At 42.9% G+C, this 144,179-nt stretch overlaps 4 long non-coding RNA genes across 5 annotated transcripts; 3 read left to right on the plus strand and 1 right to left on the minus strand.

Annotated features, from left to right (window-relative positions):
* Positions 1–17,378: 17,378 nt before the first annotated feature.
* LOC309857312 lies at positions 17,379–23,132 on the minus strand. Its single transcript, XR_014307623.1, has 3 exons — positions 23,008–23,132; positions 22,171–22,278; positions 17,379–17,819 (listed from the first exon to the last, which is right to left on the minus strand). It is a non-coding gene; the product is annotated as an uncharacterized lncRNA (long non-coding RNA).
* A 17,952-nt stretch (positions 23,133–41,084) lies between these two features.
* Positions 41,085–106,435, plus strand: LOC309857313. Its single transcript, XR_014307624.1, has 2 exons — positions 41,085–41,427; positions 103,794–106,435. It is a non-coding gene; the product is annotated as an uncharacterized lncRNA (long non-coding RNA).
* LOC309857314 lies at positions 42,307–69,417 on the plus strand. Of its 2 annotated transcripts, none has more exons than XR_014307625.1 (3): positions 42,307–42,458; positions 64,744–64,865; positions 69,238–69,417. It is a non-coding gene; the product is annotated as an uncharacterized lncRNA (long non-coding RNA). The 2 variants fall into 2 exon arrangements; XR_014307626.1 differs by lacking the exon at positions 69,238–69,417 and adding an exon at positions 68,967–69,102.
* Positions 106,436–110,652: 4,217 nt separating the features above from the next.
* LOC309857311 lies at positions 110,653–112,167 on the plus strand. The gene is made up of 2 exons (XR_014307622.1): positions 110,653–110,821; positions 111,852–112,167. It is a non-coding gene; the product is annotated as an uncharacterized lncRNA (long non-coding RNA).
* The last annotated feature ends 32,012 nt before the right edge of the window (positions 112,168–144,179 follow it).

Below are 144,179 nucleotides of genomic sequence, written 5' to 3' on the forward strand. Positions count from 1 at the left end.
AAAGAGTCCCTTGCTCTCTCTGAAATTGTCCCTATGTCCATAGTTGCTATAGTTCCTGACAGCAGAATTTCCTGCCTTGTTGCTTAGTGTGTCATATATAATGGAGCCAAAACCCAAGCTTAGTCATCCCTGTGAATAAGACTGACCCTCAGAAAAACATACTGCATATGACTGATAAAATATATTAAATATAAGCCATCTTAGTTAATAAAATGCCTTTAAAACCAAGAACCATATTTCCCAGAATTTGTCTTATTTTGTTAGCTACTTTTTCTTACAAAGATATTTTGATAGGTCTATATTTCTAAAATTTTCAGGGGTTTCTTTATCTGCGATCTTATAATGAAAGTGTAATGTTGAAACTTTCCCTGTTTTTCCAGCCTCATTAGTCTTTAGGAACACTCGATACCTAACATAGGGTTCTGATAAGTCAGATCATTTCCTAAAGATCTTGAATAAATTGGAAGAGCTTTGCACATTTTCTGAGTTAAAATTATTTCTCCAATCTCCAGACCACTCTCAGGATTCTACCCTATAATGTGTGTGTGTGTGTGTGTGCGTGTGTGTGTGTGTGTGTGTATTCACACTGATATTTATATAAATATATGTTTACAATATTCAAGAGACTCTAGAAAGGCACCAACATTTGCCAGAAGGTATGATGGCCAAACAACCAAAATTGGGGGAGGTGAGAAGGAGAGATACCAAATTTCAAACATCATGTTTCCTTGTCCTATCAGTTCAGGTTTTCCCCCCAGAAAATGTAATATTAAGCATAACATCAGACGGATGAAAAACATATGACAACCCCCTTTTTCTTTGAAACTGTAGTAACAATTAGGAAGAGAATTAGAACAAGTAAGGGCCAGTGGGGGTCGGGGTAAGCAGTCATGAAGAAAGGAAGACACCGTGGCTGACAAGTTGAAACAGATCAGACTAGGGATGGTGAGGAGGAGGGGCTGGACAGGGAGGAGTCTAGAGAAACAGAAGTAGGTGCCAGAAAATCAGAGTTGGCCAAGCTGGAACTGGAAAGAAAATGAGCAGGGGCATCCTCTGGGCAGAATCCAGCTGGACTCCTGGCTGATCTTCCTGCTGACTTATTTATTCTCCCCTAAATTTTATCTTCTTACACACACACACACACACACACACGGATTGTTCTTATTTTTTAGAGATACATACTGAAGTATTTGAGTAAAAATGAAATTATGCCTGGGATTTGCTTTAAAATACTCTAGCAGCAACTAAAAGAAGATGGAGAGGACAAGAGATATAACAGGATTGGAGGAAATATTAATAATTATTCAACCTGAATGATAGGTATAAAAAGTTCATTATATGTTTCACTCGACCTCTGTGTATTTTTGAAATTTAACTTTAGAATTATTAAACAGGGACGTCTGGGTGGTTCAGTAGTTAAGCCTCTGCTTTCAGCTCAGGTCATGGTCTCAGGGTCCTGGGATGGAGCCCCACATTAGGCTTTCTGCTCAGCAGGGAGGCTGCTTCTCCCCCCAACCCCACTTGTCTCTCTGCCTACTTGTGATCTCTCTCTCTATGTCAAATAATAAACAAAATCTTTAAAAAATAAAAAAAAATAAAAATAAAGTTATTTAACAAATACTGATACTTTGGATCCAAGGCAGACTAAATAAATTAGTACTCTGGTTGAGGAAGAAGGAGAAAACTCTTGGATTCAGTATTTTTAACCCACCCTCCAACCCCAGGTGATTCTAATATTGCAGTCAAGATTGAAAACCACTCAATTATTAGGAATTATTTTTAATATTACCAGAATATTTAATCAATGACACATATGGTGCCCATACATCTTATTTTGGGCTTTAAAAAAAACCTCCTTGAATAAAGCATCCCATAGAATTTTTACCTCCCCCTTAATCATATATGTTTTGTAATGAAAATTCTTATTTTGAGATAATTTTAGATTTACACACAGTTGTAAGAAGTGATATGAAGATTTCTCTTGTCCTCTTCACCCAGTTTCCTCCGATGGTAGCATCGTGCAAAACTATGGTACAATACCATAACTGAGATATTGATATTGATACAATCAAGATACAAAACATTTCCATCGCCACATGAAACCTTCACTTTGTTTCTTTCGTAGCCACACCCACTTCTCTCACATTCCCAGCCCTTCATTAACCTCAGGCAACCACTCACCTGTTTCTCATCTCTATAATTTGCTCGTTTCAAGAATGTTACATGCATGGAATCATAAAGCATGTAGCCCTTCTTGTTTGGTTTTTTAGAGAGAGTGCATGTGTGCGTGAGTGGTGGTGGGGAGAGGAGCAGAGGAAAGAGGGTGAATCCTGAGCAGGCTTCATGCCCAGAGAGGTGCAGGACTTTGGGGCTCAAGCTCACAACCCCGAAATCATGACCAGGGCCAAAATCAGGATTTGGATGCTCAACCGACTGACCCACCTAAGGGCGCCAAGCAGGTAACCCTTCTGATTGGCTTTTTTCCCCCACATGATGTAATTCTCTGGAAATTCATCCAGGTTATTGCATGTATCAATATTTCCTTTCTTTTTAGCGCTAAATAGTATTCCATGGTGTGGCTGTACCGGTTTCCTTAAGCTTTCATCTGTTGAAGGACAGCTGGATTGTTTCTGGGTTTGGGCTATTAGAAGTAAAGCAGCAATAACAATTTGTGTACAGGTTTTTTTTTTTTTTTTTTTTTTTTTTTTAAAGATTTTATTTATTTATTTGACAGAGAGAAATCACAAGTAGACGGAGAGGCAGGCAGAGAGAGAGAGAGGGAAGCAGGCTCCCTGCCGAGCAGAGAGCCCGATGCGGGACTCGATCCCAGGACCCCGAGATCATGACCTGAGCCGAAGGCAGCGGCTTAACCCACTGAGCCACCCAGGCGCCCCTGTGTACAGGTTTTTGTGTGTGAACATAAGTTTGATCTCTCCAATATAAGTGTCCAGAAGTATAATTTCTACATAAATGGTAGTTGCATGTTTAATTTTTTAAAAACAAACTGTAAAACTGTTTTCCACAGTAGCTATCCCATTTTACATTCTCATCAGGAATATATCTGGGATCCAGTATTTTATATCCTTACCAATACTTGGTGTTGTCACTATTTTTTATTTTTACCCTTTTGATAGATGAATCTCTCACTGCGATTTCAGGTTGATTTCCTTGATGGCTAATGATGTTGGACATCTTTTTAGGTGCTTATTTTCCCTCCGTGTGTACTCTTCAGTGAAATGTGTCTTCATATATTTTGCCCGTTTTCTAAATGGATTGTTTGTTTTATGCTGTTAATTTTACTAGACCTTTGTTGGCTATTTGGCTTGCAAATATTTTCTCTAAGTCTATAGCTTGTATTTTCCTTCTCATAATAGGCTGTCTCAAAAAGCAAAAGGTTTTAATTTTGAGGAAGTCCAATATATTGATATTTCTTTCTGTGGATCATGCTTTGGCTTGTACGGTCTAAGAACACTTTGCCAAGTCCTAAATCCTAAAGATTTCTCCCATGTTTTCAAAAAGGTTTAGAAACTTTTTAAAACTCCCATGGTTTGACAGAATTATAATTGTATGTTTCACATTAAAGTCCATTGTCCTTTTGGAGTTTACTTTAGCGTAAGGTGTAAGACTTAGTTTGAAGTTCATCCTTTTGCTTTTGGATGCCCAGTTGTTCCAGCATTGTTTGTAGAAAAGGCTAGTTCCCCGCCCCCCCACCCTAATTAAATTGCTTTTGCACCTTTGTAAAAAAAAAAAAATATTTGTGTGAGCCTGTCTCTGCATACTTTACCATTGATCCACGTGTTTCATAGTCTTCATCTTTCTGCCTATATCACACAATGTTCATCTTTCTGTTCCTATATGGTAAATCTTGAAACCAGGCAGATTGATTCCTCTTGCTATGTTCTTTTTTATTTTTCAAAATTATTTTAACTCATCTGTTTTTAGAATAATCTTTTCTATATTTACAAAAAAAAAAAAACACCACCACCCTGTTGTTAGAAATCTGACAAGAATTTCATTAAACCTATATATTGGTTTGGGTAGAATTAACATTTTTATTGTGTTGAGTCTCCTAACTCAATACAAGATACATCTTTCCATTTAATTAGATCTTTGATTCATTTTATCAGCATGTGATAGTTTTCAGTATGCATATTCCATATGTATTTTAAATGTACGTTAAATATACACCAAAGCATTTTGCCTTTTTTGAGCAATTGTAAATGATACTGTACTTTTAATATCAGTGTTCATGAATTCATTGTTAATATATTGAAAAATAATTGATTTTTTTAACTTTATCTTGTATCCTTCAGTCTTGGTGAACTCACTTATTAGTTCTAGCCAATTTCATGTAGATTTTTTGTATTTTTCTGTATAGACAATTGTGTCATCTGAAATGGAAGCAGGGTTTTGTTTTTGCTTTGTTTTTGATCTGTATAACTTATACTTGATTTTCTTGTATTATTGCACTGGATAGAATGTCCAGCAATATACTGTATAAAAGTGATGAGAGTGGACATCCTTGCCAGGTTCTCAAACTTAGAGGGAAAATATCCAATCTTTCCTTATGAATATAATGGTATCTGCAGGTTTTTTTTTTTTAACAGATGTTCTATCAAGTTCAGAAAGTTCTCTATGTTTTCCTGAGCATTTTATCATGAATAGGTGTTGAATTTTGCCAAATATGTTTTTCTGTATCAGTTAATATGATCATGTGATTTTTATTCTTTACCCTGTTAATATTGCACATTACACTGATTGATTATTTTTATTTATTTATTTATTTAAATAGTTTATTTATTTATTTATTTATTTTTATTTATTTTTTTAAAGATTTTATTTATTTATCAGGGGGGGAGAGAGAGAGCACAGGCAGACAGAATGGCAGGCAGAGGCAGAGGGAGAAGCAGGCTCCCTGCTGAGCAAGGAGCCCGATGTGGGACTCGATCCCAGGACGCTGGGATCATGACCTAAGCCGAAGGCAGCTGCTTAACCAACTGAGCCACCCAGGGGTCCCAGTTTATTTATTTATTTGACAGACAGAGATCACAAGTAGGTAGAGAGGCAGGCAGAGAGAGGGGGGGAAGCAGGCTCCCTGCCGAGCAGAGAGCCCGATGCGGGGCTCGATTCCAGGACCCAGAGATCATGACCCGAGCGGAAGACAGAGGCTTTAACCCACTGAGCCACACAGGCTCCCCAACACTGATTTTTGAATACTGAACCAGCTTTACATCACTGGGATAAACTTCATTTGATCATGTTGAGTAAGTCTTTGTATATATTGCAGAATTCTATTTGGTAATGTTTGGTAAGGATTTTTGCATTTATATTCATGTGGAGTATTTGTCTGTGGATATCTTGTAATATCTTTTGTCTCATATCAAGATAATATTAGCTTCATAAAATACATTAGGAAGTGTTATTTTCTATTTTCTGAAATCAAGTTCATAGGATTGGGATTAATTCTTCTTTAAACATTTGATCTAATTCTTATGGGAAATTCTCAAAGCCTAGAGGTATTTTTAAAAGAAGTTTTTAATTAAAAATTCAATTTCCTTAATAGTTTAGGGCTTTTCAAATCATCAATTTTATATTGGGTAAATTATGATAGCTTGTGTTTTTCAAGAAATTGATCCATTTAATCTAAGTTGTCAATTTTATGTATGTAGACTGGTTCATAGTTTTCCCTTATTATTATTCTTTTGATATCTGTAGGGTATGGAGTGAGAACCTGTTTTAGTCCTAATATTATTAATCTGTGTCTTCTCACCTTTTTTTTTTTTTTTTTTTGGTCAGTCTTACAAGAAGTTTGTCAGTTTTATTGATCTTCTCAAAGAACCAGTTCTTTCTTTCACTGATTTCCTCTATTGTTTTTCTTTTATTAATTTCTTTGCTATTTTGCTTTTTATTACTTTCTTCTGCTTTGGGTTTTGCTCTTTTTCTGCCAAGGTTCTTAACATCAAAGCTTAGGTTATTATCTGAGATATTTCCTATCTTTAAGGTTAACATTTAGTGTACTGTTCTAGCTATGTACAAATTTTTGTATATTTTATTTCCATCTCTATTCAGTTTAATGTGTTTTTTTAATTTCCCTTGAGACCTCCTCTTAACCCATGCATTACTTAAAAATGTATTTTTTAGATTGTAAGCATTTGGAGATTTTTCTCTTATCTTTCTGTTATTGCTTTCTTGCTTGGTCCCATTGTGTTTGTAGGATACTCGGCATGACTTCAAATTTCTTAAATTTGTTAAGACTTGTTTTATGACCCAGGATATGGTCTTTGTGTATGTTCCTTGGGCACTTGAGAGAATGTGTATTAAACTGTTGGTGAGTGGAGTATTATTACCATCTTGAGGGTCCCTCAAGATCTGTACATTTTGGGGACACCTGAGTGGTTCAGTCAGTTAAGGGCTGTCTTCAGCTCAGGTCATGGTCTCAGGGTCCTGGGATTGAGCCCCATGTTGGGCTCTCTGCTCAGTGGGGAGTCTGCTTCTCCTCCCACTGGTGCTGTCTCTCTCTCTTGTGCTTACTTTCCCTCTCTGTCTCAAATAAATAAATAAATAAAATCTTAAAAAAAAAAAAAGAAGAAGAAGAAGATCCATACATCTTTTCCTGTTTTCTCTCTGTTGTTCAGATTGCATAGTTTCTTTCCTTCTTTTTAAGATTTATTTATTTATTTAGGAGAGAGAGAGCACAACTGGGAAGGGAAGTGGGAGTGGGAGAAGGAATCTCAAGCAGACTCCATGCTGAGCACAGAGCCTGATGCAGGGCTCAATCTCGTGACTCTGCGATCACCACCTAAGCTGAAATGAAGAATCGATGCTTAGCTGACTGTGCCACCCAGGTGCCCAGACTGTGTAATTTCTATTCTCTCTTCGAATTCAATGAAACTCTTCTCTTTCCCTTCCATTCTGCTCTTGAGCCCAACCATTGACCTTTTGAATTTTAGGTCTTGTATTTTCTACTAAATTTTTTATGTGTTTTTTCTTTATATCTTCGACTTCTTTGCTGAGATGTTCTATTTCTTTGTTAGACTTTCTATTTTTTTCATTTGTTTCAAGTGTGCATTTGCAATTACTTATTGAGGCACTTTTATGATGACTTCTTTAAAAATCTTTGTTAAATAATTTGAACATCTCTCTTACCTTGGTGCTGATATCTGTTGATTGACTTTTCTCATTCATTTTACCATCTTCCTAGTTCTTGATATGAGAAGTAATGTTCTATTGAAATCTGGTTTTGGGGCCTATTTTGTTATGAACCTTATTTAACCCTTCTGTGTTCACTGACTTTTTCTGACATGTTCCTGGCAAGAGAATGGGTGAATGAATAATGCCTTATTAAGGCCAGCTGGGAGCTGAAGCCCAAGTTCTTCACTTGGCCTCTGTTGACACTGGAGTGCAGGTGTTTCTCACCACTGCTGGGTGGGTGTAAATGTTCTGGCTTTCCGCCAGGCCTCCCCTGATACCTCCCTGATGGGAGATGTAATAATCTTTCATTTCTTCTCCGCATGTGGCCTCCACTGATGCCACAGCTTCATTACCCCTGAGTAGTAGTAGCAGGGCTGACTCTCCGTTAAGTCTCCTCTGACACCTCCCCAGTGGGGTGGGGGGAGGGGCACCACATTATTACTGGGTAGAGTGTGAGGAGGAAAAATCCAGGCTCCTTACTCAAGACTTTGCTGTCCTGGGTATAAGTGGGACCACAATCTTTTCTGTGGGTTTGGCTATCATTGAGAGATTCTTGTCCAAAAGTTTTCTGTCTTCTAAGGCTGTCTATTTCCCCATTGTTTGGCTGGAGAGAGCAGGCTCTGTTGAGGCTTTATTTTTGTTTATGCCTATTGTCGTTTTCAGATTGCCAGATGCTTCAGCTCCAAGTCTTGGAAATATGAAGGAGCAGACAACCCAGAGAATTTACTGATGTTTTGTGCTTTGGGTCCTGAGCTTTCCAGCCTGTCTGCCTTCTTTCTACATTTCAGGATCTTCTTTTATAGATTTTATATGTTATGTCCAGGGTTTTTAGTTGTACTTACTGGGAGGAATAGGAAACATACGGCTACTCTAACTTCCCAGCACCTTATAATATTTTAATACAATATCTTATCCATACAAAAGAATGTGTGTAAGTATGTGTGTCTGTTATAAAGCATAATAGCATGAACACTAAATCTTTTATATTTTAAATATACAATAGTGAATTGGACTTTTTCTTAGGGAAAAATGAAAACCACACTACTCATTCCCAAACTAACTCCCTTTGGCTGAGAATCCGTTAGACATTTCTATGCTCTGAAATGTCCTTTGGTTCTCAGAACCTGCTGAGGTTAGCATCTCGGCCTCATGACCTAGTTCGCATATCTCTGTTGTTGTTGCTGTTGTTGTTATTTAAAAACTACCTTTCCTCTGTTCTGAAGTTTCCTGCCTCCCAGCCACATGTTGACATGGAGAGTGACACAGCTTTGCAGCTGGGACGCCTGTGCAGCTGATGACTCAGGATGACTAAAATAAACACACTTCGGAACTGAGGACTCCCCACTCACAGGCTACTCTGACCCTTTCTCCACTCTGTCCTATGCCTTCTCCACTTATGTCCTTCTCCTGAATCCTTTCTTACTCTCCAGTATAGCATGCTGTAGCTATCAGTCCAATGCTGTCTGCAGTAATGAACATCAATTATCGAGGAGAAGCATGCCAACAGTTGTCTCGTTCAAGAAGAACCAGAGCAGGCACACAAGGAAGGGATTATACAAACAGGGCTGGGGACCTTGACCAGGAGACAGGATCTCATAATTAATTGATGATGACTTGGGAGGGCTCCAGGTTGGCCACCACACTCTCCTTCTTCTCCAGGGAGAGGTTGGATAGAGGTTGGATTTTCCCCTTCACTTCCCTCCATGACTTTTCTTCTTTCTCCTGGGGCTCACCAAGCTTCAGGAAGGGATGGGGTATACAGGAAGTGGACCTCCTACTACTATTGGCCAGATGAGAGTCCCTGAGATCCGGAGAACACCACATGGAACCGTTCCCTCCCTGACAAGCAGTGTGAGCCTCCAAGCACCCCAACATACCGGAAGGCGAACCAGCAGGGGTTGTGTGTTCTGTCTACAATACGCTATTTGGGTTGATTCTGGGAAGAGATCTAAACAAATCTCACAAAGAACAAAGGATTACAGCTGTAATATCTTACCTCCTGAGAAACAACAGCAGCTGGATCGTGCCTCTGAGGCTCTGTTTTTGCTTTCTACTTCTTTTTCTCTGGCATGGGAGCTAGGGTGGAAAACACATTGGGCTTGTGGTCAGAGGACCCCGGTTTTGGTGTAGTGCCCTTCCTTACAGCCACGTGACCTTGAACTAACCACTTTTGTCTTTGAGCCTCAGTGTTCTTGTGGATAAAAAAGAATAACGGGTAAGGATACTTATTCTCCAATCAACTATTTATTACTTGATGTTAAAGAACCATCTATAATTTTGTTGGATTGTGAAAATAATATTGTTGTCTTGGATTTGCTCTAGAATACTCCCATGAAAAAGAGAAGGAAGGTAGAGGACAAATGTAATAGGATTGGTAGAATGTGAATAATTGTTGAAGGAGAGTGTGGGGCTAGGGGACTGTTGGGGACAGTCAGCTTTCTACTTCCATGTTTGAAATTGTCCATAATTAAAAATTAAAAGAATAAAACCCAGCTTACATTCTAATAAGATCAATAAGGTAATGGACAGGAGTATTCTTTGGAAACAGATCTTACTATAGAAGAAGTTGTCTCTACTGGATACCCTTACCATGTGAACACCTGGTTTTCTCACTGTGTGAATATCTGTGTGAGGGCGCACCTCTCTCACTGACAGAGTCTGACCGTAAGAGCTGTTAACATGTCAGGGCAGCAAACCCTTGGGGGACTCATTCTCACTGCCCCTGTCTCCCTCTGTCCAAGCAAAGAGATGACTGAGAACCTCTTATGGGGCAGAAGGTAGAATAAGTTAATGGGTGTTAACTGCCTCTAAATGTTTTCCCTGTTTGGTGCATTTCCTGCTACAAGTTCATTGCTGCCCGTCACTTCCTGCTTAGGGGAGGTTTTTCCCATTTCCTCCTCTTCTGGATTCTCCTTGCCCTTGTCTTCAGATTCAAGAAGAAGCAGTGCAGGTGGAAAAGGAAGATACTCAGACATGGAGAGCTGAGTCATCCCAAGGGTAGGGGCCAGTGGGCAAGTTGGTTGGCATCCCTATTCCTGGCATCTGGGATGGCTGCATGTTGGGTGTACAGATGACAAAGTCTGATTCATGTCCCAAGGACTCATGCCTAGTGGTGGAATAAGGCAGATGAGCAAATGGTTAGAAAACGAATTCAATTTCAGACATACATATGGAAGATTGTTAGAGTCTTAGAAAAGTTGTGCTAACCTTACGTTTGGGCATTTAGATGGTGGGCAGAGTGTATAGGGGAGCTATATAGTGATCAGGTAGCTTCCCAGAAAGGGTGACTCCTGAGCTCAGTATTGAAGGATGAGCAGGTGGAAGGAAGAAGGAGTCACAACAAACCTATGGACGGATGCTCTTCTTCATCCTCCTGTTCCCTAGTCCTCCTTTTGGGAGAATTCTAAATCAAATTATATTTTTTAATTAGTTAAAAATTTAATTATAAAAAATAAAAATGAATTAAAAATTAAAAAATTTTAATTTTAAAAATTCTTTATATAAATTCAGTTTAGTTAACATGTACTGTATTAGGAGTTTCAGGGGTAGTATTTAGTGATTCATGAGTTGCATAGAACACCCAGTGCTCATTTAATGAGAGCTTATTAACAAGTGACAAATGATTATAAAACCACAAAAAGGCCCAGGTGGATTTACAGAAGAATTTTTGCCACACTGAGCAGGAAGGAACCTGATAACCCTCAGACCATACCGTGGCTGGATGACTGAACTGTACCACCCCTCCAGGACAAAGGATATTTTCAAATATGTTTGATTCTTTTTGTTACTCTCTTCCACTAACAGGAAACTGAAACTGAAACTAGTGCCCATTACTTCTATTTCCTGTTTATTTGGGGTCATTGAGTCTTAGTTTATTATTCATAAGTTTTATAAAGGACAAGCTGAAGAGAGTCATCAAAAATATTAACACTTAGGGATGCCTGGGTGGCTCAGTTGGTTGGACGACTGCCTTCGGCTCAGGTCATGATCCTGGAGTTCGGGGATCGAGTCCCACATCAGGCTCTCAGCTCCACGGGGAGTCTGCTTCTCTCTCTGACCTTCTCCTTGCTCATGCTCTGTCTCACTTTCTCTCTCTCAAATAAATAAATATAAAAAAAAAATATTAACACTTAATTATCAAATCTTGCCCTGGGATAAGGTATGCTCACACAGAAGCTGTCTTTCCTTCCTGTTCCCTAGAAGCCTGTCCTTGGGCTTCCTCTCTATAGACACCCGACAAGAGTGGTCTCCTCTCTTCGCCTGACGCCATCTTGGTCCACGTCTCCCAGTGATAGGTCCTCAATTTCCACCTTTCTCCTCAACTCTAGACCTAGCCGTCCAACTGGCATTGGACATCTCCATCTGAATGTTCTAGGGACTCCCCAAACTTATGCTTCCTATCTCAGACTTGCTGCATTTATTTTATTTTTCAATACCAGGAATTCAGATATGTGGGAGCCATGTTGAGCTGCTCCCCTGCTGCTTGTCCCCCTCCCCCACTTCCAGTCCCTCACCAAGGCCGTCCATTCACTTCAGAATGGAGTGACTTTCTCTTGGGCAAAGACGGTTCTTACTTCTGCTTTTTGCCACTTGTTTCTCACCTCTTGACGTTATTGCTGCCACTATTTCCAACAATTCCTTAAAACTTTTGATATTACTCTTCTGCTTCGGATAAACCCATTGGCTTTCCATGGCTTCAGAATGAATCCAAATTCTTTACCACTATGCAAGGTCTTTCTCACGCAAGCACCCTTCCAGTTCTCCAGGCTCACATCCCACCTTCCCACCTGGGAAGTCAGTCAATACTATCCTCACCTTCAACTCTCAAGTGTTCTCCAAGCTGCTCCGTTCTTTCTGACCCTCAGCTGTTACACACGTTTCTTCCTAGAATGCCCTGTTCCTCTCAGTTTTGTCCCTTTGTAAGATAGATATTCCCAGGACTCCTGCCTATTTCATTCTTTCATTTATTCATAAATTCAACAAACCCTTACTGAGCATCTACCATGCCAGCTCGACCAAAATACAAGCACAAAGAGCAAGTAGCCCATTGGACTGTGATGAGTGTGGTGTGGGAGGGGAGGCAGAGGAAAGCAGTTTTATCATTTCTCCCCTTTCCACAACATGGGGACGTGTTGCCTTTTTCTATTTGCACTAGTTGCATACTTTGGTGGCTTAAAGCCACAAAAATTTATTGTCTCACAGTTCTGGAGGCTCGAAGTCCAAAATCAAGGTGTCTGCAGAGCCGCACCCCCTCTGAAGGCTCGATGGAGGATACTTCCTTCCCTCTTCCAATATTTGGTGGCCCCAGACATGCCTTGTCTTGTGGCAGATGGCACCACTCGGGTCTCTGCCATCGTCTTCCTATGGCTTTTTCCCACTTTGTCCCTCTTTCACCTCTCCTCTTCTAATAAGGACACCAGTCATTGGATTTAGGAATCAATTTCATCTTGGGGTCCTTAACTAATTACATCCACAAAGGAACTGCTCCAGATAAGGCCCCCATCTGAGGCTCCAGGTGGACATAAATTCTGCAGACACTGTTCAACCCACTGTGCTGTCTAAACAGTGAGGGAGAAGTGGCTTCTTCTTAAGGACAATACCGAATTTAAAATGAAGCATAAACATGACTCGAGGTGATCCTGGTGTCAATCCAGACACTTCCCCAGCAGACAGGAGCTGTTTCCTCTTTTCAACTACATTTTTGACCATGGAGGGAAAAGGGAGGGTAGAAACAGCTCAGTAGTTTAATAAGAGTGGCTGGTGGGACCTCAGGGCGTAGCTCTGGAAAGTATCTGAATTCATTCTCCTGCTTCCTGGAGCATGGCTGGGATGCCTCTTCCAACATCAACTCTTACAGAAGAGGTCAGACAACAGGGTTTGCGGGGATCACAAGCTGATTTTTAAAAAATTTTATCCCTTCCATTTTTACTCCAAACACGAGAAAAAAATATCTTAGTTAATAATAGGTAACCAAACATAATGATTGACTGAGCACAGCACTGTATTTTATATGCCTTACCTTCTTTAATCCTCACAACTAATCTATGAAGTAGATATTGTTATTATTCCCATTTAATAGGTGGAAAAAAATACTGAGACTCAGGTAAGAGTTAGTTTGATCATTCCTACCATTGAACGCACGAGTCTGGGGGGAGATCACCGTGGTTACTAATTTATAAGCCGATGACAGAGATGTACTGGTTCTTTAGAGGAAGTACTTATATTTTGAAGCATTTGTTTACTTCATGTCCTTTAATTTTAGGATTTTTACAACACCCATTTTTAACTTAATACAGCTCACGAAAGTGTTTATAACAATTGCACTTGTTTCTGAGCCCTTATTTATGTAATTGGCAACTTTTACACATTTTTTTGAGTATGTGTTTTCTTAAAGGTTTAGAAGTGTTTTTTTTCCTTTTTCAACATAAACTTGGTTAAACAATGCACAAGACTCCGAAGAACCATAGAGGAAGTGCCTACGAAATAGTCGAAGATGATAAGATGGAGACCCAAACCAGCAGAGAACACGGAAGATTGAGAAGTAAAATGAGAAATGAGGCCAGGAGAGAAAATAATTTGAAATGATCACAGGCAAGTGTCACGGGAGACCAGACAATAAATAACCACCAGCCAGGAAAAGCCCTTGCTTAGGGATTATGGACTCTAAGTGTGAGATCACAGAGGGAAACACAGAGAACAGAGACGAGCAAGTTGCAGACGCTCATTGGAGGCTGTCACGTTGGCGAGCTTTCACCCACCCCTGGTTTGAGAACCATCGGAGAGCTGTTTATGCATCAAGCTATGAGAACAAAATCAATGATCATGCTCATAAGTCCGCTTAGGACTGGCTTTCACATTGAAGGCACCACGGTGGTCCTTAGATTCTTCTAATGTTTTATCTGAGAAACATGTGTTTTTTGTGCTTGTGATAAAATAAATGAACATCAGTTAGGTGCATTAATGCTGTTATAATGCCTGCTTGATCATCCTATGCTAATGTAGCATGGTCAGGAGTTTTCCACCTGCCCTTGACCAGGATGCCTTGAACTTGGGGGTAAAGTCTGCTGGCACTGAGGTTGAGAGTCCTCTGCTAGTGTGTCTATTTTCAATGTGTCTGCTAAGTCTGCTTTCCTCCCTAGTTAAATTTAGTTACCCTGATTGAATAATCTCCCACCTCCACAATTCAGATAACTGGCAAGACTAGTTAACTTCTTAAAGTATTTTTTGGGTAGGAATATTCTGGTACAGAAAAAAATGTCACAAATTTTCCAAAAGCAAAGCTTTCTCATTTTAGCTACCTACGTAGTAATCTATTTTTCTTTTTTGAAGTTCAATTTTGTAAAGAAGAAAGCATTCTACTTGATAGGATGCATGACAATGCATCTAAAAGTAGTTTAAAAATAAAGCATCCCCTTCCCAAAGAAAGAGACGCTTTGTTAACAATATTAAGCATTTAAAAAATTTTAAACTACCGTAATAGCTGAAGGCGTGTGCTGAGTCATCTCACCCTGAGAGGTGACAAGGTAGCACAGGTCAGCCATAGCTCCTTTGTGGGTTCCCTGCCCATACCTCCTTGTATTGCAAAGGCTTGACTTTTAGCTGTCAGCATCTGCAGGGATTTCTGCTGTCCTCCCACAAAACAGGCTATAATGTCTGAAGACTTAACAACCCTGGGAACAGACCTTGACCAGCCACTGATAGGAGGTGGTATATAAATATCCCAGCTCCCTCACCCCTGCAATGCTCTTACTCTGAGGATTGTGTCTTGCACTGGCTCCCAGTGTCCCCAGTAGTATAATGTCCAGGGACTAATGGTCATGACCTGCCTGAAAACACATGCTTTCCCTCTTCTCTCACTTTCCTCTATTCCATTGGTCTCTCCTTCACCTTATAAACAAACTACCTGTCCTCAAATCCCTGTACTTCGGGTCAGTTTCTGGAGGAACCTAAACTTTGACAATATAGTATCTCTGGCTATTCAAGCTGAAATCTAAAAACTTCTAGTTCTTCTAAACCTGTACATCTAAGTGATTTTCAATCTCCTCAATTTTGGCAGAATTCTCAACTTAAATAGTCACTCTTAGCTCTTACTAAAATTTAACTGTGTGTGTTTAGACATTTCCATATTTTCTTCCTGATTCCTTCATTAAATATCTCTGAGCACTGAAAACTCCCCTCATGCTACTTGATTTCTTCACTGGTACTCTACCAATCAATAGAACAACAAAAAAATCTGTGTGTAATTAAGTGGCTTCATAGTTAGAGGAAAATATAAAGATTGCACAGGACACAGACTTCTTGAGATTGGCTCACCTCGATCTCTCTCTCTCTCTCCCCCTCTCCTTCCTACTCTTCCCTTTCCCCTCCCCATCCTGCTTCTCTCTCTCTCTCTCTCTCTCTCTCTCTCTCTCTCTCTCTCCCTCTTTGTTAGAATTAAGTCCTTTTCCTTCAGACGTATACAAAACATCACATCACAGGGCCTGGAATCTGGCTTCTACAGTAACCACTGACACATGGGAAGTGTAGAGTATAAGCTCCTGGTGGATGAGATGAAATCCAATAGGGGAAAAGAGGGAGAAGGGTGGACAGTCTCCTTCCCTGCCTCTCTTCCGTGGCCTGAGCTGGGGTGTGGTTTCTTTGCAGAGCCTTCCAGAAAATTCCAGAATGTTGGTGAGAGGGTTTCTATGCTACCTTCTTTCTCTGATTTGTTGTGCAACATCCCCCATATGATCCTGAATTCTTAGCTGTGTTGCTTCCCTTCTATCTCACCTCCCAAAGCTTTGGGTTTGCACTTCTCACATGCGTGTCAACACCTTAGTAATCCTACCTCAGGCTCTGCTTTCTAGAAGATCCAAAGGCTGTGGTCATGATCCATCCCCTTTGCATGGATTTTTTTCATGTCTGCTTTCAGTATGTTTTGTGTCCAGATAAATTTATATCTTGCCTACTACCTGTTTTTGCACTATATATATATATATTTTTTTTTTTTTTTGAGTCTATGTTTATTGGGGTTGAAGCATGGTTGGAAGGTGCTTTAAACACGTCTAGAAGGTTTACAGTGATGCTGATTTTTAGAAGTCTGGATTCATTTGGCCAAGTATTGTCTAGAAAGTTCAGATTCAGACCCATTGACCAGTTGACTATTGACAATGTTTGGATGTTTGCGGATTCAATAGGAATCCTCACGGGAGCTTCTGATTCTCATGTAAGGTGAGAAATGGGATGATCAAATTTGTCGTCAGGACCCCTATTCTTTCTGTGAGACTTAAAAGAATTAAATGGCACTTAAAAATATATAAACTGACTCTCATACACCCATGGGATTGTTACTGGCATCATGCAATATATGCGGCATATCTTTTTGCAAATGCAGAGAAAATCTTTAATGTTTCATTACTACGTCTCAGCAACGCAAGATGTCAGAAGCATATTTGAAAATAATCATCTCCTGGGCGCCTGGGTGGCTCAGTGGGTTAAGCCGCTGCCTTCGGCTCAGGTCATGATCTCAGAGTTCTGGGATCGAGTCCCGCATCGGGCTCTCTGCCCAGCAGAGAGCCTGCTTTCCTCTCTCTCTCTCTGCCTGCCTCTCCATCTACTTGTGATTTCTCTCTGTCAAATAAATAAATAAAATCTTTAAAAAAAAAAAAAAAGAAAATAATCATCTCCTGCTTTAAGCCTATAGATGAGTTTTTTATTTTTATTTTTTTTAAAAGATTTTATTTATTTGACAGAGAGAGAGAGAGATCACAGGTAGGCAGAGAGGCAGGGGGAAGCAGGCTTCTTGCTGAGAAGAGAGCCTGATGTGGGCTCAATCCCAGGACCCTGAGATCATGACCTGAGCCGAAGGCAGAGGCTTAATCCACTGAGCCACCCAGGCGCCCCTATAGATGAGTTTTTACTCTGCTTTTTTGATGGCATTCTAATGCCATCATTAGAGGCTGTTAACAACATCATGAGGCTGTTAACCCCTTGATGCCCTCACCCATCTGGTCATCCTGCTGATCTAAGTCCTCTGTCCTCTTGCTCTTTACCTTCATTCTCCAATTGTGCCCTTATTACTTGTTTGGAATGAAAGCATACCTCATTTCTTGAAACAATGGCAAAGAGCAGATGATAGGTTTTATTAATTTCTTTAATAAAAAATTCAACATTGCCAAACCTCTGCTTTCCTTTTTTTTTAATGAATATTCTATTAGGTGTTAATGTCCAGGCATCACAGTTCAGGCTTTCTTCTTCGAACGGTGCCTTGGGTACTGGTTTCCACTGCTGTCAACCTGTTTGCCCATCCCTGTTAAGGTTTGTTAGCTTTGTGATAAGCAAGCTTCCCACAGCTGGTTAAAGATTCATCTTTGGGTGAGAGGCGCCGTGTGAATTTCTGCCACTCAGAATGGCTTGTTGTCTCTCATCAAGGACTCTGTTTGCCTTCAAGGTCCAATGATTTGAACTGTTCTGCCGTAAGACCTTCTTACCCCAAGGCTCTCTCTAGAGTCTGTATCTGTGCCTTAAAGACCTGCTATTGGAGTTCTTTCCTTAGATTGAATTATTCTGGCTCATGAAGTCTAAGTAGAAGATACAGGAACAATACAACATTCGATCTACTTCTTAAATCTTTGAGATGAGCTTGAATTCTGAAAATGAGCATAAAGTTTAGAATTTAGGATAGCTGAGCAAAGAGAAGAGGTTCCATACTGAAAACAAATAAAATTTGACAGTTAATTCTCACATGATCCTATTTTCTACAGGGTGATATAGAAAAGAGGAGAGAATTGAGTCTTATATTCTATGCCAGGTGAGGACAGAAGGAAGAGAAAGGCCCAGATGGGAACATTCAGAGTTTCAGTCCTCTTGGTCCAGCCTCAGGAGTGGGCTGCACACAACAAGACCATTCTCAATTCAAGAATGGGTGTGAGAGGCCTCCTCCCTTCATGAGGATAGAAGCTTGCCCAAGCTTATGGTATGCTATCTCACGAAAGCCACCAAAGCTGTGTATAAGTGTCTGCGTCCATAAGCTCTCCTTCCCTCCACAACTTTTTATTTTTTTATGTATTTACTTATTTTTTAAAAGATTTTATTTTTTTACCTGACAGATAGAGATCACAAGTAGGCAGAGAGGCAGGCAGAGAGAGAGGAGGAAGCTGCTGAGCAGAGAGCCCGATGCGGGGCTCGATCCCAGAATCCTGGGATCATGACCTGAGCCGAAGGCAGAGGCTTTAACCCACTGAGCCACCCAGGCGCCCCCCTCCCCAACTTTTTATTTTATAATTTTTTAAACATACAGAAAGGTTGTAGAAAAAGTAGTACCATTAACATCCAGGTAGCCTCTTCATAGACTCAACCTAGAACAACTTTCCACCTAGATTCAACAGTTAACACATTTGTTACAGTACTCTCTCTCTCACTCATATTCTCTCTCATCATTGGAAAATTGCCTCTATATATCATAATGCTTTACTCCTAATTACTTTGGCAGCAGATATTCCCTGGAAATAAGAACATGCTCCTGGTAACTGCAATGGCTTTATTGTGCCCAGAAAAATCAACAGGAATTACATAGTATCACTTAACAATCAGCCCCTCCCTCAGTGTCTCCCATTGTCCCCAAATGTCTTTTATGGCTGGTCTCCTTTACTTTTTTGAACAAGGATCTAACTGAGGTCATCACCTTGCTTTTGGGTTTATATCTCTTTAACCCCTTTCCATCTAGGACAGTCTCCCCTCTCTTCCTAGAATGTTGACTTTTTGAAGAATCCAGGCCAGTTTTCCTGCAGAATGTTTCATCATTAGGAAATACTCCACTGTGAGCATCTTGGTGTACCTCACCTTCTTTGTCCTCTATATTTTCTATAGACTGTAAGTTGGGTCTGAGGCATAAGGTAAGCTTCAGTGCTATTGAACCTGTGCTTCTGGGAAGTTTCCTTCAGTCACATTCCCAGATTACATAATTCCTTTGAATTTACGATTTGTTATTTAACCAGATAACTAGATAACAACTACCCACACAGGGTAGTTATCTCTGTTCTTCACTGCCTCTGGGAGCAGATTAACTCTGCCCCCGATGGAAGGCACCCCATTAGAAAGAAATGATCTTGGGACTGGGGAACATGGCACAAATCACTGAAAAGCGTTGTTGATTTCTGCTTCCTCTCCCTTATTACATGAACACAATTAATAACGAGCTTGGAAGCCAAGGGGAATATTGGATCCCAGGGGAAAATCTAATTCTTAAACTCAACCTGATCCTACCCAGGGAGCAGGGCATTCCCCCTGCCTCAGTTCTCACATCTGGACAGCATTTCCTCCGAGCTGCTTCATGAGTGTCACTGTCCCAAGTCCAGAACTACATTTGGTGGGCAGTATGGGAGAAACTGCTGCCGTGTGCAGTCAGTATTAGAACTCCATGATACTACTCAACTGAGACTCAGCACCTTTCCTCCTTGGTCCTGCTTGGTCCTGCTGCTAAATATTCCCATGAAAATATTCTACATGAAAAGTGATGACACAATAAACCAGATAAAGTAGGTCAAGAAAGACAAAGAGGCGGGGAGAAATAATCATCTTGTATGTGATTATCCCATTTGAAGCCATGTAGCCTCTGAGCTATGTGTGATAATCATCTGTAAATTTGAGGCACAGAGAGGTTAAGAAGTTTCTCTAAGCCACACAGCAATTAATCAAATGAGCTGAGATTCAGACCCCAGCATATGAGATTCATGAACCTGACCATTAACTACTATGCTATGATTTTTCAGTGTGGCCCAAGAAAAGCATCTGGGAAAGAAAAGACTATTGCTGAGCCACTGTGTATCCAGGACCTACAAACCACCTCAAACACATCTGTTGTTTGGGGCACTGACCTGATGGACTTCTAAACTGTCCCAATATTGCTGGGGGAGCAAGCCCTTTGGAAGTAAATGACTTTTTGAAGATGACCAAGAGAAGGGTCAAGCAGTTGGAAATCTGTGCACAGACTGACAGATTCATGTTCCTCCCCACTCATCCCTTCCCCTAGATCTGCTCCTTCTATACCTGCGATGGCACCCGCTAGGCTCACTCTGGGGGCAGGTGCAGTGAGATGCAAAATAATGAGCTCAATGTGAGTCCATGCCTTATTTATGAAGCTCCAAACAAGCTGGTACCCCTTCCAGGCCCCCAGAAAGTGAAAACAAAGGGCTACTTTAAGAGTGCATGCATCTGATGAAACTGGCTTTGCTCAGGTGCCAAGGTCAGGACAGTACTGGAGGCAGAGTATTCCAGCCGTCCACGACATCCGTGCAGTCAGCACCCCGCAGACCGGGTGAGAGGGCGGCATTGTCGGAAGTGTGTCTGGACACTGGCATCAGCATTTCTTTGCCAACACATTCGTTTATAAACAACCCATCTCTTACCCTGCCTTTGTGGATCTTTTCAAAAGTGACCTATTGAGTGAAAGTCTCTGGACGCTGGAAATAATTAGGCCAAAGGACACAAAACTCTGCTGAAAACAAACAAATCACTCCTTTTGCAGTTGCCATGATCTCTGCGTGACATCCTTTGCATTCTTTTTGCTAAAAGACTGAAATGGATATACTTATGGAATAAATGCTAGTTGAAACAAAAAAGATATATTGGTGTTTTTTTTTTGTTTTTTTTCTTTTAACATATCAGATTGGCAAATACTTAAAAGTTTAATAAAACCAGGGACGGCTGGGTGGCTCAGTTGGTTAAGCAGCTGCCTTTGGCTCAGGTCATGATCCCAGGGTCCTGCGACCGAGTCCCTCGTCGGGCTCCTTGCTCGGCAGGGAGCCTGCTTCTCCCTCTGCCTCTGCCTGCCTCTCTGTCTGCCTGTGCTCACTCGCTCTCTCTCCCTCTGTCTCTGACAAATAAATAAATAAAATCTTTAAAAAAAAGTTTAATAAAACCAGGGAAAGGTGAGGATGTAGGGAAAGAATCCCTTTCACACATTGTTAGCCAAATATAAGGACCTCTATGGAGGGCATGGTAATATCTGCAAAACTATTATGTACATGGCCCTTGACTTGGCAACCTCACTTCTAGGGATTTATCCTATAGCTACAGTTGCACAAGTATATAAAAAGCAAACAAATAAAAAATGTTCACTGCAACATTATAATTAAAAAAATCTGGATATAACTTAAATGTCCATCAATAGATGACTGACATAGAAAGTATATCTTTAAAAATAATAATATATAACTATTAAAAAGAATAAAGCAAGCCTGTATGTATCGAAATAAAATTGCTGAGATATATTACTAAATATGTAAAAAAAAATCACTTAAAAAACATGTCTCATAATAGTGCATGCAAATGTTAAAATATGTATTTTCAGTGTTTGTGCATGCATGGAAAATTCTGGAAGGACATATAGGAAATTGGTTTTTTTCCCCCCTTTTGGAAAACAAGTCTAGTTTTTTTTTATTAAGCAGTTTTACACAGCCAGCTGTTCACAATCTGCAGTTAAAACATTGTGCATTCACTGCTATTCAGTTACAAAATCTTCCAACAGGAGACATACAGGAAATTATTAGCATGGTAGAGGGGGTGTGTGAAAGAAATTTCTTTTTTATTCCATCTTTCATATCCTTCCCTATTGTTGAAGTTTTTAAATGGGCATGTACTACATTTATAATTTATTAAATTGGCTTCCATTTTTTTTAGACATAGGGACACTGTAAATTCCTGGGTCATGCTCAAAATTTCCACATTCCTCTTTTCTGTAGAACATACAGACCACATACACCACTCAAGGCTGAAGGAACACAGTTGCAAGAAAGAAAAAGGAGCATAAGCTGTGTTATCCAAGAGCGCCTGTTTTCCTACCATTCTCAAACATCTTTCTGTCCTTCTGGTTTTTCGATTTATTGCAGAAAGTTCTGCCATCCATTATGATCACCGCCCCACGCCATCACCCCACCAATTCACCACCCAACCACCCACTAACACCCTACCACTACCATCCCCAAGACCCGTCTTCCTTACCTTAGTAAACAGCACCACCATCCACTTAACTGCTCAAGCCAAAAATCCAGATTCCTTTATGTAGCAGAGAAAACATTGTTTCAGTGTATCCTACTGCAGTTTTTTAAACTTAAAACAAAACAAAAAAAAAAGATTAGTTATTTTGAAAGAGAGAAAGAGTACGCATATACACATGTGTGAGAACGGGAGAGGGGCAGAGGGAGAGGAAGGGAATCTCAAGCAGGTTCCCCTCTACGCATGGAGCCCATCATAGGGCTTACCACGGGGCTTGACCCTACGACCCTGAGACTATGAACTGAGCCGAAACCAAGAGTTGGGACACTCAACCGACTGAGCCACCCAGGCGTCCCTCCCATCCATTTTTCAATTCCTGGGCACCCAGAAAGATTGCTTTTTCTAGCTTCTCTTGCAGTCAAGTGTGGGCCATGGAGTTATGGTGGGGGGGAACTATACTTCATATTTCTGCTTCTCCTGTGCTTTTGCAGAGGTCCCGCCGACATTGTGTTGTGAATGTGAAAGCCACAAGATGAAGGAGGCTCTGTCTACTTTTGTCCCTGCTTGAGTGTATGCAACTGGGTGATCCTCCCCCTTCGACTTACCAACCAAAGTTGAGACATAATGTGAGCTAGAAATGAACTCTTGCTGTATTAAGTCACTGAGATTTGGGGTGTGGATACTACACGCCAGCCCAGCATTAAGTATTTAATATATTATCTTTTCTTTACCCCAGCCATTTAACTAATTCACAATCCTAGAGACTCTAACACATACCCTGAATGTTCCCTGCCCCCAGCAGGCCCAGTACCACCACCACAGCATGCTAGGTGACCCACTTACCAACAGCACTGGTGTCTTCCTTGTCATATAGTCCCACATGTGGGATATCAATGTCTAAAAATCTTACTTTAAGGTGTGCTTTCTTGGATCAATTTTGCTGCCAATCCTCAGAGGCTGGGTTACCTGGGAAACTGATTCACAGACAGAAGTTGCTATACAGAAAGTATATTAGAGAGTGATCAAAGACTCGTATCTGTGGGTGAAGGGATTAGAATGGGATTGTGTGTCTAAGGGACCAGTAGTGTTCTGCTTCTTAAACTGAGTGATAGAGGGTGCCTGGGTGGCTCAGTGGGTTAAGTCTCTGCCTTCAGCTCAGGTCCTGATCTCAGGGTCCTGGAATGGAGCCCCACATCAGGCTCTCTGCTCAGCAGGGAGCCTACTCCCCACCCCCTTTCTCTGCCTGCCTCTCTGCCTAATTGTGATCTCTGTCTGTCAAATAAATAAATAAAATCTTTTTAAAAAAAACCGAGTGATAGATAGGTATTCATTTTGTTGATATTCCTTAATCTGTACATTTATTTTCCATACACTATGGTAAATAAATGATATATTTCACAATTTTAAAAGTTGTGTTTTGTTTTTTAAGTTTTAAGAGAGGTGGATCACAGTGGGTACTCTGACAAAATGCTTTAACATCAGAATTCCTGGCATTTCTGGTATGTTTCTTTGGGCAACCATTTAAGTCCTCTATAATTTCTTCATGTATAAAATGGATATTGTAACAACACTTACTTCATATAATTGTGGTGAAAAGTAAATGAGATCATTCATGTATAGTGGGTTAAATAGCATCCCTCTAAAATTCACCGCCACCTGGAACCTCAGAATGTTACCTTATTTGGGGGCACCTGGATGGCTCAGTAGGTTAAACATCTGCCTTCAGCTCAGGTCATGATCCCAGGATCCTGGGATCAAGCCCTACCCAGGGCTCCCTGCTAGTGGGGAGCCTGCTTCTCCATCTCCCTCTGTCTCTCCCCTTACTTCTCCCCCTGCATGTGTTTGTGTTCTCTCTCATATAAATAAATAAACAAACAAACAAATAAATAAATCTTTTTAATTAAAAAAAGAAAAGAATGTTACCTTATTTGGAAATAGAGCCTTAGCCGATGTAATCAATTAAGATGAGGTCCTACTCGATTAAGGCAGACCCTCAAGCCAACAACTGCTGCCACAAGAAAAGGAGGGGACACAGAGACCTGTACATATGCATAGGGAAGAGGGTCGTGTGATAGGGTCAGAGATGGGAGTAAAGCAGCTACAAGCCAAGGAACATGAGTAACTGCCAGAAACCACTGGAAGCTGGAAGCGAGAAGAGAGGAGTCTTCCCCATAGCCTTCAGAAGGAACACAGAAAGCCCTGCTGAAACCTTGATTGGGACTTCTAGCCTCCAGAATGGTGAGAGAATACATTTCTCTTGTTTCCAGCCACCCGGTTTGTCTCTATGTCACAGTAGCCCCAGGAAACTAATGCAACATGGACCAAACTGGTCTTCAGCCCGGGGAAAATACTCACTAAAAATTAGCAAGTAGTAGATAAATTCAAACATCTGTACCAATTGTTGGACCTTCTCCCTTGCCACTCAATCCTGTTCAACATTTAAGCTAATATCGCACACTTTCCCTTGCATTACAGTTATGGGAGTGTTCAGCTGGCCTGCTGGCCGGCAAAGCTCCATGAGATAGAAGCCGAGCTTCCGCAGTATCTGTGTCCCTTACAGCACCAAGCACTGAGGTACTCATGACTTGAGTGCTTACTGTGGGTTAGGAGCAGTGCTTGGCACAGAAGGCATGAAAAATAAACATGCTGTTATCTCTGCCCTCGATAAGCTGGACATTTCTGTGGAGAGAGGGTCAGACAGTTGAGTCACTGTGGGATTGTGGTAGGTCCTGTAACAGAGACAGGGAAAGAACTGAGCAAGGAGGCCAGCTGACTCAGGCTCACCTGAGTGCAGGTCAGACTTCATGCACGAGGGAACACTTCAGCTGAGGCTTGAAGTGTTACCAGGCAGATGAGGACAAGTGAGGGCGGGGACCTCAGATACAAAGACCAGGCTGTGATGGCCTGGTCGACAATGCTAAGGAGTTTGCACTCTACCTTGTAAAAGTAAGAACTAACCAAAAGTGCAATCACATTTAAATAGATTATTTGGGGGCAAATGGCTGACTGTTGTGCCTCAAAGGAAGGTTTTACGGTGAAGTCTCAACATGACAGGCATTGCCCTGGTGGCTGCTGTCTCATGTGGGGCTATCCCATCCTTTTCTGAGTCCCTGGGTCACTCTGAAATCAAAGGGAAAGTCCTGATTCTTCTGTGCTACATCCCAGTGACATGGAGACGTGGAACCAAGGGATAGGAGCTAAGACCTGCAAAGACAGAGAGGTTTCAGCAGAATCCAATAGAAGTAGGATGCAATTTGGGGAAGAAGTGGTGAGGGGAAGAGAAAAAAGGGCCCGTGAAGGCAAAGGTAGTTATATTGCCCCTCTCCGTGAAATTTGAAAAAACCTTAGCTTCAGGTGAGAGTTGGTGGGGCAAGCATGAGTTTCTCCACTCGCTGGGAGCTCTGGGAAGATAGGAAACAAGAGACAGCATCCTACAAAATCAGGCAGCAGACCAGAGCTAGGAAGAAGAGGTAAGATCCTTCAACCGAGTTCAGTCCCATGACTCAGTGCAAACAATGGTGTCTCATGGTGGCCAAGATGCTGAACACCAGGCCAGGTGTTTGCCTATAGCAAGCCGGGAGGCAGCTCCCACAAGCCCCTGGGGTCATCATCAAGATGAGGACCTTTTACAGGCTGGGGTTTCCCAGGAATTCTCTCTGTCTCTATGCAGGCTTCTCACGGCTCAATATTGGTGTAGCATAGTATCTTCTACTCACTAATTTTTTTTTTTTTTTCTGTTACGGCAACTTCTCTGAGGCATAATTTTAATTCCATCAATGTACCTACTTAAAATGTACATTTTGATGAGTTCTGACATGTTTATACACCTAAGTAACCAGTGCTACCATCAAGATGCAGAACATTTGCCTCATCTCAGAAAATGCCCTGGGGAAACTTCCCAGTCAGCTCTTCAATCCCTAGCTAAGCAACCACTGATCTGCTTTCTGTTACTGTAGAGTAGATGTGTCTTTTCTGGAATTTCTTATAAATGGAACCATCCAGTATGTACTCCTTGGTGTGTCAGCGTAATGTTTTTGAGATCCAACCACGTCACTGCATACAGGAAAAGTTCATCCTGGTTTATGGCTGACCAGCATTCCAGCGTGTGACTATCCCTCATGTGTTTATCTACTCACCTATGGATGAAATTAGGGTCATTTCCACTTTTTAACTGTTATGAATTAAGCTCCTATGAGCATTTGTCTACACGTCTTTCCATGGACATATGTTTTCATTTCTCTTGGGTAAATATTAGGAATAGGATTTCTGGGTGTTATCCTTTAAAGTGTGTTTTTATAAGAAACTGCCAAACCCTTTTCCATAGTGGTTGCACAATTCTGCTTTCCCACCGGCAATGTATGAGTTCCACTGCTCCACATCCTTGCCAACACTGGCTTCCAAATTGGTATGTCTTTAATTTTAGAGATTCTAATGGGTGTGTAGCAGTTTTCTCTTGTGCTTTTAATTTGCATTTCCCTACTAATTAATGACAACGAGCATCTTTTCATGTGCTAATTGGCCATTCTTGTACGAAATGTCTCTTTAAATTTCTTTATCATTTTTAATCATTTCTTTATTGGATTGTTTTCCATTAATATGTTTGAAGAGTTCTTAAGTGTTCTGGCATAAGTACATTATTGGATGTACTGCAAATACATATGTATGACTGGAACCCATACGAAATTACATTGACATTTTTGTTAAAAATCAATTGTGTATGTGTGAACCTATTTTTGGATTCTCGTCTGGTTTTTCAATCTCGATCTCTATTCATATACCAATACCAACTTGTCCTGATTCCAATATTTAAGATAAGTCTTGAGATTAGGTAGTGTAAGTCCTCCAACTTTACTCTTCTGTTTCAAAATTGGTTGAGGTATTACAGATCTCTTACATTTCTATCTAATGGTTAAAATCAGCTAGTCAATATATATATATATTTAAAATATATATTTGGGGGGATTTTTATTTTTATTTGTTGGAATTGCATTTTTATTGAGATTGCATTAATTCCATAGGTCAATTTGGTAAAAGGCGAAAGATTTATGCGATCTGAAGAGAAACCAGAGTATATCCATAGGTCAATTTGGGAAGAACTAATATGAAAACAATATCTTCCAATTTGGGGACACAATATTTCTCTCCATTTATTTAGGTCTCCTTTATTTAGCCACAGCATGTAGTTTTCACTGATGTTACATATATTCCACTAAATTTGTGATGTTACATATATTCCACTAAATTTGTCCCTAAACTTATGGTTTTTGATGCCGCTGTAAATGGTACTGTTGAGGACAGTTTCAAATACCAGTGGCTCATGGCTAGTTTAATAAATGTTCTAATATGACTTTCTGCTCAAATTGTCCCATTTTGTAGTTATGGACAAAAGTATGGGGCAAAGGGTACATGCTATCTTGAAACTATCTCAAGAAATTCATGAAGAATGTGTATAGATGAAAATGCGGTCTAAGCCATGGTTTCCCCTAAGAGGTGGTCCTCAAACGGACGGTAGCCAAGATCACAAGGGGATCCAGCATAGTAATTCAGTCATCCCGGAGAGCCAAATTCAGTTACTCTGACTCTGTAGAAAGAAGACTTAAGGGTTCTTGAGCAGTGGCTTACAAACCTGGGGGAAGAAGGAAGAAAAAAGTTCTTTCTCTAAGCTTCTCAATCCTTTTGGCAATTTTTCAGAATCACTGGAAGCTTTGGATACTTAAGCCTCAGGCATGTATCCTCCCTTCTATTCCCATTTTGATAACCACTGTGATCTCGAGCCAAGTTATTGATGGGAAGACAGTGTATCCCTCAGTGTGTGGGGGTGGAAAAGAGCTCTAAATGACATGGGGTCATTTGCAATATGGGTACTTAGTGAGGGGCCCTGAAGAAAAGTCCTTCTGAACCTGTAATTCCTGCTACAAAGCACAAGTCCCACAGTTTGCAACTGGTTCTGGTGGGACTGTTTCAATCCCTCATTACAATGGAAATGACCCAGAGGTCATAACCCAAGTAAGTCATTATCAATCTGTCAACATCTGAACCAACAAGTAATCACCTTGGAAACAGTCTATAGTGCCCTATCGTTTTGGAGTACTTTTGATGGGAGGAGCATTGCAGGAGAGAAAGAAGAACAACTCTTGAATGTTCATGCATTGCAGATAAAGTTCAAAATACACCCAATAAGGGAAAAGGGCAAAGAAAGACCATTTGGAGAACTGAAAATGCACTGCCTTCTTTCTGCTTGTAGAGCCCACATAGTTGACCAACAACCACTGCCTGTTAGCAGGACTTGTAGGACTGACCTGGTTATCAGTTAGAGAGATATAAGAATATTCATGTAGATTGTCCTGGGGCACCTGGGTGGCTCAGTGGGTTAAAGCCTCTGCCTTTGACTTGGGTCATGATCCCAGGGTCCTGGGATCAAGCCCCACGTCGGGCTCTCTGCTCAGCAGGGAGCCTGCTTCCTCCTCTCTCTTTCCCTGCCTGTCTCTCTGCCAACTTGTGATCTCTGTATGTCAAATAAATAAATAAAATCTTTAAAAAAAAAGAATATTCATGCAGATTGTCCAAAAATTCCTCTGCCCTAACCTAACAAACTCCTGCCCATCCTTCTAAGCTCATCTTGACAGCACTTGCTCTATGAAACCCATTCTTGGTTCCCCACATTAGTAGCTGCCCCTCCTTTCTGCTCATATAGGACTTTATTCATAACTCAAGTTTTGTACTTTCTAGGCTAAATCACAACTCTTTTGTTTGCCCGTCTCTCCCCCACTATTCTGGAGAAAAGCTGCTTCAATGATCATCATTTCTTTCCACCTCAGACTTTGCCTCCGAGCTTCTTTCCCCTAAAATCCAAATGCCTTTTCTGACATCAACATTTGGGTCCATCAAAGGAAGCTCAGACTCAAAGTACCCAAGGCTGAGCTCACAACATCTCTACCCTTTTCAGTGTTTGCTCTCTCTTGGTGAATAACTTCTCTATTTCTCTGCTTGGGCAAGCCAGAAATGTACAGTCATTCTTAACACCCACGTCCTGGTCGATTTCCATACCCACATCTCTTCATGACTACTTCCTAAATACCTCTAGACATAGTCATCCATTCTTGCTGTCACCACCGTAGAACAAGCTGGCAGCAGCCTCTCTCTTGTACGCTTGCAATATCTTTCTTAAACTGATCTCAGCATATATTCTAGGCTGCTGCTCACCCATTTATCCCACTGTAGCCGATATGGTCTCTGCCCTGCCTATAACCCTTCAGTGTGTTCCTTTGCTCTTGGGGCAAAGACTCAATTCTAACGTCACCTAGAACATAAATTCCTGTGTAGTCTCAAGCTGCCCACCTCACCATCCACTTTTCACTTTCTATGCTCTGGTGGCCCCAACCTTTTTCCTTTAGCTCCTTCTTCTTCTTTTTTTTTTAAATAATTTCAGACATACCAAAAAAAAAAAAAGGTTCAAAAACACTTACAAAGATTTTCCATGTACCTTTCACCCAGCTTCCCTAAATGTGAACATCTTACGTAACCAGAGTATAATTATCAAAAACAGGAAATTAACGTTCATATGCAATACTAGGAACTAATCTATAGATTTTACTTGGATTTCCAGGGTTGGTTCAGGATCTAGTCAATGACTCCTCACTGCATGGGAGTGTCCTGTCTCCTTTGTGTCTGATCTGGAGAGGATCCCTATTCTTTCTTGTTGTTTATGACCTTGACAAGTCTTGAAGAACATAGGACAGTTATCTAGTAGCATAATTCTCAGTTTCGGTTTGTCTGATGTTTTCTCACGTTAGGATCAGGTGATACGTAATTTGGCAAGAATGTCTCAGTCTATTTTATCAGGGGGCGTGTAATGTTAATGTCTCATTATTGGTGATGTTAATTTCGAGCCCTTGTTAAGATAGTATCAGCCAAGTTTCTCCATTGTAAAGTTACTCTTCATTAAGGGGAAGAAGAGTGGGGAGAAGAGAAATTTTGAATCTATGTAAATATTCTGTTTCTCATTATAATTTTACTCACCAATTTTTTCATCAGTTGATGATTCTTGCATGCAATCATTATTACCGTGATGTTTTTCAAATGGTGATGTTCTATTTTCATCCTCCCTTTAACATTTATAAGTTGGGAGTCTACTGTAAGGAAGAGCTTTTGTCCCCTGTTTATTTATTCAATTGCTGATTATCATTGTGGACTGACGGATATTTATTTTTTCTGTAAGTTACAATCTATTGCCATCATTATGTATTTTGTACCTCAAATTGTCCCCAATTTTAGACTTGACCCTTTTCATTGTCCTCAAAGTAGCAAGTATGCATGTGCTATAGGGGCTTTGATTGTGCTGTTCTATTAGCCTGAAATAACCTTCTAGCCTTCCCCTGTCATCGCTGTTCCATTTCCAATTTCTTTGTGCACTAAATCCCTTTAAAGCCTTGAGAGTTCAGCTCCAATGCCCATCTTCAGGAAAGCCTTCCTCGAGCCTGCCAGAAGTGGTTAGGGTTGCCGTTATAAGTTTTCAAAGCACCATTTACTTTTTCTTCATAACGCCTAACATATTTCAAAATTAAACCCTTCTTGTGTGAATATTTCTAAGAGCAGGGATTGTATCTGTTTTAACCTAGGACATTAACAAGTCTTCAGTAAATTATTAAGATTGAATTAATAAATAAATTAACTAATACTAAAAGTCAGTGGGTTGAGATCTTTGCAGAAATGCCATACTGATGATTCATTTTTACTCCAAGAGAAGTTTTTCTCCCGAATCTCATAGATCTGGATAAGATATGGCTGACAGTTTGACACAATGAAGATTCATTTAAAAAAAAAATCATCGAAGTCTGACTCAATGACTTGGATCTTGAGTTTAAAGATTATTGCCTGTATGGTCTCAATTCCATGCACATTGTTTCATTTGTCTTTGTTTCTTGCAATGGTAAAAACACACTTGCACCATACTCCATGTATGACTTGTGATGTGAACTGTAGAGGAAAATGCATGACTGGGTGAAAAGAGCTCTGTACACCCCATTGCTGTCTGACTCGTGATTGTCTGTCATAAGTTTGTTTCATTCATGACATGGTAGTTGACACATTTTAAGTTAGACGTTGAAGCTTAGACCAAACACTTAGAATCAGTTCCACTCTCTGTTCAAATAGGATTCTCACTGAGTGGATTTCATTTCTAATTTGGAAACCTGGGCAGTATCAGTCTCTTGATATTTGAAAACAAAAAGCAGGGACTACCAGAGTGGACCTTCATTTGGGCAATCTGAGAGTGACGCTCTGGGAAAGCATTCTGGTTTATTTTTACAAGCTGGTTACTTAGGTTCTCAGGTAGATGTGAAGATTCCAGAGAAAATTCTTCCAACAGGTGACAGCAGGTGAGAGTAATGGAGCACATCTGCAACCCAGCTCAAAGGCTGTACCTGACCTTGGGAGTTTAAAGCATCTGAGTCTGCCAGGTTTAAGAAAGGAATATAAAGAAATTACTTGGAAAATGAATTTCTCTGGGCAAAGTCTTTGTAAACAAGGTTTCTCTCTAATGTCTATCTATATACTTAATTTGGAATGTTACCTGTCCATAAACAACCACATATGTGATTTACCCCCATTTGCAAACTAGCAAGTTAGCCTACCACAGTTTTGTGAGTGCTTCCAGGGGACACAACACTCCTGGGTCAGAGACAGAGGGCACTCTGTTACCCATAGCTATAGCAGTAACTAGCATATCAGAATTTTTTTTTTTTAAGATTTTATCTGACAGAGAGAGAGAGATCACAAGAAGGCAAAGAGGAAGGCACAGAGTAGGGGAAGTGGACTCCCTGCCAAGCAGAGAGCCCAATGTGGGGCTCAATCCTGGGACCCTGAGATCATGACCCAAGCCGAAGGCAGAGACTTAACCCACTAAGCCACCCAGGTGCCCTGCGTATCAGAATTTTTGCATCACAAGCATTAGTTCCCACAAAGTGATGACAGCTACATACAAAGAGGGTTGCATTCCAGGAGAGGAACCCTGTGCTTAAGGAAACTAACTCTTTTATACTGGGCACTTAAGCACACTCACTTTGCTGTGGAGGGAGATGTTATCTTTATTAAATTGGATTATAAATATACCTGCCTTTGCTTCGGGAAAAGATACTATCTCTACTTTTCAGGGTGGTGCTCTTTGCTCTAGGGAAGACATTATCTCTATCTTCCAAGCTGTTTGGTATAAAAACATCCTCAAAGATAGTGGAATAAAATGTAGTCAGTGCATTGATTGTAAGATGTGCAGAAACAAAAGGTAATTTTATTCCAATAGCATATTTTCCCCTCTGGCCTCTTATTGAAGTCCCATCTTGTATGTACACCCGAAAGTTCCTGATCTCTTTCTGAAGACCCCTAGACACACCCACACACACACACACACAAACTTATTTTTTTTTCTTCCCCCAAATCCCTAGAACAATCACCCATTGTATGGGGGGTAGGGAGCAATCCATACTTAGGTACAACCTAAGTAAGGGCCAGTTGATAAAAATGCTTAGGAATAGTTATTTTGGGGTTGTGGGTAAATGGTTGGTGCTCTACTCCTCCTGATGTCCCATCGCCATAGGAACTAATGATAATGCCTTAATCACATGCCTAGAACACAGTAAACAGTGCATAGATATTAGCTATTATATTGGTCAAAGTACGCAAGACTTTTGCAGTAGGAACAAACTAGCTCAAATATCCAAGCGTGTTTTTTTTCTTTATCATGCCCCTTGTCCATTGCAAGTGGCCTGGAGGCTCTTCTCTCCCCTGTCGTGACTCCAGAGCACAGGCTAGTAGGGCAGCCATCATCTGAAGTGTTGCTGGTCCCTGGGGTAGAAACTAGTTCAAAAGCCAAACATACCACTTATGTCCTCAGGTCACTGGCCAGATCCAGTGACAGGACCCCACAAGAGGGTCAGGTTTTCCAATACTACCATGTGCTCGGAAGGCAAAGAGGCAGAAAATTACAATTACCACAGCTTTTATTACTGTCATTCAAAATTATAATAACAATATATCCTATGGCAGAGGACAGCGTAACTGCCTATTCAGCATTCTTTATTTTATTTTTTATTTTTTTGGGTAATAGATCTCCAATTTTGTTTAGGCCTCTCTCCTTCCTCCCAGAGTCATGGAGTCATGGAGCCCTCGACACGAGGGCGAGGCCTAACTGGTTCAGGGGCATTGTCACCCTTCTTGCCAGTGACTGCCTTTGCAATGAGCACAAATAACTCAGGCCGTTGGTGTGCAAGGAGAGGTTTTAAATTTCCTGGTGGTTTAGGGGAAACTTACTTTTCAGTCTTCTCAAAAAGCTTCTAGAAAAGACTTCTCTTTCTTCTTTGGATATTGTCCAGCTCAGCTCTGAGGCCTGGGACCAGATGCAGCATCTTCTTGCCACCAACCTGAAGATGAAACTCACAAAAAGAACCCACAGGGCAGCAGAACTAGAGCCACTGGACAGAGTAAATCCTGAAGCCCTCTGGACTTCCCATAATGAAGCCCCATTCTGGAAGCTAAGAAAGAAAGGACTTTCTGTTACTTTTAGCTGAAAGCAACCTAACAGTACTGCTATCCTCCTGTTAACTTCGGGAAAGAAGGGCAGTGTGGAGTGAGGAAGGAACAGAGTCAGGACAGCTAGCACCGTGGGTGACAAGAAACTAGCAGTGGCAACAATCAGAAGATACACAGAATGTCTGAAGTCTGCCACCAAGCCCGTCTGCCACCCCCCAAAACCCTAGTTGGGAGCCCTGGCAACATAGGCATTTTGCTGTCCTGCTCTGCAATGGTAGCGTTCATTTCTTAGGAAAGATCTATTACACTGTCTGGAAGAAAGCACTAGTCTTAAGTCCTGTGTTAACTCCAGATTTTGATTTTCAGCGCAGATGAGCTGCTAGTTTTCTTTGAGCCCTTTGAAGGATGTGCCTCTGGATTTAACTACAATTTCTAAGACCAGGTCGTTAGACCGTCCTGTAGCTTGCCGGAAAACCTCCTGATTGTATCCCCTGAGCCCTGACATACAGATGGTGTCAGATGTCATAAAAAAGATCTTTTGATCGCCATAGGATCAAGTCGGGTGTTTTTTTTTTTTTTTTTTTTTTTAAGATTATTTATTTATTTGACAGACAGAGATCACAAGTAGGCAGAGAGAGAGGAGGAAGCAGGCTCCCCACAGAGCAGAAAGCCTGATGCGGGGCTTGATCCCAGGACTCTGGGATTATGACCTGGCTTTAACCCAGAGACACCCAGGCACCCCAAGTCCGGTGTTTTTATGGCTATGCAAGCCTCTTGGCTTTAATTTACTGGACTTTGGTTTCTTTACGTCTTTTCTCAGGTCATCTTCTCGAAGGCATATCAGGTTAGAGTCAGAAGGCATGTCTTAGATCAATATTCCCAGCAGGAAAAGGCTCTGTGAGCCTCTGACTGCGTGCCTAGTCTTTTATTTCCTGTGTTGTTCTAGTTCATCCTGAGGGGGAGAATTACTTGTTTTTTATCCTGCCATATTAAATAAAATTCTAGTTTAGAACTAGGCAAGGTTTTATAAGGAAGATAAAAGGGCTGTTTTTAATAAACAAGGTGGAATGATAAGAAATGCATTCTCTCTGCAGCGGTTCAGAAACACAATAGAATCAGGAGGACTCCAGCTCCGGAAAGACTGTTGTCCACAGCGTGGCCTCATCCAGAAATAGAACTGGGGGGAACAGGCTTGAAGTGTGGCATATAGGCTTTGGGTGAGATCAGGTTTCAAAGAAGTTCAGGAAAATTTCCAAAACAACACGGGGTGTTGTTGGGTTGGGGTCTGTCCACGAGGCTTGCAGGGAGTGGCCTATCCCAGGGTGCTCATCTGTCTTGGGAAAGTAGAAACCATCCCCTGACCAAGGCTGCAGCAGGTAGAGATGATATTTCCAAGGTCACTCAGGTGGTTTTATGGTGGCATAAAAATGAATGTTGACTCTCTGAAGCAAACAGTTCGTGTAACAAGACCGTTCAAATACTAGCAGAATAGCTTCCCAAGGTTTTCTTTTGTCATTTTTCACTGGCTAACTTCTAAGCAACTGTCATGATCTCACTTCTTTTTTATTATTATTATTTAAATTCAATTAGCTAACTTATAGTATATCAATAGTTTCAGATATAGAGTTCAGTAATTCATCTGTTGCATAAAACACCCAGTGCTTATCACATCACATGACCTCCTTAGTCCCATCACCCATTTACTCTATCCCTCTACCCTCCCCCCCACCAGCAACCCTCAGTTTGTTTCCTATAGTTAAGAGACTCTCATGGGTTTTTTCTCTCTCTGATGACTTCCCATTCAATTTTTCCTCCCCTACCCTATGATCCCCTGTGCTGTTTCTTATATTCCACATATGAGTGAAACAATATGATAATTTTCTTTCTCTGATTGACTTATTTCACTCAGCATAATACCCTCCAGTTCCATCCATGTTGATGTAAGTGTAAATATTCATTCTTTCTGATGGTTGAGTAATATTCCATATATATATATATGTATATACATATATATATGTATATATCTCACATCTTCTTTATCCATCAGTGATGGATGAAGTTTTCCACTTCCAAAAACTAAAAATAGTTGATTTAACACTTACCATGTTTGAAGTATCATCCAAAGTTCTTTACAACAGGCCTCAAAGGGAGGGGTTCTCTTATTATCCCCCTTTTGTAGGTAAGGAAGCTGAGGAACAGAGAGGTTAAATAACTAGCTCAAAGTAACACAGCTTTGAGTCCCATGGGGCTGGCTCTGCAACCTTCAGAGCCTGGAGAAGCAAGGAAACCGCAATGCTAGACTGGGAAACAGTCTGTAGCCAACAGGAGGCTAGAACGAGGAAGTGACCACGAGGCAGAGAGGAGACAAAATCAAGCAGGCAAAGGTTGAAGGTTCACTACCAATTTGAATTTTTAAAAAAGAGCTGCCAGTGTCCAAAGAGGCAACAGCATAAAGGAACTAAGCCCATGGTCCCCTAGAGCAGCTACTTTGAAGGAGGTGAGCAACTTCTGCTTAGTTCTGCCCCACCTCTATTTTCAATTTTTATTGGAAGGAAGGTCACATATTCCTCTGATAGTAACTACCAAAACTACTGCTGATTTTCAAGGTCTTAAATAGAGCTTTGTTAATGGTAAAATTACAAAAGGTAAGGAAGGGCCGATTCAACATAGATAAAGAATCAATATAGATAAAGAATCTTCTCTGTATTTCAGGGAGAAAATTCGACTGGTGTCCAGTTGGACAGTTGAGAAATGACCAGTGTTATAAATAATATCAAAGAATACTTCAGCTCCAGAAACTTTTCTCTTTCTTTTTTTTTTTTTTTAAGAGTTTATTTATTTATTTATTTGACAGACAGAGATCACAAGTAGGCAGAGAGGTAGGCAGAGAGCAAAGAGCCCGATGCAGGGCTCGATCCCAGGACCTGGGATCACGACCTGAGCTGAAGGCAGAGGCTTAACCCACTGAGTCACCCAGGTGCCCCTTCAGGAATTTTTCAAAGCCACATTTTCTTTTCCCCAATCCATCCTGCTGTGTTTATTTTGTTGTTTCGTTTTTGTTTTTGTTTTTTCCCCAAAGCCAAAGAAGTAGAATTTGGAACTCATCTTAAAGTTTGGTTAAAACTCATGCTTGCCACAGTCTGATTCCTTTCAGATTTTGCCCATCTTCCGAATTCAAAATATAATTCTATAATGTTCATGGCCAAGTGTATTTCTACTTAGAAACGAGAGAGTAGAGAGTTGTCCTCTAGAATTTCTTCTTAATTATAATTTTGGCTTTCTCTTGTTTACCCTCTTTGTCTCTCCTTTTAAAAGTCTTTTCTATCTTCCCCTGACCCAAATTTTTATTCTTCTATACTACTCGGGCTAGAATGACTTAAGCAATGAAAAAAAAAAAAACCGAGTAGGAATATGTATTCTTTATTTACATGGCAACCTTCTTTTATAGATTCTAAACTTTAGACCAGGGAGTGAGAACATTGCCTTCTAAATATTTGTGGGCTGGATCTTGGTTCCTTGGTTAAAGGCATTCAAAATGGATGGAAATACTTGGCATAACTCTCAAGTTTATAGTTTTAGAAGGGCCATTTGTTATTTTCCTTTGTTACATAATCCTATCTCATTTCTGCCCTCTCTCAATAGGCTTTCTAGGCTAGTGGGCTATCAAGATGAGAAAATCTGACTCTTGAACTGAACACATTGCTTTGAGCCCCTGCAAATCACTCCAGGCTTCTTATATTTCCAACTCGAGCACAGAGAAATTGGTACTTTTATTTCAGCAAAGGCTCAGTTAATTACATACTTCTGATTTGGGAACATTCAGGATGGAAACCAGGTTAGGAAATCCCATGTCATAGTACCTCTTGCTCATGTTTGGAAACCTCAGGGAACACCAGCAATGTCTGGCGACAAACCAGGCCTCTCCCCTCTTCTCTGTGACACTGATCTCATTTTTTCTTACTCCCTCTAAGACTCCAGCCAAAAGAACTTCCCACGCACATCTTGCACAGTTTTGCCCATCTCCACGCATGCACCAGTCAATAAAAGCATTTAAGAGGCACCTACTGTGTGCAGAGGGAGGACAGTGTTTTGCTCTCCACTCTGCCAATTCCTTGATTAAAAGAGTGGCTCAGAATATCTTTCCAGAAAATGTTCTCTGCTTAACTCCACCTTCTCTAGTGTCTCCATAAATGTGTCCTCTGATGAACACAGATCCAACACTTCCTAAGGGAGTGTTGTACCAGTTTTTTTGGAATAAATTATGATACTACAACCCCGTACACACACACACACACACATGCACACACCTTGCAAATACAGTTAACCAAAATAAAAGTTTCATGAAAATAATATTTACTATATAGGATACACTGGACTGTTTCAATTCTAATTTGATTTCATAAAACAAAGGTACTCATCTTTATCCACAAAACTGATCTCCTGACCAGCAGTTTGAAAAACCCTAGAGAATCCTAAGTATTAAGGAAGCATAGAAGTGGTGCATAAACAATGAATCTTGGAACACTGCAAAAATAAAATTAAATTAAAAAAAAGGAAGCATAGAAGTTAATTCGAGATTCTAAAGGATAAATTAATAATTCAAACAGGGGATGACTTAAGGGTGTTCACCAAATATTATCAGAAAAGAGAAGATTGCTCTAGCTTAACAAACTTAACAAATGTTAAGTTTGACAGATCCTCTGAATTCCCAAGAATTAATTCATTGCTTAGAGCAAACTTTTTTTTTTCCCCAAGCATCAAGTCCAATCTAGACTTCAAACCTACAAAAAATGGACGAGGTCTTGTCCTCCAGGAGCTCATAGTTTAATGGTGGACACAGAGAAGTGACCCAATAATCATGCCCCAGTGTTCTAAGAGCTATGCCTGAAGCCCACATGGGGTGCTGTGAGAGAAGCAAGGGGGCTCTTAATTCAGAGAGGGCTGAATGACATCTTCTCTCTAGACCAAGAATGTCCTAAGTATTTGTGTTCCGAAAGCACAGGACCTCATGAAGCTGCAGGGCCCTGTGAGTGGTCCCTGGCTACAGGAAAGGGCACCCATGGGCAAATGATTGAAGATGAACCTCTGGAGGGAGGTGAGCAAAGAAGCTTGAGTTTTCTCCTGAAACATAAAGGGAATCCATTGAGAAGTTTTAAGAAGGGCAGAGGATAACCAGGTTTCTGTTTTTGAAAGATGGTTGAAGACGGAGTAGAAGGATAACCAGGTTTCTGTTTTTGAAAGATGGTTGAAGACGGAGTAGAGAGGATGCTGGCTAAGAAGCCAAGTGGAGAAGAGAGTCAAACACCAGAAGAGAAATCTTTCAATAGGGCTTGGCTGAGGCAATGGCGGTAGGAATGAATAGGGTTGGTCTCTTAAGAACATTAAGGACACAGTAGCAGGTGGATTCAAGCAGGTCCCATCTTGGAGGGCTCCCAGGTTTCTGGATGGCATGAATGGAGTTGTGTTTGAGTCATTCACTCAGATGGCGAGTCCGTGCAGGAGGAGGACATGGCTGGGGGAAGAGTTCAATGACGGACATACTGAGTTTGGAGTGATATGGTGTTCTAATAGCCATTTGGCTCTGGGGCTTGGGAAAGTGTGGCCTGGTGTTAGACAAAGCCACAAGGCAAAGATATGAAGTAGGGCAGAATCAGAAGAAGACTGGGGGGGCTCCAAATTCAGGACAATTACTGATTTGCTGGAAATCAGTCTTTCCCATGACTCTGGTTAGTGTGGGAACAGTGCAGACAGCCCTTGTCTGTCCTTCCTTCCTTCCTTCCTGTCTTCTCCAGCTGTAAGTGCTGCCAGAGCTCTCACAGATAGCAGGAAGAATGAAGAGTCTTTAATATTTTTACTGAATACAGTCCTTCCTTCTGGAGACTTCTGGAGATGACACGGGTACTAGGTGGAGGTCACAGCCCCAACAAAGCAGAACAAAGATAAGGGTGACATGGACCTAGTCATGAGCAAAAAGTAAAGGGCTAATTCTGAAATGTTTGCTGGGTTGGGGTCCCAGATCCCTGATAGCTTCCCAATATTCATTTTGGACTTTGGGTGTTATCTTCGGGAGGACCCTATGCTCTGTTGAGAGAATGGTTTCTTTACCAGGTTTTAAGTCCTTCCAGTTGTGTAGCACAGCACTCAGTTACGGCAATAGGAATCCACAGGCCAGCCTACATGGAGAGCACAGGGATAGAAGGCAGAAGCTCAGTTTCTGTTCTAGGCTCTTCCGGTCAGTGAAGCTCCCTGTTACCAGCTGAGTTGTATCCCCTCAAAATTCATCTGTTGAAGTCCTAACTCCCAGCACCTCAGAATGTGGCTATGTTTAGAGATGGGGTCTTTAAAGAAGAAAGTAAATTAAAATGGGGTCATCTAGGTGGGTCCAAAAATCCAACACAATTGGTGTCTTTATAAGAGATGATGGCCATCTACAAGCTAAGAAGAGAGGCTCCAGAAGCAATAATCATGCTGACATCTTGATTTTGGGCTTCTGGTCTCCAGAACTGTAAGTAAATAAATTTCTGTTGTTTAGGGCACCCAGACTGTGGTTGGTGTGTTGTTATGGCCCACCCAGCAAAGTAATATACTCGCCTTCTGCTTTTGTGATGGGGGCTGGGACACACAAAAGCTCAGTGCATACCCAAGAGGAAAAATAAGAATCTAGCATTTGGAGGGAAAGAAGCCAGGGTTGGAACGAAATGAAATGTGAGTGCTAGCTACTGAAACCGATAAATTGCACAAGTAGATTTAACAAGTATAAATGTGTCTATCTACTGCTTTGCTGATTACCAAGTACTTGACAAACTTCAACTGATATTCACAACCGCCTCAGCGTCACCTGGGAACCTGTTAGAAACGCAAATTCTCCGGTGCCGGTTAGGCTAAAACAATCAGAGAAGGGAGGAGGAGGAGGAGTGAGGTGGGGAAGGCAAGGACCAGCCCTGTTTTAACAAATCTCTGGGGACTGTGATTGGCTGAAGTGTAGAGTGTGAGAACCACTGAGATAGGGCATGGTCCCCTGTCTCGAGGAGCCTTTTGCGGGGGCGGGGTGGGGGTTGTGACAAGATTTCTGCACAGTTGTGTCTGGGCCACCAAGGGCGGTCTCCTTGACAACTGGCCCAGAGTTCTGGGGACAGCAACGTTCGCACGCGTTGGTGGGTTTTATACCGCGAACGGTTCAAACTCAGAGCGACCGCTCCGGGTCTCTAAGGGTAAGCGGGGCCCCTCCGGGCCTCCGGGTAGCAGGGCTGGAGCCCAGCGAGAGTCCCGGGAGCCCCGGAGCCGCCAGGCGCGTGCGCGTGGGCGCGTCCCCAGGGCCGGGCCGGGGCGGGTACGCGCCGAGGGGGTGGGTCGTGCCGCCCAGCCGGCCTGGCGCGCCGTCCGAGCCACTCAGAGAGCCCGGCGGCCGACACCCGGGGGCCCTACAAGTAATACCCGGCGCCCGCTCGCCCCGCCGCGACTTGCGCGCCCACGCTCGGGAACAGAGGCTCCCGGTCGGCCCTGACCTGCCTCGCAACTTGCTCTGCTCCGGCTGCAGCGGCGAGTCGACTCGCCGGGCCCCTCGCGGAGAGCCAGCTGGTGTGGGGACGGTGCCGCCGTCCCCGAGGTCCCGCGCCGGTGTGCGCCTCCCCGCCCGGCGCCGCCGCGGAGCGACCGCCACCTTCGTCGCTGCCGAGAACTTTGTGCTGGGTGGGGGGGCCCGCCTGGCAGGTGGGCGACCGCGGCCGGCGAGCCGAACCGGTGAGTGGGCTTGGGAAGTTGGGGTGTGAGTGTGCAGGCGCCCCGTGGTGGGACGCGGGGCCCCGCGTGTAGTTTTCCTCTGCCCCTCCTCTTAGTCCCCCTGCAAAGTTTCACTCAGGACCGGGGGAAACAAAGGGAGGGAGAGAGGCTAACCTGCTGCGAGTGTGTTGACTCTGGCGAAAGCGCGAGTCATTCGGACAGCCACTCCTCCCGGCCGGGTGAATGACACGGCGGCGCCGGCCTCCAGCCCCAAGCCAGACCCAGGGCTCCACTGGCACCCAAGAACCCTGGTGGCCCGGGGCTGCGGATACGCCTGGAGCTCACCCCAAACCACTTCCTAGAACTAGGACCCTGGGGGTGTGACGGGCCACCGCCCTTCCCTCCGCCTCTTTAATTTGAGCAGGAGATGGCTACTGAGATACAAGACCCAAACTTTGTTTTCACTCGGTAAAGCTGCCATTCCGGTGCTTTAAAACTAAATGTGCAGACGCTATTCATAGTGGTTTCTTAGGGACATCCCCGGGGGCGGGGCTGAACCGGCTGGCCCGCAAGTGGGGGACTCTGGACGCGCCCAGTGGCCCGGGGGCTCGAGGACAGCTCTGGTCCTCTTCCCCCCGGGTCTGGCCTCAGCACTGCTACGGCGGCCAGGACTGCCCCGGCGCGCAGGCCAGTGCTCGGGACGCGATGTCCATCGGCGGTAGGTGCGGGGCTCCTGCGCTCGAGTGGGCTTCAGGTTCCGACCCTCTGTCCTGCTCTTCGGTCCCTTCGGTTCCTCGGTGCTCCCGCTGGTGGCCCGGCAGAGGGCGCCAGCTCCCGATCGCTGCGCGGGCCGGCGGAGGGGAGGGGACTTGTTCGAGAGCCTCCAGGTAAGGAGCGTAGTGAATCATCCCGAGAGGGGGGACCCGATCCTCGCTCTGTGAAAGGAAGCAGGGAGTGGCCGTGGCGCTTCTGAGAAGCGGGGGCTGCCGCGCCGCTGTCCGTCGGGAAGCGGCGATTCTGTCACCCAGAGGTCTGGGGGAAAGCTCGGGAAGGTGAGGAACGTCCCTCCGCGCGGTGCCCCCAGGGCAGGGAACGGCAGCGTAGACTAAGGCCGGCAGACACTAGGACACGCAGCTGCGCGCCCTTCTCAGGGGCCGGTGGTGGGGCCAGTTTTACTCCAGCTCTGGGCGGTCCTGCTCCGGGCGGCGACGGGAACCCGGTAGCCGGCGGCCGATTGCCGGGCGGTTGCGACGGGGTGCTCCCGGCGGCCCGCGGGGTCCCGGAGCGGTAACAAAGGCGCGGCGCGGCGCGGCCACTGCTCCCACCCACTTCCGTCCCCGGCGCGCCCTGGCGCGCGCCCGCCCCGAGGTGCGGGCCGGGTCAGGATTTCCCTCTGTAGAGTTTCGGGAAGTTAGCTCCGCGGCCCGTTACGCTGGTAGGAGGGGCGGGGAAGGGGGTGACCCGCGGAGGTGCACGCCAGTGTTCAGAACTGCGACACTGCCTGTTTCCTCTCCGGACTGCACGGGCGAGTGGCAAGAGCTGCCGCGGCTCCCGCGCCCTTCCTCCGGTGCCAGGGTCGCGCCTCCGTAGGGCCCGCGCGGGTTTGAAGTCCCCGCGCGGCGCGCCCGGCCAGCCCGCCAGTCCATGCCCCTCCCTGCAGCCTCGGGTGGCGTGCGGGCTCCCGGAAGGGAGTGGTTTAGACCCCGGGGGACCGCCGGCACCCGCCGGCACCCTGAGCAGTGCTCCAGAAGGCGGTAATGGCATTACTGTGAGTTAGCGGCCGGGAGACTCCAGTCCAGGCCGCAGTCTGGGTCAGGTGCGGGGTTAAGCGCTTCTGGCGAAGGCATTACAGCTCTGGTGAAGTCTGACAGTTTATTGCACCAGGAAGTTCCTCGTGCGATAGGGGAGAAGGATGGCTGTGGGAATTAAGAGAGCTCCCTGTTTTCCCGGAGGTGGTGGGAACTTAGGCAAACCCAGCTTGCGCACAAGTCCGGTCACTGAAGTGGCCTGGGCAACATCTCCACCGCGCACAAGACGTTCAGGGCTCTGGATGCGAGACCAGAGGTGCTGCTAAGAAAAACCCAGGGCACTCTGCTCCGATGTGAAACGTCCCCCAGTGATCAGTGGATAGAATCCATATGCTTTCTTATCTGCCTCCACTCCCTTCTGCGGCGAGGAAAGGGCAGGAACTGGTTTTTTTTATAAAGTGCCTGGCGGATGAGAGACTCTTCACACACACTTTGGAAGGAACTTCACCATTTCCCACCGAGGCGTTTTTTTATTTTTTTTATTTAACAGATGAGTAAACTGAAGCGTAGAGAGTCTGGCTTGCTCTAAAGAGTGCTGTTTGCTCATCCCTGTGTCTTTGACAAAGGCTGATACCTGATTCAAGAGTCACCGTATGTGCTCTAAGCCCAGGTTGGGATTTGGTGATGTTAGGCATTGGGGTTAGGCGGACTTTCTACAGCTTGCTGGCTTTTGTTAGGACCAAGTACCAAAACGAAACCAACTTTTCAAGTTGAAGGTGTATGGCGACAACCAAGGCTTCTTCCAAAGATGCTTAGAGTTTTCTGGCAACTCCAAAGAGAGTCAGAAATAGCGGTCCTCTCTGTTGTGTCTCCTGAGGCAGGTGGGCCTGTGGTAGGAACTCTACATGGCATGAATCTCTGTTTGCCTTCCCCGTTGAAAGCAGCTGCATGCAGTTCCTACTCTGTTTAAGTGGTGTGACTGGGTGGCGGTGCTGGCTACGTGTGTAACATCAAGTGTGCCTTGGAAATATGGCCAACCTTGATTAACTGCTTAATGAGTTGAAACTCAGATGCCTTTTCGGCATCTAACAACATGATTTTATCTGTGCACATGTATGCATCACTGAGCTCATTTGTAATAGGGGCTATTGGTATTGTCTTGAATATACTTAAGATGGATTGCCTTTAAGAAAGATGTTGTTTTAAACTCTGGACTGACAGCCTGTGACTCAGAACATCCCAGGGCAGTGCCAGCTGTGGAGACAGGCACGATGGTTAAGGGCAAGCATCTGAAGTCACAATGGCAGGCTTGAAATGCCACCTTTACCATTTATAGCTCTGTAATATTGGGCAAGTTGCTCAGCCTCTCTGAACTTTGTTTTCCTCTTCTAGCACAGGGATAATAATAGCACCTCCTGATTTGAAGCTATAAGGGATAAATTTGATAATCCATAAAAAGTACTTAGTAGCACAGAGTCTAGCCTGTGGTAGCTATCTAACAAACACCAAGTATTAACCATGGTGTTTAAGAACAGATTCTTTCTTTCTTCCCTTGTCTCCTCCAAAGAGGTAAAATAGTTGGTGGTTCTTTGCCTTGAACTTGCTCTTCTTCTTAGTGAACACTGCTGTGCAATGCAGTGAGTGACTCCTCTTTTGGAATCAGTGGTTGGGGGGCAGGGCTGGTCGTGATGGAAAATTCTGTCTAGTTGCCCAAGGAATTTACCAGGGGCTCCGGAACTGTAGGGCTTTCTTCCTAATTTTACCGCTGTATAATTTTGTGGCCAGTCCTCTAGCCATTTATCTTTCCTTTAAATTTGAAGCCTGTAACCCTAATGGCCAGGATGACAGGACTTAAAGAAAAAAAAAAAAACACTCAAAACCAGACACACTGGTGTGAAGAAGCAAGGATTCTCTTTGTTCATCCACTAGCTGTTTGTAACCCTGAAGAAAAATAAGAAAAATACCGCTTCTGTGGAACTTGTGCTGGCCCAGCCTTGGCAAGAGCGAACATTTCTCTGGAAAACAGAATATTTTTCTGGAGTCTGTTTAAAGGTGAGCCACCAGATTGGTGGAAAGGGGAGGAGAGTTTGAGATACCATTTGATTGGAAAATGGCTAGACTGTAGCTTGAAAGTGGATACAAAGTCAGGCCATGCTCAGGCTCAATGACCAGTAGACAACCAGTAGAGCTAGTTCCTGTGTTATAAAGCCAGAATGCTTTAAACTTAGCAGATACAAGTGGAGCAATCCTTTTTCATGCCAGCTTGTTTTGGAAAGACCCTTTTAACATTGCTAATTTGTAGCTGTGGATTTTTCTTGTGCATTTCTCTTTCAAACAATCAGTCATGGGCAAAAGCACAGAAACCCTATAATGTCATCAAACACCACCCTTTTGGGAAAGTTGTCAGCAAGAAGTGGCGCATGGGTCTGGAGTACAGGGAAGGGTTCCATTTAAAACATCAGAGAGGTTTTACATTTGGGTATAAAATGCAGCTTTCTCCCACACTGGAAAAAGAGCTGCACGCGTGACCCAGTGACAGCACGCAAAGGGTTAGGAGCAAGGTTTCCGCTTTTGTGCGTCTCACTCCATTTGTAGCCACTTGTTGGGCCCCTGCTGCAAAGAAAGAAGCAGCTGCAGGGCATGCGCCAGACCTGCCCTGGGCTGTCGCTTCCATTGTACGGGAAGATGAACAGGCTGGCGTTATTTTGGATCACATAGCAGCTTGTTCAAAAGCATCTTGCATTCCCCAGCTGTTTCACAACTTCTTCGCATTTGGGGAGAACTTGCCAGCTGCTGGGGCAACTGTACTTACATTTGCTGCTTTTGTGCAGTAACCAAGGAAGGTAAAAATCCAGACGCCTTTGTTAAACTCTAGCCATTGTCAATAGTCTTATCTGTTTCTGCAAAGTCAATGTTATTCTAGATACAGCCCTTCATGGGAGAAGGCTTAAAAGAAAATGTCAGAATTAACATTTTTTCTGAATAAATTTCTTCAGGGATCACCAGTATGTATAGGTTTTCTTACTGAAAACCCACACAGCTTTTGTGTTTTGTTGATTAACAAAGGGATGGGTCTAATATCAAAAATGTTTTTTCAATTAGACATGTAAATCAGGTTTAACTATTTCCTTTTTTTTTTTTTTTTTTTTTTGCATGAAGTATATAAAAAAGACTGTGTGTTCAGACAAGTGCTTTTTTTGTGTTCAGAAGATTGGGTTGTTTTGCACTGGCCAAAGCCGGATGGTGTTTTGCCCACATCCCTTATCTTATCCATGACAAAACTTGAGTTTCGCATGCAGAAGCTGTTACTTATCCAAGACCTGGCTCTTTGGTTTAATTCAGCAAATCTTCTGTTGAGTGTTTACTGTGTGACAGGCCTGGAGAACACTTAAAGATGAGGAAGGGCTTGAGCCCAGCCCTGGCTGGATTCACAGTTCAGAAACCGCAGACTAGACCCATGCCGGGTGTGGGCTTTGGTGGGAGGCTGCACCTTTTCGTGTAATCCTGTTGGGAGTCAAGTGCCAGAGACACAAGGCCTTGTGTCTGTGCCCTGAACTTCTGTCCTGGCCTCAGAAGCCTTCTGCCCTCCTAATCACTGTGCACAGAAGTGGATGAATGCTCTCTAGGAGCAGCAGCATAAATCACAGCCTTTTATTAGGATCGGTCAGCTGCAATCCCTTTGTTCTATAAAAGGTTATAAAATAAGCCATATTCACTTGGATGTGTATAAAACCCAGCCTGAAGCCCCTCTAACTCTTCGGGGCTTTTGCCCTGGAAACCACTGCTGCCTCAGATCCCCGGACAACCTGTAGTTGTTGAGTTAGACCCACGGTCCTAAGCCCTTAATTCCCTCTGTGCTCCATTTACACATCCTCGTGTCTCTTACTTGGTCTTTTTTCACAGCTGTACTTGAACTGTGCAGTGTTTCAGCTTTCAGTGGGTTTTACTGTCGTTTGCATGGGCAATTCCAAGAGCTCGGTTTGGACCCGTTATCTGTCTTCTGCCAGCTCCACTCCTTTCAGAAGATGACAGTGCCCAAGTGGTTATTCCTGTTTAAGGGGGTGGAGTGCTACACTGGTCCCGGCAGATTCCAGATACAGATAGATGCTCAGAATTCACATGTCTGGTCTTTTCCACCGGGGGAACTATTGGAAGACGAGCCAGCAGCCTTGGTCACGGGGCCCATGTTGCCCCTTCACCACGGGGCTCCCTAGAGGTTAGAAATGACTCTCTCCCTGGAGGAGGAGAGGTGCTGGGCTGCCGAAGGCATCTCCTTTGGTCACAGGACTTCTCTAGTGTTTCTGGTGCCCCGGGCCTGTCCCCCACGCACATCCCCATAGCCGTCATCCAACCCCCGGACTTCGGCCCCTCCCTTCTCATCCTGGGACCCTGTGTTTCCTCTTTGACACGCTACCTCTCCTGCTCCTGCTCCTGGTGGCTGCCCAGCCATCTCCCCACAGGCCTCGGTTTCAAGTGTCTTAGGGACACTTTGCCTTGGATGCCCTTATCTCCATCTGTCATTGGTGTTTAATTGCTTCCCCCACCAGCCAGCCTGCTCTTTGACACCGGGTAGGCTATCCCTTCTGATGACTTCTGTCAGCTTTTCGTCCTGCTCATCAGGATGCCTTCTGTGTCTTCACTGCCCTGGGCTTCTGGTGCATGTCCTTGTGTCTCTGGGGGCGGCCCTGCTCTTTCTTGCTCTCTTCTCCTGGCCTCTCCCCCACCTCAGTTTTTTATTTAGGTATAATTGGCGCACAACACTACCTTACTTTCAGGTGTACAGCATAATGATTTGGTATTTGGATGGATTAAATGATGACCACAGTAAGTCTAGTGAACCTTCATGACTGCATGGCTACAGAATTGCTTTCTCCTTGTGAGGAGACCTTTAAGGACTGACTCTCTAAGCAGTGTTCAGAGGTACAATTCTTCCTCCCCTTTTTCGATCGTGCTTCTTGAGTGGGCGATCCCTTCTTCCTCATTTGTTCTTGGCCATTCGCAGGCTCTTTCTTCTGCCTTGTCGAGAGCCAGTCCCCTTTGGCTGTCACCTGCGTCAGGTGTAATAATCACATTAAATAGACTCAGTCACAGCTTTTTTTTTTTTTTAAGATTTTATTTATTTATTTGACACAGAGAGATCACAAGTAGGCAGAGAGAGAAGGGGGGAAGCAGGCTCCCTGCTGAGCAGAGAGCCCAATGAAGGACTCGATCCCAGGACCCTGAGATCATGATCTGAGCTGAGGGCAGAGGTTTAACCCACTGAGTCACCCAGGCGCCCTCAGTCACAGCTTTTATTTAGAGAAAACTTTCCCTTTAAGAAAAATGGTTCTTTGGAACTGAAACTTGGAAACACCAGTTTTGAAACTGGTCAGGTCAGGGCATTTCAAAGGCCAGAACTTTGGGGAAAATGGTTTGAAATTTATTTTGGCTTTTCTTACCCATGGCAGGACCTTGAAAGGAACTGAAACAAGGCCTTGTTTTTGGATAACCTTTCCCTTGCAGATGGAAATTGTTCCTACACAGAGCAGAATTAATGTTTACTTTTTCCCCCCAAAATTATATTTCTGAAGGATCTTGGAAGGTATTTTGGGCTTTGTGGCCAGAGTAGCTTATGTATAAGTCATGGGCGTATTAAGAATGTGCAGGGCCTCTTGTTCTAGAGGCTCCTCAGGGGTGTTTCCAAGCGGTAATTCTGTGTCCCTGAAAAGATACTGGAGAGGAAGTGTGAGGGGATCCTGGATTTGGGAACCTTTAGTTTTCTCTCTAAAGCTGTGAACGAGGAGGGGTATCTTCAGAGCAAGGAAAGGAGCGGGTTGGCTGTTGGGAGGCAGCCGGAAAGGATGTTCTTGCCCTGCCTTGAGCCAGAGCTTCAGGGATAACATCCCTGCTAGATGTTGCTCCTGCTTGATGGTGTTTGCTGTGAGTTCTGGAGTCCTTCCACCTGGTCCTCACTGCAGGGAAATTGCTCTTTCTCTGAAATTGTGTGTGTGTGTGTGTGTGTGTGTGTGTGTGTGTGTGTGTGTATGCGAATGGCTTCATTTGCATTTCTTCTTGCTCTCCTTTTTAAAAATTCCGAAAACAAGTGAAAGGATGCTTACCTGTGCCAAAATGGAGTTTGGTTCTAGAACTCCCCAATTAAAAAAGCACAGTTCTGGGAGTCCAATCTACAGGAGTTAGATATGGGAATCTGTCTACAGCACTGAGAGAGGAGCTTGTGCTAGTGCATACTGTAGCTCACCCAGACGGAGGGATGCTGCTTTAGTTGGAATCCAGATGTGGTCAGTGGGTTCAGTTAACCTAGAGAAGTTAACCGTCTCTGACAACATCTGGAGAAAAGGGTTTTAAAACTGGAATTACATAGAAATAAACAATGAAAGTAGCCCAACAGTCTGTTCATTCATTCACTTGTTTATTCAGCAAACATTTGTTAACCTCGTAGTGGTGTGTGTGTGTGTGTGCGCATACACGCGGGGGGCACGTGCATGGAAACGTATGCGGGTATAAGCACATGCTCATACTGAGAACACAGAATGAACCCTTACCCTCACAGCGCTTACAGTCTGGAGATGCATTGTCAGCCCAAACGCAAAGGAAAGCTTCAGAGGTGCTGTGTTGGGTGCATGGTCCAGGGGTAATGGAGACACAGAAGATGCAGTGGTGGGGGTGGGGCAGCTGCTGATGGGAGGATCATGGATTCGGTCCACCACGTGCCAGGCCCTGCGCTGAGGGCTTAACATGCCATGCCTCTCATCATTGGCACCATCTTGTAAGTTAAAACCCTGGGGGTTAAGTACCTCAAATGACGTGAGACAGTAAGTGGTAGTATGTGAGTTTGAACCTTCCACGATAAGTGAGAGGACATATCAGTATCTTCCTGGGTTTGCTGTCCCCTCTCCATCTGTCTCCATCACTGCTATACAAGAAGTAAGAAGGAACCGTTTTGTTAAAGGATGTGCAGTGGGGGTCTAGCCTGCGCCACCGACATATAAACGACATACTATGGGGATCGAGTTTAGACAGTTACTCTAAGTCTGCAATTATGCAGTTGCTCAGAGTATCCTTTATATTCAGTGTTTTGCCAGCTGTATTTCTAAAGAGGCTTTCTTTTCCGTCTGCCAAGCTCTGCAGAAACTGGTTGTCAGGCTTATTGTCACCCAGGAGGGACTGTGCCCCATGGCTCTCCTCCGCTTCTTGGTGCTGGGCATCGCAGCCAACAGCCTCTGGTTTCTGTCCTGCTGTTCTCAGCTGTGTCTGGGTGAGGGAAGTAGTTCACTTTCAGGCCCGTTGAAGGAAAGCGTAATTTCCTCATGAAGCAGAAGCATATCTGCACAGTATAGGCTCTCAGGAGTCTCATCTTCCCATCCAGTGGGATGTGGGCTACCTGGCTTTATCTCCCCTTTTCCGCCTTTTAAGGATGACAAGTCTGTGTTTCTGATAAAACTCATGTTTAATCGTAAAAATACCAGCTGGGCAGGTGGAGGAAACCTACCACTATTGAAGAAGAGGAGAAGCTCAAAGAGGAAGTTGGATCTGCCTTCTTCTAGAAAGATTCTCTGAGGACAATGGGCAGCCTTCTTTAGAGTGAATCACTCTGGGGCTCAAGAAGAACTGTTGACAAGCACACTCTGCTTTAGGGCTATGTCTGTATGTCCTGTTTCAGATGTAGCTCTTGATAGTGGAGCAAGTAGAAAGACAGAACTCTGTCCTTGAACTGTGTGCCGGAATGAGGAAATTCCATGGTTGAATATTTGGAAGTAAACATGCTTTTCCTTCCTTCCTATCTTTCTTTATTTCTTTCAAGACTGCAGTTTTTAGTCCATTGGATTTTAAGTTCAAAAGCTCTTAAGAAAAAGGTTAAGAACCTACATTCTTAGAAACATTGATAGACCATGAGCTCAAGTACAGAGACAATTTACTTCAAGCAATGCTAAGACTATTTCCATCCTGTTCCTAAAAATGAATTTGATATAAGACTTTTAAATAGGATTTATATATATATTTTTCATTCTGACCCCAGAATTATCCAATTATCTGTTGAAAAATGATCATCATTATCATAGACTTCTGACATTGAGTTTCCAGGAAAAAGAAAAATATATGCTTGACAAGAAAATTATATGGTAGAAAAATGTTTTGGCTGGTTATTTATGTAAACCCAACATGTGTGTGTGGTTTTTTTTTTTTTTTAAACTTCCTCATTACTTTATTTAAAAAAACTAAAAGTTTTCATCACGTGGCATTTTTTGCCGTACTTAATTCTCAGAGTGTTGGACATAAACACAAGCTGGTTACAGCAGGCAGTGAAAGCGCTGTATTTTTTTTTTCCCATGGAAAAATTAGTTCTGTCTCTAGCGTTTAGGCTTCTTACACACACACACACACACACCTTAGAGGAAACTGCAAACGTACTATGGAAAACCCACTTTCACTCTGAGCACAGATACTGGTTCTAGGTTCAAATAATACCATCTTATCTCCTTGTAGAACTAGTAACATTGATAAACCCACTCCTATTTCCTACCGGCATAACTGTGGTCTCCAGTATACATGTTCTTCTCGACTAATTCCCATTTCAGCTAGAAGTTGGCTTTCAGAATTCAGTGCTGTGTTTACATAATGATCACTCACACCTTTTTCTCCTCCAAGCTTTTTATTCTCTCTGATTGCCAAGTTCTCAGGGATTCCTGATAGTTCCTAAGAATGGCTTTTCTGTTTCATCTTGTATTTTCCAAATGGTATCCCCATTGTTATCAATTTTTAGAACAACGGGGGAGAATTGATGGGCTGTGGGAGAGTTGCCTCCATTGTGATTGGGCTTACCAAGTTCATTATCCTCATCAAGTGTGGGAAATTGGAGGATGCCTGCCTGTGGATTTAATGTTTTAGTTTCAGTATAGACCGGAAAGTGGAGACAGTTTAAAAGATGAAAAGATTGCACAATATGACAGGATTTTTCCTTCTCAAGATTTTTGTTTTCTAGGATTGTTATGATTATGATTATTATTTCCTGAAGTACCATTCATAGTCTGGTAGAACATACAGCTCTTGCTAAGAGTAAAGTCTTCTTAACAGTGAATACTTGGAAGTTTCAGTTAAAGTACTACGAAAATGACTCATTGTGAATAATCGTCATTTAAATGTAAGAGATATCGCAGTTTATAAATATTTCTGAGCACTATTTTGGGCAGGACACTGTGCTAGGCACGTTCACGTAATTAATATCCACCATTAACACTACCACCATATGTGGTAGGTAGTGTTACTTGGATTTTATGGAAGAGTTTCAAGGCTCATGGATGTACAATGACTGGGCAAAATCATTTATCTAGTGGGTGATGGGATTGAGATTTAAATATCGATCTTCCAGCTCCAAGGTCACACTTACTTTCCAGTGCACTGAGCCAATAACTACATGGTAGTTAATCACAGTGAAGGTCACCCGTATAACAGAGGATTCTGGAAGAGTAGCTTGATGCTAATGTAGTAACTTTTAAGGACTAAGAATTAATTTAAGAATTAACTATCAGCTTCCTCTCTCTCTGCCTGCCTCTGCCTACTTGTGATCTCTGTCTGTCAAATAAATAAAAAAATCTTAAAAAAAAAAAAAAGAATTAACTATCAGTTTAGGGCTGGAGTTTTTAGTGCCCTGAGTCCATGTTGGGCTTGGAGAATCAGTTCAAGCATTTGCCTACTTTTTGATGAAGACATTGATTGTTCCAGATTTGTGGCCAGCTCACTGAAAACACTGATTGTGGTTGTTGTTTTAATGCAGCATTGTCCAAAGGGCACAGCCACTATTTGTTTCTTTCTAGCATTATTAAGTATAATGTTGTCACTCTTTTCTTAACTTTCTAGTAAGGTTTCTTGTGTGTGTGGGGGGGGCAGTTTGGCCTGTGTAAGCCAAAATTTCTCAACTTTGAGTAACTTGGATAAGTTACTCAAACTTTTCTTGTTGCTACATTCCTTTATTACGTGCAGAGAAAACTTCCAAGTAGTAATTTGGGAGATTATTGAATTTTAAAAACTCATGGTTGGTCACGCCATATTGAGTGCTTAAGTCTAAAAAGGAGAAAAAACTAGTAGCTTGGTGTTAAGCAGCTATCCCCCCTGCAATGACCTCTTAAGCTTCTATATTAATAGAAGGAACGGATGACAGTGAGCAATGGAAATAATACTTAGCATCTATGTACATTTTATGGTTTCACATGCATCTCCTTTTAAATTTCTTTATACTCTATAAGATGAACAGAGCTTGTCTTCTTATCCTTCTTGTATAGATGAGAAAATTAAGGCTCACAAAGAAAAATGTTCTACTCAAGATGATAAAGGAAGCAGACAGCAGGGTTGGCTTGAAAGTCAGGTCTTCTGACTTCTGTCCCTGTTTTTACCACTCCCGATTTCAGTCAGTAACAAGTGATAGAGGTTTTGCAATGGGACTTAAAAAAATTATATTAGTCATATTTACTCCTGATATAGTTGTCATAATTTGAAACTTTGTAATAAAGGTGTCCAACTCAACCTTTCTCTGTTAATCCATTCTGAGATGTAAGGCCACAGCTGTTGGAAGAACGTAAATTACCACCATAAATAAAGCTCTTCACTAAGATTAGAAGGAAAAGTATTGGCTAGATGAATGGTGTCTCAGAATTTTCAATGATCAGAATAGAGATACTGGTATGCTTTGCTGGTGAAGATATTCCCTTCCCTATCCTTTCCGGGATGACTCCAGCAGATGTGCTGGAAAGCTTAGGTTTGCATCAGGAGCGTTCATACAGATTAGTCAGTGTGGTGGAAAAGGTAGGAAAAGCATGTGTTATTGTTCTGTGTTGGGCCACGTGCCAAGCATTGTCTACATAATCCTTCAGAGTAGCTCTTAGTGTAGTCCTAGAGATGAGTCCCTTAAATCTCAAGGAGTTTAAATCCAAGTGGTGGGGCTGATATTTTTTCCAGCTCTTTAAGATGAAAACATTAGGAGTTATTCACCTCTACCATCTCAATTCTGTGGTTTGTTTTTCAAGATTAGCTTTCCTAGAAATACCTACTCTCACTCCTGTTTAGCCTAGAAGTCAGACACAAGAGCACCAGTTATATCAGAAGGAAGAAAAAAGAAAAATTTAGCAGAAGTTGACCTGAATATGGACTGACTGTCCTTTGAGAGTAGTGTAGAACAGTGCTTCTCAGACTTTAGGATGCATTCTGATCACTGGAGGATCTCGTTCTATCTCTTATGTATTCATTGATTTTTCTCTTTCTCTTATAAAATATTGACAGAGCAGTATTGAAGTATGTGAATGTGCTTGTGAATTTGTCCTTCTCCTTGCTGTTTGATCAGGTTTTGCTTCCTGTATTTGGAAGCAGAGCTGTTAAAGTGAATAGATGTTTAGGGCTGTTATATCTTCCTGATGAACTAGTCACTTTATCATTGTGAAATGATCTTTTTTTTTTTTTTAAGATTATTTATTTATTTATTTGACAGATCATAAGTAGGCAGAGAGGCAGGCAGAGAGAGAGGAAGGGAAGCAGGCTCCCTGCCAAGCAGAGAGCCCGATGTGGGGCTCAATCCCAGGACCCCGGGATCATGACCTGAGCCCGAGGCAGAGGCTTTAACCCACTGAGCCACCCAGGCGCCCCAAATGATCTTTTTTATACCAGGTGATGTTCTTTGCTCTAAAATCTCCTAATATTAATAAAACCTCTTCAGCTTTCTTTGGATGGGTGACATCATTGTATGTCATCGTCTATCCTTTTAATCTGTTTGTGTCTTTACGTTTCACTTCTTATAGGCAGTGTGTAATTGGCTCTTGCTTTTGTTTGCAATACAATAGTATCTGTTTTCTATTTATCCCATTCTCTATTCTCTTTGCCCGTTTGCTCCTTCTTTTGGATTATTTGAGTATTTTTCACGTTTCCATTTCCTCTCCTTTGATGGGTTACCATACTGTATCTCTCTGTTCTGTTATTTTAATGGTGGCTTTAGGGTTTACAGTCTGCAGCTTTAACTTACCATAGTCTACACTTAATGAGGTTAAACCCCTTCGCATGTAAGAACCTTACAATAGTATGCTTCCATCTCAGCTGTATATTACCGTTGTCATGCACTTTACTTCTACATATTGTAATTAACTCCACATTAATTATTATTTTTGTTTTAAGAAGTTACTCCTATTTTAAAGATATTTAAATAATGAAAAATTTCAATGTTAAGTAATTGCTATTTCCAGTGCTCTTCATGCCTTTCTTATCCATATTTGTATGAGATGTCTTTTTTTTTCTGCTCAAAATGGCTTCCTTTAATATTTCTTTTTATGCAGGACTGCTGCTCATGAGCTCTTTTTGCTTTTATATATCTGATAAAGTCCTTATTTGCCTTTATATTTGAAAGCTGTTTTGCTGGATAGAGAATTCTAGATTGGCAGGGGTTTTTTTGGTTTTGTTTTGTTTTTTTAATTATTTAAAGATGTTGCTTCACTTTCTTGGCATTTGCACTATTTTTTTTTCTTTTTTTTTAATTTAAAAATTTTATTTTTTATTTATTTTCAGCGTAACAGTATTCATTATTTTTGCACCACACCCAGTGCTCCATGCAATCCGTGCCCTCTCTAATACCCACCACCTGGTTCCCCCAACCTCCCACCCCCCAGCCCTGCCACTTCACACCCCTCAGATTGTTTTTCAGAGTCCATAGTCTCTCGTGGTTCACCTCCCCTTCCAATTTCCCCCAACTCCCTTCTCCTCTCTAACTCCCCATGTCCTCCATGCTATTTGTTATGCTCCACAAATAAGTGAAGCCATATGATAATTGACTCTCTCTGCTTGACTTACTTCATTCAGCATAATCTCTTCCAGTCCTGTCCATGCTGCTATAAAAGTTGGGTATTCATCCTTTCTGATGGAGGCATAATACTCCATAGTGTATATGGACCACATCTTCCTTATCCATTCATCCGTTGAAGGGCATCTTGGTTCTTTCCACAGTTTGGTGACCATGGCCATTGCTGCTATAAACATTGGGGTACAGATGGCCCTTCTTTTCACTACATCTGTATCTTTGGGGTAAATACCCAGCAGTGCAATTGCAGGGTCATAGGGAAGTTCTATTTTTAATTTCTTGAGGAATCTCCCCACTGTTCTCCAAAGAGGCTGCACCGACTTGCATTTACACCAACAGTGTAAGAGGGGTCCCCATTCTTCACATCCCCTCAACACATGTTGTTTCCTGTATTGCTAATTTTGGCCATTCTAACTGGTGTAAGGTGATATCTCAATGTGGTTTTAATTTGAATCTCCCTTGCACTGTTTTTGACAAAATCTGCTATCCTCTTTATTTTCATTCCTCTATAGTGTGTTCTTTTTCTCCATTTGCTTTTAAGATTTCTTTTTAACTGCTGGTTTTGAGCAATTTGATTATGCTGTGCCTTGGTATAGTTTTCTTCATGTTTCTTGTGCTTGGGTTAGTCAAGCTCCCCTCCCTCTCCCTTTTTGGACTTTATATTTTTATTAGGTTTAGAAAATTTTTAGTAATTTTTTGCCCCTTCTCTCTAATGAATGCTACAGTTACATATATATTAAGTTGCTTTTGCTGTCTCCACAGCTCATTCATGTTCTGGTGGGGTTTTTTTATTGTTTGTTTCATTGTTTTTTTAAATTCCTTTTTAATTTTTTTAATTTTGAATGTTTCTACTGCTATGTCTTCAAGTTCACTATTTTTTTTGTATGTGATGTCTACCTGTCATTAATTCCATCTAATATCTGTTCATCTCACACATTGGAGATTCATCTCTATTAACTGAATTTGTGTTTTTATATATTCATGTCTCTGCTAAAACTGAGAGTACCCATCCTTGTCTGCTCATTCTACTATCTGTCTTAATTCTGGGTCAGTTTCAATTGATTGTCATTTCTCCTCATTAGGGATTGAATTTTCCTGTCTGTGCCTGGAACTTTTTGACTGAATTGTAGATATTGTGATGTTATATTCTTGGGTGCTGGATATTTTTGTGTTAATACAAATATTCTTAAGTTTTGTTTTGGGACATAGCTAAATTAGATGGAGACAGTTGATTCTTTTGTGTCTTGCTTTTTAAGTCTTGTTAGGTGGGACTGGATTAATGCTCAGTGTGGGGCTAATTATTCCTCACTACAGAGGCAAGATCTTCTTGAGGACTGAATGCCTCTGAATTATGAGGTTTTCTAGTCTGTTTGGTAGAAACAGGTACTGTTCTTGGCCCTGTGTGAACACCAGTCAGTATTACCTCTAATCCTTTCAGGTATTTTTTCCCCTAGCCACAGGTAGTTTACTCACACATGCACTGATCAGTACTCAGCTAAGTTCTCAGGGGTGACTGAGGATTCTGAAGTTCTCTCTGTGTACAGTTCCTTTCTGCCCTCCAAACTCTTTGTCTTCCAACTCTCTCAGTTCTGTATCCTCAACTCAGAAAGTCACTGGGCTCTTCCTCTGTTTTTCCTCCTATGTCATTGCCAGGAAATCTCTTAAGACAATAAGATGAGACAATCCTAGGTTTGCCTCATTTACTTTCTGATGTCCTGTTTCCTAAAAACCATTTTTTCACATACATTTTCTTCTTCCTTTCTTTTATTGTCTCAGACAAAAGCAAAAATCTGTTTTCTATTACTTCATCTTGGCCAAACCTGGAATTTTTAATAAAATTTCGATTCTATTCAGTAGGTTTTGGTTGGGGCCTGAGAGTCTGTGTTTCTAAGAGATTTTCCAATGATATTATTGATGCTTCTGGGAATAGACTACTTGAGTAGTCAGTCTCTAACTATTCAACAGAAATATAATGTGAGCCACATAGCCAATTTTACGTTTTCTAGTAGTCACATTGAAAAAATTAAAAGAAACCAGGGGAAGTTAATTTCAATAATATATTTTCTTAACCCTTCAACCCCAAATGCTATCATTTCAACATGTAATCAAATAAAAATATTTGTGAGACTTTTTTTTATTGCAGTGAGTCTTAAAATTTTGTGGGTATGTTAGAGTTATAGGAGATCTAAATTCAGATGCCACATTTTCATCTGAAATACTTGGTCTATATTTAGATTTCATAAAATTCATAGTTGAAAAAGTAGATTTGTGTAACAAAGTTCCAAACATACTTAAGTTTTCCAGTAACTTAATCAGGTGCCAAAAACCATTTTCCTTTAATATTTGCCATTTTAATTGACTAATTAATGTTTTTTAGAAAAATTGATGTCATTTTTTGAAACAAAAGTTACCAGTTTTAAACCTGTGTCTATTTTTCTTTTAAGATTTTATTTTTATTTATTTGACAGACAAAGATTACAAGTAGGGGAGAGGCAGGCAGAGAGAGAGAGGAAGCAGACTCCCTGCCGAACAGAGAGCCTGATGTGGGGTTCAATCCCAGGACCCCAAGACCATGACCTGAGTCGAAGGCAGAGGCCTTAACCCACTGAGCCACCCAGGTGCCCCAACCTGTGTCTGTTTAAGCTATATAAATTCATTAACTTTTATGCCAACTCAGAATTGTTAACATTAAATTCAAAGAGATATTGTAAAAATTAAAAATGAACTCTAAATTTAAAAATCTCCATAAAGTGTTCTTCAAGTTTTTCTTATGGATTTTGAAGACAATTTATATAACACTTTTGCTTTCAATTAGATCTTCTGCATATTGATGCGAGTTAGAAAGATATATAAAACATTATTTTTGATTTATGAAAAGTATCAATTTTGATTTACATTTTCATACTTCTTTGACAAGGTCATAAATAAGCTTTTCCTTTTATTGGAGCTTCCAGTTTATTTTATTTTATTTTTTTTTAAGATTTTATTTATTTATTTGACAGAGAGAGCGAGCACAGGCAGACAGAGTGACAGGCAGAGGCAGAGGGAAAAGCAGGCTCCCCGCCGAGCAAGGAGCCTGATGCGGGACTCGATCCCAGGAGGCTGGGATCATGACCTGAGCCGAAGGCAGCCGCCCAGCCGACTGAGCCACCCAGGCATCCCTGGAGCTTCCAGTTTAGCTTGTTCATATGCAGTGTGATATCTCTTGAGAAAACAAAAATCACGCTGCCTTTTTATTTTCTTTGTTTTTATTGAGTGTTTGGCAAGATTCTTTTTGTTAAAAGAAAATCTTGAACTTGCATTAACTACAGGGTAAATCTTAGTAGAACTTTTCCATGACCCAACCAAAGATCTACTTGCAGAGAAAACATGATTATTGCATTAATTATTTTCCATTTCTTTCAGCAATTCTATAAACTGATGGTAATTCATTGCATTTTTGTGTATATACTAAACAAGTTTACCAATGATATCCATGACAGTTTTCAGGCTGTGCTTTAGGAAACTAGCTACAAGTTAATATCAAATAGTAGAATGAAGCACTAAGAGAAAAACACCAGTCTGCTATTTTAAAAGATTAGTAAGTTTGGATTTTTTGACTCAACATAGCTGGAGCACTTTTATGATAGAAGCTTTATGTTTTCATATCTAGTGAAAATTCTTCTTTGACAGATGGAAAAGATTCAAAAGTATCTATGCGATGAGTTCAGTTTTTTTCAGCTATGAATTGACAACATTTTTTATAAGTTGGAAGTCTTTTTGAGACAAAAATGTACCCAAAGTACTAATTTGGCAATGTCTCTTAAATTGTATGACTCATCCAAAGCTACAGAAAACTTCTTGTGATTTTTTTAAATTTTGAATTTATTTATCTTTGATATTATTAGAAAGATCTTGTTTTCTCTGGGCAGTTACTTGGTTGTTTAATTTAAAATCTTTCACTTTTTGTGCAGTATACTTTTTTAATTTTTTCCTCATAATTTTCCAACAGAATTTCCATATAATTTTTTTTTACCATCTCTCCGTGTGTGTGTGTGTGTGTGTGTGTGTGTGTGTGTATTTGTTGTTATTGTTTAAGAATCTGAGATGTTTTATAGCTGGCCAAAGTTATAAGCTCAAATTTTGTTAATCCTTTAAAATTTTTTTGTTGGTCATTTAATTCTGATTTCAGGAGACTAATTTCACTGCTCCCTTTTTGATTATTGAAAGGAAATTTTGTATCACATTCACTGTGTCTTTGCTGAAATTGTCCTTTAACAATCTGCTTAATTATCTACTAAATTGTCTGCTTTATCATCTTTGATTGATACAATTAACAGCCTTTTTATTTTTCTCTGCTACAAAAAATTGTAGTTGGTATTGATCATGACATTTTTTATTTCTTTCAGTCCCTTTTTTCCCTTACTGTTCTAATTATAGTCCTAGCTTTTGTATCTCCACTTGGTTTTTTAATCAATAGAAAATTTGATTTAAATTGTTCTTGTCTTAAATTTGAAAATTTGATATTTACCTTATAAGCTAGAAAAGTAAATTATACATTTCATTAAAACACATTTTAATTTACTTACTAATTAGGAGTTACATAATTATCACTGTAACTTGTGCTGTCTGTATAAAATATTCACATAGACACATTACAGTGTATAGAAGTATATAGGGGGAAAAAAATCATTTAAATGGAATCATCAGTTATCTTAACACCAGGTAGATCAGCAATGTGCTTATGGGTAGACTCACACAGGGCAATAGACCAATACCGTCTTAGGCAATAGAGCATTAAAAGTCAAATGAAATCTTATTAAGGTGATACATTTGTGCTTAATGCAGAAACGTTTTACACTACTTCAGTTTTTTAAAACAAAATTAATTAAAATGCTCAGTTTCTCAGTGGTTCTTGCCACATTTTAAACATTATGCAGGACAGGGCAGGCCAGGGGCTGGTTTGCATTTAAATCTAGAGACCTTGTAGCAACACCTAGATGGGCTCTCAACTTTCTTGCGCTGCAGCTGCTTCCTCCTTATCTGGCCCCATGGCACTGGGCATTTTAGGAGTGTAGCAAAGGAAGTCTTGGATAACTAGTGGTCTCCAAAGGGTTGGACAGCCTCCCACCGTGTGAGGCTATTAGAACAAGTCTCAGAGCAGGAATTGTGACCTCAGGGACAGTCTGTGAGTTGTAATGTTGGGCCAGGGCCAGGGTGAGATTTGTAGGTCAGCTGAATTGGTCTTCCTCTTCCCGTGGGCTACTGACTGATGACCCCTGGAGCAATCTGACCTGGACGTGGTTGGACGGGAATTCTGTCAGCAGAGGTCGCTTTCCCATGGTTCTGGAAAGAACGGTTGCATTTTCCCACCATGAGTGAGAGTGGATAGGGGAAGCTTGCCCTTAGCTAAGTGGGCTAAGAATGTTTTCACAGCTCCATTCGCATGAGTGATCACGGGCTATGAAAGGACACCTGAAAAACATGAAGGAAATGGAATGGTTGATTCATGAATTAGAAGATGACGTAGGACGTTCTAAGAGTCAGAAACCACCTTGTGAACCAGGATGTTCTCAGAGCAGGTAGACCCGATGCTGCTGGAGGCCACCTTGCTAGCACCAACTGGCTAAATGCTGCAGTTCTCTTCTTTTTGTTTTTTGGGTTTTTTGTTTTGTTTTTGTTTTTCCAGTTTATATCCTGAACATCTCTGTTTGGGAGTGGGTTGGCTCTATTTTCTGTTTCAGTACTATCATCACAGAAGTTAGGATTTCCCTGACCCTCATCAGCTTGCTGTTACCTCCCACCTGCATGCTGTGTGCTTTGTATGGTGCTGTACATTGAGATAGGCCTTAATCAACAGGAACGTGTTACTTACATGACCTAACATGTATGCTCAGTACCACCAAATGACATGCTGGAATCACAAAAAAGTTGAGAGAAGAGTTTATTTTTATTTTCTATCATTTCTACTCCCCTCCCCCCATGTTAGAGATGAAGAAACAGATTCATAGTGAATGAAACTCATCATACACTTCAGCTCACCTCATGATGGTTCTAAAGAAAGTAATAAAATCTAGCCCCAAAGTCTTCAGCTTTTTGAGGTGTAAGTATTGTTGCATTGATGTGGTTACATTATTTTGAAGTGTGTCCCCTGAAGTCACACAGGATAGAGATGTTACTAGCTTTGCGCTGATTTCTTCTGTAGGCACCCGATGGCCAGCCTTGTGGAGAGGCAGCAAGCACCCTGAGCTGGCTGGCCCCTGTCCCATTCTGACACCATCTGGTCACGTAGCCTTGGGCAAGTCACAGTCCACTTGCCCAGTCTTATTTGTTTATCAGGATAGGAATCAGATTATGACACTATTTCCTAGACCATTCCCCTGAATATCCGCGGCCTTTGATGTTCCTCCAGTGTATTCTGATAAGTTGGAGGAATGTTGTGTACTCTAGATTACTTCCATGTTGGGTATTTAAAGCTCATCAGCACATTTGGGGCTGTCGTTGTGGAGTAAAGAAGACTGATTAGGCTTATCTAACCTAGCATTTTCTAAAGTCTTTGATCATGGAATCTCTCTCCCTTTTTTTGGAGGAACACTCTTAAATATATTGGAGTTCCTTGTAGTATGTAGGTTGGGAAACAGTGGAATGAATCAGGGTTCGCAAACTATAGCCTGAAGGCGGAGGCTGGCTTGCCACCTGTTTGTGTAAATAAAGTTTTATTGAAACAGTCCCACCTATTCATTTACAGATGGTTCACATTACAGTGGCAAAGTTAGAGAGTTGCCAGAGACCTCAGTGGCTCACAATATCTCAAATATTTGCCATCGGTTGCCACCTGCCAACTCTGGCACCAGATGATTATTTTCTAAACATCACAGTGATTGATGAATGTGGCTGAAACAAATCAGATGGTAGATAAGTGCTGATAATGAAAAAAAGAGTTTTGTTTTCCAGAGGCGACACATTTTTAATGGTTCCTGTTAATTCTGTTAGTGGGTATTACTTCTGTAACTCATTAATAGCATATTTGCTCAGCTGTTTTGATGTATCTACTTTAGGTTGACCCTGTCTGCTATATATAGATGAAGCGCACACACAAGGGGGCATGTGTAACTTCTTAATTTTATCACGGTATGAACTCTGTTCTTTACTATTGCAATTGTAACATTCATAAATCTCTATATTTTGTTCCACCTGCTTACCACCTTTTATCTCAAATTTTGTGACATGTGGATACTAAGTACTGCTACCCTTTTGTCTGCCTCTTTTTTTTCCACTTGTCCGTCTTTCAACTTTCTCAGCTATGTCTTTACTTTTTAAAGTATTGACGTTGATAACATCTGCCTTCTCTGACTGGCACAATTTGCTTTTCTTATTTCCTAGGTTGAGTCTCAAGGTTACAAGCCAATGAGTGTGTTCATGTAAATACTGTTTGTGTCAGAGCCAAGTAGGGTACTATAATTGTACTTTCTACACTGTAATTCCAATATCACAACTATAGCATCACTCAAAGGAGGAAATTTCTAATGTTGATTTCAAATGGTTTCCTCTGATAAGTTTCACCAAGTGCTCAGAATCATGGCTCATTTGGATCACATCACATTTTGTTGTTGGCAGTTGTCCCGGAGTTTTTAATTGATCTGACATTTTCCCCCTCCCTTTTGAGGGAAGACCCACGTTTCCTTTACTGTATCCCTAATAATCACTAGGTTTTAACTCATTTGTTTTTTGCTCAAAATAAATACATTTGTCTCAAAGATGCTTCCTAGATCTGCTCCTGCTCATTTTCCTGGAATGCTGGGCTTTGTTCTATCATTCTTGTATGCTATATTTCCCCTTGTTTTTTATTCTCATTTTGGTGGAATATAATCTCACATGACTTCCTCAGATTGGAGTAAATTTTTTGAGTCTTGTATGGTTGAAAATGCTCTTTACTATGATTGGTATGGACTTAGATGTTTGAAATAATTTTTTTCTCTAAATGTCCAAAATTTTGCTAATGTGAAAAACCCCGTGCTGGTCTGATTATTTTTTTTTAAATCTTTTTTAATGATTTTTTTTTTCCTTTTGGAAGCTCCTACAGTTCCTCTCTTTTTTTCTTCATTCCTTAATACTCTGCGATTTCATAGTCTAGTATGAGCTTTTTCTCATTTATTGTATTTGTCTGGGTATGAGCTTTTTCTCATTTATTGTATTTGGTTGTCAGTGGTGTATCAGGTTCTTTTTGGGAGACAAAAATCAAACAGGAATTTGGGCAGTGGAAGTGTAAAGAAGTATTAATTAGTAGTGAGGGATTTACTACTAAGGGGTTAGCAGGGGATTAGCTACTAGGGGGAAAAGAGAATCAGTAAAAAATACAGGAGTGGCTGCCTGCTTGTGATCTCTCTCTGTCAAATAAATAAATAAAATCTTAAAAAAAAAAAATACAGGAGTGGCAGATACAGGGAACAGCTGCTCCCTCTAGGACTAATGCAAGATCAGATTGGCAAGTCACTGCCCCTTGCCTCTCCCCAAACAAAGCTGAGAGTCATCCCTTGGAGAGGGAGTGCCTCGTGGCCCACTGGTACCAGAGCAGGTGGATGAGGTCCAGGAATTCCCCCCGGGCCCCTGCCCCAGGGTGCCTACCAGCCTTGCTGGGTGCCTGCCTGCAAGTTCTCACTGGAACCCTCACAGGCATGCTGCTGTTACACCTCGTGGGAAGCCACCTGTGGGGTGCCTGCCAGACTCTGGAATCCACCTGCAAGGTGTTCAGACTGAGACTCATTGGTATGCATGTTCTAGGGCATTCTATGTGTTCTGACCATTGGCACGGGAGGATCGTACCTAAGAGAAGTCCCTTCCTCCTGCCTGATGTCCGCTGGCAAAGGAGAAACCTTTCCCATGTCCAGCTCCAGTATCATCAGGTAGGGAAATGGGGTGGACGGGTGGCTGAGTGGCAATGCAGGGACAACTGGCATGAGCTTGAAGTCCAAACACCTGTCTGTCTTCCACTCTGGGAAGTGTTCTTATATTATTTCTTTGATCATTTCTTCTTTAACTTTCTTTCTTTCTTTCTTTAAAGATTTTATTTATTTGACAGAGAGAGAAAAAGAGATCACAAGTAGGCAGAGAGGCAGGTGAGGGGGCGGGGGAGAAGGCTCCCCTCTGAGCAGAGAGGCCAATGCGGGGCTCGATCCCAGGACCCTGAGATCATGACCTGAGCCAAGGGCAGAGGCCTAACCCACTGAGCCACCCAGGCACCCCAGCTTCTTTTCCTTTCTTTCTTCACTTTCCTGTGGTCTTCAGAACTTCTCTTAGTCAGATGTTAAGCTTCTTGAATTAATCCTTCATCTTTTTAATCATGTCTTTCATTTTTCATCTCTTTGTCCTTTTGCTCTGTGTTCTGAGAGATTTCCATAATTTTAACTTCTAACTCTCCTATTGCGGTTTTTACTTAGCAACAATATTTTTAAACACCAGTAGCTCTTTTTATTTGTTTGTTTTCAGATTGTGTATTTTTCAGGCATTCTGCATTCTGTTCTTTTTCTGGTTGTATGTTGTTCTACTAATATTCATCCTCTCAAAATGTGTGCAAATCTTTTGTTTCCTGATGACTGATTGCCTCTTTTCATGAATGTAAGTTTATACATTTGAGAAAGTTGGGTCAGACTACCTGAGTTCAAATCACAGCCCTGATAATATAGTAGTTATGTGACCGTTTTAAGCCTGAATTTCTGCATCTATAAGGTAGGAATGATGATAGTATCTATCTCAAGCATTAAGTGAGATAAGACATGAAAAGAATTTAGCACAGAGGCTTTGGCTATTATTATTTATAAATACGCCATGTTATTTTAAACTGGCCATAACCCATTTAATTATTGCTTTAAAATCACTTATGATCTGTAAAATACTCTTTCTTTTATTATTTTTTAAAAAAAGACTTTATTTATTTACTATAGAGAGAGAGAGAGCATGCGAATGTGAGTTGGGGGAGGGGCACAAGGAAGAGGGAGTGAGAGAATCAAGCAGACTCCCCACTGAGTGTGGAGCCTGGCAGTGGGACTAGACTTGCAACCCTGAGATCATGACCTGAGCTGATCAGACTGTTCCACCCAGGAGCCCCGCTTTCTTTGATTCTTTAATACAGCTACTGTTTCTGCTACTGCCACCATAGATATCTTCAAGCAGACATAATAATTAGCAGAAATCAATTTAGGACAAAATAATGACATGGGGTTTTGAAGGCATTTAAAATTCCCATTCCTTGGATTTTATTCCCAACTTTTAAAATTTTGATAATGGGTAAGCTAACAGAAAAATGGGAAGAACAGTTCAGTGAATTGTACGCTTCCTTTTCATTCACCTAGACTGACTCTCCATTATTACATACAATTTTTCCCATGTAGAGCCATTTCAATGTAAGTTGCAGATACCATGAAATTTATCCCTAAACATGTCAGGCATTTCCTAAGAATAAAGACAGTCCCCTCTTAACCACAATGCCAGTATTACCCTGCTGAAAATTGACATTTATTCATCAATATTATATGACATACAGTCCCTTTACACATTTTTCCAGTTGTCCAAAAATATTATTTATGCTCTCCCTGTCCATTTAGTGTTCATGCATTTCTTTTGGTTAATGCTTCTTCAAGCTCTGCTGCTCAAGAATAGAGCTTTTGCAGCTTTCTGTTTTTAAGGAAACTGTCCTTTCTTTCCAAACTCTGGACGAGTAGTCACGACCTATGTCCCACATTCTGGGTTTGTCTCCTTGTCTCCTAATGATTAGATTCAGGTTGAATACCTTTGTTCAGAAGTGATGTTGTGCACGTAGTTAATCGCATCAGGAAGCAGGTATAATTAGGTCATTCCTCCTTGGGTACCTCCAAGTTTGGTCGCTTGGGTGAAAATCTTAATATCTCTCTATTTTTTTTAAAAGATTTTATTTATTTATTTGACAGAGAGAGAGAGCTCACAAGCAGGCAGAGAGAGAGGGGGAAGCAGGCTCCCCGCTGAGCAGAGAGCCTGATGCAGGGCTCGATCCCAGGACCCTGAGATAATGACCTGAGCTGAAGGCAGAGGCCTAACCCGCTGAGCCACCCAGGCGCCCCAACATCTCTCTATTTTTAAAGGGGCTTTATAATTTCCAGATTCATGGGCTTTCCTTGCCACAAATTTGGAGCCCGGCATTTCTTCTGGACCCTAGTTCCTTTTTGTGGGAACGGTGCTTAGATATCAGGATCTGGGTACCATGTGTGCTCTTTGCTGATGTGGTGTCCTCGTTTCGAGGCCTTTGCTGTAGACCGATCTAGGAGATGAATTTAAGAAAAAAGTTACTAATTCATACCGATACTATCCCATTCAAATCCACCTTCACTGGGCCCTTCCTCACGTTTCCCTAATACTGCATCTATATCTCCCTTTCCCATGTTGAAAACCTGGGTTGCCAAGAGGAAGTGAATGTTCAGGCATTTGCTTTACGCTACCTACAGACACATAAAAGAGCATCTGAATTTCAACACCAGTGGTGTCACCACCAGCAGACTAGGAAGTACGTGTAACCATTTCTTTTTTTTTTTTTTTTTTAGATTTTATTTATTTATTTGACAGAGAGAAATCACAAGTAGATGGAGAGGCAGGCAGATAGAGAGAGAGGGAAGCAGGCTCTCTGCTGAGCAGAGAGCCCGATGCGGGACTCGATCCCAGGACTCTGAGATCATGACCTGAGCTGAAGGCAGCGGCTTAACCCACTGAGCCACCCAGGCGCCCCGTGTAACCATTTCTTGTAGTTTTTTTTTTTTTTTTAAAGATTTTATTTATTTATTTGACAGAGAGAAATCACAAGTAGATGGAGAGGCAGGCAGAGAGAGAGAGAGGGAAGCAGGCTCCCTGCTGCGCAGAGAGCCCGATGCGGGACTCGATCCCAGGACCCTGAGATCATGACCTGAGCCGAAGGCAGCGGCTTAACCCACTGAGCCACCCAGGCGCCCCCATTTCTTGTAGTTTTTAAATAATCACTAGATCTACTCAAGGTGTATAATCCAAAAGCACTCTGCTACAAAGTTACTTGAATTTATTCTCTCTTTTCTTTCTTAGAATTTCAAGTTGTCACATATTATTCTGATTAAGCAAACATGGGGCTATTCTCTTTAGCTTTTTTATTACTCTTTTTGTAATTGCTTTTGGATATTTTCAGGATAAATCACAGTTTAAGGTCCTGGGTAAGTTGGGGGAGCTAATGTGTTTACCCATCTCTCAATTGATCAAACATCTCTTTATTGATCAAACATTGGTTTTTTATTACTGAAACAGTTTCTAGAAGTGGAGAGAAAGCAATGGGTATACAGTTAATAAAGTTAATTAACTTTGAGTTCTCCTTCAGACTTAAGCGTATATTAATCAGCTAACAAATACAGCCCGAGGCACAGAGTAGATCATAGACAAAATGTGTTCTTTAAAGTTTGGTGTGATGAATTGCTGTGTTTTTTATTCCTATTTTAAAATTAGAGTGGAGTCAATTCTGAAAGATATATTTTTTTTAAGATTTATTTATTTGAGAGACAACGAGAGCATACATGTGGGCAGGGGAAGAGGTAGAGACACTCAGGCCGACTCTTGGTTGAGCTGGGAGCCCAATGAGGCGTCGAGCTCAGGACCTGAGATCATGACCTGAGCTGAAATCAAGAGTCAGATGTTTAATTGACTGAGCCACCCAGGCACCCCCCAAAAGATATTTTGAATCCTAATCTGCAATAAGAATTATATCTATGAACTAAACACACTATAAGATTCAAGAAAACATGCCTTTATAATAGAATAAAAGTAAAATATAGATTTCCATTCCATCTTGAATATAATAATGACAGGAGGGTCTTGGGCTGAAATGGAACCAGAGCTCTAGCTTTCACAAAGAGAAAAGGCACACAGCACACATTAGGTCAGACTTAGAAGTTTACATGTTTGAGTATGAGAATTTATAATTACTCATTTTTTTAAAAAGATTTTATTTATTTATTTGACAGAGAGAGAGATCACAAGTAGGCAGAGAGGGAGAGGGGGAAGCAGGCTCCCTGCTGAGCAGAGAGCCCAATGTGGGGCTGAATCCCAGGACCCTGAGATCATGACCTGAGCTGAAGGCAGAAGCTTAACCCACTGAGCCACCCAAGTACCCCTATAATTACTCATTTTCAACTAGCTGTATGACCAAGCAATTTAATCAAACCCTCATACTATAGTTTATGGTTGTCATTGTAACAAATTGCTATAGACTCAAATAGTTTTCATCTCTTACAGTCCTGGAAATCAGAAGTCCAAAATGAATTTCAGGGGGACTGAAATCAAGATGCCAGCCAGGCCCCTTCCTCCTGGAGGCTCCTAGGAGGAATGTTTCCTTGTCTTCTTCAGCTTCTAGTGTCTGCTTGCATTCCTTGGCTTGTGTTCCATTTTCAAAACATGTCACTTCAGTGTCTGTTCTCACCCTCACCCCACCTTTAACTCTGGAGTCCGTCTCCCTTGGCCTCCCTCCTTTAAGGACACTGGAGATAATGTTGGGTTCATCCAAATAATGCAGGATCATTTCCCCATCTCAAGATCCTCAAGTTTACGACATTGGTGAAGTCCTTGCCATATTAGATGACGTTCACAGGTACCAGGGATGGAGACATGAATATCTTTGGGGGGACATTTGTAGCCTGCCATGCATCCCTTTTTCCTTTTGACCATGAATATTTATGCAGATTATGTTATCTTTGACTGTACTGCAAAATCTCTTTGGGAGAGTTGCAAATTGAAGGAGAAAATTCCCTCCTACCCACCCCCCCATTTTCCTTCAATTACCAATATCCAGGGATAAAGAACTTCCAACATTTTGTGATTTGTGATTTTGTGATTTGTATCAAAAATAAAATTGTGGGGTTGTCATTTCTACTCCCTTTACATTTCAAAAGATAATAATACATTAAAAATCAGCACCACATTTACATGGTTTAAACAGATCCACAGCAGGCATCTCTGTTCAAGTGTTAAATCTGTGCATAAGTGAGTGGTAATATTTTTTTAAAAAAATGTATTACACCCTATTCCCGCCCCAGGACCCCAGAGAGGTGCTTATGCTTGTCTTTTGTTTTTGGAGGTTAGGTCTTAAATTCCTCTGGATTTTTCTCCCTGATGGAGGAAATGATGATGAATTGATGAACAGAGCAGTGAAATGGAATTATTACTTGAATGGCCGGTGGGAGGTTAAGTGTGGAACGCACCACAGCTCCCTGTTCTGCCCTTTTTTGGTGTAAGCTGGAGCTTACATTCTGTTCATGGACTCGCCCTCCCTCCTTTCCTGCCACCCCCGCTCCCTCTGTTCCCACCCTCCTTGGTGACCTGGGCCCATTGGATTGTGCTGAGGAGGATTTTATGCTTCTCATGTGTCTGTTCTCTAGCTCACCTGGCTCAAGAGGAGAGGGGAGGAGGTGATGGTAATTGCTCAGGCACTGAGTACCAGGCACCGTACTAGGACATTGCCAGTGACCCCGTCCAGTGGCAGCTCTCCGTATTTTATGCAAGTGAAAGGAGGGAGCAGGATGAACCACTGGGGTGGGGCTGACTCTTTTTCTGTCCCTCTGGGTGGCTGTTTGCTCCCACGAACTTCCTTTGATGTAGGACAGCTTTTCTGCCTTCATCCACCTCCGACCATGGTGGTGGGACTGGCCCTCTTGGCATTGATTGGTTCACACACACGTTCTGTGCAGGACACTTAGCTATAAAGGGGAACAGAGAATAGGCCTGTTTCATGGAGCTTCTGTTCTAGAAAGACAGACATGAGCAGGGAACCAAGAAACTCAGGATCACGAATGCTCAGAAGTGTGCTGCGTGGAAAGGGGGAGGTGCTGGGAGAGATGCCTACTTAAAGCTGAATTTGACATTGGCCGAGTGGCACCACCAGCCGTGTGTGTGGGAGCCCACGTGGTTTTACATCCACAGCTCGCCTGGGACTTCAGTTCTGCCTTTCTGTTCATGCATTCTCTCTCCTCGGTTTATTTTGAGTCCTTGGGGACAGAGGTGATGCTTCCTCATTGTCCCTCCAAAGCGGAGTGTGTTTTGTGACCGCAGGATGAAATCCCCAGAGTAATGTTAAGTTCTTGCACCTTCTCCTGGCTTTCTCATTTGAAGAGCTTTGTTCGAGGATCATCCTTCCCACAGTCCCTCACGTGAAAGTAATCAGCAGTTCAGTTTTCGGTTTTGCCAGTATATGACTGTCTTGGTTGCCATGAAGGGGACAATGGAGGGAAATGAGCAATAACCTGAGCAATTAGACTTGAAAAGGAATTTGGGGGACGGATAATGGAGAACCTGCTACATGAGGACCTATGTCAGATGCTTTGGGAGATTAAAAAAAAAAAAAAAGAGGATGTGAGAAAATGGAATCTCTGCTATTGAAAGAGACATGGGGTGAGCCCTTCAAAAGTATTGTAGGACAATCTGTTCACGTTACACGTCCAGCGCGTGCTTTGCTGCGACGTGAACACACACGCGGGAGATGCCGTGCATGGAGGGACGAGTGTCGGCTCCTTAGAAACCTCGTGGGGAATTTCAAGTTTGGCCTTGCAAGAGTGGTTGGGATTTGGGGGGTGCTGGGAAGGATACACCAGCGCGCTTTCAAGGGTGACAAATATCTTCGTCTGTTCTGGCGGCTCTAACACGCAATCCTAGCGACTGTGCACGTTTAAATAACAAACCTCAATTTCGTGCCGTTCTGGAGGCTGGAAGTCCCGGATCCAGGCGCCGGCCCACTTCCTCCTGGTCCTAAGCGGTTGTCTTGCTGCTGTGCCCTCACCTGGCGCAAGTGGGGAACCTTAAAGTGGTTTAAGGGAACGAAGCGCCTTCATGAGGGTTCTACCCTTAATGAATGAATTTCCTCTACAGGCCCCACCTCTGATACAGTCACACTGGGGATTAGGCTGCAACACATGGATGTGGGATGACACGAACACTCAGGAAACAGCAGTAAATACACAGTACTTGAACACGCCTGACGGTTCCCTCGGGTGGGGGAGAAGTGCTCTGCCTTTTCTGGATTTCTCGGGGTCCTGGGGAATCCTGGTGGGACGAGAAAGCCAGTGTGGCAGGGTTTTCCCACTGTGTTTCCTCACCAGTTGGAGACCACTGACTTAGCAGAAGTCGCCTGCCTGGCTGCTGGGCCCATGTGTCTGCCCCCACAGGCCCCGCGAGCTGGGGTCTTTGTTCTGAGCCCAGAGCCCCAGGGGCTGCTGGAGTGCGGGTGAAGGCCTGGCTGACAGAGGGGCCTGTGTTCTGTCCTCCTGCTCGTTCCCCGCTTCACTTGTCATGAATGAACAGCGCATGAGTGGAGAAAAGGAATGCATTTGGGCTTGAAGATGTGATTTTTAAGAGGCGGGTTTTTGACAACAGGTGGCAGAGATGGCCGGAGGGTGACAGCTCCCTCTCAGCGAGGCCAGCCTGTGGGGAGGAAGAGCAGACAGGCTCCCTATCTGGTATTTGACCCCAAACTGACCCGAGTTACCTGACTTAGCTTCATATTCAGTGTTAGGAGGGAACCTCCAATAACTGAACCCAGAGCAGTTTTTAAAATACCGATGAAAAACCATGAAGATGGGGGGGAGAATCAGGATGGGTTAAAGTTAGAACTGTTTTCCTTCTATCAAAAACTAAGCTCTCTCTTTCTCTTGTATCAAGAACGAATGCCTAGATTATTTCATATTGCCCCTCAGCCTACATTAGGCTCCCTCACATTTTTAGAATGTCTTTCTTGAGATCCTAGTAGGCAAGGATTTTTTTTTTAAATCATTTTCTTCCTTTTGCTTGTTTTTACAATGAAGTGACAGGAAATATGATTTATCCATTGAACGAATATTTATTTGTTCGGCAACCTGTCACGTTCCATTAGAATCCAGGCCAGGAATTGAGGCCTGTAAGGTTCCATTCCTGTTCTTCTAGAATTTGAGGCCCACCCTAGGAGGCAGATTTGCAGAAAGGAAGGCGTCGAGTGGTCAGGCGGAAGGTGGAGGGTTTGTACCAGGAAGTGGAGCAGCCCAGAGGCAGCTCCATGAGGAGTTGAGGCGAAGTGGGGAGCAGATTAGCCTCAGGCAGTAGGTTTGAAAGTCAGGAGAGATCAAAGGTCTGTGAGCTTTGTTGGTTTAAGGATATATTTTCTCTGTCTCTACTATATGTTTTGAACTGATCCCTGTCTGGGTTGCCATATTTATGAATGGCATAACCTCATTGATCATTTCTTCCACAGCTGATGAACCTCAGCTATGTGGCCTGAGCTAACTTGCCGGTTCTGGCTGCGGCTGCACAAGTGGCCCTCGGGGAGCAGGTGCAGAAGGCCCCTGCCTGCAGTGGCGGGGCGGGGTTGGGGGGGGTGGTTGGTTGCTGCTTGTTGGACCCAGGCAGAGCTTAGGTCAGTGCAGAAGCCAGCAGGGAAGTCAGCATCCCGGTGGCTGGTTTCCAGAGAGGGTTTTGGCTTCCATCCCCCCAGGGACACGTAAATGCTTCATTTGGACCTTTGGTTGTGCAGTTGGGTGTGGAGTTTATGCTTTAAGTAGCTTTTCTTATTCTGATGGAACATTTATTCAGAGTTGGACCTCCTCTGTCCTTTCTACAAGTCTTTATGAGGCTTAAGCCTGGGAACAGATTGCTATGAAACACTTTTGGTGGTTATCATTATTATTTCTTTAATGCTACCATGTCCTGTCTGACAGGATGTAATTCTTTAATAAGTATTTGATGTGATCCTTCAGAGGCATTGAAGCATTACAGTATATAAAAGGATACCTTGGAACTTTATAATTAAACCATTTACTTATAAGATTTTAAGGATCAAGTTAGAATAGTTTTCTACAAAACATAAGTGGCTGTTTTATGAATATATTTGTGACCGATTCCTGTCCAAAGAGGAATCTTTTTTTTACTGGAAATGGTATCTGAGTATATTATTAGATGTAAAGTTTTTCTTACTTCTGTTTTTAAAAAAAGCAACAGTTTTCTTGAAGAAAATTAGGGCTTGGTCATCTCCCACCCAGCCACCCAACTCAAAGTAGCTTGAGCCAAACATGGGATTTGTTGACTTACATAGTAGGGAATCCAAGGGGAAAGCTGGCTTCTGTGGGGACTTGAGTGTGCTCTGTATATTGGCCTCATTTTCTTTTGGGTCTGAAAGATGGCTACAGCAGCCCTTACAGTGTGGACCCAGCCCGAAAGGAGACCCTTTTTTTCCTGTTGTTGCTAAATCAGGTCTTAGGCATTCCTTTGGCCTGGGTCACGTGCTCAGTGCTGTGGACAGGGGAGTGGGCACCATGCTGGGCCTCTTCTTCCGCAGAAAGGGTGGGCCAAGCTGATGGGTCTTCTGTTGTTGGGGGAGGAGCCTTATGTTCAGGCTGAGGCCAATGTATAGTAAGCACAACAGGAAGTCGTGGTACCAACAGTGTCCCCTGCTTGTCTCCTTCCTCCTCTTGGTGGTATTCAAATGCGCCTTGAGGTTATGGGTTAAACTCAGCACTTCTCAAACTTGGTTTTATTCAAGTACCTCGTGGCCAAGAAGAATGAACTTAGGCTGGGGTTGTGGCGGCAGGGGTGAGCAATCAGCACCCCACACAAATAATGGAGAGGAAATGACTTTCTTCATTACTTCCTAAGCTGTGGGAGGGATTCACCAAGAGAGGGGGGGAAGCCCAGGATTCTTCCTGTGACATTTTCAGGCTCTTGATGGTGGAAAGATTTTGTGTGTCCTCTTCGTGAGAGGGTGACCCTGGGATTGCGTGGTAGCTTAGAGTGTTTTCAGGGAAATACTCATCAAAGGACTTTCTCAGTGAACAACTGGCTGATGACGATCTTGGTTTTATCTTGAGTTTCCATCACACACGAACAAAGCTAGAATCTCAGCATTCTCGCGAGCACTGTCTTCGTCTCACTCTCAAGCTCCCCTTCTTTGATTTCAACAGTTTTGTCTTAGGCACGGAACAGATCTGTATGGCCCAAATATCTGCTGAAGAAGCCTGCCTTTGGAGTCCCTATTTTATTTTATTTTTAAAGATTTTATTTATTTATTTGACAGAGAGAGACACAGCGAGAGAACACAAGTAGGGAGAGTGGGAGAGGGAGAAGCAGGCCCCCTGCTGAGCAAGGAGCCAGACCTGGGGCTCTATCCCAGGACCCTGGGATCATGACCCGAGCTAAAGGCAGACGCTTAACAACTGAGCCACTGAGGCACCCCCTCCTCTTTATTTTAGGTGAATTCATTTACTTTATCTATATTTCTACTCTTCGTTGCATCATCTTTCTTCTTTTTGAAGGAAAATAGCAAATTCCACCATGAGTTTGGAAACCTCCTCTCCTTCCTTCATCTTCCCTTGGTAAGCCAGAGCCCAGTGGTGTTGAGTAAGCCTTGAAAATCATTTTCCAGTTCCTCACACATTTGTCTAAAGGGAGGGTTTAGAATCCAAACCAGGTTTGCTTTGTTTTCCCCAGAACTTACCATTTTCACCAGCCCGTAGTGCCCTGATGACATGGCCTGCGGGGACCCTCAGGTGAGCTGGAGCCTGGACCTGAGCCGCCTCCCACCGTCCTGCCTGGAGATGTCCAAAGAGTGGACACTTCACATCCAGTGTCCCCCCTGAGCTCCCCAGTACCACCCCCTAAAAAATTTAGCAAATCTTGCTGGAAAAAATCTGTCAGTTTGGCCTCAGCATGTCCTGAGCTATCATGAAAAATATAGTGACTGAACAGCAGTGGTTCAATTATTAAAATCCATTCTTTTATTCAGCTATCAGACAAAGAGAAAGGGCTGAGTTAAATCCAGCCTGTCGACCAGTTGTTCAAATTTGTCTTTCCGGCACATTAAAATACAGAGTTTTACGGTGTCATTTGATGAGAGCGCTTTCCCAGCCAGCCTGTCTATCTCTTCTTTGCTTGAACAGGTGCGGCCACATCACATAGAGTTTTGCCACCTTGTCGCCCCTTAAGCCGTTTCTTGATTCCGAAACAGAGCTTGAAGAAAGCTTTAAGCAATTTTTAATTTGTTTGGATGAATGAGCTTCCCACTGTTTATATCTAGCCACCTAGACTTTTTTTTTTAAATACAAAATATGGGATTTATTTTTCTTCAAAATTTATTTTCCTTCAAAACTCCCTTTTTGAAGTAATGTGATCGAGGCCGCAGGGTTTTTTCATGGGAGACGTCAAGATTATTCACCTTCCCGAGTTACAAATTGGTTAGCGTGTCAATTTTTCACATCCAGGTTTTCCACAGATTCCAAATTCTTCTTCAGTTTTCCTTTTTTCTTTGGGTTATAGGAAGAAAGCATTAAATTGTGTTTTGTGGGGGGCGCCTGGGTGTCTCCCAGGTTAAGCGTCTATCTTCAGCTCAGGTTGTGATCTCGGGGTCCTGAGATCCAGCCCCGCATCCGTCATCTGGCTCCTTGCTCTCTGGGGAGACTGCTTCCCCCTCTGCCCCTTCCCCTGCTCCTCCCTGTGCTTGTCTCTCTTGCACATGTGCTCTTTCTTTCATGAATAAATAAAATCTTAAAAAAAAATTTAAAAATTATGTTTTGGGAACCACTTCCAAAACAGCTGCAATGTAACCACAACAGTAAATACATTAATATTCATTATTCCCATCCTTGTGTACACAGGTATGCGTCTTCCTGCCTGGGTGCAGTGGTCACCCATCACAACTCTCAGGGGTCTCTACGCAACAGGGGAGATGAATGTCTTTCAGGGACCTCACTGGACTCCTTAACCTATCATAACATCTAGAAACTGGAATTTCAATTATATAATAAAATTCAATTATATAATTCTGTGGCTTGGGGCAAAGCACTTTGTGTCTTAGACTTGCCTCTGAAAAGGGCATAGTATGGAGTGATGAATGAGGATTTGATGAATGTTGGTAATGAACTTGTGCAGCCCAAGCGCATGCATCTCTGTATGCACTTCCATAGCTGCCCCTGCTCTTCTGGCTTTCCTCAGGAGTGAAGATGTATTGAAGAAGAATACTTTGGGGATGGGTCCTACAGAGGGCGCTAAGTCTGGAATTCACAGGGTCTAGACTGCAGTAAGGTCTAGACCACCCTTCTCTCCAAAGACAGCTCTGCCCAGTCTCATCTTTCTTTGCTACTGCATGACGACGCCATTCTCGTTTGGTGCCCAGGCTCCTCTTGTCCCCTACTTCTCCAAGTAGCTCTAGAAAAAGACTGCCCTTTTAATAAGAAATTGAACATTTTTATTTGAAGAACCAGCCAGTGAGAATGGACTCGTTGATGTGTTCACAACTGAAATTTTCTTCCAAGTGTATGTGTGTGTGGGCTGGCAGACTCCTAGGAGGTTTGTGTGTGTGTGTGTGTGTGTGTGTGTGTGTGTGTGTTTCCCCCCTTCTACCTTCTCTGCATTTCCTCTCCCCATCTCCTAAATAAATTCACAAAACGGAGGTCCCATGTGGGCTCTGGAGCCTCCCTGCTTTACCTGAATCCTGACTTGGCTCTGATGCCTGGACAAGTTGCTAAACGGCACTGTGTTTCAGTTTCCTGATGTGTAAAATGCAGATAAGGACAGTTCTACCTCAGAGGGTTATTATGAATTTTAAATGCATTAACATACAGAAAACACTTCAGGTGCCTGGGACTATGTCTGTGTTAGTAATCATTAAACCCAAGCCTGATGGGTGGTATCTATTCTGGATAACTGTTAGGAAAAAGGACTTTGGAAAGCTACATTCTGAAGTATTATGTTTTCTACATTTTCATAGAAAAACAAAGAATTCCTCATCACAGTTCTAGGTGGAAAAGATCAGCTGTAATTAGGGAAAACATCTAATGCAGCTTCCCTGAAATTTCAGCAAAAGTAGAAAGTTATTATACTCTGTATGTAGCAGGAAAATATGGTAACTAACCATCTGGATGTTTTGTTTCTGATAAGCGCTGTGCTGCATGCTTGACGCTTAATGCTGTAAGAATTGTATGAGTTTGTTCCTATACCCTTTTTACAAAAGAATAAAGTGGTTTGGAGAGGTGAGTGATTTGTCCTGGTTGGGAAGCGGCTGAGGATGTCTGGCAGATTCCTGAGCCCACCTGCTACCATGGCCGGGAAGGCTCTGTCTCTCTTGTGTCTTGGAACACTGCCCAGCAGAGCAGGGGATAGCGAGTCTGGTTTCTTCTCATCTTAATCACATCATCTCTTAGGGCTGATAGTAAGTCTAATAATACACTTCCTTTTAAAGGCAGCCTTCATGTTGATGAACATCTGGCTCCAAGTGAGCTGGCAAAATTAAGGAGCAAAATTCCTGTTTTCTTGTTTGCTGTGATTTGATCAAGCCCTCCCTGCACAAGCCACCCCCCCACCCCTGCACAAGCTGCCCTCCCCCTCCCCCCCATTAGACCCATAGAACAACTGAAGTTCTTCCCAAACGTTGATAGTAACTTGCCCTCATATAGAGCAAGGACTCCTCTGGCCCTTGAATTTCCAGTTGTACATTGGCCAACACACTTCCCACTGCCCACTCCCTCCATTCCTGGCAGGGAACCCCTGCCGAAGGTTCATCTGATGTGTGACATGGGAGTCTCAGTATCAGAGGTGATTTTGAGCTTATGCTTCACATTCTTAAATCACAGTCGTGACGTAATTCCTGTGTCTCCAGTAGAGCGTGGCAGGCTTTCCACAGCTTCCCTCTTCAGCCTCGGTGGCATTGGGAGCTGGGACTTGGTGGTTCTTCCCGGAAGGAACTTTAGTTGCAATCTTAATCTGAGCTGTTCATTTGTGCTCCTTTGAGAGATAAGCACATTTAAGGAGTTGCTAATCTTGGTCTTGACCTTTGAGACAAGATTAGTAAACAAACTGAATCATAAATTGTTTATTGTTTTGGTCACAGAAGCTGGAAAGTCCCTAGTAAGTGAATTTTGAACTTATCATCGTGCGTATTTTAAATTGTTCCTCATCGATTATTTAGATTGTACTATTGTTACAGATTTAAAAAGTAAAAGAAAAAAATACTTTTCTGTTAAAGAATGTTGCAATTTTATTTAATGGGAGAAATATTCTCTTACTTTCCTTATTCTTCTAGAAGAAAATGTTCCACTGAATAATTGATGCTTCTAAAATAAAGCCTTGTGTTTTTATGAGACCAGAATAGCTTTCATTATCTAAGTGAATGTTAGACAGCCCTGAATATTAACTATTTTCATGTAATAAATATTTTGAACATAGGAAAACTCAGCTAACTTGATTGTTCTCGGGTGAAGTTTGGACCACAAATTATGCAGCCCTACAGATAATTGCAGGTGATAGAACTAATCACAATATGCAAATCAGCTGCTATTAAGAAACTTGTGAAGGTTTTTCCATGATTTTGTTCAAGTAAAATAAGATGTAAAACTAGAAACTTAATTATTAATTCAGGATGGTAAATACATCGTTGTATTTTCACACATTTTAGGAGAATTGTGATGGATGTAGTCATCACTCATTGGTGATTTTGTAACTTGTTTTTATTTTGTATAAAATAAGATATGAAATACTTTATTTTTGATGAGAGGGGGCAAAGTAAAAACACAGTGACCCCTAGTATTTCATATTCTGGGTCTGAACTTCTTGCTTCTAAAATGTAAGGCTTGGCTTGAAATGATATAAATATCCTTCACATTACCAATTTATATTTAAGAAATTCTTTCTGAAGATTCTACAGCAGGTTCTTGTTATCCAAGGATAATTAGAACCAGAAAAAGACCATTTAAAGTGAATGCAGTTAAGTTGAGACCATTATTTCATAATTTAATGAAAAGAAGCTTTGGGATTTTATTTTACAAAAACAAAAACCCTGAAAAATATGAAAATAGATTTATTTCAGTTTATATTTAACAAAATTTAGATTATCATTTTGACCACGGCTATCTCTTAAAATGAACAATGCAAAACTCAAATATTGAGTGTTTTGAGAGGAGTAAATTCTTGGACAGAATTGTATGACTGCATATTGTGGTACTTTTAAATCACATTTGACACTTACATCACATCTTCAAGATGGCTAGTTTTACAAAAATACTTGAGGTCTTAGTCATTTTCCTTTGGGTCTTTTAGATTCTTTAATATTAAACTCCCTCTGTATTAAAATTCCTATCTTACCAGCAACTTAAAAATTTTTCTCTGAAATGACTGTTTCCTCATCGAACGCTCAGTCGCCACTTGCCATTGTTTTACGTGTTACTGCAGAAGTTCTCTGATGTCATTTGGATTAACCTCATGAAATTCTGGATTTGTGGGGCAAGATTTGCAAACTTTGCAGCAGACGCATTTCCTTCGGTGGCAGGTACAAGATGCTCACTCACAGGCAGGACCAGGCACAGACACTGGCTGTGGACAAGGATGGAATTCTGAATGGGGACTCAAGTCATGAAATGGTTATTAGGAAGTATTTTAGTGTTTGGAAAGCATGCTTCCCTAAAAGAGCTCATGACCTCGTAGAGATTTGGATGGTGACTACTCAGAGAAGGAGGATCCCTGATTTATTTGCATGAGCCCCTTGCAATGTGCTGGGTAGAAAAGAGGACAGATTCATGAGTGAATCACGGGTCCCCGGACTCATCTCCGTCCTGCCGATGAATGCACAAGTCACTCAATTACTTTTGTTATGAATTTACTAATCTGTAAAATCAGAAGGTTGGGTGAAGCTTCCTTCTAGTGATAACATTATGTGATTCTAAAGTGTCAGGTTTTTTTTTTTTTTTAGAATTATTTATTTATTTTAGAGAGAGAGTGTGTGTGCACCTGAGTTGGGGGAGGGGCAGAGGGAGAAGGAGAGAGAAGGTCTCCAGCAGACTCCCTGCTGAGCTTGGAGTCCCCAGTGTGGAGCTCCATCCCAGGACCCTGAGAACATGACCTGAGCTGAAATCAAGAGTCAGTTGCTTAACCAACGGAGCCACTCAGGCACCCCTAAAGTGTCAGGCGTTTTCAGGTTGGCAAGAGCTCTGCCACTGTTCTCATAGACTCCTAGAATGTAATAGTCAATGATCATCTTCTTTCAGTTTATTTGCACTATATACGTATGTATGTTCTGCTTTCAGAATTTCCACACCCACATCCATATGTAGAGATACTTCGGGTAAAGTTGTGATCAGCAACTCTGTAATCAGCAACAATGTGAAATTCTGTTCCTTTCAGTAGTTTTCTCTCTTCTCAGCGTTCATGTATATATTGTAATCTTAATATTTCTCTTTTTCATATTTTCCTGTTCTGATGGCTGCCTGGTTTAAAAATGTGTTAATATACTTAGGTATATCCTGACCGTTGGGCTCAATTGAGCATCTCCAGAGGCTAGAGTTTGGTGGGAGAGGGCGAGTGTTTGGGGCCATGTCACCATGGACATCTCTGTAGCCTAGTAAAAAGGGCTTCTCTCACGTGTAGCACATCTGTGTGCATTTCCGTACCTGAGCGCCCTTTGCTGCTGCTGTGAATGGGAAGAAACAAACTAAGGCAAAGCATCTGGCTTACGTGAAGCAGGATCTGGTGTGAAATGAGGAACACCGGGAAAGCATTGTCTTCTGCCGCTGCCAAGCAGGGCAAACGGAGATCCTGGGGAGTCTGGCATCAGATAAAGGAAGCAGGTAGAAGAGACAGAAACCCGGGTTCTGAATAGGATCTTCAGATTCCAGGCTGCGGCAGGGGCAGCCATCCCACACTACACCTAGTGTTGGATCACCTGGGAAGGCTGGTGATTTCTGGCTTCTTGAAGCTGCTCTCTTTCTGGTCCAGAGAACAGGGTGTCCAGTTGTCAGCAGTGGGGACACAGTCTCTAGGGGCAGATGTGCTCACAACAGTAAAGCACTCACAAATGGAACTAGCTGATCCCACAGTATTAAAAATCACAGCACTTTTCATTTTACAAGATCTTAGAAATTTTCAGTGCATCCTTGGATGGTAATAGCTTGTTTGTCTGTTATAATTTGATTTGCTGCCTTCTTATCAAGATAAAGGAGGCATAATTGGCACTGGAAAGATCTGCTTTGGTCTGGGGATGTTGTCGCTTCCTCTGCAGATGTGGGTGAACTGTTTGCAATGCTTGTGTGACGTAACTTTGCAACAGTACTGAGCTGGTTTTTGGGTAAGAAAGGAAACTGTGTGCTGTAATTGGGGTTACCTTGGTTGCTGGCGGTAGCTCTTTGCAAATATTTCAAGTTAAGACAGCTTAAAGTAGGTTCAATCAAGACAATTTTGGTCATGATTGAAATTACCAAGGTAAAAAAACCCCAGAGGATTATAGAAACTTGTGTGTCAATTTCAAGTTCTTCTGTGCAAGGTCACATGAGAATGAGGGATATTGGTAAAGTAGGGTGTGGTCCAGTATTTTCAGAGGTTAATATGAATGTAAACTGGCTTATTCGATCTCTCATGTGTATATGTTTCTCAGTTTTGGAAATTGCATCCTATAATTTTTTTTTAAAGATTTTATTTATTTGACAGACAGACATCACAAGTAGGCAGAGAGGCAGGCAGAGAGAGAGGAGGAAGCAGGCTCCCTGCTGAGAAGAGAGCCCGATGCGGGGCTCGATCCCAGGACCCTGAGATCATGACCTGAGCGGAAGGCAGAGGCTTAACCCACTGAGCCACCCAGGCGCCCCTGCATCCTATCATTTTTAAAACTACCCACCCCCTAGCCTTAGTTCACCGGAGACCAGAAGAAATGGTGAATTCTTTTTGAGTTTTGAGTACCACAATAAAAGGTCATTATTGATCATTTCAGAATGTGTTTGCAGTACTGGTTAGTACTGTGCAGGTCAGCAGCAAAAGCAGCAAACAAAAAACTGAGAATTGTGGGTATTTTCTCTCACGTGCAAAAAATAACTGGTACTGTACTAAGGTAGATATGTGATTAAAAAAAAAAAAAACTCAGCATAGTCTTTTTGGATCTGCTTTTCCAGATGGGCATACTTGTTGACGAATGTGTGAACCAGCTAAGCATTTACTCCTTTTCTTGGACCGCCTGGGTGTTCCTTGGCCATTCTGTGCGACAACCCCACGTGTAGAGAGAGAACGTTGGAATTTTCAAGATGTGTTACAAATGCTTACTAAAGTACAGGGACTGCTTTTAATCACACATAAATTTGATAAAACATAATAATCAGCTACCTTAGCCCCTTTCCTGGTCCTGACTCCTTGGAAGCCCCAGGACAAGCGATGGCCTCACCCCGATGAGACTCGTTCTCTCTGAGGCTCTTTTCTCATTTACTGTTTTCCTACAGATTATCTTTCCAAAGTCCATTCACCATATTTTGTTCTTAGGGACAGTCACAATTCCTGCTTGCCAATTCTCATTTTATGTATCCTATCTTCTCAAAATTATTGGATTTACAGTTGAAAAGGAGGCATGTTTAAATTCATACTGATGTACTTTTTAAGTCCTATCAGTCCTAGGGCCAATGCGCTGAGGATATAAAGAAACATCTGGAGGGACGCCTGGGTGGCTCATTGGATTAATAATCTGACCCTGTTTTCGACTCAGGTCATGATCTCAGGGTTGTGAGCTCAAGCCCCACATTGGGCTCTGCGCTGGATGTGAGCCTGCCTAAGATTCTCTCCCTCTGCCCCACCCATTGCTCTCTGTAAGAAAAGGTAGAGAGAAAACATCTGGAGAATTGTTGAAACCCCTGACTGTCTAATGAATAGGTTGCTGGCCTTGAGGAAGATCTTCACTAATGGAGATATTTCAGTAGAAACTGCTCACCTGTCTGACAAGGACATTTTGGAAGGGGAGCCTGGCTAAACCGGGAAGAAGGTTTTCTAGGTTCATACATTCAAACCAAAAAGGGATTGATGCTACAATCTTGCAGTTGATGTCCCAAAGGAAGTGAAGTGTTTATTTTGCTTATTTTCTTTACACACATTTAAAAAATTAAGCAAAGATATTCAGCTTGATTATTGCACCTGGAATTTGGGGTGCATTTGTTATGCTTTGGGGGGTAACTTTCTTTAAACTCTCATTCTCAAACCGGTTTCCTAAATGGCTCACTTTTAGCCCTCCTGCTCTTGGGGGACACTCTGGAGAGCTGAGGGTTTTGTCGTTTTGTGCTTTCCACGGTGGTGAGGTGCTCAGGGTGCTTTCAGAGCGGTGGGCCTGACAAGGCAAACAACACTCTGCCTTTGGCTCCCAGGGGAGGTCTTAGTGCAGGTGAATCAGGGATTTCACCTGATAACTGGGAGTGACCCAGGGGGACAGTGTGATAAAAAGCTGTCTGAAGTGGGTGGTATGTGTTTTACTAGGTTGGGAGGGATAAGATAACCATGAGTTGATTATAAACCCGAGTGTTAGGGATCTCAACAGGAATTTTGGACCCCACATTCTCTGGCACTCTTGAAACCCTAGCGTCTACCTCCCATAGCCAAGCTTCCTCACCATACCTTGGGGACAGAAGTGGAGATAGTCATCAAACATGAGATAAAACACAACGCGGGGACCTTCTTTGAAAAATATCTGAATGGCCCAAGACCATACCTGGAGATAATAATATATACAAGCCTGTAAAGGCATATTGAGTTTTAATGAAGTTTTTAGGCTCCTGTTTCCTCTTGGAACCTCCCTCACTCCAGCAAGAAACATTTCCTCCTCCCTTTTTCTAAAGGCAGCATCATGTTGTCCCTACCTCAGGCCACTGGTTTAGTTCCTTTTATTAATTATGTGTTGAAAAGTTGTGTCCTCACTTAGCACTGGAATGTTGGCTCCATGAGGCAAAGGATTTATTTTTGTTTCATTGGCTACTTACTGCCGAGAGCCTAGAACAGTGCCTAGTACACAGTAGGTGTTCCATAAACGTTGACTTAATAATATGATAAATGCATCTCCCTGACGGAAGCAGAAGTTCCTTGGTGATAGGACTAGTCTCTGGTGTACTGACTTAGCGGTTATGTTCCCTGACTAGTGGTTTGTGGGCTGTCATACCCCAGTCTTGGAAGGTGAGACAGGGTGTGTTGTATGGTCACTAGTGAGGACCACAGGTTAAGCTATCTACTTAAAGATTCAGAGATTCTTTCTAAATAAACATGGAAGAAATGCAAAAGCCAAGACCATTGTTCATGTCCATGGCAAGAGTTTTTTACTTGCTGGGTTCACCCGCCCCTCCCAGGAAACATCTCTGATAGGTTGTGGGGTGGGTGTGGTGGTGGTGGGGGGGGACAGCAGGAAGGGCGTGTGCTGGTTGTCACCAGAGTCTTCCCCTCTGGTCAAGTCTGAGAGGAAGTGTGCGGTAAGTCATGTGGAGGCAGAACGTCTGGCTTAGGGAGCCTGCCTCTTTTGAAATAAACGGATGAACTCAAAGGAGCACAGAGAGGAGAAGCTTTATTGCAAAGCGTCCAGTTTGATTTATAGCAGCCAGGGAGTCTGGCTGATGGGAGAATTAAATCCAATTCCAGTGATCTAATAATACCTTTGAGTAGGTGCCCTTAGGGTAAGTTTTGGTTTTGTGGCTTTCCCCTCCCAAGGTGCTCCTAGGGAAGAAGGAGGTAGGCAGACTTTTCCAGAGCTGTGATGCTGAGGGAAATGATCCAGAAAGGAAATTTTAGGTACAAGGGTTTTAACTTTGAAGCACAGTTGTAGTTAACCTTTTGGTCAACTGATGAATGATTTTGAGACAATTGTGAGATATTCATTTAACGAAACTGTGGACTTAGGCTCCCTATCTTCTTTTCTGTCTTTCTCTTTCTCTCTCTCATGTAAGCATGCATGGACACCATTCTGACTTTAGAAATTGTCCTGCTTGTGCCTGTCAGATTTTTTTGTGCTGAAGCAGCTAGAGTCTACCTCCCCATCACTAAGTGCTTAGGAAGCTGTCATTCTGTGTCACACACTTGCTGCCAACTGTCTTCCCTGCCTTCCCGCACGTGCCTGAAGCCCGCCTCCCCCGCCCCACAGCCTGTCCTCTTGCGGCCATGCTGGCGGATTCCACCAGTTCCGTTCTTCCCATGCCATCCCCTTTCTGGTTTTACCACCACCTGCTTCCGGCCCCGTGGTCCTCTGCTCCCCTCTCAGCCCTGCCTCCTGCCCTGTGACAGCTCTGGTGAGGGAACCGGCAGGTGAGGTCTTAGCATCCTAGCCCAGTCAGGGGCCTCTAGCCTCTTTTCCTTGCCTTGCTGTTCTTGATCTGGAAATGCATCACCCGTCTGAAAGGCCTCGGGTATTTGATAGAGTTGAAATCTTTGGCTGTAACCTCAGGGCTAACGTCTAGAGGCCCAGCGTAGGATACAGGGCCTCGGGATGCGGGCTTCCATCTCCCGCCTGGTTGTACCATGTTCTAGTGATGCCTAATTACTCTCCGGCTTCTGGAAATCCCAGGCTCAGTTTCAACCTCGTGGCTTCTTCGTACATGCCGTTCCTGCTATCTGGGATGCATTTCCCCTTCCTTTCCAATGGGATAACCCTGACTGGTCACTGAAGGGGTCCTTCAGGTGCCTCCTCCAAGAAGCCAGCTGGGTCAGGTGCACTTGCTAGAGTAGGAGAAGGCTTCTGGGCCCCACTGGACAAAACCCGTGTTCCAGCTTGTGTCAGACTGTGTATTTTAGAAGCTGGTCTTTCCTCATGTAGCAGACTTCTAGACTAATGGGTCTGGACCCCTGGCCTGGAGCACTGCATCCAACACACAGTTGTCTAGAAAATGTCTGGCTTTCTCCTCACGCGTCCTTAGACCTTCCCACCTATACTCAACCTTTCTTATTTGAGGTTATTGTTTTTCTAACAAAATATTTAGTGAAAAATCCCATCTTTTTTAGGAATGCAGAGAGGAACAGAGCACATAGATTGTGGTCGCCACTCTTTCTTAAAGCATGGCTTCAGCGGCCTTAATAGCCGGTCCTATGCTCAATGAGGGTATCTATTCACCGCTATGTTTGAGAATCCCGTAAAAGTCAGCCCAGCAAGAGACTCCCCCCATTGCCTACAAACAGCGGTAAACCCAGGGTTTCTGATTTCACACGTGGGCCGCTGCACGGAAACCACAGGCAGGAGATGGCCCGCATTCAGCCTCAGTCAACTCACGGTCCCTTCGTCCCAAGATGCAGAAGGAGAACCACAGGAGAAACCAAGGAGGGCAAAGAGCGCGCTGGGGTTTCCACATTCACCAAGCTCTTGAGGCTTCTACTACATTTAATTATTTCTCTTTGGACAAAAGCTCGTTGTCTGTACTCCGGGTCAGTGTGCTACATTGTGCTGCCCAACTCCTCTAGCTTCCCCTCACCGTGTGACTGTCACGCACAAATGCAGGTCTCCAGCAAGATCCCAGACCTGTGGTCTTCCATACGCACAGGCTCTGGCTTCCGATGGGGCATCTGTCCTGTAAGGACGACAAAATAAAGCCTTTCTGGGGCGTTAACCTGTTTCTCAGAAGCACGTCTTCTCCCATAGACTGAGGGGTCCAGGCGGGATGATCGCCGGGGTGTCTTCTTGTGCATTTGGGGGTTCTCCAGATTGAAGGTAGAGCATTAAGAAGTGAAGGTAGGCGCGGGCAGCCGGCATGACTGAGCTTCTGGCGGATTTCACCCGAGGGCACAGGTAACACCAGGAATGTTGTTGGAACGGGAAGCGCCATTCTTTTCCCTCTGTCTTCATGGAATCTGGGCAGTTGACCATAAATTCCTAATGAAACTGCGTCCCAGGTGTTGCTCGGTGTAAGGGGCTGGGCAAGCCTGGTTCGCCTGATAGAATTTTCTTCTCTTTGGTTTGGGGATTTTGCGGTGCATGGCAGAGAAAAGGAGCAAGAGAAATCTTATGGTAGTTTTCACTTCTTGTGCCTAGAAGAGTGCCGAGGGGCTGGAAAGTGAACATATTTTTTGACATCTGTGTCCTCAGGGTGGCAGCTGAGCTGAGGGGTGAAAGGGAGAGGGAGAATTTGTGGAACAGGATGCTGGGTTACTTCTGTGTTACTTCTGTTACCTCAACATACATACATTCGTTCACTGTTTTTAAAGTCCAAAGAACAGTGGGGGCACCTGGGTGGCTTAGTCAGTTAAGCCTCTGTCTTTGGCTCAGGTCATGATCCCAGGGTCCTGGGATCTACCCACATAGAGAGGGTCAGTACAGTTCGGTCTCTCAAGCTCACATTGGTTAGCTCTGATATTGTCAAAATGATCACAGTTAAATAGCAATTGTTAAATACCCCATTGATCAAGTATTCTATAACCCTTTGTTCAGAAGTATTCTTAAGGTAAGCGATCTCTAGCCTAGTGGACAAACGGGTTCCGATGACCTGGGATGAACTCCTGTGCAAGTGGCTCAATCTGATTCTCAGTAGATGCTTCCAATACCCGAAGGTCACAACCGTGTGCCGATAGGAAAACACGGAGTTGGAAAATCTGCTCCATACAGCCAAATGGGCACTCCGTCCTAGGTGGATGCCAATTGGAATGGAGCCCCCTGTGTGGCCAGATGCTGTTGTCAAAAACAGAAGAGCTGGCTCTGACTCTCCCCAGCCAGAAGGCAGCTCGGTATCCAAAAGGCCAGCTGCTGTGGCCCCCTAAGGTAACATCTCAGGGCCCAGAATGACCTCCCTTGCCCCACTTGAGCCAGCCACACCACCCAGTTCTTTCCACTTACCTTCTATGACAGGAAATCTCTACAGGAAATCTCTACAGGATGCCAGGAACATGTCTTTGTTTTACTGTCATGGTCAAAGACTGCTCAGTCTTTGCTTAGTTGATGAGTGTCTACTAAGCATTTGGGTTTCTGATATGCACACGGGCGCATACATCCACACGCACACACCCCTCTGTCCTTCGAACTTTAAACTTTATTTTAAAAATATTTATTTGACACAGAGAGAGAGTGAGCACAAGCAGGGGGAGCAGCAGGCAGAGGGAGAAGGAGAAGCAGGCTCCCCACTGAGCAAGGAGCCCAGTGCGGTGCTCGATCCCAGGACCCTGGGATCATGACCTGAGCCAAAGACAGAGGCTTAACTGACTAAGCCACCCAGGTGCCCCCACTGTTCTTTGGACTTTAAAAACAGTGAACGAATGTATGTATGTTGAGGTAACAGAAGTAACACAGCAACAGGACATAGATGAACATGTCTTTACTGTAATTAACAAATCTTAGGGTAACGTGTGGGCAAAGGAGGGTTTTTCTCCCTCACTAGAATAGAGGGATGGAAGACAGGGCATGGCTTTCTCTCCATTTGGGGGAGCGCGAGGCAGACCGGAGAAAGCTCATTAGCTTTATTATTAAAACAATCGAGGGGGTGCTTGGAACCTAGTTTGATGAGTGGGAATGACAACTTTGTACAGTGGCTCATGTGGAGGGACAGAGGCCATGTGCTTTTGGGAGCTGCCGGAAGAAGCCACATTCCAGCAGGTGGGAGGACCGGTGTCTAGGAGTGGTGGTGCTCCAGGTTTCACACGGGGTCCTACAGGTGAGCTGGCTTCATTGACCTGATTGCTAAAAAGCAGCGTGTGGTGGGAAGAATCTCATGGCTCCCTCAAGAATCATGTCCGAATCCCCGGAAGCCGTGACGGTGTTAGGTGACATTGCAAATAGGAATTAGGCTGCTGGTCAACTGATGTTGAGAGGGGAAGATTACCGTGGCGATCGAGGTGGGTCCGATGTAATCACAGGGTCCTCTGAAGTGAAGGAGGAAGGCAGGAGAATCAGTGTCAGAGTAATGTCATGTGATAAATTCTGCAGTGTCTTTGCTGCTTTAAAGATGGAGGAAGGGGCCACAAGCCAAAGAATGCAGGTGAGCAAAGAAATGGATTCTGTCCATAGAGCCCCCAGAGGAATACGGGCCTGCCAATGCCTTGATTTTAGCTGACTGAGACCCACTTTAGGTTTCTAACCTCTAGAACTATAAGGTAATAAATTTGTATTGTCTCAAGTCACCAGATAAGTAGTAATCTGTTGTAGCAGCACCAGGAAACCATCCAATATGGAAACCTGTCTGTATTTTGGAAACCTTTTTAGTTATTTATGGAATATAATATAATGGAAAACTAATGGAATATGTTACTCAAAGAAGAATCTTGTCAAAATTCTAAGATCTCTTTAAGCTCATTTTGTTTTATTAGAGTGAGGGCCAAAACTTTAGCTCATTCCTGTTCTATCTTCACTGCCTAGTTCAGGGCCTGACTCATAAGTCTTCAAATGAGTGGATGTTTTTTAACTAAATCCACGAAAAACCAAAATGACTATCTTTTCAAAGACATCATTTTATGCTAAAGTATGTTACTAATATTAGAAATCTAAATTCAGGCTCTTGTTATAGACAAAGAAAATCATACTTTACATTGCCATTTAAAGATGAGAGGCTGGAGGGGTGCCTGGGTGGCTCAGTGGGTTAAGTGTCTGCCTTCAGCTCAGGTCATGATCTCCAGGTCCTGGAATTGAGCCCCAAGCCAGGCTCCCTGCTCAGTGGGGAGCCTGCTTCTCCTTCTCCCTGTGCCCCCCCCCCCGACTTGTGCACTCTTTCTCAAATAAATAAAATCTTAAAAACCAAATGAGATGCTTGAGTAGCAATATATATTTTTAAGTTGTTGGATTTAAGCAAGATTCATTATTTCTTTCTTGGCTTCTAGGACTTCTTTGTACCTACACATGGTTGGATATTCAATAAAACTGCTGTAATATGTAGCATGTTGTGACCTTAAGTTGATGCCTCCCCTTCATTTTTTATGAAACTCAGTTTGGAGAATTTGGTGTTATTATTATTATTTTTTAAAAAGATTTTATTTATTTATTTGACAGAGAGAGACACAAAGTAAGAGAGAGAACACAAGTAGAGGGAGTGAGAGAGGGAGAAGCAGGCTTCCTGAGGACCAGGGAGCCCAATGTGGGGCTCGATCCCAGGATCCTGAAATCATGACATGAGCAGAAGGCAGACACCTGACAACTAAGCCACCCAGGTGCCCCAGAGTACGGTATTATTTACTAATGATGCCATTAATGATCTTTGCATGGCATCTTTTAGAATTAAGACTATTTCTAGTGTTGATTTTGCTATTCCTTTACCCACTGTTTGAAAAAAATCTTTGCTAGGATTTTGCCAGGCCCCGGAGAAACAAAGGTAAGTAAGATACGACGATTCATATTCTAGAATGGGAGGAAAGGCAAGTGAGTAATGAGCATATGGGATATTTGGTGTTAAAATAACTTACGGTGCTAAGAGGAGGGAACTTTCAACTCTGAAGGAGAATACCACAGCGAGGAGGAGACATTTGAACCAGGAACTGGAGGACTGGGAGATGGTTGGTCAGTAGAAGAAGGGGACATATATTATTTGCCTACTGAATCTCAGTAACAGGCACTTTTGCATGTAACTCTGTCATTTTAACTGAGGAAAATGATAATCTAGATAAGTAACTTTGCAACACCACACAGGTAGGATTTACATGCATTGTCTTCAAAGTCATTGGTTTTAAAAGCTGAGGTGGACAAACTTTCTGTACACAACCAGAAATAAACATTTCAGGCTCTATGGGTTCCTGTCAAAAATATTCAACTTTACACTGTAGCATGGAAACAGCTATCGATAATAGGGAAATGAATGAGCAGGGCTGTGTTCCAAGAAAACTTTGCCTAGAAAAATAGGCCGTGGTCCCCAGCTAGTCCATGGGCTGCGGTTTGTGGACTCATGTTCTAGAAAGGCAATTATAGCCACCATTTTGTTTTGCAATATTTCTAGAGAGGGAGCTTCTAAGTTCCATTAGTTTCTCAAGTGGGTCAGTGACAGTTTCAGAACGTGTTAATAGAATCTCACCAAGAAGTGATAGCAGACTGGATTAATAATGGAGGTACAGACTGACCCAGTTTTCTAACATGTCACATCATTGTGGTTAATACTTAGCAGACCTCTGAGAGTCCAGATATGATACATCTTTAGGTCATTACAGATGAATCCAAAGAGAAAACCACACTAATTCATTCTTGGCAGAGGATTTGACATTGTGTGGGTATGTGTGTGTTTTAGCTCTGAGATTTTTAAAAAACAGAGATAGAGAAGATATGTCTGGAACCATCGGGAAGAAATAAGGTGCATATCTGAATGGATGACCTGGGGTTAGGGTTAGGGTTAGGCTAAAGGCTCACTGCTGCTGTCTTCTGGAAAGAGGCAGAAACATCTGTTTATTGTAACAGTGAGGGGCTTTGTGAAGGAAGTCCTAAGTCAAGATTAGAAAAGCGGAATACATCTTGACATCTTAAAGCAACAAGCCAGGAAAAAATTTGTCTTTAAGAGCTGATACTGTGGGAAAAGTCACTAAATTCAGAGATTTGAGTAAAAAAAATCTTGTAGAGCAAAACAGTGGATTGTTTTAGAACAGATCTTTCCAAGGATATATCTGAAGAGATATAAGGATCTAGGAAGACATCTGGAAAACCATGAAAGGACTTTCCAGAGGACTTTCCTGTGTCTACCAAGAGGAGACACTAGGGAGCTATGAAGTGCCTCGTCTGGCTCCTGTGTGTCCTAGGCCCTCCAGAAAGGACATTTTTCTCTTGGCTGCTGATGAAGCTGAAGAGGTTATGGTGACTTTCGGGAGCTCATTTCTTTTTAGTAACCTTTAAAAAACCAAAAGCAGACTATGTTTATAAGATGGTTTCAAACTCAGATGGTTCCAATGGACTGAAACATTTTCTCACCAACAGCAACAGATTGAAAGTGAAGTCTATGCCTGGTGTCTGCAGAGGTTCCTGTGCTTGGCGTCCCTAAGTGTGTTTTGATCTGGTTTCTCATCAGGCTCTGTGCTGTTGAATTAGGGGTAAGAAGGAGGAAAAGATGGAAAATATGGGAGTGATATCTTCCTGGAAGACCTTGTGTATATTAGCAGGCTACAGTTAGGCCAATCAAAACAATTTAAACTTTTCCTTGTGTTTTGGATCCCGGGCAGGAACCTCGTGTTGGATGAAACAGATGTGATCTGAGACGTGCGCAGGGTCCCGTAACATGGGAGCTGAGCCTCATGGGTCTTCCTGCCACGGCACCTCACTCCGGCTTGTGGACACCAACCTTGATTCCGTTGTACATTTCTGTTCCTGGCCTCTTCCTAGGTTAGATCCAGTTTTAGCAAGCTCAGCAAGAGCTTCCTCAACATAGAGCTCTTAGGGCAGGGTGTGTCTGGGAGCCGTGATCCCAGGGTCCTGGGATTGAGCCCTGCATCTGGCTCCCTGCTCAGTGGTGGTGGTGGGGGGGTCGGTCCACCTCTCTCCCCTGCTCATGTTCTCTCTCTCTCTCAAATAAATACATAATCGTAGAAAAAAAAATCTTGGGGCAGCTGCAGAACATAATCGGTGAAGCAGATAAATGCTTTGATGTGGGTTGTGTCAAACAAACAGTGTTTATATAAAGGGCCTTAACATGTAAACTAATTAGAGTCTTCTAATTTGACTTCTGCTTCCCATCGGACGGAGGTCTTTTATACTGTGAGTGTGGTAAAGAATAACCATATTCTTCAATCTGGCCGACATTCTTTTCTTTTAGCAAGGATTAGATACAGGGGCTCTTCAAAGCGTTGTGGATATGTTTGGTAAAGCTTTGAAGTTTTTATTAGCTTCGCTGGAAATCTTTGTTTCCTGGAAAGTTCACTAATGGAATATATAGTCTCTTACAGAAATCCATTTCTTAGCTGTGTATAGTAAATAACCTCGTCAGTGGGGATGCTATTGCAAGATAAAATTAATATCTAAACTGGTCCTGAGTCCATTTTTTTTTAAGATTTTTTATTTATTCATTTGACAGAGAGAGATCACAAGTAGGCAGAGAGGTAGGCAGAGAGAGAGGAAGGGAAGCAGGCTCCCTGCTGAGCAGAGAGCACGATGCGGGACTCGATCCCAGGACCCCGGGACCATAACCTGAGCCAAAGGCAGAGGCTTTAATCCACTGAGCCACCTAGGCGTCCCTCCTGAGTCCATTCTCAACCCAATAAAGCTTTTAACGTCTTAGGGACTAATGAGGTTTGGGTTAAAGTCACCTTTCCTTTGTCTGAATTCGCCTCTCTCACTCCCTGGTAGGAATGTCATAAACATTTTCTATGGACTCGCTTGGCTGCTACTGAGGATACCGTCTTGGCACCTTGCGTCTCGGTCAGTGGCAAGACATGCTCCTGGTTTCCCATGTGGTTCTTCTCACCTCCTCCACTGTTCCCCCTTGTCCACCCCTGCCTGGGTGGCTGGGGTGGCCTCCTATCAGTTTCTCCCATCTCCTTCTTCTGGTCCACTTCCCCATCTGCCTGCCCCTAGAGCCCATTTTCCTTAGTGTAACTACAGTTAATCTTTAAAACTAAATCAAGATCATGTCATTCCTTTCCCACACCCAACGGTGGCCTATGGTAACTCTGAACAAACCCAAAGTCCTTCTTTGGCACAGAGCCTGTCTGATCGGCACCCACTGTCTCCGACCAGTATTTCCTGCCGCTGCACCCCCTCTCCTCACTCCCCTCCAGCCATACCAGACACCTACCTCACTTGTCTCTTGGACACGCAGACACACTCCGTCTCAAAACTTGAGGGTTTGCACTGTTTTCTCCTCTCCCCTGCCTGGCCATTCTCCTTTCCCAGGCTCACCATCTTGCTTCGCCCAGTTCTTCTAGGTCTCCTTAGAGACACCTCCTCAACTAAAGTAGAAGTTGCCCTTTCTCTTACCCTGCTCCCCGCAAGTGTTTATAAACCTATAGTCTATTATCAACTGATCGGGTGGTCTGTTTGTGCATTCATGTCCTTATAATTTGTCTATTACTCCTGAGTGAACGTGAGCTGCTTAATGACGGGGGTGTTTGTTTGTCATTGTATCTGTTGTGTCTAGCACACATGGACGGTCACCGTGTATGTGCTGGGTATTGAATGAAGGAAAGAACCAGAATCGTGCATACTGTTTTTAGTCTGCGTATGTAGTACAGTGACATAGTTCATAGGACTGTGATGTCTGTGATTTTCCTACCTTGCTAAAGGTTTGCCGTGAAAGTCAAGATGTATTTTAGATTTGCTTCTTGCCTAAAGACTTTAGCAGAAACCTTGGTTTACCTTCAGTATAGTTCAGTGTATAAGGGACGTAGTACTTGAACTTCCTGGCGATTTAATGCTTTTATGGTGACCATCTGTGTAGATGGACAGAACCATTGGAGTCTTACCTGCCTATTTTCCCTCGGTGATCAGCAGACACATATTTAGCATGAGGACGAAGAGGCACTTACCCAAGTCTATTTTTAATACAGGAGAGTTCCCATAATTTACCTAAAGAGGTTACTTTAAGATATTTTATATGCCGAAAGGAGCTTTTTCTCCTACAGATGAACAACCAGTAATCTTCTTATAAATGAGAAGAAATTGGGAAGGGAGTTAATAGAGGACGTTCAATAAGTGATTTGTAGAACTTTGTAGAAGAAAAGAAATAGCCCCATTCCATGAGAAAATGTTGTTGGCGTAATTGCTGAGCGCTGTTTTTTTTTTTTTTTAAAGTCAGATTTATTGATGTATAAAATACACACACTAATTTTCAGTCTTTTAAAAAGCATACAGCGATATATCTTGATAAGTACAAAGTTGTGTAACCACCACAATATAAATTTCCATCACCCTAAATTTCCATTGTGTCCCCCCCTGCGCCCCACCCATGTAATCAGTCTCTCCACTCAGTTCTCACCCCTGGCAACCCTTGGTCTGTTTTCTGTCCTTACAGTTCTGGCTTTTCCAAATGTCGTAGAAATGGAATCATTCAGTCTGTAGCTTTGTGAGTCTGGCTTCTCCCACTTAGCTTAAGGCACCCGAAATACAGTCTTGTCGATCAGTGATTTGTTTCTTCGTTGCTGACTAGTATTCCCTTGTGTAGAGAGTTTGCTTCTCCATGCACCAATTAAAGGCACGTGGGTCGTGTCCAGTTTGGGTTAATTATGAATAAAACTCCCATAACATTCACATACGGGTTTTTATGGGATCGTAAGTTTTCATTTTCTCTTGGATCAGTACCTCGGACTGGGATTACTGGGTCAGATGGTAAAGTATATGTTTAAACTTTCTAAGGAAAGCAACCAAACTGATCTCCAGAGTGGCTGGACTGTTTTCTAGTCCCACCACTAGGGTAGACGGGTTTCATGAGCTGCTTTTTCAGCCTCAGGTGCTGATGCCGGAGTGGTTTTTCTTTCTTGAAGAGGGATCTCAGGTTTTATCCTTTCCCTTTATGCCCTTTCAATTTTATATTCCAATCTCTTCTACTTGGACCTTTAAATTACTTTTATTTAACAGTCTTTCAGTTCTTCACTGTTGCCTGAGTTTTTTTTTTCTTCACTGCACATGTCACAGGGCCTTATATCCAGTAGATGCTAAGTTCGCGTCTGTCTGATTTGGTTGCCGTAAACCAAATTATACTGATCTCAAAGGTAAGGAGTGCCCATTGTGGGACCTTGGTGCAAGTGTGGAGGGGTTGCAGGGTATCTGAAGGACAGATGGTACAGGACAGGCAGAACCCTATCCCAAGATCTGGGGAGAGGGTCCTTTCGTGTCTATTTTGGCAATAAGGCACCACTATCAGGTGTGGGATACAGACGTGCATCTGGACCACTTGTAGTGGTGAAGATCCGTTTTGCCATAGGTAGAGAAGTCAGAAACTAATCTGTGTTATTCAAGTTTTTAGAATAATTTATATTATATTTCTAGTAATTTCTACTAACCCTTGTTAGATTTATCATGGAGATACTGACTATAAAGTGGGCAGAATCTTGTGAAAGGTTTTTAATCTCTCTTAAAGCTTTTAAATTACTTTCTGATCAGGGATGCAGCAAAGCCTGGTGAGTAAGAGTAAGGACTCAATAAGTGACTTCCTTGGTTAAAATTTAAAAAAAGAGTGAACTCTGGAGCCCAAAATGCTACTAGCCACCTGTGTGACCTTGGATGACTTTTCTACTCCTTAGTTTCTTGATTTGTAGAATGGGGGCACTACTAGCACTCAGAAGCTAGTAGTGGTGATGAAGTGGTTGGTATAGAGATAGTGCTCAGAACAGTGCCTAGTAAGTACTGAGCGCTCTGTGAGTATTAGTTGCTGTTGTCATTGTTATTAACTAACCCCCCCCCAGTACTCTGAAAATGGGTGTTTTTGACATATTTTTCATACTTCCACAGGTGTTAGATATGGGATACTGTTCAAAGAATGCTTAAAATTCTGTTAACAGTGAGGACCAGAGTTTTCTGACATTGTGCTGAGTAATACCCAGTCACATGTGGGATTTATACGTGTGTATGTTGACTCAGGTCACACTTTAAAGCAAGTCTAGCTTGTTTATTTTACCTTTGGGGGCTCAGGAGGAAGTTGTGATTTCCCAAGTACACTGTCCTCCTCCATCAGACAGGACGTCCCTGCTTCCACCGTTGGAAGGGTTGAGCCCACCGTAGTTAGGTCAGTTAGAAGTTCCAGTACAAGATAGTCCTCTCTCTTCCTATTTCTTTTGGTTGCTATCTCCATTCAAAAATGGTTTCTCTCAGAGGTGCCTGGGTGGTGCAGTTATTAAGCAACTGACTCTTGATTTCTGCTCAGGTCCTGATCTCAGGGTCATGAGATCGAGCCTTGCATTGGGCTCTGCCCGCTCAGTGCAGTCTGTTTGAGATTCTTTCTCCCTGTCTCTCTGCCTCTCCTGCTCATGCTCTCTCTCTCTAAAGTAAATACATAACTGTTTTGTTTTTTTTAAAGGTTTCTTTTAGCACTGCTGAGCAACATCTCCCTTGATGTTTCCTAATAGTGGACATTTCTCCCAAGGAGCAGACCTGACCTGGTTTTCCCATTTAGGACCTGGGGTTTGTGGGAGTCCACTACATTACCTCTGTGTTTGGGGGCCACACCGCAGGGCCAGAGCATGTGGTCCTGGGAGCCAGTGAGCTTGCACACAGCCAGCAAGCAGGTCCATCCGTGCCCACTCAGGGATGGGTTAGGTCTGCCCAGGTGTGCGCCCGGCTCTGACAGAGCCCTGCTTTTTTGCTCATGAACTTCAGACTTACCATGGGGGTGGGGGGTGAAGGAATTTATGTCATTGTAAGCATTGTCTGCAGGCTACGTCATGCCTCACACATGCACTCTTAATTGACGTATGTATGTATCTATGTATTTATTTATATTTTAAATCCCCGTATGGTTAACATGCATTGTTATATTGGTTTCAGGTATATGGTATAGTAATTCAACAATTCTATATGTTAATCAGTGCTTGTCAGTTAAGGTAATTGTAATTATAATCCCCATCACCTGTTTCACCCATCCTCCTGCCCACCTCCCCTCAGGGTCACTTTGTTCTCCATAGCTAAGAGTCTGTTTTTTGGTTGCTCCTTTCTCTCTTTCTTTCTTTCTTTCTTTCTTTTTATCTTTTCTTTGTTTTGTTTCCTAAAATCCACATATGGGTATGTCTTTCTCTGACTTATTTCACTCAGCATTAAACTCTAGAGCTATCCATGTTGTTGCAAATGGCAAGTTTTCATTCATTTTTTATGGCTGAGTAATATTCCTCTGTGTGTGTGCCACATTGTCTCATTGTTTTTATCCATTTATCTATCATTGGACACTTGGGCTGCTTCCATATCTTGGATATTGTCAGTAATGCTGCAATAAACATAGGGGAGCACATGTCTTTTCAAATTAGTGTTTTTGTATTCTTTGGACAAATACCAAGTAGTGGAGTTACTGGATCATATGGTAGTTCTAATTTTAATTTTTTGAGGAACCTCTGTACTGTTTCCCACAGTAGCTGCACCCATTTGCATTCCCATCAACAGAAAAACCATTACTTTAAATGCTCCTAAGTGGCTGTGACTTATAAGATATAAATCTGTGAGACATATTCATAGTAGCCTTTTGACATTGTCTTATGAGCCGTGCAACTGATGGCAGGGGGCGGGTACAAGAAAAAGGGGCGGCTTATACGTGAAGTTCTAAGACCCACCATGGTGACATGCACCCAGGATGAGGCTGTGACCCAGGGTAGGTTGGGACCGATCACTTCCCTCCCTATTACGAGGGGTTATAAGCCAAGTATCCAGACAGTGAACTCCAGCCCATAGTGCATATTTTTCTTATCAGATGCAGCTTGCATATCAGTATGCTTTTTATTTGGGAAAAAAGAGCAAAGCCTAGCATAATAATCTCTTTTTGTGAAGACATGCACGTATGAAGTCAGTGGAGAGCAATAGGAAAAATTTGTCTTCACCAAGTGCTGACTCATACAGATCAACTGTGAGTGTCTAGGAGTCCAAAGGAGGGTCATGATAATGTGGTTGCTTTGGGCCCACTACAATCCGCTGGGAAGCCCCATGTACCTCTGACAGGAGAAACAGTGATGCTTGGTTCTGTGAAGGGTCTTAGTACCTCTAGAGTGCCTCCTGGAACAGCCTATGGAAATATACCCAGGTGATGGTTTTCAGACTGTTCACGTTGAAGGATTTGGACACCTTGGAGAAAGTCATGGTGCTTTTTGAAGCAAACTTTGAAATGTTGACATGTTGCATCCTTTTTTTTCTGTTTTGCAATTTAGCACATTATGTGTTTTGTCAATATATACACAATTATATAGTGTATATGTATACATAGGTGTACACACATATATATTTAATTACTAGATTTAAAGCTGGCTCTTACTATATATCTTAGTTTGCACTCTTGCAACAAGAGTACTATAGACTGGTTGTCTTAAATGATAGACACTTATCTCTCACAGTTCTGGAGGCTAGCAAGATCAAGGTGGTGGCAGGTTCAGTGCCTTGTGTGGGCCCTCTTCCTGGTTTGCAGACAGCCACCTTCTTGCTGTGTCCTCATAGGGTGGAGAGCAGAGAGAAGAAGCGAGCTCTCTCTGTTTGTTCTTATAAAAGCACTTATCCCATTATGAAGGCTCCACCTTCATGACCTAATCACCTCCCAAAAGGCCCCAACAGCAAATACCATCACCTTAGGGACTAGAACTTCAATGTATTCACTTCAGGGGACACAAACATGTGGTCCACAGGACTATATTTGGGAGCTACAAACAGCATAAGATCATATTCACAAGTACATGTGTCCATCAAATAGCAAGCTGAACTTTTCTTTAATGTTTGTTTGCTACTTGTTTATGCATTTTGTGGTTGCTACAAGGCAAGTAGTAGAAGGCACCAATGAGTTTGAAAAAAATACATGACAGAAGGTAAAATTGAGAATTGTGCCCCTTAACTTAATTTTTGTACGGGTGATTTTAGGTAATACCCACATCCTTTGGATTTTGAAGCGTAACACCTCCCAAGGTTTTGTAGGAGCGTGTTTGAAAACATAAGTGGACCGGATGCTCTCTTTTAAGATCTGTTGCTATAATGGGATGTATGGCGTAATAGGAAACCTACTGAAGTAGCAGCAGAAAGCCCATCAAGTGGGAAATGTGTCCCCCTAGGAAGAGAGCCCCAAGGACAGTGGAGTTTCTGGATCTCACCGGAGAGGATTGAGATGTTTATTTTAACTCCCTCTCTTTCATGTGTCCCCGCGTCAGTTGCTATTTTGATGGTGAGCATCCTTCTGCAGCTGGTGGCGTGCTGACTGCCAGAGCGCTTGCAGGGGAATGAGCTGCCCTGTGTGCACTGGCCCTCCCGTCACTCTTTCAGAATCTATTGTTTGAGCACTGGCTTCATGCCTATGAAATACTAATGGGATGAGCCTTCATAATGGAATGAGTATTTCATGCCTATGAAATACTAAAAACATGTAAGATAAAAACCCACAGTCTCATTTTAGAGGGAAAAAGTGCATAAACATATGAAAGACATCTCTCTTGATCAAGAGGAGTACAAAAGATATCTACAGTTGAATTATACTTTGGGATGCATTTAGTATACCATTACTCAGCAAAGGCTACCAGCATTTAGTTCTTGAAGAATCCAATATTTAGGAAAACTTTCACCATTCTGTGGCTATTATCCTAATGTGCAAAAGTAGTACAAGCATAATAGTTCAGGATGACAAACTCTCCTATAAATTACTTGACAAATAAAAGGGGCCAATGATTAGTACTATTAAAATGGTCTATTTTTTGTTCTTTAACCAAGATTTTTGTACGCCTTCCCCTATATTAAATGGAAACCTAGATGGACCAAGTGTGTCTTCAATACTTGTCCTTTCTTCTTTCTAATGTCATGTCAGTGGGCCCAGTGATCTTTGAAGGGAATCCCCCTCCCCCTGCAGTGTCCCTGCTGCCCTCTCTCCTGTGTCACCTTTCTCCTGTTGTCATTGCTCAATTGCCTCTAACCTTGGCTCCTATGCATGACCAGTTCAGTCACTTACTAATGGTTTTTTCCATGAACTTGTGTAGTCCTGGAATTAATGCTGGCAGAATGACACCTCAGACACCAATATAGTAAGTACATATCTGTGAGGTGATGGAATGGGACTGTCCCCACACAGCTATAGACCCGTGGTGAAGTCTACAGGTTATTGTGTAGTTCCAGTCAGTGGGTGCCTTCTAATAAGTACACGGTTTTGTTGATTTGGAGATATTTTATTATTTATAATGTTCTAATAATAACAATGATTATTATTATTATTTTGTTATATTATTGCTGCTCTGGCTAATCAAATCCTAGGTGGTTTAGAATTCACTATAGTGGTCATCTATAATTAGATAATTGACAGGAAGTGAAGAGACAGGAAGCTTACTGAGGAAGGAGTAAGACAGTCGGAGAAGGGTCTCATGGAAATGGAGGCATTGAAGCTGAATCCTGAAAGGTATCTTGAGATTTGTATGGGGGTAAGGAGGAAATGCCCATGGTTCCTGAAAATATCTTTTTTTTTTTTAAAGATTTTTTTAAAAATTTTATTTATTTATTTGACAGAGAGAGAGAGAGATCATAAGTAGGCAGAGAGGCAGGCAGAGAGAGAGAGAGGAGGAAGCAGGCTCCCTGCTGAGCAGAGAGCCCGATGCGGGACTCGATCCCAGGACCCTGAGATCATGACCTGAGCTGAAGGCAGCGGCTTAACCCACTGAGCCACCCAGGCGCCCCAGAGTCTCTTTCTTCTTGAACTGCAGGTGTAGAATTCCAAGGGGACCCTTTTGCCCTCTCAAGCTTGAGAACCCCTGATCTATAGGGTGCTTGAAGGACATGAGCCGAGGGCAGAACAGACATGGGAGTCTGGGGAGAGAGTTGGGCTCTTAAGATTGAGAGATGAGGATTTCTTCTCCTGTCCTTACCTCTTGGCTTCTTTTGGTTCTCTTGGCCCTTTTCCTTTGGAATAATTTCATTTTTCATTCTCTGTGGCCAGGACAGAAAGTGGGTCTCCTTTTCTGAAGCAGGCAAATTCCTCCTCAGTTTAGTATACTAAGGAGGGGCCCCCTGGGGAAAGGCAGGCTTAAATTGGTCTAGCCCAGTTCACAAGGCTCCAGAGCTTTTTAGTAATAAACAGATTTGTGGGGGAGAAGGGAAAAAGATTTTTTTTTTTTTTTTTTGGCATGAAAAACAGTCTACTTAAACCCCATAGTTTGTCTGTGTTTACCACAAACTGTCTTTGTGGCTTTAAGTAATGAGTTCATAGCTGTCTGAATTTTACTGGGCAGGGGTGACAGTAATGTTTTTTTTTTGCTTTGGGGGAACTTCACATGTGTTGGCTCCCCTGTGCCCCCTCGTCACTACAAGATGATTGCCTTACAAGTTGTCTCAGCATGAGCTTCTGGAGATGATCCCCATTCTCTCTACACGAGATAAGTAAGATAGCATCAGACACCATGTCTCCCCTGTGTTTCTAAAAACTGAGGACTGATGCCAGGTCTGGTCCTTTACAATGCTGGTGTGTCATTGTCTCCTGTCCCATCCAGTGCCTTCCGTGCTTGAGTGAATTCTTTGCTAAGATGACTTTTTCAGAATGTAGTACAAAGAAGTGCTGAACAGACATTGGGAGGAGCTAGGAGGAAGTGCCTTAGTAATCTGAAACAAAAGGTTTTCCGAAGTCAATGCTGTTTTACCACTAACACTGACCACTAAAAAACTAATGCATCTAGGGGCTTTCCTCTTTAGTCTGGGATCTCAGGGCTGAAGTCTTGCTTGTGTTTGGTGTCCCTCTCCCAGGCTGAGTCATTGGAATGCCACAAAGGCAGTCAGCCATTTTGAGTGTAAGGAATGAACCAAGCGAGTTATCTTGTATGCAGCTAGGAGAATCAGATGGAAAAATGTGCATATGCCGCAGCCCTCCTCTGTTGTACTTCCAGTGTGAGTGGGGGTTTTGCTCGTTCCCAAGCCTGTGAGGAAAACAGATGTAGAAGATTTTCCCTGCTTGGATTAATGGCCATAGACCAAGTTCTAGCCCAGTCATTCACTCTGGATGCCCTAGAAGGGTTACACTAGTCTCTAGCTTCTTTATTCAGTATCTCTTTTTCTAAGAATTGGCCTTTGTCAGTTCCTTCAGGCTCTACATATCCAACTCCTTGATGAATTCCAACCCACCCTTCTCTGTTTTCTCAAGTCTCCCTTTGTTACAAGACTTCTTTTCCAAATCCCCTCATTTGGAGCTGTTGTAAATTTGTATTTTAGAAAGTGCTTGTGTTTACTCAAGATAATTCTTGTTGTTAGACCAAATGCATAAAATGTCAGTCTCTTTGGAAAAATTAGGGCTTTGGAGAACCATGGCATAGAAATGACTTTATTCACCAGGTTTAAGATGAAGGAAAACAGATTTTTATTGAGTATTTCTTATAAGAGGTTTTGAAGGATACTCTAACCACTGCCTGTGATTTGTTGTAGCTGATGTAGATGACTAATTGAAAGAGTCAAAGCTCTTTAGAAGCAGAAAATGAATCACAGCAGTATATCCTGCTTTGCTCCTATGTGTGATGTTTGCTATTTTCTTCCGTAGTTTCAACATTGAAATTTTTCTTTCTTTCCTCCTTTTCAGAGAGAGTTCGAATAGAAGACTTTGAAGACTTACAGAGCTGAGATACAAAGATTTTGAAGTCATTCTACATCTGAAGCTATGATTTAAATATCAGCATTATAGTAAGTATTTAGGAAAGAAATACAATTTTGTGGTTAACACATCATTGGCTTTGCTTACATCCAGAGAATGTAGATTAAAGTACATCATGCAGGGTGAATTTGTTTGAATCACATTCGAGAAACCAGAGCTCTGAGAAAATTAAAACTCTCCCTGTGGTAAATTACAGAACCACAAATATACACAGGAGATGAGCCTTTTTGATAGTTGGAAAAATCTTTATTTCTCCTTAGTGTCCTATGGGCCCTTTAGGAGCGCCAGGAAAGACAAAGAAAACTTAATTTTGGGGTTTTCTTTTTGTGTTGAGCTGAGGCTATGGCAGAGACATTTTAGACGACAGTGGAGCTGGACACAGGAAGGGGAACAGAAGCACCCTTCTGGGAACTGTACTTTCTAGACTGCCTCTCTGGGGCAATGGTTCTCGAATTGTGTTCCATGGAACACAGTTCCCTATACTGTTAATGCAGTGGGGACAGAGGTGGTGAGAAGATGGGTCTGTGCTAAACACTGAATTAAAGTTAAGCAACCTTTCTTACTGAAGGATCTCAAAAACAAAGGAGCCTTGTGACTCTCCTGGGTGTGTATAGTCAGCAGTACTTACCAGAGTCCTCTCTTGTGGAGCATCTTGAGACCAGGGTTCCATTTGTTCCTTAAATAGTTAATGAAAACCAGTCATGCATGGTATTAGATACTAAAAATATATCAATAAATGAGATTGGCAAATAAGGTAAGAAATAAGTAAGAGCAGTTACTGCTAGATAGGATAGCAAATGATAGCAAATGTTTAAGAGAATGATCTTAGGAGCTGGGGGACCTGGGTTTACAACCTGACTCGGCCACTTAAAAACTGTATAACCTTGAACAAGACACTTAAACTCTTCTTTCAACTTCCATGTGTACAAAATGGTGATAATAACATCTACCTAGTAAGGATTGTTGTGAGGATTAAGATGATAAACACATGCTGGCAAATACCGAACTTTATACGAGGGTTATCAGAATTTGCACTTATAATAATAATGGCTGAGTGCTTTGAGGTTTATATGATAGACAGGAGAAGAGATAGTGATGGATAGAGACTTTTGAATAGGATGGTCTAGGACTTCCTGAAGCAGACACCTGTAAAGATGAGAAATACTGAGCCTTGGAGATGGTGTACAGAGTGTATACGGCAGGAAACCTAAGTGTGAAAAGGTATGTTTTATGGAGAGAAAGCATTTGACAATTCTAACACCCCTTTAAGATGAAAACAACAACAACAACAAAGAATAACAGCAAAGTAGGAATTGAAGGGATGTCCTTCAACCTGAAAAGGGCATCTGAGAAACCCACAGTTAACATCACGCTTAATATGAAGTACTGAAAGCTTTCCCCCTAAGACCAGGAACAAGGCAAAGATGGCTACTCTCATCGAATTTCTATGCAGTATTGTACTGAAGTTCTAGCCAGGGCATCTAGGAAAGGATGTAGAATAAAAGGCTCCTGGATTGGAGAGGAAGAAGTGAAACTAACTCTGTTTGCAATGAAATGATCATGGATATGGAAACAGCTAAGTGATGCACTACACTATCAGAACTAATAAACAAGTTCAAAAAATATTTCCTCCTCAAATAGTATGAAAAAAAGTAAAATACTTAGGAATAAATGTAATCAGAAGTATAAAATTTACTCTTAAAACTACAAAACATTATTGAGAAAAATTAAAGAAAATTTAAACAAATGATAAAACATCTCGTGTCCATGGATTGGAAGATTTACTATTATTAAAATAGCAGTACTCCCTAAATTGGTCCATAGATTCAATGCAATCCCTATTAAAATCTCAGATGGATTCTTTGCAGAAATTGACAGACAGACCCTAAAATTCACATAGGCATTTAAGGGATCTGGAATAGCCAAAATATCTTAGAAGAATTGAAATTCTTCTTAGAAGAATTGGAATTCTTCTAAGAAGAATTGGAATTCTTCTAAGAAGAATTGGAATTCCTGATTTCAAAACTTAATATAAAGCCACAATAATCAGGCCAGTGTGGAACTGGCATAAGGATGGACATACATATTTTTGTAATAGAATTTATAGATCAGAAATAAACCCATACATTTATGGTAACTGATATTTGACAGTTGTGCCAAGACAATTCTTTGGGAAATATTGTCTTCGACAAATGGTCTGGGACACTGGATATCAACATGAAAAGGAATAAAGTTGGATCGCTACCTCACACAGTATACAAAAATTAATTCAAAGTGGATCAATGGCCTTAATGTAAGACCTAAAGCTATAACACTCTTAGAAGACAACATGGGTATTAATCTTCATGACCTTGTTTTAGGCAATTTTTTTTTTTTGAGATACAACACCAAAAGCACAAGTGAAAAAGAAAAAAAATTTTGTTGGACATCAACAAAATTAATCAAAAGATGCTATTAAGACAATGAAAAGACAACCCACAGAATGGGAAGAAGTGTTTGCAGATTATATCCTGTGATATGGGACTTGTATGTCGCATATATAAAGAACTCTTACAGCTCAGTAATAAAAAGATAACCCAATTCAAAAATAGGCACAGATCTGAGAAGACATTTCTCCAAAGAAGATAGGCAAATGGCTAGTAAGCACATGAGAAGATTCTCAACATCACTAGCCATTGGTGAAATGCAATCAAAACCATAATGTGACATTACTTCATGGCCACTATGAAAGACAGTAACAAGTGTTGGTGAAGATGTGGAGAAATTGGAACTCTTCTACACTCTTGGTGAGAATGCAAAATCTTTCCAAAGCAGCTGCTTTGGAAAACAGTCCGGCAATTCTTTGTCCAGTTAAACAGAGTTGCCTTATGATCCTGCATATATTTTTAAGGTAAATGAAAACATATATCTGCATAAAAATACAAATATTCATGGCAGTATCATTCATAATTGCTGAAGAATGGAAAAAACCCAATGTCTGTCAACTGACAGATAAAATATTGTATATCCATGTGATAAGATGTTATTCAACTGTAAAAGGTTATGAAGTACTGATACATGCTGCAATATGGATGAATCTTGAAAATATGCTCAGTCGAAAAAGCCAGACACAAAGACCATAATGCATAATTCCATTTATATGAAAGTTCTAGAAAGTTCTAGAGAGACAGAAAGATTAATAGTTGCCTAGCACTGGAGTATCTAGGGGAAAATTGAAAATGACTGCTAATGGAAACATGTTCTTTTTGGGGTGATGAAAATATCTAAAATTGCTTTGATAGTGGTCATACAGGTCTATAAATATTCTAAAACCATTAACTGATACACTTTAAATGGGTGGATTGTATGGTACATGAATGATATATCAATAAAGCTGTTGTATATATAAAAAGGGATAGCTTAGAGGTGTAACCATCAGCACTTGGTGGTAGCTGAGATAGGGAGTGAGGCCAAGGGAGGAATTAAGAATGATTCCCAGATTCTGGCCCTGGCAATGTCTGAAGGGAGTAAAAACTGGGGAGGAGGTTTTGTTTTGTTTTGTTTTGTTTTGTTTTGTTCAAATGGGGAGGGCCAGCTTTGAGAGTCAAGAGTTCTGTTACAGATGTACTAAGTTTGAGGTACTTGGTAAATATCCTGGTAGAGATCTTAGGTAGATAATTGAACTTGAGTCTGGAACTCAGAGGAGCAATCCTGAATGTAGGTAGCATTTAGATTATAGGTACATCTGTAAGAAAGGATGAAAACTCTGTGTGCGCGCGTGCCCATTTGTGTGTGTGTGTGTGTGTGTGTGTGTGTGTGCACAAATGAGGCCCAGAATGAGATGGAAGATAGCCAGAAAGAAACCTGAGAAGGGGTCAGCAGGGAGGAAGGAAAGTGGAGGGGTAGAAGGTCCTGAAGCTCAGGTGAATGTAAGGAGGGTGGTGTCCACAGAGCTGGTGCTACTGGATAATCAGGAAGAGGAGGACGGAGCGTCCATTGGAATTGCCAAGATGGATGCTGTCGATGACCTTGGCAAGAGTAGCTCAGTAGGGGTGACTCCAGAAAGTGGGTTGAAGAGGGAATGTGAAATGCTAGAGTTGAGAGAGGTGGGGCAACTGTTCTTAGAAGCTTGGCTGGAACTGCACTCTGGTGAAAATTGCTCTGGGATCCTTTCCTGCTCCACTGAATCGCCGGAGTGCTGGTAGGGTTTGAAGGCCATCTCTTCCGTTGGAGCCAGTAACTTCAGGTGTAAATCCTGCATCCAGGAAGCTGCCAACGTAGGTTGGGGTGGGGCAGGAGAGTAGAGCTAGGCTGGGGTCCAGGGAAGAGTGTCATTCTTTGCTTTGTTCTCTGATGGTTTTGATTTTCTTGTATTTCGATTGGGAGAAATCTGAGAGGAGAATTTCACTAATAATGGGCTTTTTTTGAAGTTTGGAGTGAATCATTTAAAAATCATCATTTGACGTCAGAATAGAGAGAAAAGGCAGTCCATGGTTTTAGATGCAGTGAAGGTTCGGGCTCTCTATACATTGCTACTTTGTGTGTCTTCAGACGTGGGGGAACTCAGTGCAGGGACCACTGAGACTATGTGAGGTGGGGAGAAATATGGGAACTTTCTCAAAAGGTCCCCATACCAGTGCCTGAGGAAGTTGTGCTTTGTAAACCTCAAAAGTGCATTGACTTTAGAATGTTCTTCCTCCATGCCTCTTTACTAGTCAAGATTGTGGAAAAGCACTTTTGAAAGATACATGTTCTATAACATGTTATAGAGCAACAACCCAGTCTTCACCTTCTCTTGAGAAAACCAGTTGCTACTTAGGCAATAAAGTCCATTTAATGTTTTGAGCAAACACATGTTTTAAGCACATGACTTTTTTTTTTTTTTTTAAAGATTTTGTTTATTTATTTGACAGACAGAGATCCCAAGTAGGCAGAGAGGCAGGGAGAGAGAGAGGAGGAAGCAGGCTCCCTGCTGAGCAGAGAGCCGGATTCGAAGCTCTCGATCCCAGGATCCTGAGATCATGACCTGAGCTGAAGGAGAGGCTTAAACCACTGAGCCACCCAGGCGCATTTTGGATGAGACCAAATGGTGCTGTTTGTTTTTCTTTCACAAGATGTGCGCGCGTGTGTGTATGTGTGTGTCTTTTCTTATGTGGAATATAAATGATCTAACAGAAAACTATATATTTGAAATCCAGTGTGTTCTAACTGGCTTGGCATGAAATTAGAAAACTTTTCAGGGCGCCTGGGTGGTTCAGTTGTTAAGCATCTACCTTCGGCTCAGGTCATGATCCCAGGGTCCTGGAATCAAGCCCCACATCGGTATCCTTGCTCAGTGGGGAGCCTGCTTCTCCCTCTCTCACTCCCCCTGCTTATGTTCCCTCTCTCGCTCTTTCTCTCTCTATCAAACAAACAAACAAAAAAAAAACTTTTCAACTCTGCCCCCAGCAGGGACCCTGTTGAGGGGTTTGATATGATAATCCTGAGATCGTGACCCAAGAAGAAACCAAGAGTTGGTCACTCAACTGACTGAGCCTCTCAGACACCCCTTTGTGTGTATGTGTGTGTGTGTGTGTGTTTTAAAGAAACTTTAATATGGTCCTTCTTGTTTGGTTGTGTTTCATTCTATTTGTAGGGGACAGGCTCTGGGAGATTTTGAAGGCAGAACATTTCAGTATTACTTTCATTCAAACATTCTTGTTCTGAAAGAAACATCTTTTTTTTTTTTTTTTTAAGATTTTATTTATTTGACAGAGACACAGCAAGAAAGGGAAACACAAGCAGGGGGAGTGAGGGAGGGTGAAGCAGGCTTCCTGCTGAGCAGGGAGCCCGATGCGGGACGATTCTAGCAGGACCCTAGGATCATGATATGACGAAGGCAGATGCTTACAGCTGAGCCACCCAGGCACCCCAGAAAGAAACATCTTAATTTATTCCGGAGCACAGGGTTTTTCAATCAAGATTACAAGAAAACAACATAGTGGTGTGGGTCCTACTTGGTTAGAAGTGGATTTTCCTCCATGAGGAAATCAGCAGCTTCAGAGAAACCCTGACTTTACAAGCCAGTCTTTTCAGCGGCTCCCCACCCAGGTGTAGAGATTTTACTGACTTGCGGCAACTTCCAATCACCTTGAGAATTAGAGTGCTTATCTGAGAGGAATCATTTGAACTTCAACCTATACTTTTGCCTGTAGGGCCATGCTAACAGAAGCTTTTTTTTTTCCTTTGAGATGTATTTATTCATTTTAGAGAGGGAGAGAATGCGCGGGTGCGCAGCTGGGAGAGGCAGAAAGAGAGGGAGAGAGTTTTACACACAGACTCCCTGCTCAGCACAGAGCCTGACTTAGGGCTTAATCCTGTGACCCCGAGATCAGGACCTGGGCTGAAACCAAGAGTTGGATGCTTAACTGACTGCGTCAACTAGGTGCCCCTACCAGGTGCTTTGATCATCTTGATTTTAAAAAGAGCAGGAGAGAGTGACTGCAAATAGAGGGTTTGGTCTCTTCTCCCGACTGCTTCTTGAGAGAAGTTGGCCTTGTGTGATCACCATGACTCAGGGCAGACGAGGTCAGATGACTGTGTTTTTAATGGTTTTTGGAGAATTGGACTGTATTAAGCAGGTGCTGCTGACCACGTTTCAGATCCTTTTACGGAGGGGGACTGATTCCGTTTCTTCCTGCTCGGGGTGGATCTGTGCACATTACTTTGTTTCTCAGAAACGTCTTGTTTGTCTTGGGAGGCGGCCAGGCCTCTAATGTGGGTGGTGTGGGCTGTGTCACCAACCTCCGGCCCCAAAGCCTGAATTTGGCTTTGTCAGATCAGACGAGTGTATGAAGCAGACGACTAGCCTTTGAGAGACGGAGGGAGGCAAACATAAAAGTGATGTTTGTGATCCGATGTAGACAGAGACTTGGGGCAGTTTTCTTTGAGATGTGGGAATGGAGGTGACAGGAAGAGAGAAGAACAGAAGAAGACAGGTAAGGGACTTCTGGATTTTCCGAAATAACCTTATATGGCTGCATTCAGAAACCTAGTTAGCATTTCATGGGCTGGGAAGGGCCTTATGCTCTTGGGGCATGCTGGGGAGCAATGATATTTGAATGTTGATAATGTACTTAGCTTAGAGTATTACAGTGATGAATGCCACCGGTTTGACTCTTTTTTTTTTTTTTTAAGGATTATTTATTTATTTGACAGAGTAGGCAGAGAGGCAGGGGGAGGGGGGAAGCAGGCTCCCTGCTGAGGAGAGAGACCTATGTGGGGCTCGATCTTAGGACCCTGGGATCATGACCTGAGCCAAAGGCAGAGGCTTTAACCCACTGAGCCACACACGCACCCCGGTTTGACTTTTTAAGTAAAAATATGTACGTTCTTAAAAAACTACCCAAAACTAGGAGGTATACAGCTCTCCAAATAGGAAAAACAAACAAGCACATAAAAATCCTAAAGGAATCTTTTTTGTGATCTTTTCTTAAACCCAGTGTAAGTAAGATGTAGGCCTTATTAAAAGTAAAATTTGCCATAAAATAGGAAACAGAAACGGGGGAAATGTAAATACACCTTTGGTCTTCTGTTTCTTACTCACAGACACTTGCACACCTATATTTGCATGAGAAATCTAGCAAACGTCTTGAAGGACAAACAGAAGGTATGATAGGATTAAGTAAGAGGTTGAATGTAAATTGGAAAGAGTCCTAACTTTTTATTTCACTTTCATTTGGATCCTTTTACTAATTCACTTTGCTGGGTTTAGGCTTTTCAAACATTCTTTGGCCCTGGGAGGGAGTTGTATAACCATAAAACTTGAGAATCCTGGCCCTAGAAGAAATGTTCCTTTAAAACCCCAAGGACAGAAAATTGAACACAGCTGTGCAAAAGAAAAAAGCGAGAGCGCCAGTGAGGATTCAGGCCTGCGGGCACGCTGACCAGCTTCCCCAGTGCCCTGGGGCTGTGGTTTCTTGATGGTAGAGGGAGACCTTCCTTGATCTTTTTTTTTGCAAGTTTCAGGAAACGGCCAAGACCTTCCTTCAAAACTGGAGTTTTTTCTGTTGTCGTCAGAAGAGTGTTCTGTGAGGCGTTGTGACCTGTCGCTCTGATTGTCCTATGTGCATCCTGTTGCTATCCCCTGGGGACGATGGGGGTTTCTGATAACTTTTGAGGTGCCGTGATTCTGCAGGCCTTTCGGTTCCTACCTAGAAGGAAACCCCAGAGCTTGAGAAGTTTACACCAGAGTCAGAAGACAGAATACACAAGGATTTGGGGTCCCAGAGTCCCTCTCCTCTGCCTTCTGAGAATAAAAAGCTTTGAAGTGTGGTCCTTGGAACCTAGCTCTGTCGTTCCTTGTTTTTCCGCCTTTGGGATGAAAACTGCCATGTTGCCTGTCTGATGTTGGCCTGGTGGGTCCCGCTGTTATGTTTTAGCCCCTCCAAGGAGCTGTGGCCTTGGCCCCTAACCTCTGGTCCAGCCTGGGGTTGATCATTTTGCTCTTTGTCAGACCGTGTAATGATGATTCATACTTCTTCCTCTACAAGATTAGATTACCGTAATTTTCATATCCTGGACTGTTCACTAGGGATTTGAATTAATCCTCCTTGGTAGAGAAAGCAGTATTGTGTTTCTGGGGAGAAAGGACTGAACTTGCCTACTTGGCCACCATCAGAAAACATTCAGGGAGGGCCTGTTGTGAGTCTCACTCTGGAAGGTAATCCCAGTTTCAGGACTCATTACCATATCAATTAGTTCACTGTAAAGGCCTGCAAGTGGGGGCATTGGCGTGCCCTTGGCCCAGGTGCAGTGGATTTGCATGCATGACGCCATGCCTCAAGGATCAGAATGCTCGGAGAGCTTTGCAAAGAATCCTCTACGGACACCAGGCACTGCTTCATGAGGCAAAATCTTGCCCAGAGAAATGTTTGGGAAGGAGGTAGACTCATTCAGGTTTGTGGAATAGTCTACCCAAAGCCAGCAGGGATCACGATCACGGACTGCAGAGGGTAGAGGAGGTGGTGTCGGGAGCAATGAGTGGTAAACTAACCTTTGGGAATAACTCTGTTTTGGCAGTCTCCCTGTCACATACTTGTGATTCTGTCCCTTCAACAAATATTTATTGAGCACTTACTGTATATTAGGCACAACCGTGGGCACCCAGGGTCCATAGTAGTCTACAAAACAGACAAAAGTCTCGGACTTGGTAGAGGTCACGTTCTCAAAGCCATGACCCGGGGAGGGGGGTGCGGGTAGGAATGTGAGCCGAAGAATGCTGTAGCCAGGCCTTAGGAGCTCCTGGTACAACTAAACAACAAGCAAGGTGGTTTGGAGATGTGTTTGCATGTATATGCTCTCTTCTCTTCCCTCTGTGGACATTGTGCCCTCTGTCCCACTAAAAGGCTGCGCCATCTTTAGCGGAGTCCCTGATGGGACTTGATGCATGCTAACACGCGGTCTGCTCTGGTCCAATGAGGCCAGGCCATGACCGGCCGGGGACCATCTGCTGCAGACTGAGCTTCTGCTGGAGGGGAGCTGCCTTGTGATCAAATAGCTTTGTTTCTAAATCCTACTATGGAGTGACCCTGACTTCGGAATGCCTTGTGTTGACATGTATTCTCTCTCCCTGGATCTCCTTCCTTTGGTCCCTCTTTTCTCTCTTAATCCTCTCCATTCTTCTTTGGCAACTCTGAGATGGCGCTTTGCCTCAGAATTGTAGAATCTGTTTTTCTGGAACTGGACGGGACCCTGGGAGTCTTTGTCTAAACTAGCGATTTTTGGTCCCCGGCCTAAAAACAAGGTCACCCGATGCAGTGACTTGAGAAATCTAAGAAAATGAAGTAAATGTTTCATGAAGCTAAGCTTCCGTGTTCGATTCCTGTATCTTTCTATCACATTCCCTCGGACTTTTTGGTTTTCAGTATTTTCCACTTATCCTGGAAATTATTCATCATCCTGAACTCTGCCCCTGTCCATCCGTTGACTCCTTCTCCCTACCCTCTTCTTTCACACTCTGGTTTTCAGCTGGTGTCACCTTCAATTTTGTAGCTCCTGACCCTAAAATCAGAGTCCGTGCCTAAACCTTCGGGTAGGAAGTCACCATTTGGATTGCCAGGGAGCTGGGTTTTAGGATCCCCCATTGGAAACACGGATACATTTTAAGCTACGACACGCAGTGGTTCAGTTTTATGGGATTATTGGTACTGTGGTTCTACTTGATTACCGGTTTATCAGACATGTTTGGGTTGGCCAAGGGTGCAGCCATCCCTTATAACCGTTTCTGGAGGAACATGAGAACGTACTTCTACAATATGAAGCTTACTGAGCTGGAGATGCAGACACACTTGCGTTTCCAATCAGGGGGTGTGGGGTCTCATGGTTTGTGGAGGCTGGAGGTCATCATGGGTGCAGAGAAAGGGGACCAAGTGCTCCCCATCCCCAGGGCGTCTCTGGCACCTGGGTGTTCTCCTTTGTAACACGGTATGGATGTTTGAATTTTCACAGTGCACCTTAAGGAGAAGCGTGAGTTCTTTGTGTTTGTCATTCAAGAGGAACAATTGTCCATTCTCTCTTGGTGTTTGGCATCAGCAGAGGAAAGCACTTATAGCCCTAGGCTTTGTGATGCCCACAGGAACACGAAAAGGAACAAGCCCCTGGAGTCTTCTCTGGCTCTGGTATAGGAGGTCCTTACTGTGTCAGCTGTACAACTCTGGGCTCATGTTTCCACTTGAGAAGTGACTCCTGGGGTTCTGCCATGAATACATGGACCAAGATCTCATAGTTTTAGATAGATGTTGGCCAGAAGGAGTCTGTCCCAGTTTGTAGATCTCTGAATGCCCTCAGGAGTCAAGCCTGGTGTCCAGGAATGTGGTGTTGGTCCCGCCATGTGAGAGGCTGTGTCCCTGGAGCCAAAATTCAGAAGACCTGGTCCAGGTTTCCTCCCCACCCCCAAACCCAGGCAAACTCACATTTCATTTTGACCAGGAGGCCAGCAGCTCTGTGCACGCTGAACATTACTCCATGCCCTTTGCTCTTGAAGCAGCAGCCTGGGAGAGAAGAGTTGGCTCGCTCATCTGTTGTTCAAGCCAGTGACCTACACTCGACCTTGGAGCTTGAAAGACTGTCAGCCAAAGCTGGCAAAGTCTCCATAAGCTTTGAGGGAATGAGACAGAGAGACAGATATTCAGTTATTGATTGATTTAGGTCATCTGGGAGAGGGAGATAGGGTGGTTGAAAGACAAATGTTACCCCAAAATAATTTCCCCCTTTTAAAGAATCTACACCAAAACAAAATTATTTGTCCATGTTACAGAAGGCCACAATCTGAGACTCCTAGCAGTGTATCAGAAACTAAGGCACCGCCCTGTCTTCGTTCACTGATGTCAAAATTCTAAGCTTACTGCAAAAATGGGCAAAAAAAAAAAAAAAAAAAAAAGAGTTCCATATCTGGTCCTATTAGAGTGGAAATTAGGACAGAATCCGAATCTGGTTGCCTTCTATTCATGCCCTGGAAATGAGCAGCTTGAAAAAGTGCTTCTCCTGATCCTTCAAGTTCATTGCCATTTAGAAAGCAGACCCTTTCAGAAGGCAGACACTGTTAGACGGAGAGCTCTGTTAACCTTGCTCTCTGCGCACACACGGTTTTGCTAACGAGCTGATATCCTCCTTCCTTCAGAAATAGGTGCTTTGTGGAAGGGAGAGTGGCCAGCAAGGTGCTCGTACTGGCTTGCTATTTTATTTGCTGCCTATAAACTGAGGAGCCAACGTGTTCCTCTTGTCATTCTCCTGCTTCAGAGGGACATTAGGCATTGACTAGTCAATCCTGAATAAAGGAGGAGAATGTTGTCCCTGCATTGAAGTGAGAGAAAAAAAAAATCTAAGATATTTTGATTGTGGTTTTCAGTCTTCATATCACAAACATTTATTCCATTTATAGAGTTCTAGCAATACAGAGAGAGAGACAGAGTCCCTGCCTTCTAGCCCATGTCTGGAAGGGGTTCACAGGAGAAATGAAGTCAACGGAGTCTTGAAGGATGCTGAGGGGTCTTCTAAATCAGAAGGAAGGAAAGGCATTCTGAGCATAGGGAACAGCGTGGACACAGCAACGATGGTCAGTGTGGTTTCTCGTGGTTACCTACTTGGTGGTAAGGTGGTGGAACTTATGGCTCATGAGGTAGGGAAGGGCCAGGTCGCAGAAGCTGGGGACTTGGGAATGTATCCACCAGGCCAGCCAGTCTTGACCTTCCATGTTCCTCTAGCACATGTATGCTGGAATATATCCACGTGGGTCACCTCCTGGGTGTGCCCAGATAGGATGTTTGTAATGAAGCAAGACATTAACGTCCCCTGTAATCACCAGGTGACTGTTAGCAGTATATTCCTTAAAGCGCATCCCGCAGATCTTGGTTTCTATGAGATCCCCTTAGTGTTAAATGTGGTTTCCAAAGTATTTATGTATGACTTGATTTCTTTTTCCTCCTGATGAATCCCTAAATGCAGGAGGGTGAAAGTGATGCTTGGGCAAGGACAGTTTTACATGTATTCCTCAAGAACATTTCATTGAACAAGTTGTTGCACGAGCTCCCATCAGTGAGCGGTCACTGGCTACCCAGGAGAAGGGCTGCCGGAGCCCGTGTGGAGGTGATGGCTGGGCGAGAAGTGGCCTGTAAGCAGGGGAGAGGTTGGGTTTGGGGAGGGGTCGGTGGGGGAGGGAAGATGACTTTGCAGGCGCTTGCAGCGGCAGTCCTGCCAAGAGGCAGTGAGAGCACCTACAAGGGAAGTGGCTGCAGAGAGGGAGGCTGAGGGGCTGAGGAGGAGCCGGTGTGAGTCTGTCCACCGGGGAACCCCAGGAGCAGAGGTCGTGATGGTAGAGGACAAGTGCACAATGCCTTGGGCTTCTTGTTCCTGTGAGCTAGCCTGGTATTCTGGTCTCAGGGACACCCCCCCGCCCCTGACCATGTCCTGAATTCTGCTGCAGGTACAGTGGAAGCAGGGAGGCACAGGACTCCTGGGTCAGTCCCGGGGCCACATGCAGATGGTTGTGGGGCAGGAAGGAAGAGGGGCAGTGAAGGGACAGAAGAGCGTCATTGTCAAGGCATGGAAAGGACCAGACCGTGATGTCAAAGACCTTCCTAAGAGAAGGATGCTCTGTGGAGGTGGAAGTGGGCAGAAAGTGTCTGACAACAGAGAGGTCAAGTCCAGATGGGGCACTGGGAGGGTCCCGTGTGGCGGGGGGAAGCCATTCCTGGGGTGTGGAAGGAGCAGAACCCAGCTGCACAACGATGGGGGAGCCATGTGGGAGAGGGGGAAACTTGGTTGTGGAGGGAGAAGAGGAAATCAGATGGGCAAGGGAACTCTGGGGGTAGGAGACAGAAGCCACAGCATGCTCATGGACTAGCAACACACTCCTTCCATGAACTGAGAAGAAATTCCACCTCTCATCATCTGTGCATTACATGGCCTGCCTCGGAGCTAACCTTTCCTGGAATCAAAGTCCGGGGGAACGTAGTTTGGCCCTCAGGGGGGACTGTTCCCGATGTTTGTGTCTAGGTGTGATGTCACCGAGTCTGAGAGGATGAGGGACATGGTGCATTCTCTGTCTGCCCACCCTGTCACTTGTGTCTTGCCTTTGTATTTTTAAGAAAGAAACTTCAAGACTGTAGAACCCTGGAGTTTGAAAACTTGTTTCCTATGATAGTTATAGTTGCATTAGATTTTTTTTTTTAAGATTTTATTTATTTGACACACACAGAGAGAGATTACAAGTAGGCAGAGAGGCAGGAAGAGAAATCAGGGGAAGCAGACACCCTGCCAAGCAGAGAACCTGATGCGGGGCTCGATCCGAGGACCCTGAGATCATGACCTGGGCCGAAGGTAGAGGCTTAACCCACTGAGCCACCCAGGCGCCCCAGTAACATTAGATTTTTGAGAGGACTCCGTCTCCTCCTTTTCTAAAGTGTTTTCTTGCTATTTCTCCAGTATATACAGGTTTCGAAAAGAAATCATCTTGGGCAGTGCCTTGAAATTCTGAAAATTATGTGGCGGTATCTTGTTTTATTATTGGGGAGCCCCTAGGTATTAGAGATTGTCTTGAAGTATTCATACAACCTGCCAAAGATGCGTATTTAATTGAAAAGCAGTGCTTTCCTTTACTTCTGTATCCAGTATTTTACTTTGGATCAATGACTTCCATTCTTATAGGGAAAAAAACTTTTCCAATTCAAATTTCTTCTGTCTCTCTGTCTCTTAAAAGATTTATTTATTTATTTATTTGAGAGAGAGAGAGAGAGAGAGAGAGAGAGAAGGCCCACAGAGGGGAGGGGGAGAGAGAGAGAAAGAATCCTCAAGTGGATTCCCCACTGAGCATGGACCACCCACTTCCCAACATACGGCTCAGTCCCAGGACCCTGAGATCATGAACTGAGCTGAAATCAAGAGTTGGAGGCTCAACCAACAGAGTGACCCCCGTGCCCCACCAATTTCAATTTCTTAAGATGGCACTGATGACTGGCAAATCTGTATAGATTTATGTAAATTACAATTCTAGTCAGTAGCTCACTTATATAAACAGGATGCATTTGGAAATTTTATTTGAAGTTGTTTTTTTTTTAAGATTTTTAAAAAAATTTTATTTATTTGACAGAGATCACAAATAGGTAGAGAGGCGGGCAGAGAGAGAGAGAGGAGGAAGCAGGCTCCCTGCTGAGCAGAGAGCCCGATGTGGGACTCGATCCCAGAACCCTGAGATCATGACCTGAGCTGAAGGCAGCGGCTTAACCCACTGAGCCACCCAGGCGCCCTGAAGTTGTTTTTTTTTTTTAAATGTTAAAAAATATTTAATTCGACTTTTAATTTGGAGATAGAGATTTGATTGCAGTTTTAAGAAATAATACAGAGGGGTACCTGAGTGGTGCAGTTATCTGACTCTTGTTTCAACTCTGGTTATGATCTCAGGGTCATGGGATCGAGTCCCACATCGGGCTCTGTGCTCAGTGTGGAATCAGCTTGGGATTCTCCCTCCTTCTCCCCCTGTGCATGTTCTCTCTCTTTCTCTAAAATAAATAAATCTTAAAAAAAAAAAAAAAAGATAAAAAAAAGACAGAGAAATGATACAGAGAGATCCTATATACTTTTTATGCAGTTTTCCCTAGTGGTTAACATCTTATGAAACTATGAATACCACAACCAGGATATTGGCACTGATAGAGTCCATAGAACAGTGGAAGGGTCCATAACAAGGATCCCTTTATAGCCACTGCCCCACCCCAATGCCCCATCCCTGATGTCTGAGAACCACTAATCCGTTTTCCCTTTCTACAATGTTATCATTTGGGGAATTTATATAAATGGAATCCTATAGCTTGTAAGCTTTTAGGATTGGTTTTCTTTTACTCAGCAAAATTTCCTAGACATGCATCCAGGTTTTTGCATGTGTCAGAAGTTGGTTCCTGTGTTTTTATAATTTTATATTTTACATTTTACTTTGTGATCCATTTTAGTTCATTTTTGTATGAGAATTTTTTTTCCCTTTTCTTCCCCCCCCCCACCTCTCTCCCTTTCCTCCCCCTTGCATCCCCCCTCCCCTCCTCTCTATACTTTCTTTTTGCCAGTGGGTGTCCACTTGCTCCAACATGATTGTGGAAGAGGTAACTTTTGTCAAAAATCTGTTGGCTGTATTTGTGTGGGACTGTTTCGGGGTTGTCTATTCTCTTCCTGTAGTTATATAGTCAAACTTAAAATGGGATAGCTTGATTATTCTAACTTTATTCTTTTTGAAGATTGTTTAAACTCTTCTAAGCTCTATGTTTCTGTATATAAATTTTAGAATAAGCTTGTCTGTATCAGAAATCTTTGCTGGATGCTGATAGGAATTGCATTAAATGTGTACATCGTTTTAGGGAGAACTGACATTTACTGTGTTGACCCATGAATAGAGTATATGTATATTTATTTACATTGCTCTTTGAGTGTTTTTTTTTAAATCAGCATTTTGTAATTTTTAGCATATAGCTCCTGTATATGTTTAGTTAAGTTTATATCTAAATAGTTTACCTTCTTTGGAATGATTGTAAATGTTGTGGTGTTTCTCATTTCTGCTTCCACGTGGTGATTGTTATAAAATAGGTGTTCACAGAGATATACAGTATCATCTTTCTTAGAAGTGGTATCATAAATAGATAGGGCTCCTGGATTAACACACAAAAGCCAGATTAAAATGCATAAGAAAGCCGGATTTAATGGACAATTTCTAGAAACAAGGGTAGACCTCCACATTGCTTATAATACTAGCATTAAATAGTAGCTGTATGAAATAGCTCATCTTGGAAATGTCTAGTATAAGTGTAGTTTCTATTTTAGATCATAACATGATTTTCCTTCTCTATGGATAGATCATGAAATCTACTCTCACACACATCAGATCTACTACTGTCACTTTTTGGAAAAATGCGCATGTCACAGGGGTTTCCTGAGTTCAGATAGCAAAAATATTTAAGAACGTATTTAAACAGATTGCTCAGGTAGAATTAAGTGGGGTTTGAACAAAGACAAAAACGGTGGCTAGAAGAGGGGGCTGAGAGGAATTATTCGGTTAGATTCCATTGTATTCATCTAGGCGGGTTTGGTGGCTACAGGAAGCAGGGAGCCACGATTTAGGAAACATTCAAAAGTTAAATGTTTGTTTTGTGGGAGAGCATCTTTTTTAGGAGAAGGAAAAAACAAAACAAAACTGCATGATTGTGGTAACAGTGATTCATTGTCTCCTCCTATCTTTTCTTGAAAGACCCAGATAGTCGACTATTTTACGTAAGTTTTTATTTATTTTTACCCTGCTTTGCTCCAGGAGGAGTTTAAAGCAGCCTATGTGAAGATATAAAACTAGGTGAAGTAAAATGTTAAGTGGAGGAAAAGCAAAACTGGTTAAAGGGAAAAATAAGATGAGGGCCATGATCATGACTGGGATTTGGAAGCAGAAGTCAAGTGGTGAGGTTTTGTTTGACATCTCGAAATGAGTAAACAATCTGGTTTGCACAGATTATTTTTAACCCTTGCGCACATAGTCCCGAAGCTGGTATTGAATTATTACTCTGTCCAGCCTTATCTGCCACCTTCTCATGGGCCCCCTGGGGACTGTTCCGGGGGAGGCATTGCCCTGCAGGGTTAAGTAATAACAGGAATTCACATCCCACTCCGGAGGCCTCTGCTGGCTGTTGCAGCTGGTGGTCCGAGAGCCCACACCCCAAGAGGCTCACCTCCCAGGGCCTGGCAGCCGGCAGCCTTTGCTCCAGCCCTATTGCTGGTTTTCTGATTCATATGGAAGTTAGGATGAACAATTAAGACTTTGTTCTTTTGGGGAACAGCAAGGACACCTACAATTGTAAGTATTTTTGTAAGCAGGGTGGTCATACTTAATTTTAATATCTTTAAAATGTAAAAAGCCTTTTAAGAAGTGATTCTGTGTGGTAGTTTTTGTTTTGTTTTGTTGTTTTTTTGTTTTTGTTTTTTCTAGAAGTTAGGGTTCCTCTGGTTTGCCAGATGAGTGACCTGTAGTCCCTCGGAAGGCAGATCTTGCTAGTTGGGAGCTCTGTCTTTGATTTTAAGACAAAATCTTGGTGTGTTTTAGAGAAAGTATTTGCAGCACCATCCTTTCTTCCAATGGCTCCTTTTCTACAATTAGCGGACGTGGGAAGAAATCCACAGATGTCCACACAAATTGTGAACCGGTAACTAGACCTGTGCCATCGTAACGTGCCATTTAACGTCTATACGTGTGTCAGCCTGCCCCTTGCTTTCTGGCGTTCGGTATCTGAGCTTTATCAGCGTTTGTGTGCCCTTTCGGAAGGCAAACACCAGAATCCAAGAAACGTTTGCCCACTCAATTCTCTATGGTTGCAGCCTGTTGAGTAGACCGCTGTTGCATTTTTAATTTCTGCATAAAACAAGCTGAGAGACAATGCGAATGATCTAATTGCTTTTGAAGGAGCTGCTGGCCAGGCTTGTTGCAACAGCTGATGGGCTCCTCTGAGTTTCAAGAGCTATTTATGGTAGATTAGCTGGGATCAGGGCTCTCCAGTTCAGGCCATAAAAGGCCCGTCCCATGTGGAGTTGCCCCACTGCTCCCGACGACGCGCTCCGAGGCTGAAGCGTCCTCAGGTTTCACGTGGATTTACCCAGTAATGGATGGCCACACCAAGGGCAGATCGGGGAAGTTCAGCGTCAAGGACACCAGGGCACTGAAAACTTCGAGAAGAAGACTCTTTTTAATATTTTGGAGATCTTTTTTCCGAGAAACTTTTGGGATGTAGCCTTCACCTCTTTATTGCTTTTGCCATCCAAACGCCTTTTGGAAAGCCCCGTTCTAAATTTATCCTGTTCTGAATCATCACTCCTGATAGATGCCGTTGCCTGGTGTGCGCTGTGATACTTGATTTTGTACAGTGTTCCTTGGGCTAACTTTTGATATTTTGCTTTTTGTTTAGAATTTGAAAGTAGCGTTCATTGAAAGGAGACGCAGAGAAATTACGTGAGGACATCCAGAGCCGTGTTTTATTTTTTATTTAGAAAAATAAGGAATCACAGTGTGATTTTTGCCCCCCCCCTTTAACTTAGAGGATCAACGATTAAACAGAAATTTGAAGTAAGTGAAAAATCTTCCTATAAATGTAAATGTCGTTGTTTGTGAAGTGCCATCTGTCTGAGCATGCTTCCTGAGGTTTGCTGACTTCAAGCTCTGGAATGTTCCTGCCCCTGTATGTTAGTTACTACTGTTACTCTTCTGTGTATCCTTGGGCATGTTTTTTGGTTTGGGAATGATGGGATTTCTTTTCCTTAAAAACAAAAGAACTTTGTGGTACAGAGAAGCTTGTACTAACAATACTATTAAGTAAATACATTTGGTCTGAATGTGAGCTCTTGAAGCCTTGGAATTAAAAGCCTATCCACAATACAGAGTACTTCCATACTGGTATCACAAGTCTGGGTTAGAATTCAGAAGGGCACGTTTTATTTCACTCTTGTTATGAATACATGCGGAAATGTAAACTGACAGTGATCCTTTTGTATAATCTTTGTTTTGAAGGATCTTTACCTTGGTGCTCTGATTCTTCAATTCTGGTATTGCAGAATTAAGTAAACAAAAACCTGCAAGCTTTAGTTCTAGGATTTTGAACTGTATTTCATTTTTAAATCATCCAAGAAAAAAATGCTGTATTAGCCTTTTTAAGTACTAGATTTGCTCCTACTAAAAAGTAGCAAAGAACTAGAGAACACTGATGGTTTACTTGACATACTGGTCCTTTAAAAAAAAAAAAAAAAAGACAAGACAACTTTTTTTTTAATACCGTATCAGATGGACCAGTAGGAGCAGTAATTATTTTTACCAGGTAGAAAAACAGAATATTTATAGAGATAAGTTTCATCGATGAATACTGCTGTGGTTTGCAAACCAGAAGTAGTACCACAGTTTTAGCGGGCATTTGGAAATGCTTGGGGGCATTTCTGGTTCTCCTGATAATTGTGGCTGGCGTTTGGGGCAATGTGGTTAAGAATTAGAAATGCCCTGTAATGTGGGACAGTCCCATTGGGTGAAGCATGGCTCTGGCCAAAATGTGGGTGGTATTCCCTGCTGAGAAAAGCTGCAAGGCATACAGGCTCTCCCTGTTCCAGAGAGGAGTGACAACGGGCTGCGCATACCGGCTGCCTCTTCTCCACAAACCAGGGGAACTCGTGAGGCACCAAGCAGCTGGGTGTCCTGCCAGGAGTGGCTCATCGGTGCTGCTGCTCCTGGGGTAGGGGGCACAGGGAGGTGACCGTGTCTCCTGCTCACCAAGCTTCCTTCTGTTGAGAGTGGGGCCACGCTTGTTAGCCCTCAAGGAAGTGCTTTTTTGAAATCAACCAGCTCTGGTGCCAGGAGCTTAACTTTCCAAGTGAAATTTGGTTAAAGCATCGCTTTCATTCAGCAAACCCAGCTATCTTTGTACTCTGGACACCTGCTTTTTCTTGGTAACCCCGCCTCTGGAAGATTGGGAATTTCAGTTTGGAATGAACCTTTTTGTTAACACCTGGGGTCATTTAAAATCATCCAGTTGAGGATTTGAATCCAAAGAAAAGGGCCACTGGCCTTTCCAGGGATGTCCCGAGAGCGGCTGTTCAAGGCTCACAGGCTGTGAGGAGAGCTGTTTGGGGGGTTGGCGGGGAGTGGGGGGAACCTCCATAGGCTCGTTTTTATTTTGGGGCACAAAGGAAGCCCTCTCCTCACTGGAGGGCTTCCTGAGCGGTGCCTTGGGACACTCGCTACAGTGGCAGTCACCATAGCCTCCCTAGGACCAGGAGAATTCCCAGTCTAGAGCTTTCCTGTAGTTCTGGGTTTCATTAATTTGTAACTCTGAACCAGAAGCCATGTGGTCACCCTTGACTCCTCTCCCTAGAGGTCACCAAGGCCCCTATGTCTGACACTGAAATGATGTTTGTGCCCATTACTTCCTCCAAAGCCTCCTGGTCCCGTACCTGGATAAATGCATTGCCCTTAACTTGTCCCTTTGCCCCCAAGTTCCCTGCTGCCCATTCCCTTCTCAGAATGACCCCCCTCACACACACACACGCAAGATGTGATCCTGTCACTCTTCAAAAGTCAAACTTTTCATGGTTTCTCACCGATTAAAGGTGAGAGCCTGACTCCTTCGCTTCCCTTTCAGGGTCTTTCACGCTCTTGCTGGCACCCATCCCTGAAACGGTCTGCCTTCCTTTGCATGCCAGGGAAGTGGTATCAAATGAAATCTTTCCAGAAGCTTCCACTGATCTGCCTCTGGGCTCCAGGGCCTTGACTCCTGCCTGTAATGCGGGTTCCCGGCTCTGTGTCCTTGTGCCCCCTTCCTCTGTAGGGGGTTACCCAACAAGGCACCTGGGTCCTAGCTCTCTTGCCCCCCAGGATCTAGCCCAGTGCCCATTGTATAGTGGGTGTGTTAACTGAACTGAATGCATTGGGGTGACTTGTGGATTCTTCACCTCAAAACTTAACTGTTGATGAAATGCTTTTGCCATTGTTATTTAGTGTTATTCCCTACAGAAGTAGGTGTTCTATGTAATAAGTTCTGGGTTTTTTTCTTCTATATCTAATAATACAAGCAGATTTGTCTTACCTAGTACAAGTGTGATGGGGTTTATGTACGTATGCTTTTGCCAACACAGGAAATTACGGTGCATTCGATGAAGTCAGCCACCTCATTATTGGAGCCTTGCCTAAAATGAAGAAACTCCTCTAGGGGTGTGATTTGACTCGTACTCTTCTTACATACATCAAACTTTATCCCTTAGATGCAGCATCTCGGGGTGGTTTGCCCTGCTGACCTTGGACCAGAATGTAGCACGCTAGTTAGTGCCTGGTTCAGAGACTCACTGTCTTGTATCCACCTCCTAGTTGCAGGAGGTTTTGAAAGAAGAATTTGCTTATTTTCTTCTGAAACTTGACCCTTTAATCCCAAACAAGTTCATAGCCCATTTCAAATTGGCTTTTGTATGAATACGGTCAAAGAAAGAGCTTTAATATTTGCCTTGGGACAGTTGGTTCGCCCATGCCACGGTGCTGGATTCATTTCTGCACAAATATACTGAACGTCTCACTTCCATATGACACGTCTGGGTACGGGTCTCGGGGTCGGATGCTGTGGGTGAAGGTGATGAAGCTCATTCCCTTCCTTAGTGAAGTCCTTTCCTAGAGTGGTTCAGACAGGGGCTTAACGAAGCTGTTACACAAGTAGGGCTGGAAGGGGGGTGCCCTGGGGGGCTCAGTCCATTATGCATCTGCCTTTGTCTCAGGTCATGATCCCAAGGTCCTGGGATTGAGTCCTGCTTTGGGCTCCCTGCTCAGTGGGGAGCCTGCTTCTCCCTCTGCCTGCTCTGCCTGCCGCGCTCCCTGCTTGTGCTCTCTCACTGTCTCTGACAAATAAAAATTAAAACCTCTTAAAAAAAAACAAATGGGCTGGGAGGGACGAACACTAATAACATGCCATCCATGCTCACTTAGCCTACATTATCTCATTTAATTTGTACAGTGGTCCCCAAGAAATATTACTATCACTGTCCTTATTCTACAGGGGGAGAAAAATGAGGTTTCAAGAGGCTTGCCCGAGGGCACATACCACGGGGTCAAGGTAGAACTGGATTTGAACAGGTCTTTTTTGGATTTTGATGCCTGGCTCCATAACCCCTGCTTGAAACCAGTGCTTCTCAGCTGTAATAAGCATCCCGTGAGGTCCTGTTAATGCACCGATTCTGATTCAGTAGGTCTGGGGTAGGGCCACCAAGAAGATCCTGATGCCTCTGGCCAGCACCGATGTCGAGTAGCATGGTCTTAAAGTACCTTGCTTTCTTGGGAAACCAGAGAAGGAAGCAGTCAGGTTGGAGGGACATGCAGGGGCTTCCCGCAGGAGAAGTGGTCTTCCAAGTTAATCTGCTCCTGTGTGTTTTTGATGTCAGCACTTCCCACTGTTTGCTCACCCGTTGTCCCTGTTGTCCCCCACTTCTCTTCTGACGGCTGCCTTTCTCCTGGCTCCTCCTCCTCACGTTGCAAACATACTCAAGTTTCCTCCATCCTAAATAAAGCTCCCCTTGACCTCCGGCGATGGGCTGTTCCTTTCACCGCCGTTCACTTCTCAGCACCCAGGGCTCTGTGGAGCTGTCGCCCTCCCCGGCCCACGTGATCTTCGGATTGCATTACCTCTGAGTACCTCTTAGGAGGATCCTGCCTCTGGTCTACACTGACGACTGTATTCTTGAGTTCTCCTAACACCTGTATTTTCTAAATCCTGCTCCGTCTCCTCACTGCTCTGGCTTACCTTCTTAGGGTTAGGGTAAAAATTCTTGTGCTGCTCTCTCTATGGTGAATTACATGATCTGTCCATTCCAGGTGAAATAATATTCATTTGGGTTTTATGGTCTCTTTTCTGTCTTTAATGAAGAGTTGTTCACTTCCAATCAGCAAGGTTACCATCTGTATCCTAAATAACCAGCATTGATAGAATTAATGCATTAAGAAAGAACAGTTCGTTTCTGAGTGAAGACTCAAAGGGCTTTCATACGTAATGCGCCTATAATTTGCGAACTATTTTCGTTAATCAAAGGCCTCATGTTTCTGGATTTTCAGTTATGTTCTGAGTACTGAAAGTTGCCAAATAACTTTGGATGTAGAGCTGTCATTGGACGGAAAAATCCTATTGGTACTTTCAGATTTTTTGAGATATCGGATATTTTAAATATTTTAAGCCCTAGGCTTTTCATATGTTCTAAAAACACTACCTAATTATACCCCATTTAACCAAAAAACTTTTTAAATATACACATGCACTTGCACACATATTACATGTTCAACAAAATAGCCACTCCAGCCTTAAAAGATGTTGAATTAAAAAGTAGGCAGTGGGGGCACCTGAGTGGCTCTGTTGTTAAGCATCTGCCCTCGGCTCAGGTCATTATCCCTGGATCCTGGAATCGAGCCCCTCAGCGGGACGCCTGCTTCTCTCTCTCCCTCTGTCTGCCCTTGCTTGTGTTCCCTTTCTCACTGCGTCTCTCTGTCAAATAAATAAAATATTTTTTAAAAAGTAAGCAATTTGGGGGCGCCTGAGTGGCTCAGTGGGTTAAAGCCTCTGCCTCCGGCTCAGGCCATGATCCCAGGGTGCTGGGATCGAGCCCCGCATCGGGCTCTCTGCTCAGCAGGGAGCCTGCTTCCTCCTCTCTCTGCTTGCCTCTCTGCCTACTTGTGATCTCTGTCTATCAAATAAATAAAATCTTTTTTAAAAAAGTAGGCAATTAAAGGTAAAATAGCCTTTGAAAATTTTAGTATTTCATGTAGATTTTCTTAGAAAAGTATTTTTAATTTAAGCTGCGATTTCAGATTCCTATGGACAGGATGGTCACAAGATTAGCAATATTTGTTTATTTTGCAATTACTTCATGCCTGTAACAGTTGCTGTTATGAAAGCCAAGAACAAATGACATTTTAATGTCTGTGATTCGTTTGCAAGTCTCCCTTCTGGTACCTTACACAGCTAATGGCTCTATAGGTTTGAGCCAGGTTAGAAAAATAAACTCAGCCTTGCTGTTCAGAGGTACATGGCTCTCCAAAATCATGCTCATGGTCTTAATTTCCACCAGATGTTCATTTTAGCCAGATGCACATAATCATTTGGCTTTCTTATTTCATGCATTTTTGATTGAAAGTGTTGAATATTTTAAAATTCTGTGACTCGATAAATATTGTTGTGATGCGGTTGTAGGGAATGAGTAAGCTTCGTGTAATGTCTTCTGCCCCAACATGGGATCCTCCCATTTAAGATGGAATTTATTTAGTTGGATTTGTATCAGTTCTTCTCTCTAGAGGCTTCAGAGAGCTTGCAGACATCTAACAGTCCTTAAATATTTCAAAAGCGAATTTCAGTAAGAAGGTGGAATGGGGAGCAATAGGGAGGAAAATAATGTGAAAGCTATGATAGTAAATAAGTTTTGTGCCCCACTCACCTTGGCCCCCCTCCCAAAGCTCCCAAGAAAGAACGGTTTCCCTTGCTCTTGGGGGAGGAAGAAAATTTCATTTGGAAATTGAGGGTGTTTAATCCTGAGGAATACTTGGAGCAATGGCAGAGTAAGTGGGAGCAGCCCTGGTCTTAATAACCAGCTTTGTGACTTTGGGTGAGTTCTTACCCTCTCTGAGCCTCATTCATTAAATTGAGCATTGGAATGGAGGATTTCTAAGGTATCCTTCTACCTATTAGGATTCAAAGACTTCAGAGCTTGAAAATATTCTTGCCTCTCCTGGAAAGGAGACCCTGCATCTAAAAGATGTGGTTCAAGACAGCAGAGCAGGACCAAGTTAGAAGTGTCTTAAGCAAGAATACATAAATATTTTAAAATGTTTTCTCATTGTACTGACATGCTTCTGTTGAAATGTGCAGCCTGTTCTTCTTGGTTGACTTGGTCTCTTCTTTGTCTTCGGAAAGTTCTTTGTCTTCTGGAAGTTTCTGCCCTCTCTTCAGACTGAACTCCCATTGTTTCATTTGTGTTCACTCAAATACTTAAATTTTCTTTCCTGTAGCCTAATTTATTCTTCTCCTGCACTTTGGCTTTTTCTCCTGATGTGAAACCCCAGGGTGGTCACGGCGGACCCGAGGAGGGTCTGAGACAAAATTTTTCTGTTCAGAAGTGGAGTAGGGTGTGCTTGACTTTCTTTGTCTTTCTCTTCCCTCGTCCCTTCCCTTCCTTTCCCTCTCTCCTCCCTTCTTCCTTTCATCCCTTCCTGTTTACTGCCAGACAGTCATTCTTTATCAACAGTTATTTTCTGAGCACTGGCTGTGTACCCAGGACCAGTATTCCTTCTGGGGAAAGATCAGTGATCAAATCCCTGCCCCTGGTGGTGTTTGACCTCTAATGCACTCAAGAATGATTCTTATTTTTTAACCGTATGTCTCTTTAATGTGCTTAAATGACAGCATTTAAAATAGCTGTCATGGTTCCTAACCCAAAGGAGGTGCTTGTCATTGTTTACTGTCTATCAACAGTTGGCATTATTTTCCAAAACACTCTCTTCCCCTATTATTAATATTGATAAAGATCATAAGGTTTTGTTGAAACAAAAAAAAATTCTCTTTGAGTTAGGCAAGTTGAGGTCAGATACCCATCTCCCTCAAATTTTTATTTTATTTTATTTTTTTTAAAGATTTTATTTATTTATTTGACAGAGCGAAATTACAAGTACACTGAGAGGCAGGCAGAGAGAGAGAGAAGTAAGCAGGCTCCCCGCTGAGCAGAGAGCCCGATGCGGGACTCGATCCCAGGACCCTGAGATCATGACCTGAGCCGAAGGCAGTGGCTTAACTCACTGAGCCACCCAGGCGCCCCTCAAATTTTTATTTTTTAAGATTTTATTTATTTATTTGACAAAGAGACAGATCACAAGTAGGCAGAGAGGCAGGCAGAGAGAGAGGGAGAGGCAGGTTCCCAACTGAGCAGAGAGCCTGCTGCGGGGCTGGATCCCAGGACCCTGAGATCATGACCTGAGCCAAAGGCAGCAGCTTAACCCACTGAGCCTCCCAGGTGCCCTCCTCAAATTTTTTTTTAAAGATTTTATTTTTAAGTATTCTCTACACCCAACATGGGGCTCAAACCTGCAACCCCGAGATCAAAAGTCACTTGTGCCCACTGACTGGGTCAGCCAGGTGCCTTTCCCTCAATTTTTTGATTCATGTTCTCTTAGTTCTCACAAAGTGCTATCTATAAAATATTGATTCATTGTCAAGGTGAAGGTTGACATTTATATCATTCAATCAAGATACTCTAGAAATAATTCATTGAATCAACTTCTTTCTTACTCTCAGACTTTATCTGTTTTGAAAATATTTTTAAACTTAGCAAAAATTTAAAAATAAAGGCAGTTTTACCTGAAGACTTTGAAGTGAGTGAGAAGACCGGAGTCCCATCGGTTAAACTATTGCGTATCACTTGAAGTGCCAGAGAAGTGTCTTAGGACAGAAACTTTGGACTCCATAATCTGTCATTCTGTGTATTTTTTCTTTTGAAGATTATTTGCCTAGTCACCTTTATTACCAGAGGAAGCTGGTTTTATACTAAGTAAAACATTAGCTGCTATCCTGCCTCTAGTGTATGTTAGTTTTTTATGTTTAATTTTGCACAAGTTGTAAAGGGCATTCTTGGTTCATGGGGCTGTAAACATTTCAACCTTTGTCCTTCACAAAGTAATTATTTCATTAAAAATAAATTACAGTGTGTTGAGTAGCTCCAGATAAAAATGCTCATCACCTGGTAAATGGATGTGCTAAGATTTAAGGAGAACAAATTACCTTGGTGTTTTAATAGAGTTTCCTGAGCTAATTTTTATTCATAGCATCTCTCTGGCTAATGTGAGGGCTGATGATGATCTCTGTAATTAATGAGCTCAAGTTTGGGGGGAAAAAAAAGACTAACAGGTAGATAACTTCAGGCAGCATGAAGTCAGAACTGTTATTGCAGGGGAGTTGTGTTTAGGCAATCACTGTGAAAGGTGCCCTTGTTGAGCGTATTTTGTTGTTGTTATTGAAGAGTTTGTTTATTTATTTGAGAGAGAGAGAAAAAAAAAAGCTGGGGGACAAGCAGATTCCCTACTGAGCAAGGAGCCAGATGCGGGGCTTGATCCAGGGACCCTGAGTCATGACCAGAGCTGAGGAACTGTCAAGGGAGCCACCCAAGTGCCCTGAGGGTATGTTTTAAACAGGTCCATGAACAGACTGTAGAAAAGCGACAATATCTCCCAAAAGCTGTATGAAAAAGGTGCCCTTTTTTGAAAGCTCATTTAATAGAAAAGAGCCATTGTTTTCCATTTTTTGCTAAAGGGGCTGTGGTTCCCATGAGAAGCTCAAGTTCTCTAATTATTTGTATAGAAGCCAGTGTCTAGGGAGTGCCTGGAGGTCTGGGTGACCTCAGCGGGGCACACCCCCCCGGACTGTGTTATGTTTCAGCATCCACCTGCTGAGACCGAGTCGGGGCAGCCAGCTGGTCGGGGTCATCGCTGCCCAGTAGGACCTCCTGCGCTGGTGGACAAGCTCTCAGGTCCGTGCTGTGCTCTCAGGCGCCCACCAGCCGTGGCTGTTAGCACTTGAAAACATGGCAAGTGCCACCGAGGAACTGAACTTTTAAATTACTTCTGCTTAGTCTAAACTGCATTAGCTTTCTGTTGTTGGAAGTTGCAGGTCCAGGGGAAATGGCTTTGTGCTTTCTGGGACCTGTTGCCACAGTCACATCAGGGATGATGCTCAGATGGCTGGGGGAGAGTAGCACCTACTGTGGTTTTCAAAAGAAGTTGAAAATGTACCGAATCTTAGCGAGTGGGATTCCCCCTTCCTCTCACTGGTGCACAGATATCCCCAGTACAAGCACACGTGCGCACACACACATAGTATGCCATTCTGTAGATTCTCTGTGGTCCTGAACACAGGCTGTTCATTTCTGCATTTTGATTGTGTATCCAAAGATAGGGGCTTTCTAGTCTCACCACCGCTAGTCCCGTGAGCTGGAGCCTTCAGTCCGGCATCATGGCCAGCGCCTGCCTGATGGTCAGCGGGGAGGGAAGCAAAGTGGTCTGGGCCGGTGGGGGGCTGGGGTCCTAATCGGATAGGTTACCAGCTCGTCTGTTAACCACTTTATTGTTTTTTCCTAAATTTGTGTCTTGACGTCAAGCGATGCAGTTTTGTGAGACATTAGTTTATGTGATTTTTCACTTATTTTTGTGCTTAGTTTTCTGACACTTAGGGCTACAAACTAAAGCTGTCCTTTGGGAACCTGGGCTGGAAACGAGGAGACTTTCCTGTGATGGGGCTCACGTGACGGGCTCGGCTTCACAAGCATACGAACACCCATTCCTTCATCCTGGTTATTTTTGGGTACTTGCTGGGGTGACTAACAATCCTGCAGATTTCCCCCAAGTGTCCGTGGCTGGCGAACCTCGGAGAGTGGAGAAGGCAGTGTCGGGCAGTGTGCTGGGGGGCATAGGGAGAGCCCTGGCAACCTGCCCCAGTCACTTTTCACATCGAAACGATGAGGTGTTGACCCACCCTGTCTCCGGTGGCTTCTCTCAAGCCTCTGGGGCTTGTGTGTGTGTGTGTGCAGCTTTTCCTCAGAATCTTTACTATTAAAATGAGCCCAAAAGCAGAGGAGAACAGGAAGTCGTGGGCACTGAAGGAAACGCAGGGCGATGGGATGTGTTAGGGTTGAGAAGGGGCCCGCTGACATCCAGGGTGGTGGCCCTCACCCCTGCCTGGGAGCCCACAGTCCAGGGGAGTTGCTGGGGGGTGTCTTTGGAGGCCCCATGAATTACTCCGGAGACCGTGACCCTTCCTTCTGCACCCCGGGCTCAGACAGCGGGGATATCCCCCCTGTTCCCGGGGGTCCTGTTCTTCACCCTGTGCTTCTGCACACCCCGCTCCCAAGGGTGGAAGTCTTCTCCTCGACAGCCCTCCGAGCCTTCCAGCTCCCGGGAGCTTACTGCCTTCCTCGGGGGGAGAGTCTTTCAGCTCCCCACAGCCACCGGCTGGGCTAGGCAAGCCCAGAGAAGGACTTGGTGTCCTCACGCGTAGAATGACACCAGCTGGTCAGATCATTGCGCGCGCCACTGCTCTCCGTCTATAGTCTAGACTAGAAAGATGCTTTCCTCGACCGGTGCAGCTCACCGAAAACTTAACTTTCTGCCCGAAAAGAATGCAGTGATCCTTTATTAAATACCCAGAATGCAGAGGCTGGGACAGTTCACACAGCCCCAGTAACCCTTGCCTCCAGTGTGCATGAATAAATGTGGCTAATTAGATTAGGTGACCATATAGCAAAAACAATGCAGCTCAGCTGTTGAGCTGAATAGATGTTTTTAAAATAACCAACAGAGTTGACGCTCCTCGTTACCAAACCTTTTTTGGTTTGTTACAGGGGTGGGGGCGTATTTAGGGGTAATATAAGGCGAGTCAGCCTTCTCTGCTTCCTCCTCTGTCTTCCTTTCCTCCTCTTCTCCCCTTTCCTCTTCCTTTCCCTCCCCCTCCTTTTCTGTCTTTCTCTCCCTCTTCCCTTCCTTTCTTTTCCTCTTTCTGCTTCCTGTTTTTCTTCTGTTTTCTTTTCTCTTGCTGCTTCTCTTATCTTCAGCTAAGTCAAGACCTAAGCAACATGGCCATGGATATCTGTAAGTTTATATATAGGACATATTTATAGAAACCTAAAATCTCCCTTTATACAGTTCTGATACCTTTTGTCATGCGAGTAGTACTATAAATGATCTTTTAAAATGATCCTTTAATTAAAAAATTTTAATTTTTTAAAAATTACTATATTCTGCAACATGGAATCTGATCTTTAGGCATTCTTCTCTTTTGTGGAAAGAGACTTGTTTCTTGCTAGAGCAAACTGGTTATCTCTCCTTCACCCTATCTTTGCTTGTGCGTATCTTGTACGTCTACATGTGGATATGTGTGAATAACAACCAAAAAATATCTGCTTACATTTTTTTTCCCCTACTTACCTGTTTCAGTATGTAATATGCCGCTAGCAATAAGGAGAAAGTGAGTGCTGGACATTGTAGTTTAATTTTAGTAGAGCAAAAGTGAAAAATCAGATCTCCATTTCTGCTTCTGTGTTCGTTAACTCAAATGTAAAATTAGAAATGTGGTCATTATTTGGCAGTTTTGACTTTCTAAGGGAAACCATATCATAGCGTATGTGTCAATGTGCTGGCCTTTAAAAATAGATCTCATCCCGCAAGAAGATGAGCCCACTTGGCTGCAGTCATGGTGAGGCCTGTGGATTAACCGGTGGGCTCTGTCAGCAGTTCACTGGGAGTTCTCGACTCTTCCCAGGAGCATTAAATCTCCCGGCTTCGGCTGCATTCGGTTCATCTTTGGTCAAAGCTCTGGAGTTTTAAAAGCTAACTGCTGACGAGTAAACACTCTTGACCCTGATTGTAAACATTTGTCATACGTCTGGTTAGTTTTCGTTTTCACTGACCAAAATCATTCTGGCAGCAGAGTCCTTAAGTCTGACAGCCTGACAAATTCTACAGAATTCCTTGTTTTTCTCACACAGGCTTTGACTGTGACTCACCCTCCCTTTGAAAACATTTCTTCTCTGGTATTGCAGATCTCCATAAATATACATCCTTGAGCAAATGAGGTGTAGGAAAGAACTTAAACATTGGATAACTGGAAAAAAAAAAAAGTATGTTTTGCAGCTTCATGTCTTCTGTCTGTCCTCCTGAGGAGATCAAAGAGGATCATTCTTCGAGGTTCTGTTTAGATTCTGGAGGCCATGGCCATTGCTCCTCCTCTGTTTCTCTTTCCGCTGGGGGATTTGACCGTTGCCATTGTGGGCTACTCAGGTGACGGCAAGGCCATGTGGATCTTGAGTGGCTGCCTTGGGCACAGGTCCACTGCCATGTGCTTCTGGAGTCTTCAGGAGCTTGAAAGCCACACCAATGCTCTGCACTTCAGTGTCTGCTGAAAGGCCACTCCTCTACCTGGGAAACAGGAGCAGTGGGGGTTTGAGGCAGAGACCTGTGGCCTCTGAAAGCACCTGGAGATTCTCATGGACAGTCACACATGAGTAAAATGAAGACATTTGGATTTTGTCAGTGGTTGAGAAGCTCCAGACTGCACCAGGTATGGGGTCTGTGTGAGAAGTGGAGCCGAGGAAGGCTTGGGTCTGACTGAGCTCTGACTTTGGCTTTGTGCGGCCACTAATCCAGAAGCATTCCGCCTGAGGCTCCAGAGGCCTCTCTACAGCAGGGTCTTGTTTTGTTAAGGAGTTGCAAACAGCCTGTTGTAGTAAGAAAGAAACAGTGTTTTCTTTTCCACAGCAGTATGGACATGAAGGAAAACTTGAAGTCGACAAACTCTACCGTAAATCTTCCCTTCCCTAAGAATCCTGTGTTGAGGTCTTGATTCTTAAAATGAACTGTGTGCAGCTGTTGGGCTTTTGGCTGATTGTAGAGCTTTGTGTAAAATCAAATTTATTTAGCATCCTCCCACCCCGAAGAGGACTGGGTTCACCAGCCTCTTGTAAGAACACGCCTCTCCCTTCTGCTTGTGCGAGATGCTTGGAAGTGGTCTTACCCCACAGTTACTGGGTCATGCGATTAGCTGTTCCTAGGACAGTTCCTTAGGGCCCATGACATTGGCTGTGTTTTAGGACTTGAAAACCTCAACATAGCCCCACTGTGGAATATTCAAGGAGGCATCTGTCTTCTAAATCTTCCCTCCTTGGGAAGGGCCACACAGAGATGAACTTGAGAAAAGTCTAATCCTTCTTTGAAGTATAAAACCACCAGCAATAAGTAGACTGTATACCTTGGAGGGTACACAGAAGCCTGTCATGGTCACCTGGGAGGATCCTTCCAAGGACCTTCTCCAGACGTGGTTTCCTTTCATATACTTTATGGAGTTTTTTAATGAAGTAGACAGAATTTCTTAATGTGATTTGCTGGTTTTCTAGTTGACTTAGATTTAAATAACCAGGTCATAGCATGAAGAACACCCCCCCACACACACACACCTGGCCCTACCTGTAGGAAACTTGGGCACTCAAGAGAATATTCTAGAACCACCCAACACTGGCCTCTGTGTGGACCTGGGCCCGGGCAGAACAGCTTTGCTGGAGTGGACTCTGGCTACAGTCTCTACTCTGTCCCGTTAGGATTGGGCAAAAGAATTCATATATTTTTGAAATTGAAACCTGTTGTTGTTAAGATAATGACCAGCCATATACTTTACCTAGAAAATATGGATGCAGTATAGTAAATCCTAATGTCAAATTAACAAGTTTTCTGTGTGAGGTATTATTTATCTGGGTTTTGTCCTCCATGTCATTTTATTGTCGATTTTATTTGATTTTGGAACAACTTGCATGTCTGTATCCTAATTGCCCGAGTGCCAGAGTTACAGAACAGGTTTACAGGTTTTTATCCCAAAGCTAGAAATAGAATTTCCTCTAGGAGCAATGATTTCATAAGCCACTCAGTTATATGTTGAAAGAAACTTGAGTTGATAAGTATTTAAAAACTAAATTTGGTCTTCTTTACATATATGTTATTTAGGTGGGCTATTAATGTGAGTTCTTGCAATTGTGTAGGAAAAGCATCAACTTCAGTTCAGAGTTGTAGAAATGAAGGTGAGGAAGTTTGAAGCATGGTGAACTCTTAATTATTCTGAAAATTGGATATTTCAAGGTGGTAGATATTTTTAAGTGTATCTAAACAGGATTTTTTTCAAATACTATTTTTATGCATTTTTTTCTTATCTCCCTTACTCATTTCTTCTTCTTTTTAAAAAAGATTTTATTTATTTATTTGTCAGAGAGAGAGAGAGCACAAGCAGGGGGAACGGCAGACAGAGGGAGAGGCAGGCTCCCCACTGAGCAAGGACCCTGATTTGGGACTGGATCCCAGGACCCCTCATGACCTGGGGCGAAGGCAGACGCTTAGTTGACTGAGCCACCCACATGCCCCTAAACAGGATTTCGGAAGTATTTTTGTACTGATACTTATATTGGTATGTGTGATATTTAGGACTTGTAACCATCACTGCTCCAGTAATTGGTACATAACCAGTGTTCAGTAAATAGTTGTGCAATGAAGAAATTGAAGGAACATACATTTGCACACCCCCCCAGACACACCCCCAGACACACCCAAACACAGGAAGTAGCCAAAAGCAGTAGGAGCTGAAAGCCTGTTTGATATTCTCATCTGCCAAGCTCCTTAGTGAAAATTTGCTTTGTAACACTTCTGATTCATTCAAGCCTTCTCCCAAAGGAAAGTAATTAAGTGTTTTGTTTTAAGCAGTTCCATTTTTGTACTGCAGGTGACAAGTGAGGGGCAACCAGGTTTTAGCTTTTAATGAAATGGGTAATTAAACACAGAAGGGACTGCCAATAAAATTGAAGTAAAATCCATCATGAATCCAGTTCTGTGTTGAATTTTTGTGTATTGATGGGAAACTATGTTAAAAACCGGCGAGGTTTGGGGTTTTTGTTTTTGTTTTTGTTTTTTTAAATAACTGAGAGAATTAGGATGTTTCTAAAAGGTTTAAAAACAAGGTAGCAAATGTCTAGAAAACTGTTTAATTAAATTTAAAGCAAATGAGGAAAGATCATTGGGATATCATTTTCATAGTAGCAATTGAAAATTATTGTGTTTCTTACAGAGACGTTGTCTTTTTGCCTTAAAGGATTTGCTACTCTGATTCACTTATTTAAGTTCAAACTTGGTGTGTGACTTCAGGCTTTCCCTGGGGACCCTGGAGCTGGACTCAATGGGTTCAAATTCTAACACTGTCCGTTACTATTTGTGTTAACACAGGCAGGAAACTCAACTTCTGTCTCCATTTCCTTATCTGTAGAATGGGCACGATAATAGTACATAGAATTGTTCTGAGGACTAAATGGGCCGATACATGTAAACTGTCAAACCTCTTAAAGCAACATTTGCTGGGGGCAGTGTTGTTTCAGAGATTATTATTATTAACCCTCACTGGGGCTTTGTGGACATTGTTCTAATGAGCTCTACAGTCAGGACATATGTGACCAGGAAAAGAATACTTGGGAGGATCTAAGGATATTTTGAAAATCGAATTTACATTTGCTAAGTTCCTATGCTTTTTAAACAATGTAACATTTCTTAGAAAAATCATACTTAAGATCAAGAGAACTCATGATATCCTCTTATTTTTACCAGATCCAAAGCTCCAGAGCTGTTTCATTTTGTTTTCTTTTCTTTCTTTATATTTTATTTATGTGAGAGAGAGAGCCAGAGAGAGAGCACGAGCGGGTGGAAGCAGCAGAGGGAGAGGGAGAAGCAGGCTCCCCACCGAGCAGGGAGCCTGATGCAGGCCTCAATCCCAGGACCCTAAGATCATGACCTAAGGTGAAGGCAGATGCCTAACCTATTGATCCCTCCAGGTGCCTACAAAGCTATTTCTTTGAAGTATAAATCATTTGTTAATATTTATAATAATAATTTATTAATGTTAACTGCAGTGTACATGGGCAGAACACTTAGGGGAAGACGGCACTACTCTGAAACCCTGATTTCTCACAGTAAGGAGATCAAGTATCAGTTTGTAAATGATTCAGCTATCATTCTGCCCAGCCCAGAGTAGAGATCAGTGCCAGTCCCATCACTGCCATCATGCGTGGATGTAAAGAATGCTTAGTCATTCTGTCACTTGATGTCATTTGCAATACCCGAGAAGCTAGAAGAGGGGTAAAAGGACAGCAGAACACTCTAAAAAGTTTTCCCTGAGAGTAACTAGAATGAGGGGATTAAATTTCCATTGGCCATTAAGAACCTGTGGCCAGTTGTAACTGCCCGGGTTTCTCCGGATTCCCAGGACCTTTGCTCGGATGACCTCAGTGCCCTGCTGGCACACACATGCCTCCCAAGTCCAGACACATTCTCTTCTTACTTGTAATGGGAATAGGGCTGAGAATTGGTATTTCCTGAGATAGCTGGGGAGGTGAGTCCCACCAACATCTGGGCCGTCCCCTCGGGCAGATAGAGTATTTCTATGAAAAACGAGGCAACATTTTGCTAACGGGTTTGACATCATTCCACAGCTCACCCCTCCCACTCTGGCATTCTGTATCTCCTGTAGCTTCATGTCTGGAATTATATATATTCTATATATATATATATATATATATATATATATATATATATTCTCTCTCTTGTTGCAGGCATGGCCCCTTTTTCCATAACCTTGAACACCAAGGTTATGGTGTTGGGGTCCCAGGGAACCAGCTGGCTCTAGTCACCTTGAAGAATCCACTGAGCTCTGGGTGATTCAGACTAGGTGTTCTCTAGGTTGTTGCTGTCCTTCGAGATCCTTCTCTCCCACAGCTGTGGGATACTGCAGAGCTGGGGACCTGTCCGCTTTGTAGCCACATCTAACAGTAGTCAGCCCCACCTCCTGGGTACCTCTTGAATTCAAGAACTTCTCTACCTTTGGCATTGGTCTGTTCCCCATTCCCCTCCAGAATATCCCAGGATGTTGTAAAATGTCAAGTAATTTTTATCTTAAACAAGGGGTGGCATTTGAGCCCCATCATATGTCATTGGGACACGCCTGCCAGAGCTAAAAAGAGGCACTTATCACATCCTGTCCTGGCTCGGGAGGAGCTGGGGATGAGTAAACCACTTGTCACTTTACGGGTGGTTCTCCCGGCTGTCGTTCCTATCTGAGATGAACCAGGGCCATGCCTGTACCACGGTCGGTCCTGTGCATTTGAAACGGTGAAGGCTTTTAAAACGAGGGGCTTCTGAGCGCTTTGGGACAATAAAAATTTGAAGGCACAATGTGCTCAAGACTGCGAACCAGGTCTCTTCCCATCAAACAAAAGTAAACCAAGAATTACATTAAGAGGGACTTAGGAGAGGCATTGGGGGGGGGGGGTCCTTTGAATGGTAAAGATTGCAATCAGCGCAGTCGATGACCTGAGGAAGGAAAAGGCAGCACTCCTCTCAGGCATGTTGTGGGTGTTGTAGAAGCATTACTATTATCCATGAAGGCAAAAAGAAAGCCAAGATGTTACTTGTTGAAAGGGCAGAGTAGAGTAGATCGATGCGCATAGCAAATCTAAAAGAGTCTATCGCTCTGGTCATGGATGCAACTAGGAAATGGGGAAAAGCAAGCAGTGCTTTGGGTGCTGCAGAGCCCAGGCAGCCCAGAAGCTCAGAGGTGAGTACACACACAGACGTTCACAGTTTGGTGGAGCGTGTCATCAGATATCGGAGTTGAGGAGCAAGAAGGAGTCTGGGAGACTGGACAGGAGTAAAAGATGGTTGGGATATTGATAAGTGGAAGGACGGAGGTGGGTGGGCAGGAGGGAAGGGCAGACAAAGGTGGAATGAATGGATGTCTTTCAGGCAAGGAGAGCCTTGAAGGACAGCTGGATGCTGTGAGTTTCTTGGCCACAGGAAACTTGAGGGGGTTCGGGATGGAGCAGGAGGCACGAGGTAGTGAAGAAGCTGGGATTATACAAGTCTTGAAGCCCACTGACTGCCGTAGGAAGAGAAGGAAAGGGGCCAGAGTGGTGTGGGCAGAATCACCGGAGGGGTGGATTGGACGTAGGCATGAGTGGAGGAGACACGGTGGGAGCACTCACTGCCATCCACTAGGGGCCGCAGGGAGGAAATGAGAGCGGGGGAGGCTTGCCACCACTTCGTAGCGCTGAGCTTGCTTTGTCCTCACTGGTTCATCATGCTGAAGGTCAGGAGGGTCAGCAGGAACGTGGGCACAGCACGGTGTCCCCAGTGAGAGAGGGATTTGCAGCAGAGGTGATGGCAGTCCTCCCCTTGGCGATCTCCAGGTCTCTCTCCCGGGAGAGAGCCAGTCCTGCTGGGCTGCAAGGCGTAATCACTGAGGGCCTTTTATGATCTTCTTAGAAATCCAAACCTCTCTTGCAGTACAGTCACAAATTATTTGTTCTATAAAAGCTTGACAAAAGTCCAGGAGTTCCACAGCTCCCAAAGTGTGCTTTGTCACATCTTCTTGCTGTTCCAAATCTCCAGCTCCTTGAGCCTAGTGCATGAATGGGGTGGGAAGGTAGGGCAGGAAGGCTGTGGTCTGATTTTGCTTGCTCCCAGCTCTGCTTCGGGGATGCGGCCTGGAGCACGGCACAGGTGAACGCGGGCCACTGCGCATCTTTTGAGGTGGGGGGCGGAAAGTTGACAGTGTTAAAAGCTGAAACTTCAAACAGCCTACTGAAAGACTTAGGGAAAGAGAAGACCACGTTTACTAAAGTAACAAAATGATAAAGTAGTAAGAAATAATTTAAAATGAAATATGTGAAATCTATGTGTAGAAACCTGTTAAACGTCCCTAAAGAATTTGGAAAAAAAAAAAAAAAAGGAAAAAAGAAAAGAATACCTCATGTTCTAAAATGGAAAAATTCAAGATCATGAATATATCAATTCTTCCTCAGTTTAACATTACCAATAAAATACCCACTGATAATATTTTTTAAAAAGTAGATAAGTGGATTCTAAATTTCATGTGGCTAAATAAATAAGATCTAGCACTTAGTACATTGTAAAGCCTTAGTAATGAAAAGGTCGTCCTAAAGTATGAATAAACAGAACAGTGGAACAGATTAGAAGTCTAGAAATAGTCCAAAATATATATGGAAATAAATGGGGAGAAGTGTGATTTAAAATTAATGGGGAAAATTAGACCACTAAATGTTCAGGCAACTGTATAACCAAGTAGAAAAATAAGTAAGTTGTATCATATACCAGGATAAATTTTTAATAGATCACATAGTTAAATAGCTACATATTCAAAGAAAAACTAAACCACGAATACATCCTGATTCTAACAAACGAACTCTATAAAGACATTATTGAGGCAACTGGAGAAAATTAAATGTCGATCAAGTATTAGATGATATCAAATAGCTTGTTAATTTTGTTACATATGACAGCATAGTAGCTATGAAAAAAAAGATCTATGCTCTTTTTCTAAATTTTTTAATTTTTAAAAAGATTTTCTTTATTTATTTGACAGAAGGAGACAGAGAGGTAACAAGCAGGGGTAAGTGGGGAAGGGAAAAGCAGGCTCCCCACTGAGCAGGGAGCCCGATGTAGGGCTCATTCCCAGGACCCTGGGATCATGACCTGAGCCAAAGGCAGACAGACACTTAACAACTGAGCCACCAAGCACTCCTCTATGCTATTTTTAAATACATATTGAAGTATACAGAGGTAAAATGATTTGAGATCTTGGGTTTGCTTTAAAGTAATGTTGTAAGAGAGAGAAGGACTAGAAGCAGCAAGTATGGCAAAAACTTTATAATTGAATCTAGTGGTGGGCATGGGGGAGTTCCTTGTAGCATTGTCTCTACTTTCTATAGGTGTACATTTAAAAAAAAATTAAGTACCAGAATGAAACAGGAAAAATTTCTTCAGAGCTCTGTGTTTGGCAGACATTTCCTGCTGACTGACTGTGCAGAACCCATGAAATAAAAGATTGATAAAAATTAACTGTATTTACAGAACACTATCACTTTCCCACTGGGGGAGGAAAAAAAATGCCATGAAAGAGAAAGGAAAAACTAAAAAACTACCTGTGACTCATATCCCAGGATACATGGTTAATATATTAATATGTAAACTTCTAGAAATCCTAAGAAAACAAAACACAAAACAAAAATCACTGTAGGAAAATTGGCAAACTATCTAAATGGATTGCACACCCAAAAGAGAAAGGACATTTAAATCGATCTTACACATGTGAAAAAATGCTCCAGTGCATTCAGAGTAAGGGAAATCAAAATGTGCTGTGAGCAGGAGGCCTCAGAAGAGGGAGAATCCAGAAGTCCATTGTGAGCTGGGAGCTGAGAACCATTGCTGGAGGGAATGACAGTGGCAGCATAACTGAGGGGAGCAATGTGGCCGTTGCGGCCACCTTCAGATAGACCTACCACTCCCATGGTAGCTTTGTACACTGTAGCTTTGTGTCCCATAGCAGACTAGAAACTTGCCCGTCACCAGGGGGCTGGGGGATAAATTAAGGAATACTGTGCACCTGTGACAGATGAGGGCCATGGGGGAAGGTGCTGTCTGTGTCCCCGTAGGGACCGATGTCCAGGGAACAGCGCTCAAGGTACTCCGCATTGGGCTATAAAAGGGAAGAGAGGCATTCATTGAGGTTTTCTTGCATAAAGAGACTCTGTAAGGACAGACAAAAAACGTTCCCTGGGAACCTTCTCCTACTTTGGAGGATTCACATGAATCAAGAAATCATACAAGTAAGCTGGGTCTTAAAAGACTGTATTGTGGGCTCAGTACCTAAGTCACCTTCGCAGATCAAGTTCTGGCTTTATGTATTATGTCTATTAGCAGTATACTTTTTATATGCATTGAGTAAAAATCCAAAAATAACAGTTAGGTCATTTGAAAACATATGCCCCAGGTGCCCATTAAATGTGCCTTTCAATATACGTTTTGTTCAAAATGTGGCCTGAGCAGCCTTAGGTGGGCACTTGGATTAAGTAAGGTCTTTCGAGTATGGTGAGGAGGAAGGCTCCCTTCGGCCATCCTCTGTCATTCCACTGCCTTCCTCCTGCTCCAGCCAGCTGCACTATTAAATGTGAATATGTAGTATGTTTCAAACCTACAGGTGAAGAAATTACATGAACTGTCTAGCCATAAATTATGTTTTTAGTCTGGAGCCAGAGCTGCTTTACTTGTGTTTGGGATTTCAAGCATTTGCTTGCTGGATGATTTTTCTTTTCTTTTTTGTCAATTTTTACTTTATTATTATTTTTTAGAGCATGCAAGTGTTGGGGGGGGTTGGTGTGCATGTGAGGAAGAGAGAGAATCTTAAGCAAGCTCCACGCTCAGCACAGAGCCTGGTGGGGTTCATCCCGTGACCCTGAGATCATGACCCGAGCCAAAATCTAAGAGTTGGGCGCCCAACTGAATGAGCCACCCTGGTGTCCCTCATATTTTTGTTCTTTTTTTTTTTGTTAAGATTTTATTTATTTGACAGAGAGATCACAAGTAGGCAGAGAGGCAGCCAGAGAGAGGAAGTTAAGCAGGCTCCCCGCTGAGCAGAGAGCCTGATGTGGGTCTCAATCCCAGGACCTGAGATCATGACCTGAGCTGAAGACAGAGGCTTAACCCACTGAGCTACCCAGGTGCCCCCCCCTTTTTTTTGTTCTAAAAGCTGCGTGTTTGCTTCACACCATGTACCACAGAACTCTTTCTGTGAAGGATAAATTGCTATGTTTCAAATGTCTTTCAGGAAGCAGAAGTGCTCACTTGTCTCCTCCACTCTTAGGTTCTTT

Source organism: Mustela nivalis (genome assembly GCF_964662115.1).
Source record: "Mustela nivalis genome assembly, contig: HAP1_SCAFFOLD_1196, whole genome shotgun sequence".
In the NCBI taxonomy this organism is placed as follows: Eukaryota; Metazoa; Chordata; class Mammalia; order Carnivora; family Mustelidae; genus Mustela; species Mustela nivalis.